At 44.4% G+C, this 127998-nt stretch overlaps 2 protein-coding genes and 1 long non-coding RNA gene across 4 annotated transcripts in view; 1 reads left to right on the forward strand and 2 right to left on the reverse strand.

The window, feature by feature from the left end:
• Positions 1-58560: 58560 nt before the first annotated feature.
• LOC130373271 (uncharacterized) lies at positions 58561-101887 on the reverse strand. The gene is made up of 3 exons (XR_008893503.1): positions 101607-101887; positions 101074-101253; positions 58561-58877 (listed from the first exon to the last, which is right to left on the reverse strand). It is a non-coding gene; the product is annotated as an uncharacterized LOC130373271 (long non-coding RNA).
• A 2772-nt stretch (positions 101888-104659) lies between these two features.
• Positions 104660-117765, forward strand: LOC130373270 (insulin-like growth factor-binding protein 5). Of its 2 annotated transcripts, XM_056579646.1 has the most exons (5): positions 104660-105476; positions 114009-114217; positions 114638-114757; positions 115055-115154; positions 115508-117765. In XM_056579646.1, exons 1-5 carry the CDS (start codon positions 105143-105145, stop codon positions 115516-115518), a joined length of 774 nt encoding a protein of 257 aa, XP_056435621.1. In that variant the 5' UTR covers positions 104660-105142; the 3' UTR covers positions 115519-117765. The 2 variants fall into 2 exon arrangements, with proteins under 2 accessions (XP_056435621.1, XP_056435620.1); XM_056579645.1 differs by having other exon boundaries at positions 115055-117765.
• A 7360-nt stretch (positions 117766-125125) lies between these two features.
• Positions 125126-127998, reverse strand: part of LOC130373517 (insulin-like growth factor-binding protein 2-B) — a 20360-nt gene continuing 17487 nt past the window's right edge. Inside the window, exon 5 of the mRNA XM_056580060.1 lies at positions 125126-127998. This exon is cut by the window's right edge and continues 997 nt beyond it. The gene's annotated coding sequence lies outside the window, so the exon portion shown is untranslated.

Below are 127998 nucleotides of genomic sequence, written 5' to 3' on the forward strand. Positions count from 1 at the left end.
AAGACCTTTATTATATGCTTATTAACATTAATTGGTGTTAAGACTATCTATAAGTGTTAATAATAACATAATAAATGTGTTTATTGTGAGATAAGACTTTTGTAAGCACTTATAAGTAACTTAACTATTTATTGTTTGCTTAATAACAATAATTATAGTCTTATATGAGTTTCTTATAGTATTACAAACCCATTTATAGAGTGACCTTAATATAAAGCTAAGTAACTATACTAAGTATATACTAAAACAATGATTCACCTCAGGCTCCGTGAACAGTGGGGAATATTCCCCACTATTCACTTCGCCTCAGCGAATAATTGTTAAATGTACGTTTATATAATCGAGCTAGCCAACAATGGACTCAGAAAATAATGCCTTGCCAAGTTTGCACATTAAAGGAAGAAAGTCAAAAAGTGGGAATGATTCCTGGGATTCCCGGGCGAGAGCGGGGCATCCTGGGGCTAGACGGGCCGGGGACAAGCACGGTTGTTTGGTGATTTCAACACATCTACGCTTGCCAAAAATGTAACACAGACCAGAACGTATCGGGCTTACGAGTGTCAAACATCACTGCTCGTCTCGCCTACAGGTGCACCTTGAGCGCCGTATCCCCCCAACCCCCACCCCTGAAAACCAACGCGGAGACAAAACCAAACAATGGCTGACATGTTTCCACCATCTACCCCCTCACCTCCCGTCCCATCCTGCCCCCACCCCCCTCCAACGCCGGCCCTGTAGCGAGGACACCGCTGAAGGATATTAATAGAAATACCTGTGGTGCCTGGGAGGGAGCCAAGCCTCTGTCTCTCTCTGTGTGTTTTTTGCAGGGTTGCTCCCCGTCTAGTGCAGGCGCATACCGCTGACTGCTGGGTAAACACACGGGCCTGGCACAGACGCACCAAGCTTACGCTGCCACTTGTCTTTTCACCGTTTCTATCCCTCTACATTATTCACTCACACTCTCCCCCCACTGTGTCTTTCTCTCCCGTCCTCCACAGGTTTGAATGGAGGTGTGGGATGGGTGAGGACTTTCGTCACTTCAGTGGCTACGAGTAGAGCGTGATGACGTTGAAAAAACATTGGGATTAGGACCTCACCTGGTGGCCTCATGGCAGAACATTTGATTTGAAAAAAAGGGCGGCCAGAAACACTTTATTTTTGGACATTACTTTGCATATAAATGTCTTTCTTTGATGTCAATGCTAAAGCATTAAACAAACTATAAAAAAACACACGACTTGAACATTAATAACTGTCTTGCAAAAGTGAGCATGTAATCCGATCAGTGGTTTATAGGCAACATACTTAATGTTATACTATACTTAATCACTCATCACCTTGCTTTTTGAAAACATTCAAGAAAAATCATTATTTTTCCATCAACCTTTCTCTTAACACTCGTCATATACCAACATGCTTCTGCCACAAGTTGCCATGGAAGCAAGATCAGCCAGACTGTGGAGGCTCTGCCTCCTCTGGCTGATCGGGTGCAAACTGATGCTTGTAGCCTCCACAAGCACTAGTGGACACATGACACGAAACAGTAAAGCCAGGTATACTCATTTCGAAGTAGGGCCCAGATTGTAGCCTTATCGTCTGTTGTTTGACATGCAGTGTGTACAATCACCGTTTATGGCCTGAGCAAGCTACCAAGAATAAGACGCCAGGAAGTATTTCTGCCATTTTTTGTCAAAGTAGTAGTAGAAGTGCCACGATCCAATTTCCCAAACGTTCCCAGTTTTTTAAAACGCAGGCTTCGGCCGGGCAGAACAGCCGATTCTGGATTCAACAGTTTGAGTCACACAAACATACATGATTAATTAAAGCGTACAGTGTCTTCCCGGCTTAAAGTAATACTAGCTTACATGTACACTTCTGGGAGAAGAGAGGGTGTTGAGAGAGGCAGGGTGGTGAAAGAAAGAGAGAGCGAGAGCGAGAGCGAGAGCGAGAGAGCGGGTCAGAGAGAGGGAGATAGAGAATGTACAGAGGTAGAGAGATCATTCTCTCAAAGGCTGTGATGTTGACACTGACATAGTGATCCTGTCCCTGTGTGTGTGTCTATGTTTGTTTGTGTCTGTATGTGTGTCTGTGTGCTTTTGTAAAACGGGACAGAGCTTGTCTAACAATTACACCCACCCCTCACCTCTATCATATTTCGTAAACAGTCCCACACACACACACACACACACACACACACACACACACACACACACACACACACACACACACACACACACACACACACACACACACACACACACACACACACACACAGCATTCTCAGTTGTCATCTTCCATATTATATTCACAAGCTAGTGGTACTTTCAGTGCAGTCTCCACCCTCAAAATAACAGATGGCTTCAATATGAATGAAAGGCCATAGTTACATTAGGATTGGCAAAAGTATTTGATGATGGTCACCACTACACTACAAAAATCTCAGGTATGGAAGGTGAAGCAACAGGTATTTTAACAAAAGCTCCAGTAAACGTTAGTTAGCAGAAGTCTGTGTGTTGTTGGACTCCCAGCCCAAAGGTACTGGGATTTCATCCAATTTCCACAGCCCAATCTGTAAGAATCTTTGAGCACGATGTGCTGACTCCTCAATGACATGTATCTGGATTCACTGCAAGTCGCTTCAGACAAAATACTCAACAGTATCAAGTATGAAATCAAAGTTCTGGCTGTCAAGTTATTTTGTCTGGTTCTCAGGGGAGCACTAGGAGATTTTGTTTGTTATTTACCCTTTATGTGGCAGGGTCTGCCTTTGCACTTGGTCTCCCACACTGATCTCAGTTTCAAACATGATAAAAGATGTGGGTCTGACTGCTCCCTAGTTGAGCCAGCAACGAGCTCTTTGCCCCCTGAGGTCCAGAGCTGACAAGTGGATGTGCATCAGGGTTGGGGGCCAGTTTTAGACAGGCTTGTCTGAGTGTCTCGTTAAAGTCTACCTAGTCATACACAGAGGAGGCTTCCATGTTGTCCTGCTTGTTCTAAGCACGTCAATTTGTTTATAGTTGAGTCTCTGTCAAGAGATATTTATTATCAATATTGCCAAATGTTGCGTTTCCAAAACGCCTGAGGTCTTGCATTTTTGGACGCAGAGTTCAAGGATCCACAATTAAAGCTGGATCACGAGACTTGAGTCATCCTCACTCCTATGTGGTTTAAAAGTCCTAAATGAAACCTCTCAGAACATTGAAGGTCCAATGTCTAGAATTGTGTGTGTGTGTGTGTGTGTGTGTGTGTGTGTGTGTGTGTGTGTGTGTGTGTGTGTGTGTGTGTGTGTGTGTGTGTGTGTGTGTGTCTGAATGAACTTGGCAGAAATGGAATTAACAGTCATAAGTATGGTTTAATTAGTGTATAATCCCATGAAAATAAGAATAGTTGTGTTTTCGTAGCCTTAGTTTGAGCCCTTTATATCTACATAGAGGGTCACCTTCCACAGAGGCCTCCATGTTGCACCACTGAGGTTCTAAAGTAGCCCAGAATGGACAAATGGCACTACAGTAAAGATAAGTGTTTTGGATAAAGAGTTGTGGGAAGCATTGGGCATGATATCCCCATGTATACAACCCATTTGTTATACTGTCAATGTGTAGGAGTATTCAAATGAACGATGTTTTCGATGAAATGCACCACACTGTGGCGTTATACTATGTATCCAGGAAGTTTAACCCTCTCAGACTTGAACATCGAAATCGACCGCTAGTCAGACGGAGCTCAAATATCCACACATACCATGGCGTTGTACTATTAGTGTCCAAGAATCTTAAAGTATGTACAAGATTTTGGGCTAATTCATAATTTCGTTGTCCATAACCTCCAAGCCTATAAACCCTCTGTCGAATGTTGCTGATTGCTCTCTCGGACGCAGACATCAACGGCTGCATAGACGGAGCTCTACATATCCACACACACCGTGGTGTTATAAGTTTCCAAGAGGCTTAACCCTGACACAGACATCAACATCAACCGCTGTACAGACAGTAAAACAGTGTAGCATATGGCAGTTTGCAGATGAGGGGGATTATGCTAAGTGGATTATGTTAAATACAATAAATAAATGTATCAAAGAACCTCATCACTGGATACTTGGCTACTCGATGCTGTCATTGACGATGACATCATTTTGAAAGCACCAACTGGCACCTTACACGATACAGTCCAGTGCAGGCCACCTTAGTCGTTGGAAAGGGAGGGGTGAGGGGGAGGATTCAGTTGGTTGCAATCTGTGAACTCACCAGTTGGGAACAAATTTGACCTTGTCCCTGTAAGCTTCCACATTGAAGTGTGAACTGTCTAATGGCTAACATGAGCTCATCGTTATATTCACCAATATTCAGCTTCTCCTACTGAAAACTTTGTGATGTGAGCAGCAAAATGTTGCCATTGTCAGACATGTTGCACAGAAAACACTCACATTTGCTGTGACCCAATGTCATCAGTTGATTTGGAATGGCAGGTAGATTGCCTCAATATTCCTATTAAAAGTATTGTACCTCCATGCATACCATCTTATCTTGTGAAACATAAACAATTTCAAAAAGGCAATGCCATTCGCGCACTAATATAATTGAGTGTTTCACTTTTTTATAGATACATGTTGAGCAACCTGACAATGGAGAAATGAAATGTCTCGTGCTACGGAACCTTGCAGTTAGCCGACTTTGCACAGTTCTTTAGGGTGTCAGCAGTGCAAAGAATATGCACAAGGGAATTCCCGGAATCAGAGATCAACATTGTTTTGTTTTGTATTCTTAGTGCCCTGTGCTATTACTCCAAGAAAATCAGAGGGGAAATTTCAGAGGCTCAAAAAGCACATCCCGTTATTTGGCTGAATTGAGTGAAACTAACGTTTCCCTCAATTCTGAAGTGAGTGTCTGTGCGATGCTCTGCAATATTTGCGTCCCCCCTTCTTTGTGAATTATAAGCAGACATTCACTCTTCAAGAGAATGATATCCTCCAAGTAGGAACACAAATTAACACATGCTTGCAATTTTCTGGCAACCAGAAAAATATATCATTGCTTGATGTTGCTCTTCACCCAGTGTGTTCTGCCTGCTGGCAAGCGGCCGACTGGAGCTTTCATCCTGACTGGTATGTTTGTTAGAAATCACCTATACTATATTTGTATAATGCTCTCTCCTTTAATGCTTATTAAAAGCTGGATGGCTGAAATCCTTATTCCCCTTTCAAAATGGACTACTTTTATCTGCTAGCTGGGGAGGCTGGTTCAAGGCCCATTTTACACTACATCCCTCGGTGCTCATCATTGGATTCAAGCCGAGGAGAAAACGTGTTTCTTCGGCTCAGGCTCTGAATGCCGTTTTTGCAGGTGGCTGAACGCCAAAGTAATTATTTATTGTCGGCTGCTTTTGACATTTTAGTAGGCAGTGTAAAAATACAGAAAAATTCATTGTACTTGGTCAGTTAGTGCCACTGCCAAAATAAATGTTTGTAGGGTATGCACATCAATAATATGGACCCCCGACTTGGACACAAAGTAAATTACTTGCATAAAACATAAATTTAAAAAAAAGGTACATAGATAAGGTACTGACTTAAAATACATTTGAAATTGAAAGCCCAATTCTTCCAGACTACAATCTAACCGTTTTATTTTGTACTACAGCAGAACTAAAAGGGCCAGAATATTCTTCCAAATCTCAGACAAAATAACCCTTAACAGGCAAGTGCCTCTTTTAACCATCAGGTGTTGAAGGTGCACACTTGAACATCTTTGTCAGGCGGGCTCTAGAAAGAGGACTCAGATGCAGAAAGGCGAACGGTCCAAGCAAGCTTTATCTCGGACTGCCTGTCCTCTCGACAAAACAACAACAGAAAATCGCTCACAGGGAGGAGAAAACAAAAGCGGCTATAAAACTAGGCTTCGCTGCACTCAGGCTAAAAAGGGAACAAAACAGAAGCGCTCCAAATGGAGGAAAGGGGCTAAGGAAATTAGCAATGCAAGCAGGCTGACCGAAAAGATTGCTAACAAAAGATCACTCTTTCTCTGAAGAGGAAACAGAAAGTCAAAAATACAAACTATAGTTCAGGATGTGGCAAAGACAAGGCTGTGAGTCAAGAGCTGGAGGTACACGGACAGTGAAGAACGAAATACTCTGGCGACAAGTACAAGGGAAGACAAAGACTATATACACATGAGGAGGGGAGACAGAGGTGGAAACAATCAGGGATCAGGGGAGACACCAGGCCGGTGACACAGGGGGAAGGGCAAGTGACCTGAAGCGAGAGGGAAGTTACTTTTCAAAAAATAAAACTGGAAATTGACAAGACAAAAAACCCAAGACATGACATCCCTCACCGCGGTGTGACAATCTTGTCTTTAGCATGATGAGGTGGCCTCTATTAGATCATTCATGTCTTTCAAAGTTCCAGTCTGTATAGATGTTATTTGCATATAATAAGTGAGGTTGCAGATTTCCACCAACGGAGTTGCCCCCTTCACCCCTCCCTTCAAACAACTACGGTGGCCTGTACTGGCCTGTATTTGTTCAGGTGCCAGTTGGTACTTCCAAAATAATGTAATTGTCCGCGATAGCAACAAGATTGTTTGCTGCAATTTTTACCCATGTCAAGAAAATAATAACATATCATGGACTGTTCACATATGCCTACTTATCTTTTATTTTACAGCCTGAGAATAATCAGTTAAACCAATCACAATCAGCTAACTTTTTCAAAGTCACCAGGGTCCGTACAGGTTGTAGGAAATGGTAGAGGTAAAAATGAAATTGCTTTTCTCAACGCAGAAACCTAATTGCATCAATAGTGTTAAACCACAATCAAGACCCAGAATGCTCACTATCTATTATATGCATTGATCATTAATCTCCATTGAGGTCGGCCTACTGCATGCTTACTAGCACTACGTTTAGTAAATATAGGTTCCTTTTCAAAACATTATGGTGTGCCGTTTTCCATCTAATCCTCTATCACTAAAAGTACATTCACAGCAAAACCAAAGGGAATATTCTATAAACTTTTCTCACGTGAGCGATTCAGCATCAAAATGAAACAGATGCCAAAGTTCAATATCTCAACTCGAGCAGCCATGCAAATGAGGCGAATTCCCGTCATTCGTGCCAGTAGAATCACCAAGTGTGTGCACTGCGTTGTTTCGGCCGCACGATTCAAGTCTTTTTGCGCCGGTGTAATATGTCTCTTTTTCGCCTCTTTACATTGACTTTGCATGTTTACGTGCCCAAAATTTGCTCAGCTTTTGGACACCTCACCTTAAAGGTCCCATGGCATGACAATCTCACTTTATGAAGTTTTCTAACATAAATATGAGTTCCCCTAGCATTCCTATTTCCCCCAGTGGGTAAAACTTGCGTTCGGTGTAAAACGAGCACTCGGTATCCTGCTCGCTTTTGAAAAAATGGAAGCTCAAGCGCGCTGATTTGGAATGTGGCCCCATATGTTGTCATAAGGGACAAGCTAACTCCCCTTTCTCTGCCTTGCCCGCCCAGAGAATTTGGCCCGCCAATGAGACAATGAGCTAAGACCTTGCGAGCGCCAAATGTGTGTTTGTGTGTGATTACACACACTATAACGTTTGTAATTTGGATAACCGTTGTGCTGTTGGTGTTATTGTGCATAACAAGTTGGTTCTCTAACGTCTCTCATATTTCCACAACGAGACTGTAGTGGGGGTTATCTCAGCCATCGTTGAGCCAGTAGGGCCGAGATCGTTTATTTGCCTGTGGCATGTGCCACCGCGACCACTGACATACCATGGCATATGCCGTTCAGGAACGGTAACTGCCGTTAAGGTGGAACAGCAGATGCCGTTCAGGAACGGCATATGCCATTCTGGAACGATAACTGCCGTTCCCAACAATGGTATGTGACACCAGCACGGCCCGCCCCCTCCGTGTAATTTCAAGACACGCATTGCCGTAAATGTAAAGCTATATATATTTGGTCTTTATTGACACTATATCACAACATAACGCCGTAAATAAAGGGATTTATACGTTTCTATATAGAGCTATAGCAGAGAATGTCTAATGTTCCGGTTTTCTGGACTGGTTGCAGTAATACTCTCTGTCCACACGGGTCGCTCGCAGGCGAGTGCAGAATGAATGGGAGCCTATGGGGTTTTACCCTCAGAATCCAGTTCAGAATCTCAAATTCTCACGATGTAAACAACTACGGTGGCCTGTACTGGCCTGTATTACAACTTTCAAAAGTAATTTGAAAGTTGCGTTCAAAAGGTGGGGCTAAGTTAATAAACACAGCTGAATATTGAATTTTTTAAGGTCAGGTATCTGTTCTCAAAAGGCGTTAAAAAAATGCGATGATGTCACACATTGTCATACCGTCAGAAGTACTGCTTTACGGCAGTTTCTGAATCACTTCGGCACTTCTGCATCATGGTTTCCTTTTTCTCGTGGCATCCGCAACGATAACACCAGCTGTTGGAGGTAAGGCTTTTTTTTGCTTAATACACGAGTTACAGAGAGTTTTAGTGAGCTAATGGAAAAAAAATGTTTGTCTACAGTTGGTCCTTGATGCTGTGACAACGGACAAGTCTTCTTCCTCTGTCCTTTTTCCCTGCCTCTGTTCAGTATGTTCTGTGTTGTTGTTAAATAATTTCTATTTTTTTGGTTTATTTACTACTATTAGTTACTGTTCTTATTGTGTACTTGTTAGTGTGATGTTTGAATAAACTTGCCTGTTATAATTACTGTTTCAATGTGACCTAGACCATATTTCTCATTTAACAAACACGTGTAGCTTATAATGTGTTGCAGGGCAGAGAAATTAAATTCAATGGCTTAAAACAAACCCATCTGTAAAGATCAGTGAATGAATATAAATCAATGACAAGTGGTGTAGATGGTTTTCCCTCTGTGCAATGTCATTAGCCCATGACCTAGTAAGTCCTACAAAAAAAACTACAGTAATAGCAGATGTTGAAGTTGTTAAATCGTTAACAAACATTTTGTATGGAACAATCGGTTCAGGTAAGTTAAGTGCTTGAGTTTCGACACTTTAGAGAATGTCTAGCGCGCAACTTGAATAAGCCATGTGCGATTTTACCCGGGCTCCAGCGCAACTTTCCCTACCAGGTGCAGCCTCAGGTAGCCTAGGACCATTCATACAGGAGCAAGCAAGAACGTTACCTTATTCTGTCCTTGGGAAACGAAAAGAAGGACAATCCGTCCACTGTTGGAGCAGTTTATCATTGCACATTTACGAGGCATTTATTTTTTAAACTATCTTTATTTTCAAAAAATAGACATTGACAGATGAAATGATATTGAGCGGGACATTGACTGTATTATTTAAGGTTGTGATATCGTAACATGTATATAACACATTGAACATTGAACACAAGAAATGGAAAAAATTCCATTTATACTTTCACCATACATAACTATATAAAAAATAAAAGTGCCTGCAGGAAAATATAAATACAGTAAGCAAAAATTTACTTTGACGGAAAGTCCTCCTTAAGATAATGTTTCTGATTGTGCTTCAGCTTCAGATGCCATCAAGAGGGGTCTCTGGTCGTAACCAGTCGCATGTCCGTCCCTGACCAATCAGCATTCATTAGCAGAATGCTATAGTGTACGGCCAACAACGGCCCAAACTAAGAAATCGAAAGGACATAAGTACTCATTCATTTGACTTTTGAACTATAATCTATATTGAACTCGCGCTATCTACAATAAAATGTGAGATATTTCAACGACAAGCAGGTGAAAGAGATATATTTAGCCGTCTTGCCCCATAGACTCCATTCAATCTGGACTCGCCCGCGATCACCCCCAGTGGATTTCTAATGGAACTACAACCAAAATGGGTAAAATGGAATGTATAGGAAGTGCCGAGGCTCTTCGTAGACGGGCTCTGCTATAGGTCTATAGCCACCTAAACAGACCTGTTTAGGTGACTAGGCTCACTACCGTCCCCGGAGCAAGTCCGGCTTTTTTCAAAAGCATCTTTCCTTTCAAAAGCAAAAACAAACAGATCGCAAATATCCTAACAACAGCACGGACGAGAGAAACGTATAAATATATATATCAAAGAATGCACAGCCACTTGCCATTCGGAACAGTACTTTACACTTGAATAAAAAAATTCAAACTCCATTCTAACTGAATCCTCTTAATACATAGGATACTTGGTTGAAAGAATGTAGCATGCTACTCTTTACTGGGCTGCATGAGGCTTCACAGTAGCCTATGATAGCAGACGCTAGTATAGTACGGTGAGGTATTTTTCACTGTTTGACAAACATTGACTTACTGTATAGGTATCAAATATAAGTTCATGTTGTAAAGCATGTAGACAGGGAAACATATACTTGATCCTCTTTTCAAAGTTGAAGCTTTGGAGGTATAGCAAAAAAAATAAACATCCAGCATCCGATCATAAAACTAAAAAGAAAGGTTAAGAACAGGGTGTTGAAAACAAAAAGGAAATGATAAAAATACAGCCTGATGGGACCACAAGAAAAACAATTAGCGCACTTCCTGCCCTATGGCCCAGACCCTGAAATAGCCCAGATGAGGGCTCGAGACCTGGGATCCTTTCCCATCCCGCTCTCTTCTGTTCTCACTTAGCAGCATTCCAAACATACCCCATCATCCACATGCTCTATTAACAAATAGCATATTATTAAAGATGAATAAACACCCTAATGACCTGTCAGGTATGAGACAGACTCACCATAAAAACACAATACAAAAAACATGGTTGCGTTTTAATGGCGGAAACTTTATACTTGGTTGGTTCTGCATCCACGCAGCCTTCAGTCTGTGCCCTTGCCAAAGGGAGAGTGTGACTGGGTGAGGGCTGTGTATATGGGGTTGGTGGCTGGGCCGCCACCATGCTCTCCCTCCTCCTCCCCACAACAACCCTTATCTGGTGACAGCGATCCCTGGCCCAGCCACCGTGGCAGCAGTGACAGTCACGGAGATGAGTGGGAAGGTGACGATGGACGGGGTTGTTGGTAGGTTCAGGTAATGGGAGCCAGATGACAAAGAGCGAGAGAGAGTTGGAGTGAGACAGGAGACACCATAGAGGAAAAGGGAGGAGATGAGAGGGAGTGAGGAGGGGTGGAGAGAAAGGGAAGACAGGACGGCTGGAAGGAAGGAAACGGCCAGAGATGAAATCAAACGATGAGAGAGCGAATGGAAGCGGAAATATGAAGTTGTGTAAAGAAAAAATGAGAACTCTTTGGTATGGAGACACAGAGGGGTCATAGAGCGCTCACGCTGCTCCTGCTTTGGTACATCCAGAAACATGTTCCCCATAGAAAGAAATTTACAACGCAGCAAATCACGGCCTATGTTTGTTTTTTAGGCCTCTGTGTTTTAGGCCTTTGAACCGTGGTCGGTTGGCGGATCCATTGCAGAATGAGGTAATGGATTGTGGAACATGAACAAGAGGATGAGAGCTCCACAGATAGCTGAGAAGATTTAACGAGGTACACTGATATGAGCTTATCACGTCCTATAATAAGCAGCATGTCTTATCAGCTCATAAGATGTCAAATGTAGTGGATTGGATTGTACATGTGAACCGAAGGGTGAGAGCGAGTTTGGCTTTGTGGTTAAAGAGACTTATAGTGATGCCCATGAAACTAAACAGTCTTCTCTTAAACACATCTTGAATTACATTTTGCCTATTCTTATCATGGTAAACAGTGAACTGAAGTTAAAGATTTGGTAGTCCATGTGGAATGGTTTACTATGAGGCGTTTCAAAAAACCAGCCAAAGTAAGCCACCCTAATAGGTTATCAGTATATTGTATTGTAATTAACCACTGTCTCTTTATTAATATTCATAAGAAAGCTGAACTGTTGCCATTTAAAAATCAATATCATTTAGAAAAAAATTTAAACGGGGATGCATCGACTCACTATCTTAAACATTGCTCAATGTTGAGCAAATTAGCTATAACAATTTAATCATTTACACTGACACTTTTAATCCAAACCAATTAACAGTGGATTCAGATACATGCCAGTAAAGAGCAGGTAAGGCATCTTGCTCGAGGATGCCGAACTCTACCACGAAAAGTCTACAGCTTGTACAGAATGCTGCAGCTAGACTGCTGTCCAGAACGAGAAGGTTGATCACATCATACCTATTCTCGCCTCTTTGCACTGGCTACCAATAACTTTCAGATCGGAATTTAAGGTGCTACTGCTAACCTATAAAGCCTTGCATGGATTATCTCCATCCTACCTGAAAGACCTGATCATTCCTTATAGTCCTTCTCGGTCCCGCCGGTCTTCGGGAGCTGGCTTTCTTTCACTGCCGAAGGTTCAAACGGTTCAAAATCGGCTGGACAGAGAGCGTTTGCCTATCGAGCCCCCTACCTATGGAATAAGCTGCCACCAGTGATCAGGGAAGCTGACTCTGTGGAGCAATTCAAAGGAAAGCTCAAATCGCACCTCTACAATCTTGCATTTGGAACATAGGAGTGTGAAAACAACCCAGATGCGATGTGAAGAACAACCCAGATGCAGCCAGCACCACATCACCAATTTAATATGATGCGCATGTATTTACCTGTATGTCAATTATGGCACCCATTGCACTCCTGACCATCCCTGGAAGAAGGGATCCCATACTATGCATTTCTTTTCAAGATTTCTTCCTTGCTAATTTCAAGGGAGTTTTTTCTTGCCCTTGTGGGGGCTTGGGTAAAGGGGGGTGTCATAAATATTTGGCCTGTTAAGCCCTTTGAGACTGTAATGGTGATTAAGGGCTATGTAAATAAAAGTGAATTGAATTGATGCCTACAGGTTAAGCTACGGACATCGGGGATCAAACCCCGTTCTTTTGAATAGTCGAGAACCCTAGCTGTACTCTGGAATCTTCCAGATTCCGGATCAAATGCTCCTCTACTGAGCAAACAGTGTGTAAGTGGGGTAAAACAAGGTTATTGTGTGTATGCTAGCACCTATGCCTTCACCTATGCTAGCACCTACAATTGCTAACCACTAAGCAAGCATGACACTTAAGCATGGACGTCTTTAGCTTGAGACCAAATGAACATACTTTTTCATTCTGCATCTTTTTCATCCATATTTGGCTCTGTACAAAAAGGATTACGAAGCATTCAATAATGGAGGCAGATTTTAATTGAAATGTCAGCAGAGAATATAATTAAATGAATAACCTTTCTACCGTATCCAACAAAGAAAAGAGTAATTCAATCAGCCTTTTTAAATTACCAAATCCAATTAAACAACAACAAAGACGATGCATTTTGTTTTGTTTCAATGCAGCACAAATGTCATCCAGTAGACCCAAGTCGACAAGCTGTGTTCTGCTCATTCTCTGCTATGGCTGCTCTCTACAGCAGCCGCCTATAAAAGCCTTGAGAAATCCAATATCTTAGTTAAGTGACGGTGCCGGCCTTTGTTAGCACCAGATAACTTTTAAAGATCCCAGAGGATGTCCGTCCGTCCTCTCTGTGTGTGACAGACTGAGCCCTGAAGGCTAGAGCAGACAAAAGGCAGAGAGACAGAAAAGAGGCATGGCTAAGAGAGAGAGATGGAGAGAGAGAGGGAGAACGATGACAGATTGACAAAAATTATCGACGGGGGGATGAGGAGGAAGGGGTTTGGATTATTGAATTGGGGGCCGTATGGCCTCGTTGTTTGACTCGAAACAGTAAAGGTTGTGACTTTGAACCCCATTAGCGTCAATCCACCCTTGACCTTATGACGCTCTAACCTGCTTCTAAATGAAATGTTTCTGAATTCACCGTGAGTCACTAACACCTCTTGCCCACTGCAACCCCCGTCAACGGATGACGGAAGGCGTGGCTGACGGATGGGGGAGTAGTCTTTGCAGAGGCATCCGTCAGCCAAGCCCGAGCATACGGGATCTGATAGGATGACGGATCCGTCGCTGCCTGAAAAGTTGAACATTTTTCAACTTCTTGACGGAGCCGACGGATCCAACGGAACGGATGATTCCCCAATGCATTGCAGCTCCACCCCATTCAAAGTCAATGGGTTCCGTCAACGAGGTGGTGGTGTAAAAGTGTCTTTATCAGTAAACAAGGTTGGTTTTGCTAAATCCCTAAACAGTGAAGGCCCCAGCTCACTCTCCCAGGTGCGACTCGTTAGTGTTTGCACCCAACGAGAAGAAACGCTCGCGGGTGTGTGTGTGTGTGTGTGTGTAGTGTGTCATGTACGCACACATCCTTGGCACCTTTCCTGCTGGCTGGCATTTGACTCAATCTTCGCCCAGCGCCAGAAGACCCCAGGATGCCCCCAGCCTGACGAAGAACCCGAATCTATAATTAGCACGCGCAGCGACACGCCCACCTACCACCCACTTAACCAGAACCAAACCATCCCCGGCATGATTGCAAAGTGCTCGACAAGTTCAAACTCGGAGCGAGGGGAGGGACAGAGGATATTCTTTTTCTTTTTTTCTCAGTGTTACTATACCCACAGGGGAGCAAAAGTCATACACACACACACACACACTCCCACACTCTCGCACACACACACAAATATACCCACACATGCATCCGCGTGCATGCGCACACACACAGGGATAAGGGAAAATCGACCCAGCAGACCGAGCGGTCACACCCTGCCTGGGAGATACAGACACAGAGTGGAGAGAAGGGGGGAGGAGAGGAGAAGGGGGAGGGAGGGGAGGCAAACAAAGGCAGTAGTGGCACCAGACGTAATTATAGAGAGCGCTGGAGATAGAGACATGAGTTAGAGGGCTGGAGGATAACAAAGAGAAGGACACAGACAGGCGGGGGCTGGAGGGTCCAGGACCAAGACCCTCCTCCCCTCCCAATGAAAGGAAGATCCGCCCGGGTAATAGCTATGACACCTCGGATCTCTCTCTCTCTCTCTCTCTCTCTCTCTCTCTCTCTCTCTCTCTCTCTCTCTCTCTCTCTCTCTCTCTCTCTCTCTCTCTCTCTCTCTCTCTCTCTCTCTCTCGCTCTCTCTCTCTCTCTTCCCCCCCCCCCCCTAGTTTCCGTAGACTGCCGTGTCTTTCTTAATCCCTTGTGTACGTACATAACGTATCTAGCATGTATAGACCAATACTATTTAGCAAGAGCTCTGTAGTGGCGTGTTACGGCGTTGTTCAAATCAAGCTCAGATGTTGACTCCTCAGAGGGAGGGGAAACGACGCGGGCCATGAGTTTCGGGTTAATGGCAGTGAATGTGTACAAAACAAAAGAAACTCAAACGGACAGGAGTGCGCTGGCTTGTTGTCAATGATCGCCCTGCGCCACTTCTGGCCGTTAGCGTGCCTCACATGACATCATTCTCTATGACATCGTTCTTCATGACAGCACGCCATAGGACTGTTTCAGGCTCTGGCCATCGTAACCGGCTGCACTCTCTTAGGGTCGACTGTTGACGCCTTTAAGGGTCGCTTAGCAGACGCTTTGATCCAAAATGGGAATGAAGTGAGTGAATTCAGATCCATGACATTAAAGAGAAGGTAGGGATTAGGGATCTGGCTCAGGGTAAGCTACAGGTTAGGAATTGGACACTGGAGATTGAACCCGGTAACTATCGGCAACAATAATGTTCTAGCTCAACTACTCTGCCAACTAAGTGTGTGATGACTAACTGAGCCAGCCCTAAAATCCAAGGGCCCCTCGCGAATGCTTGTGTGTATTTGTGTTAACAAGCGAGACATAAAGATGTTGTCAGATGGAGGACGATAAGAGAGGAGTAATGGTGTTTAATTCCGGGAACGCCGGGGCACATTTCCAATCATTTAGTCGTGCAGTGGTTAGCGGAGCCTAATGATTTGCTGATCGTCTGTTGCTCTGGCTCAGTAAACACAACTGGGACATTGGACCAATGCAGAACACCAGAGCAGTTCGACAAACAAAAAATCGCTAACTTTTTGGTTGTCGGATGGCTGAATTTCGACCAATGCACGGGAAAAAACCTCTGCGTTTTACAGTACTCCACTACAGGTCTGCGTGCTCCGTCGTGGAGAGTCAGTGTTTATCTATTTCTGGACATTCTGATCCCTCAACTGTATTACAATCAATTTGTCATGAGGAGACATTGTGGCTGGGGCCAACGATAACACAGCTAATGTATTTCACAAACAGCTATTGGATGGAATGTGAGATTACCCGGCCAGTATAGGAAAAGACACTTCATGGAAGACGTGCTCCACTACGTGTCTCCTCTGCTTACCTATCTCCTTCTCCCACTCTTTAGCCCCATAGGTAAACATGTTTTTTGTGAATGTGTGTTTGTGTGTCTATATCCCTCTGTGTATGTGTATGTGTGTCCATGTTCCTGTGTGTTTCGTCATGTTAATGTTCCTGTGTGTCTCCCTGTGCGTGTTTCATTGTGGACGTGTTCCTGTCTGTGTGGTTGCACATCTGTATTCCTGTGTGTGCATGTATGTGTGTCTGTGGTATTGTGTGTGTGTGTCTGTAGTGTGTTAATGTGTGTGTTTGCATCAGTGTTCATGTATGTGTGTACATTTGTGTGTGTGTTCATGTGTCCGTTTTACTGTGTGTGTACGTGTGCGTTCTTGGATCCATTCCTGGGGTTGTGCGTGTGTTTATTGGCGAGAGAGCGACTTGACAGGTTGATTACCATGCTAAGAAGCACGGGTACACATATACTCACTGCTGCACACAAACATACACGTTCCTGCACACACACACACACACACAGAAATACACACACACTACTCCAGACAATGAGAGAGGTCACATCGTGGAGCCACAGCGCCAGCCTGTTGAAGTGAAGGCCTCACATTCAGTAAATATTGACTGGCTTAAGCAAATGTTTACCATCGCGCGTTTCTTTCTGAGAATCAACAAGACGCTTTTTGTTATTATTTATTCATAAGCCACACATCCAATGTCCTTCGTTGTTTGTTTGACTGTTGTGGTGTGTATGGGTTGCTGTTGTAATCCTGGACATTTGCATGGGCTTGCAAAGTATGTCTGCCATGCATGAATTATTTTTTTACATGCATCGTACACAATGTACTGTATACTCAGGTGCTATTGTAAGAGAGTTAAGACTGTGTGCACGTTGCACAGCAGAGTTTAGGCAGGCAGGCAAACTCTCAGTCTATCTCTCAGTGTAAACTAAGCTCCACACATATCTCTTCTGCTAGAAGCTCCCCTAAACACTCACACAAGGGATCACACACACACACACGGGAATACAAACACACTAGCAGACCCACACTCTCTCTTGCTCTCTCACACACTAACAGACACAGACTCACACACACACAGACACACAGACACTCCACCTCCTCCCCCTCATATAAACTCAATCCAGAACAGATACTGGTGTGCCTGCCAAAAAGCCAGCTCAGCACTCTCTTCCTAATTTCTGCTTGCTCTTCACGAGCACTCCTCAAGCACGTGCACTTCAGAAAAAAAGAACAAAATCCCAAAAGATTCAATTTTCAGCCTGTCCTCCTCTCCGTCTTCCGCGGTGTGTAAAACTTCTGAGGCACAACCCGTTCTTCTTTGGAATCTGAACTCCGGGATATTCCAGGGCTCTAGTTTTTTGTAAAAGGCGAGGACAGCCAAACAGTGTCCCCGATCCATCGTCAGGTTCTCCAAGCAGGAAATACCCCGGGATTAATAAACACAGTGACCTAATGTGCCTTAACTCCAATGTAGACAGTTACTGTGGATGGGACAGCCCTGGCACCACATAAATACACACACACACACACACACACACACACACACACACACACACACACACACACACACACACACACACACACACACACACACACACACACACAAAAAAAGGGTGTTCCGACTGAGTTTATGACCTTTTGTAACGATGTGTTTATTGATTAAAGAGGTCCCTGGGATGATGATGATGATGAAGTTGACGAGGGCTGCTTGTCTTCAGAACATCATGATGTAGCCATATCTATTATTCAACATTGTATTATGTGGGGTGTATTTTTGCTTATGTCATGGTTTGCTTATGTCGGGTTTCATTTTTTAGGCTTGCGCATATCAGAGTAGTTATCACACGTATCATCATGCAAACATCCCCACACTGGCTAAAACGAAGAATCTATAACACTGCCGTGATTTGAATATATTGATAAATGTTTTACCTGTGGGGGTCCCTTGATTGTTTCGGTCCTTTGGTTTTTGAAAAAAGGTTGGACCCACTACATTGTGTTCATGTTCTTACTTAATTTCCAATAAAGGATCCACACACATTTGCATAAAGCTAGCATATTTTGTCCACTCCCATGTCAATAAAAGTATTCGAGTACTAGTTAACTTGAAAAATGCCCTTGACGGTGCATTTGTAACGGATAAAAAAATGGAACTTTCATTTGCGATTTACTATTGAAAACGTGATTAATTGCAATTTAATATTATAATCAATTGACAGCCCTTTTATCTATACATACACACATATGTATGCATTTGTTTAGACGTCTCGCAACACCAGGCGATGGGAGACCTCGTCGCCTACCACGATGGGGGATTTCTAAAGGCGAGTTAAGAGATTGACTTGTGAGTCTAACATAGATATATAACAACTTCTGTACGGAATGTGTCCCCGCTAACTACACCATGACGGCGTTCGGTATGCGTCAAGCGTTAATTATTTGGTGGGGACGCACGTGTTTACGTATAGGGGGGGTGGGGGATGGATGAGTGCATGGCGGCGCTGCCATTTCATAAATACAGAGGAGAAGACGCCGTCGCTGACCGCCGAGTCACAGCGTGATGGACGAGGACAAAGACGCGGTGTTGGTCTGGGACACACGCCCAACAGCCACTTAGAGAGAGCAAGGAGATTAATGCTTCGGGAGGAGAAGGAACAGGGCCGAGAGAGGAGAGAGGGCGGGGGGGGGCGTCACAGGGGACGCCGGAGCAAGACCGTGCTCTGTTTCTAATATTCAAGCACAAGTATCTAATCAGACTTTATTAATAGTGAGCTCTGTGCCCGATGCATGTTCCATGTTGCACTTACAGGGCCCTATCTTGCATCCGGCGCAATTGACTTTCTACACTGATGCATTTGTCGTTGCTAGTTTGCAACTGGCGCAGTGTTCTTTTCCCTCCACCGCCACGCGTCGGTAAATTAGGGAATGATCTTGCGCCCCAAGGGGCGGTTCGGCGAAAGAAGGAGGCGTGTTCTGGCGCAAACGTTCCCTGGTGCTATTTTGCAGTTTCAGAAAACAATTCCGCCACAAACCAGGGATAACCTGGTTTAAAGTCAATGGCGCGTTGTTCAGATGCTATTTTAAGGGCCCATGCATAATGTTGCTTGTGCACCCCGCACATACACTTTGCTTCTCTCATCTACCTAGCCACACATTCTTGGTAAATTATTTGGGAAAGAACAGCTGATAAAGCCGTAATAAGTTGTACTTTTACATCAATGCATCTGCAAACACCGTACAGCAAACACATATTTTCTTGACACAGACATCGTGTACAAGCCCATAACTTTTAGGATTGATCAGTATTTGATTGTGAGAAAACATTGTTTAACCGTGAGTGAGTGTTAAAAAGAATGAAAGAATTCGGGCGCGCGTGTGTGTATGTGTAAAATAATTAATGAATGCAGGTGCGCGTGTGTGCGTCCATCTGTTTAAACACACGCAAACTAAACACGTAAAGCATAATACAGTCCATGGCAATGTACATTAATGGGGGGACACATGCATATTAGGAACACAAGTCGATAACGATAATGCATACAATACAGAAACGATGTTTGTTAATGTATTGCCATTAAATAGAACCACAGTTACCGCATATCATATGTGTGTTAAGTTTAATTTGCCGAAATCTTTCTGACAAAACCTTTACAAAGTCATTACAGCACCAGGTTTACACTTGGAAAGCATCAGCAAATTGTCAAGTTTAGTTGTCTGCAAACAAAAAATATCGCCCACTGATTCAACTTTTCCTTCCATGAAATCGTGTTTAACAATCCTATAAATCAGCAAACTATATTCTGTTACTGATACAAAGTTAACTTCCAAAGCCTCTCCCTCCACCCTGCCCTCCCACCCTCTGCTCTCCAAGATCCACATCGATACCAGACAATACCCGACCACACCGGACGGTAACAGAGTCTGAGCAACCCTAACCCGACACAGCCCTGACCAAAAGGGAACAACGCTCACGTCGTCGAGTCAAAAGGTCGACTGGTTTGTCCGTCTCCGAAGATGCAGGCGAGAACAGGCGAGTGGCTACGCGGAACGCTACGTCACGCCTCCGTTCCGAGAACGCCTCGTCTCTGACGGGGAATCCCCCAGAAGTATGAAGGACAGCAGCCCACTGCCTGTGATTACAGCTGGACGCCAGCGCTGAAACATGGGCCTCTTGGGGCATGACAAAGAGAACCCGGGGAGGGAAGGGATGCGGGGAGCCAGGGTTATCATCACACAAAAACAATTAGGGGGGGGGGGGGGGGGTCCCGTTCAACTAAATTGTTCCCACCCCCACCCACTCAAATGGACTCTGGTGTCAGACTTTGAGAATTGGCAAGGCATAAAGTTGTCCAGAATCCAGCGAGGAACATGGGCCAAGCAGCAAAACAACCTCCCCCCCCCCCCCCCAACACCGCCCCCCTATCGGACTTGAGCCATCCTCGGTCTCACAAACTGCGATGCTAATCAATGCCGTGTGGAGGCCCTATCTGCATCCAAGCAGGCCTTGGACCTCAGACAAGCAGGCTTCACACTATGAGATAATGTAATGGGAGATAGGGGGGTGGTGGTGGTAAGGGTAAGCCCAAATGTACTGGGTTCAAAAGCACCTCAGCCTGACCTATAGGCATCCTTGACTCATGTTCTCCCGATCCAGCGTCTGAAAATAGCCAGTATCTGAACTCAATGAATCTGAGAATAACGCAATGTAACTTTGATGAAGGTTTCTGCTAAATGACTAAATGGATGTGTCTTGGTTTGGATTGGCTGGTGTAACCAGGATATTCCCAAATGCATGGGGAATTCAAGCGATAGTATTAGTGTATTTGACTGGCCTTGACTCTTGGCTAAGATAATGGATTATATTCATAATAATAATAAAAAGCTTTATTTATATAGTTCCAGAGAGGCTGCCACAAAGTGCTAGAGTGTTTGATGTTCATAATACAACGCTATAAAACTGTTACAATTAAAATTGAGGATAATAAATTGTATGAGATATAAGATACAAACCATGAAAAAGAAACATACAGCTATTTGTACAGATAAGGGGACCATAATTACAGATTAAAAGCCTGTTTACACAGGTGAGAACAGCTTTCTAAAACCACCAACAGAAACAGCGGTTCTATTAGACAAAGGGAGATGTTTCCAGAAGGCCGGAGCTTATCGCAACCTACTTTTGTTATGTACTCCATAAATGTGAACATTTTCATTTCTAATGCTTGCAGTTGCGTTTACAGTCTTAAACAATGCGACATTGTTCAATGTCTAACGCTGAGTATTGCAAGTTGTGTCTACTCCGTTCTGTTTTCTCTTTTGCTCACTCTCCCACTCCCTTTCTCTGCAGTTGTATTTGTTTTCTCAGCTAAAATAACAATTAGAACCAGAACAGATATCAATGTAGACCACCACTTTAATTTAATACTGCATATCCCTTGAGCCAAATACGGGAAAAAAAAGAAGATTGTTTATTTACACTCAAACAAAGAGACCTCCATGCTTAGACTGCACTCTGACTCTGTGGTTAGCTTAGCTTCCTGTTGCTTCGTTAGCAGAGGCTCAGAAACTAAGCGAGGACTAGGATAGGCCTAGGGATACCTAGCTAGTTTTAGAATTCTTAGCAATGGCTCGGTAACTGAGCTAAGACGCAAATATTCGTGCTTATAAAGAGAAAACGAGCGTCTCTGGTGTGAATGAACGTTTTTTCCACTTTGCAGTCGTCAGCCAAACCCCGGGCAACAGCTTGATTTCAATCGATCATGTGATGGAACGGCTTGTGAGAAAAGCTCTGGCACGACATGGAGCGAGTATACGAGCGTTCCCAACGTATCATCCAAAATGAAAGTGTCAACACTTCTCTTCGTATTTGTTTTACGTGACGGATTGACTCGCTGATTACTCAGTGTGTTGCTGTGACCTAAAGAGGTTCTTTACAGTTCTACAACTACTCATATGCTACTTTCATTTGAATATCCTTCGATTTTGAACACAAAATAACGTCCCCTCCTTATTTATTCATACCCTCTATCAGTACTCTACACGTCGTCACTTTATAAGTGCACCAAGAAGAGACGAAGAGGCCTGAAGGCAGTTATATTATCAGTGATGATTTTCTAGCCCTAGAATAATACATATTTCATTTTTATGATCCATGTGAAATTCCACTTAAGCATTTTCAGCTGAGCTCTGCGTTGACGCCTCAGGACTGAACAGTACAGAGTACAACGAGGAGAGGTGAGTGTGTACCAGGGTGTACATGTGTGCCTCTGTGTGCATGTTGTGTGTGTGTGTGTGTGTGTGCATGGTGTCTACGTTGTGTCCAGTGGGTACCTCACGTGTGCTTGTGTGTGTGTTTGCATGGTATCTACGTTGTGTCCAGGGGGTACCTCACGTGTGTGTGTGTGTGTGTGTGTGTGTGTGTGTGTGTGTGTGTGTGTGTGTGTGTGTGTGTGTGTGTGTGTGTGTGTGTGTGTGTGTATGCGTGTATAGCTGTGTAATGACTTGCTAGCGTTTACAGCACCCACAAGCAGAAGCTGCTGGTTAATTTATGGAGCACACTCTCATCACTCCAAGCATTCCATGGCAGCCGTTAAAAACGACCCATGCTCTGATTCCAAGGCGTACAGGTGGGCTCATTTAAACAGGTAGACAGGATTAAATGCCCCAGTGCTTTGGTATGTCTGTGAGCAGACATAAACACCAAAATAGCCCCGAAGTGGGACTTCCCTCTCTGGATCCTGGAACAATTTAAATAGACTTGTGCTGCATGTCGTTCTGTCATGGGAAAAAGCCAGTAACTGAACGGCAAGCGTTGAGCTGTTCTGTTCACCGAGGCAAAAAATGAATTAAAACGCACTCCAAAGTAACAGCACGTCTTAAACTTGTAAACCGTTACTGCCTTTGAAACCACACATTATAAAAAAGAGTACAAACAATATATAAGTACCCATAAATCATATCTGATGATTATCTATATTACTTTGGCCAAACTTCGTTTTCCACATGAAAAGTGTTTCCACTGGGAGTGAGCCAGAAATGTATTCAACGGGCTCTTTAAGAGCAATGGCTTCTGGTGTGCAATATTTAAACACCTGTTTTTAATATTTCAGTTCCTTCACAGCGTTTTAATTAAGTTATAAGGCTGAACATCTTTCTGCTGCCTCATAATTTATGAGATATTAGCTACTGCAGCAAAAACGGCTTTATATATTTATATATTTGAATACTCATGTTATCTCTCGCTCATATATATAAATATATGATAGTATATGATAGGTGCATGCTACCTGGGCGGTATTTCTGAAAGGTATCTGTTTTGCATATTGCTTTACGTATTTTGCTCAATTCTAGTTACTTTTATGTATATTTGTATCTGATTGAAACTAAATCTAAGACCCATGAGGTATAACAACCCAATGATGCTCCTCGACTCCTGTCTCTGTCTCTTTGTCTGAGATCAGCATTGAGCCTCCAGCAGGAAACCCAACATTTTGAAAACTAAACTAACTAACTTATTGTCTGTCAAGTCAAAGGTTACAGTTATAGTTCAGAGGTCCATGTACCAATCTTGTACAGTCTTGTACAGGTTAAACATATGTTGCCTGTTGGTGTAGGAACAGCCTGTTATTTGCTTGGCTTGAGCTAAAAGGTTAAAGGTGCATTCTGTAGAGTTTAGTGGCAGAAATGGAGCATATTATTAAGCATGTATTAGTTTGTGTATAGTACCATGAAAAAAACATTCAGTCTGGATTCAGTCGGTTGCCATCTGCAACCTCACCACTAGTTGCTACTTCATTTAACGAATTGGACCTTTAAATAAATTATAATGAAAAACAAACTCAATCTTAAACCAAGAAGCAATTAACATTTGTAAATATTTACCTATTAGAATAATCGCTGTAAACAATCTGTGGTGGATTCATTGAGGTGAACAATACAAAGCATGTTTTTAAACATTACATTTTAGTTTGAAAAGTAGAAACGGATTCAAAGATGAGCTCTATACAAATATGGCTGAACAGATTTGTGGAAGAAGTAGTAAGCGCACTAATTAGCAAGCTAAGAAAACAAAATGTGGCTATGTATTTTTAATACCCGCCTAACAGGAGTATGCATCACCATTACAGTATTAGTAAGTCTATTCAGTAACCAAGTTGATGACTTGAGTCCATACATTGCAATAAACAAAGGTATTGGCAATACTCCTGAATGTTATCAATTTGTAGGCACAGCTGATTTGAGAAAATAACAATCAGCCAATCAGGATAAGATCAAGATCTCCTGTCTAGTTACCTAGCAACTCAAACTTTTTTTTTATTGTATTGGAATAAAATATTTAGTGAAGAGGAGCAGACTATTAGTTTGCCACGGAGCCCGGTCGGGCACAGCCCGAACAAACTACGTGGCACCCCCCCTCTCTTCATCTCATGGGCCCACCACCTGTGGGAAGACCCGTTGGGGTCGGGTGCGCAGCCACATGGGTGGCAGCGAAGGTCAGGGGTCTCGACGGACCAGACCCGGGCGGCAGAAGCTAGCTCTGGGGACGTGGAACGTCACCTCGCTGTGGGGAAAGGAACCGGAGCTTGTGAGGGAGGTGGAGCGCTATCAGTTAGATCTGGTGGGGCTTACCTCCACGCACAGTCTCAGCTCTGGTACCGTACTCCTGGATAAGGGTTGGACTCTATTCTTCTCCGGAGTTGCCAAGGGCGTGAGGCGCCGGGCGGGTGTGGGGATACTCATAAATCCCCGGCTGAGCGCCGCGGTGTTGGAGTTTACCCCGGTAGACGAGAGGGTCGCCTCCCTGCGCCTAAGGGTTGTAGGGGGGAAAACTCTGACTGTTGTTTGTGCGTATGCACCAAACAGCAGTTCAGAGTACTCGGCCTTCTTGGAGACCCTGAATGGAGTCCTGTATGGGGCTCCAGTAGGGGACTCCGTAGTTCTGCTGGGTGACTTCAACGCCCACGTGGGCAACGATGGAGACACCTGGAGAGGCGTGGTGGGGAGGAACGGCCTCCCTGATCTAAACCCGAACGGTCGTTTGTTATTGGACTTCTGTGCTAGTCATGGATTATCCATAACAAACACCATGTTCGAACATAAGGGTGCTCATAAGTGTACCTGGTACCAGAGTACCCTAGGCCGAAGATCAATGATCGATTTTGTGATCGTGTCATCTGATCTAAGGCCGCATGTTTTGGACACTCGGGTAAAGAGAGGGGCGGAACTGTCAACCGACCACCATCTGGTTGTGAGTTGGATCAGGGAATGGGGGAAATTTCCGGATAGACCTGGTAAGCCCAAACGCGTAGTGCGGGTGAACTGGGAACGTCTGGAGGAGGCCCCCGTCCTAGGTATCTTCAACTCACACCTCCGGCGGAGTTTTTCTAGCATTCCTGTGGAGGTTGGGGACATTGAGCCGGAGTGGGCTGTGTTCAAAGCCTCCATTGCTGAAGCTGCGGTGGCTAGCTGTGGCCTCAGGGTCTTAGGCTCCTCAAGGGGCGGTAACCCTCGGACACCGTGGTGGACACCGGTGGTCAGGGAAGCCGTCCGATTGAAGAAGGAGGCCTTCCGGGATATGATATCCTGGAGGACTCCTGACTCGGTTGCAGGGTACCGACAGGCCCGAAGGGCTGCAGCTGCTGCCGTGTCGGAGGCTAAGCAGCGGGTGTGGGAGAAGTTCGGAGAGGCCATGGAGAAGGACTTTCGGTCGGCACCAAAGTGTTTCTGGAAGACTATCCGGCACCTCAGGAGGGGGAAACGGGGAACCGTCCAAGCTGTGTACAGTAAGGAGGGGACTCTGTTGACCTCAACTGAGGAGGTCGTCGGACGTTGGAAGGAACACTTTGAGGAACTCCTGAACCCGAATAACACGCCCTCTATGTTGGAGGCAGAGCTCGAGGTTGATGGTGTTTCGTCGTCAATTTCCCTGGTGGAGGTCACTGAGGTAGTCAAACATCTCCGCAGTGGCAAAGCCCCAGGGATTGATGAGATCCAGCCAGAAATGCTAAAGGCTCTGGGTGTTGAGGGGCTGTCATGGTTGACACGCCTATTCAACATCGCGTGGGAGTCGGGTACAGTGCCAAAGGAGTGGCAAACCGGGGTGGTGGTTCCCCTGTTCAAAATGGGGGACCAGAGAGTGTGTGCCAATTACCGGGGTATCACACTTCTCAGCCTCCCTGGTAAAGTCTACTCCAAGGTACTGGAAAGGAGGGTTCGGCCGGTCGTCGAACCTCAGATTGAAGAGGAACAATGCGGTTTTCGCCCCGGACGTGGAACTACGGACCAGCTCTTCACTCTCGCAAGGATCCTGGAGGGGGCCTGGGAGTATGCCCATCCGGTCTACATGTGTTTTGTGGATCTGGAGAAGGCGTATGACCGGGTCCCCCGGGAGAAACTGTGGGAGGTGCTGCGGGAGTATGGGGTAAAGGGGTCTATCCTCAGGGCCATCCAATCCCTGTACTCCCAAAGCGAGAGCTGTGTTCGCGTCCTCGGCAGCCAGTCAGTTTCGTTCTCGGTGGGTGCTGGGCTCCGCCAGGGCTGCGCCTTGTCACCAATCCTGTTTGTGATATACATGGACAGGATATCGAGGCGTAGTCGTGGTGGGGAGGGGTTGCAGTTCGGTGGTCTGAGGATCTCGTCACTGCTTTTTGCGGATGATGTGGTCCTCATGGGATCATCGGCCTGTGACCTTCAGCACTCACTGGATCGGCTGGCGGCCGAGTGTGAAGCGGCTGGGATGAGGATCAGCACCGCTAAATCTGAGGCCATGACTCTTAGCAGGAAACCGATGGATTGCTTACTCCGGGTAGGAAATGAGTCCTTAGCCCAAGTGAAGGAGTTCAAGTACCTCGGGGTCTTGTTCGCGAGTGAGGGTACTATGGAACGTGAGATTGGCCGGAGAATCGGAGCAGCGGGGGCGGTATTGCGTTCGCTTTACCGCACCGTTGTGACGAAAAGAGAGCTGAGCCGCAAGGCAAAGCTCTCGATCTACCGGTCGATCTTCGTTCCTATCCTCACCTATGGTCATGAGGGCTGGGTGATGACCGAAAGGACGAGATCGCGGGTACAAGCGGCCGAGATGAGTTTTCTCAGAAGGGTGGTTGGCGTCTCCCTTAGGGATAGGGTGAGAAGCTCAGCCATCCGTGAGGAACTCGGATTAGAGCCGCTGCTCCTTTACTTAGAAAGGAGTCAGCTGAGGTGGTTCGGGCATCTGGTAAGGATGCCCACTGGGCGCCTTCCTTGGGAGGTGTTTCAGGCACGTCCAGTGGGGAGGAGACCTCGGGGAAGACCCAGGACTAGGTGGAGAGATTATATCTCAACACTGGCCTGGGAACGCCTCGGGATCCCCCCGTCAGAGTTGGTCAATGTGGCCCGGGAAAGGGAAGTCTGGGGCCCCCTGCTTGAGCTGCTCCCCCCGCGACCCGACCCCGGATAAGCGGAAGAAAATGAGATGATGAGATGAGGGGAGCAGACTAATACGACTGTGAACAGGCCTACCCAGAGATTACCATCAACCCACGGACAGCTTTTGAGAACTAGTCCTCCCCACAAAATGTTTTATTGCATATCTAGATTAAAAACTCCCAATTAAATGTACATGTCTGATTAATAGAGAGAGATGAGGAAAGAGACAATAAGTTACAATGTTACGGTATGAATGGAGTTTACACAAGCCTATCAACCATGTTTTAATCACTCCGGTGACGTATTTAAAAGCTGATGGCAGCTCCAAGCAGGGGAGGGGGTATAGTCTTACATTGTTTGACATTTTCTCCTGTCAGAAGAGATGTGGGTAGTTACCTGTGTACCGGACGCTCAACCAACACACACATACGCACACACACACACACACACACACACACACACACACACACACAACCACACAAACACACCGTGCAGGCGGTGAAACAAGCGGCCATTCTTTCTAACCAGGGAGCGTGGTGTCCACACGTGATCAGAGTGCAAGGAGAAGGCTTCAGACTCAAAGAATTCCGGCCAGCCACGTGCTTGGTATACAGGGCGTAGTTTATGCCCTGTATTGTGAGGTCTAAAGCCTCTGAACTTGTGTCATGTCTTTTGGAGATAACCACCCGCCCACCACCCGACACGTCCCGGCCAGAGAAGAAGAGTCCAACAGCTAGGTAAGATAACTCACATGCACGTCTACGCATACACAACCCGCTATCCAACACTGTCTTCATCACAACATGGATCCCTGAACTCTTAGAAGGATGTGTGTTGGGGGGGGGGGGGTAGTCTCGCCTGTTCAGCATCAAACAGGGTTTGTCTCCTGATGGTAATAAAAGAACACTTGATCCTTTATGATTAATTAAGATCCTTCTGCCGGAACTCGGGGCCATCGCCAACGTATGAGATAGTGAGTATTGCATTACATATATGGTGGTGTGCCATACGCAGGGCAGCTGAATTGATTGCAAACACGGTTTTATGGCATCCTAATACTTTTTCCTTGGAGGGGTGGGGCGGGGGGAGTTGGAATTTACGAGCTGTATAATGCTCACTCCCGCTAAAACATTGCTTTTTTTCAAGCTCGGGTTAAAATTAGACTTGCTCTTCTGACTTTTGGTCATAGAAGTAGTACATTGATAATGCTGTACTCTCATAATTTAGTTTGGACACATAAAGATATATTTTGGGGTAGCTGGGTTCAGTATTTTCGGATCTAAATCGTATATAGCCTGCCGGCAAACACTGAAGCTTTTACTACCCCCGATGACTCCACTAAGAAATACCTATTTCTGTGTAAACATATTTATGTTCAAACAGCTCACCAAAATGTGGTGTGTCAGAGTCAAGTTTTATTGCCCCAGATTACATTTTACAGTCCTGAAGGGCTTTGCCCTGTGCAGCCAAATTGGTGAGGCATGGTGACCACCATCAGGGTTAGGCTGGGCTCAGACCAATCCTGGCGTTGCAGAGATTAGTGTGGACTGCGGTTGGGAGGTGGAAGTGTCACTTCATTACCCATTTGTATGACGTCATGTTGTGAACTTTAACACCCCCGATCGAAATCCAGAAGGTGGTGGCCATGCGCCTAAAAGCAGTTTGAGGATAAGACGAAGAAGAACTTAAACCCAGACTCAGGCCTTTTTCCTATATTTCCTCGCAAATTCAAATCAATGAACATAAACTCAAGGAATCATGTAAGTATCGCTACTTTGCAGCATAGATGGCAAATCCGCTGCAGATGTCGAAGGCCAACGTTACGAGGTTCTACTTCCTGCGGGCGTCTTTCGGTCTGATTGCTGGCCTGATTGCTGCATTCGCTTTACCGCACCGTTGTAACGAAAAGAGAGCTGAGCCGCAAGGCAAAGCTCTCGATCTACCGGTCGATCTTCGTTCCTATCCTCACCTATGGTCATGAGGGCTGGGTGATGACCGAAAGGACGAGATCGCGGGTACAAGCGGCCGAGATGAGTTTTCTCAGAAGGGTGGCTGGCGTCTCTCTTAGGGATAGGGTGAGAAGCTCAGCCATCCGTGAGGAACTCGGATTAGAGCCGCTGCTCCTTTACTTAGAAAGGAGTCAGCTGAGGTGGTTCGGGCATCTGGTAAGGATGCCCACTGGGCGCCTTTCAGGGGTGTTTCAGGCACGTCCAGTGGGGAGGAGCCCTTGGGGAAGACCCAGGACTAGGTGGAGAGATTATATCTCAACACTGGCCTGGGAACGCCTCGGGATCCCCCCGTCAGAGTTGGTCAATGTGGCCCGGGAAAGGGAAGTCTGGGGCCCCCTGCTTGAGCTGCTCCCCCCGCGACCCGACCCCGGATAAGCGGACGAAAATGAGATGAGATTATTAGATGCTTTGGATAAAAGTGACAAATTGCATTTATTTCACATAGGCCTGAATTTGGCGACATTCCCGAACAACTCTAAATCCCTTAAAAGACAAAGAGAAGTGCCCCCAGTTTATTGACTTAAAATAATTGTATTTAGCTTAGCTAAGGGCTATTGATCAGGGTAATGATTAGGTTGTGGTTGACTCAGGTCAGGAATCAGGGCAGTTATGCCGGTGTTCATATAGGTTTATTAGCAATGGCAGCCTTTAACATTTACGCGTCATTAGGCCTACGTTACTTTCTGTCGTTGTCATGCTTTTCTCAGCACTGCATCAGTTTGAAATAAAATCCCTAAAAAGGCAATGCCTGGCTCAAACCTGAGTTGTACCATGATGACATTTCCTGATGAAAGTAGGAGGAAGAAACCCTTAGAAGGAACAAATATAACCCGTCATCAGCTCTGAGTACAATAGTTGATGATTGGGGCCGGCATAAGCTAGCAGCCACAGCATGAGGTGTTTATGATTTCAGTGAGAGGTTTCAACAGGCTTCTCTGCCTCTGGGAACACAAAAGCACTTGTGTTACGGTGTAGGCCTACTTACACAGATTCATCTCCTTTTATTAAATACATATAATTTGGAAATGTCACAGCTTGGAGTACTCATTATACTCGGCACCGAATAAATATCCCCGGGGAACAACAATTGACAATGCCTTAGTCAACGCAAAACGCAAGGACTTCCCCTTTGATGTAGCAAGGTTTATTAAAAGCAAATGGCGGGATGGGCTATCGGCTTACTCCGGCTCTTTCCCGAGTTTAAAATACACAAGCCTAGTTTTGTGTCAGCACAACAAGGATATTCAGGAGAGGAGATCCAAAGTAAGTATGTGGAGAAAAAAAAGAGAAGAAGAATGGCACTATTGTCTTGTTGTGGCTTGTTGCAGAGTGCAGAATCTTGTTAACCTTTGGAATCTGGCAGGGAATCAGGTTGGCAGACAGACAAGGTCTGGCACCTGTCGTTATATGCCTGGATGAGGAGTGTGGACATCATTGTTTCTCTCTCACACACACACACACACACACACACACACACACACACACACACACACACACACACACACACACACACACACACACACACACACACACACACACACACACACACACACACACACTTACTGATTCACTCAACTCAATGCACTTGACACCTCAGTGATACGTGTGAAACTTGCACAATGCACATCTTACGTGATTTATGTTTCACCTGACCCGAGAGTATTCAAAATACCCTGACATACTTAAAGGAGCTATGTGTAACAAATCTACTTTACCAAATCATAAAATGACCATGATATGTCATCAGAGATTAAGGAAGCATGCCAGGTAATGGCTTCGCAGACAAAATGGCTACAGCTTGTATGTTCTCTTTTGAAATTGTCTGATTCAAGTCAAATGCTGTTTTTTGTTTTCGGCCTTTGTGGTATGATTCACTATTCTCAGAGTTCCCCTGTTTGCGAGATAAAAAATAATTGGCACACAGAACCAGGGTGCCACAGTCATGAAAGCAAGCATACAAAGTGGATAGACGGAAATTAAAAAGCCTTTTTCTCTTTTGAAAAAGCCATGCAAAAAACATGCGTGAATCTTGGAGTCTCATTTCAAAGATGGACAGCTTAGAGCCCCGGAAGTTTTTAAGACAAATGCCACTTGGGTTGGTTTAGAATTGACCAAAAATCGTTTGTGTTAGCTGATCAACTCACAGGGAAGGACTTGACGTCGCTTGTCATTGTCAAAATAGAGTTGTCGTGCTCGTCTCAAAATATAACGTTACGCTCTGCTCGCTTTTGCTTGTGTTATTTCAGTGTCGTCAACCTCACAACCATCTTGAGGCTCGAGTTTGGGGAGGAGGGCCGGTCGGGGACAGCTCTACAACACTGGGAATTCAGACTGCAGTTACCATTTTAAACGCTCAGTGTGTGTGTGTGTGGGGGTGGGGGGGACATCTCAATATTTGAACATTGAAGATCAAAAAGAAAAAAATGCATTGTGTAATATCCAATATATTTTATATGAGTTAAAAAATATCTCCTGCATAGCACGGGAGCATAACGTAAAGTAACAGATTATGTGAAGGTACCAGAGATTCCAACAGTGACACTCCAAGATATCCTTCACCTGCAAGGGAATGCCGTTTATGTGGAAAAACACAAGCCTGTGTTCCATCATCAACTGCCGTACAGTGGATTCCACTAATTCCTTTTAAGTCAATGGAGCGGGATTTTATGGTCTGGTGAGCCGAGCCAACAGTGTCCCAACCCCCCCGGGTGAAGCTGTTAACTATCTGCCAGGCATTCATATTCAAAGTCCATCATTTCACCACCGCCACCACCGACTGACCCGAGACAACCTTACAGCGTAACAATCACTGGCCAACTCCCCGGCCCCACCCTCCCGCCCTCAAAAAAATAAATGCATGGACGCTTTCCAGACTTTTTCACCATTGTTCCGTTTGGATCCTCGTGCTCGTGCTACTTCCTCCTTGACGTGTTGCCAGCGCACCCCTTTTACAAAAACCCTCTTAGCCTGGTCTTGGCCCGCGTCCAAACCCTTTAAATGCGCCCTTAAAATGGATCCTGGCAGCGTCTGGAGCACTGGCACGACCAAGAACCACCGCAGGTGTTCCACGGCCCGGCTTCAACCCGGACCTCACCTCCCCTGACCCCTCGGATTGGGCAGCCACGAGCCCATTCAAATGCACCCCTTGGAGCGGGAGAAGGTGTGTTTGTGTCTGCATGTGTGTTTGTCTGGGAGGGGGAAGGTCTGCATCAGAGAACTCAGTGTAAATTCCCTTACTTGTATCCTGCGTTCACTGCCCCCCCTAAACCTCATGGGACTCTCTTAAGGTCCTCTGACCTTCTTAAAACAAGGAAGCAACGGGGCCTTTTGTTGTCTCGTCCAAGGATATATACGTCATATGGTCTCTTTCACCATATGATATGTGGCGCTTGTGGTCCTTTAAAACTTCAGGCTCATTTTAGACTTGGTCTTTTGAATCGATGTGTCCATTAATGCGTCATTGTTTTTTTTTCTTTCCTTGATACTATGTTGCAAAGCACTCTGTGACCCCTTGCTGTGTAAAAGAAAACGGTACTTATTTACCTACTTTTACTTGCTTACTCACTTGCACCCGGTGACCTGGCTGGCTGTCCACGCCGTGCCCGGCTGGGCGGTGGGGGGGTTTGAGTGGGGAAGGCGTTGGGAGGTTGAAGGCAAAGCAGCGTGGCGTATTGGTCGTCACCAGCGCGGAACCAACCAACATCCGTAAGGGCGGCCGGCTACAAGCAGCAGGCTACAATGACCCAGCAGGAGCCCCCCGACGGTGGGGGTGTCAGCGGTGGTGCACGGGTGGTGGAGGCCTTTGTTGCTGTTCTTTTTCCTAAAGAACCCCAAATGACCCGATGGAAAACATTGTGATAATTGATACAAACAAAATAATTAATTTCACAGCAAGGGGGGAGCACAATGTACCATTGTTCCTGTGATTGATGGTTTTTCTTCTTCATTGTCTTTTTCGTGTTTTTTTTCCCGTGTCCTCACAGACTTGTACATTGGGTGATTGTTTCAGGTGCCATTCTTAGCAAAAAGACTATAATAAAGCATTACAATTTCATAAATCAATGAGGCATAATCAAAAATATATTTCTCTAAACCTCTATTTGAGTAGAAAATGTAATTTTATAATATACAGAATGAGAGAAATATAAAACTCAGATCAATATGATTTGTATTCCTGTGATTAAAAAAAAAACCTAACCCTAACCCTTTCTATGATAGAAAGGAAATCAAAATGTCTGTACAAATTTATTTTGTGTTAGTTGAATCAAGATAGAAAAGTATTAGAATAAATTGCATTTCATTTTCCAAGAATACATGCTCAAGACAAGGCAATCCTTTCTTCGCCATTTAACACATACTTGAGTGTAAATAGGGGATAACGAACACAAAGATGGAATCTGTAAAAGATGGAATTTGAGAGGTAAATACTAGGGCCAGAAAAGACAGGACTGACATAGTAAGCCTAGTTAAACCTTTGACTATGGATTAGGTGAACTGAAAGCATTGAGTGTGGATTAAGTAAGTGCACATTTGTCAGAGGCATACACCTTGTACTTTTAGAATGTTTCCAGACATATGAGAATTGTGTAGCTACTGAATATCTAACTTGCCATTTGGTAATGAACCACTAAGCTTTCAGATCAAAATCAATTCTTAAATTTTTCTCAAACTATGCTCTGGGAGACACTGATGACCTGATGTCTGGCTTAATGGTATCCCCTCTAAGTCCTTTGAATTTGTGTCGGTGAGTGTGCACGTTCACCCATCAGGGATTAAAATTAACGACGTCCCGTCGTCCCGGGGACGTAATTAATTGTCATCGTAAAGAATTGATTTTTATTCCCTCTCGCGTCGACCTCGGGACGAAGAGAATTTTGCGGGCACTGACTTCATTTTTCTGAGTTTTCAACACTTTCTGCGATGTTCGCGATCGGTGGAAAGACTATTTAATGGAAAGGGCTTCGTTCAATTGGCTGGCGCGCTCGTGTTTGTGTTGTTCAGTGAGACAGCGGGGGTAAAATCCCCCGTTCGTCAGGCTTTCTTGGTTCAATGGAGAAGGCGGGGCTGCGCACGGAGTCAAAAAAAAAAGTGGGCCGGCCCACCAGGAGACTTCCCGATCTCCAGCCAATGCTGCAGAGCGAATTTAAATCGGGGGTCTAACACCGTCATTTATCTAAATTTAATTTATCTAAATTTCTTATATATACATAGCATTTCACATTAATCGCAATTATTACATGGGTCTTCTCAATGAAGATAAGCCCCTTCAGGGCGAAGGCAGTCTCGCGCTGCTCGAGTGGCAAGCAGTGCGAGAGCCTTCTGCTCTGCGATCACAGGCGCAAAACTGGGGTCACGTAGATAGACCACAGTTCTGCGAGGGTGTTGCTTGTCATCTGGAAATAAATATACTATTTCATCAACATAATGTATTGTGTTTTTATTATATTATCAGTAGGCCTAAGTAACGACTCAAAATGTAAAAAATATTTATGGGAAAAATTCGGGACGATCGGGACGGTTCAAAATGTTTTTCGGGACGTTTCTGGGACGGTGGTGCAAAAAAGTTAATTTTAACCCCTGTCACCCATACTTGTCACACAAATACAAAGTACATCTTCTAATGTATTATGGTTAATAATTGTTTGAATGAGACATTTCCCAAGACATTGTGTTCTTTGGTCTACCTGTGTTGACCTCCACGACCAACCCTCGAACAGCTACTTAATTACATTTTTTCTGAAACTTTTTAACCATTACATCTATTACATAAACCATGCATTTGGAATGACCCAACGGTGTCAAACCAGATAAAGTCATGCGAAAAACTTTCTGCAGCGGGACTTTTACTGAACACCGATTCCGAAAAGGTTGATAACAAAGGATCCATCCTCATCCATCACCTGATCCAGAGATAGGAGTCAGGATATGCTTGTGGCAAGAACATGGGGTTTGATAACTTACATCTCCCGACTCCCGCAAACCTATCTGAATCTATGTCTGAGACATTTTACCCCCACCCAGCCTTACCTTGTCACTGTATTAAGTGCTTGGAGACGCTTTAGATCAAATTGTCAAAATTACATTATTGTAATTGAGTTAAGAGGCCGGGTCGCATACCTTGCATGCTTTTGCGGCTCACTACTCAACACTCAAATGTATTACTGATAACCGCACTGACAGCATATTGTGTGCATGCATACAAATAAAAATGAGGTTAATTCTAGGAGAATGCCAGAGGGGATGTCTATTGAGCAAAATAGGAGCCAAGAGGCGTTAAACAGACAGCCTTCCAGAAACAATTTAACTCTTACTTTCACTATGACTATAACACAACAGTTAAGGCCCGCACCCTGTCATGGAAAGCTGAGTGGCTCCATGTCGGACATGGCTCTCAAAATACCTCAAATACGTTTCATAAAGGTTGGGCTGATACAGAGGTCATATAATTGTCAAATAACGTGTGTGCTTGTCATTTCTTTCAGATGTATTGTGACAGCGAACATCTTGACGTGATGTGATTTAATATTTCCACGTTTGCGATTTCGGCTATCAATAAGGTGCCAACAACCCTGAGGAAATAGCTCAGGAAAAATGTGTCTGACGATGACCCACACAGCCTCCTGTGGTTAAATGCCCTTTGGAAAGGGAATTAAAATGAAACATTAAAAATTCCTATACGATTGGACTTTTGATTCTTTTTGAATCCCTTAACTGGTTCTGATAAATACACAACATCCGCAGAGTATGACAAGCTTTCTGGGGATTTCTAAGGTTTCTGTGTCTTGGCATGCTTGAAGAGTATTCTCCCTTCATTGGTATACTCTATAACGTATTTATTGTCTAATGCTCAGCTGAAGTCGGGCTGCGATGGGGCCGAACATGTGTAAGGTCTTGAGGTGTGGATCTTCGTGACAGAAAAACGGGCGATCACTAGTCACCTGGAGATTTAATATCTGATGATCCGGAGGGAAGCTAAAACAAACATTATTAAGGAAAGTCAACAGAGGGCTGAGGTCAAGCTAGTTTGACAATTTGCTGTACAAAAGTACAAAACATAAATCTTGTGATGTTCAACACGATTCAAGGGCAGCACACACACACACACACACACACACACACACACACACACACACACACACACACACACACACACACACACACACACACACACACACACACAAAGTAAGGCAAACTATTTTGATAATTCTATATGATTGCTGTGGCTCTTGCAAAGAAAGACCATTCACAAATAGGCTTGTTACATATCATATGTAGATCCAAGAACATTCCATGGATCAGGGCTGGGGATGTCCAAGAGCGCCAACACGTCACTTAATGGCACCCAATAGTAGATTGGAATAGGCTGTGTGATTGAATAGCATAACTCTGACCACAGGGAAAATCTGGGCTTCCCTAAACCAGATGTTGACTCGTCATAAATGGGGCTAAAGTTGGTCAGATAGCCTCACTTTGGAACACTGTACAAAGCGCACGTGATTCATGGTGTGCTCTTGATGCGGTTTTCTTCTTTCCATGACACACACACACACACACACACACACACACACACACACACACACACACACACACACACACACACACACACACACACACACACACACACACACACACACACACACACACACACGCAATAATGGCCGGTTATTTAAGAGATCACATCCCTGGGGTAATCAGGTCAGAGAAACAAGGCGGCTCTGAAGTTTTGATTATGAATGTGTGTGTGTCACGATTGGTCTGTTAGTCATTTATGGCCCCAAGTGTGGTTGAATGTAGCAAGTGTGAACGTCTGAACACAATGTTAAATATAAATATTGTCAAGTGTATATATGACTTCACTGTAGCCTTGCCCTAGCCCTTTTATGGTTTCGTTTGTTGGTTAGATTAGGCCTGAAAATGTAAAGTTTGAATAATTTATGATCCTTGTCATAAATAAAGTAGCTAAAAATAATCATGTCTTTTCATTTGGTGATGGGTCAAGTGGAAAGGTATAGAGAACCCTTTCAAAATCAGTATAAATCCATATGATCCACATGATTCTCGATTAATTTTACACAACCCTTCCTCTCTTTCTAGTGACCCCTTGTTGACCTATAGGGCTTGTACATCAGAATGCAATTTGCTGCCAATAATCCACCATTTCGTGATCACTCAAAAGTTATAGTAATGTAAAATCATTCAAAACTTGTTTTTGGCCGTATCTCACATAAAAAACACCTTGGTAAAATAAAAAACAACAATGTCAGCCCAGAATGAGAAATAATTTCACGATAAATAACTAATCAATAACTACCAATAACATAACATTTTCTCGTTAGGGTTAGAAAAAAATCGAAGTGAGCAACTAAATAAAGAAACTCTGTGCCCATGTATACCTAGATAGCACACCTTGTGCTACATTTTGTCACCTTATGTCAAGGCTGCGATTTATGGCTGTGAATTAAGTGATAATTGGAAGTTGGCACGGAGCCACCTCATTGATTATCTCACCAAGTTCCCAGGTCTACCCTGAGGGCTGTTCAGTCTGTCAGCTATGTCAGGTTCAAGAAAGACGCGTGCGATGGCCAGTACAGGATGTTCAGATCGTTGAGTGTAAACATTAGACTTTAAAACCACATGATACATGTGATATTCATTCATGAATCAATACAGATAAGAAAACATACATGGGATAGTGACTAGAACTATAATCGAGCTGTAATATGAACGGCGAGGATGGAAGTGATCCTTCAATACCATTCTGCCCCTCTCCCTTTCTCTGACTAAAACATTTCTTGCTAGAGCATATACTGTACTCACGGAGACCAGAGTAACGAAAGTGATGAATCAGCACTTAATTCTGAATTTAAAACACATATGATCTCATGCATGACTCAAGTTACAGAGAGTAAAATACAATAACCATTAACTTGTGGGGGATTCTGATATGACACATTCATCAGGATAATTTATGTGAAGCACCCAAATTATTTGAAAAAGCAATTTACCGTAACCTTTTTAAATGGCCCTTTATGTTATCGGAAAGCTCGTTTTATGACAAGTATGACTCAAATATTTTATGGGATTCATTAAGCCCCGTGAGGCCACTTAAATTCAGCTGCATTGCATGTCTTGGCCATCTATCAAATAGACAGATTAACTGTTTGAAGACCAAATCCCAAAAATCTGTTATATCTCTCTATTTCATAGCGTATGTAGGCCTATGTAGGTATAGCTGTATAGATTTATAGATCGATGTATAGATAGATGTATAGATGTATAAATGTATAGATAGATGTATGAATGTAAAGATAGATGTATTGATGTATGCGTATACATTGATGATATTGATATATAGATGGATAGATATGTAGCTGTTAATAAGTGTCAGCTCTGTCTTTGATGGAGAATGATGTAACAATTTTGCATGGCCATGACTGATAGCCACACCAAACACTTTACTGTCATGTGAAATCACACTGTATGCTAAACAAAACACGTCCAAGGGCTGTTTAACAACCAAGACCCCTTTGGTTCTGACGCGCAATGGAGCGGCCAGTCCAGGGGCCAAAGTTCTGAACTGACCTCCAAACACCCCATTTGAGCCCTTCAAGAATACACTCTGTAACGCCGCTAGAAAGAGTATTCTTTACTGGAGGCAACGGTTCTGTACACGGTTAAGCAGGAATAATCAGGGCAAAGGCACTAAAACGTTGAGGTGAAAGAAGAGTGATGGGATCGAGAGGCAATAGATCACTGGGAAGAAAATGCTGGGGCGCCAGACACGAAGGTACGAAAAGGAACTGGCCCAGAAGGAGGGAAACACAATAGAAGGAGTCAATACAATAAGTGGCAGACTCGGGGGGGGGGCAGGGAGGGCGACCGACCCCCCTCGTGCCTCCATGGTTGAAAAAGTGCCCTCAAGAGTGGCGAATACGAGAGAAAGTGCCTTATTGGCTGCCCTTTGCATGTGAAAAAATGTATTGGGTGCCCTCAGGGTGACCCTATTTTTTCGCCCCTGCCCTTCAAACACTCTGAGTCCGCCACTGCATGAGGTCATAAGGGACGGGTGAAAATGTATTAACGCAACGTGGATCAATCACAGGCGGGAAACAGAGGGGCAGGCAGAGATGAATCATGTCGATAATAATAATTATATATATGTAAAATCATACGTTTATGAAAATCAATGATTACATTTACTTTCAAACAAATACAGGATGATTCCAGATTAACATACTTCCCAGATATCTCTTCATCCTATTGGCCTCTTATATGTGTTGCATGATATCTCTGTGGGGGTGATAAGCCTCACCATGAATTGCCCATCTGTTCAGACTTTTAATTGGTCTGGCTGCGACAGGGGCACTCCTAATCTCAATCGATTCCCACACTCACTCCGCCTCTGAGGTATCGTGTATTCCTCAAAACGTGATAAAATCGTTGATAGTGTTGAACCATAGAAGGCCAGGTGTAAAGTGGCCCACAAATATATACGAGAGCAACAATGCTGAATGTAGATTAAAACGCTTGCTTTCTTTTTGATCAAATCCCCAGGAAGGCTGCATGAAGTTCAAACAGGGGCCAAGATAGTTTTGTTGTTAGGGTGTTCGACTCCCAGCCAGAAGGTAGGGGTTTGAACCCTCGGCATTCTTGAGCAAAAAGCCTTGACTCCTACTTGCCTTCTCATGATCACATGTATAAGAATTCAGTGTGAAGATTGAATGGGGTTTTACTATTTACTATAACCCTACTGACTGAATAGTGCAAAGTAAAACATCATCCTTTAAAAGGAATCTGTAAGATAACCAATGTGACAAAAAGAGGGATCATGCAAACTGGAGACAGAAAACATTCCCCCCATGATGCAGCAGTGCACCAAGCTGACTAAGAGGCTGTGGTCTCAGGACGAAAACTCCCTACCATTCTCATGAAAATGCCCTGCCATTCGTAACGGGAAGTGGCAAGCGTTCTCGCATATGGGTTAGCTTTGAACCACCTTATGGATTTCGATCACGTGGCCATTAGGCAATACCTCTTGTGTATGCGAATGCTTTGGTTGTGCTGTCATTCGTCCAACATCCAGAGTCATCGGTTGGGTCCGTTTCACGTGCTATGTAATAGGCCCAGCTGTAACGCCACAGTGGATTAATGACGTGTGGCCGTTTACAAACTCACATGATGACGATGATTAAGTATTTGAGAAATTTATAAGCATTAGCATCTGTCCCCCAGTGTGTCGGATAATATTGGTCGGTCCAATGCTGTGTACCTCATAGCTATTATGGGATGCTACGCTATACTCAGCAGCAATCTATCAATTAATTTGGCGCAAAACACTGTTCTCCTGGTGTAGAATGTATGATTCGGGTTAATGGCCGCAAATGGTGCAAACACACCAGAGAAATCTTAAATAGTTCAATGAGTAAAATATTTTAAAGAAAATTATATTGGCTATGTATTACGAGACTGAAATCAATTGCCTCTTCTTGCTGCATTCAACCCCCGCACACCCCCTATAGGCCGTCAGAGGGACTACATGTTATTCGCTCCCGCCAAGGATCACAAACAGGCAGTCAAGGCTGCCCGCCTGGTCCACTATATTAAATAATAAAAGAATGGCTCTCCTCAACACTGTTCCTACTTATTAGAGGTTCCACATTTGAAGGAAAAGCATGAGGACTGAAACCGCAGAATGTTTCGCCGTGCGATGGAAGAAGAGCTTCTCGCAGTGTTTATCTTCCTGTCACCGGACGACATGTGTTGCGTTGGTCCATAACCAGTACGGTCCACACTGCCTCCCCAACACTTGACCCTGCAAACTAAAAAAATAACAAATGGGAGGATGTCAGTTGATTTGGTTGATTTTGATCTTGCCATGGACCACAAGAACCAAATGCTCTCATGCTTTCTCTCCCGCCCTCTTGGTTTCCCTCTCCCTTTCAAATATAGATTTACATTCAAAATGAAAAATGTGGTCCAATCAAACTGAGAATTTTTTTCCACAAACCTACGCCCCGAGAATAGAGATGAAAGTGATTGTAACCCAAAAATCAAAACGATGAATAAGTAAATAAATTGATGAGGCAAAATGAAAAATATTTGACATGAGTCATGCGGCTCTAGTGATGTCAATAGAAACTCCTTGTTTTGCAAAGCACAATGTCAAACCCACAAGCTAACGCAGTGGGGGTGTGCTAACAACTTGGACTTTGTGAGCCAAAGACAAAGCATGTAAACAATATGACAAGGTCCTGCACTTTCAAAGAAAGACTGTTGTTCCAGCGCAGACAGGTTCTTGGCCAGCTCACTTTGAATGACTGATTGGATACCAGTCAAAAGTCTTTGTTCTGGCTGTGCAATATTGGGCTGCGTCAATTTGTAAGAGGATTCCATTACGTCGCGTACCATGGTGGTACGAAACACCGTCCAAGATTAACCGAGACACAAGGGGGTTGTGGGGTTGGAGGTTTTGTGTGTGTGTGTGTGTGTGTGTGTGTGTGTGTGTGTGTGTGTGTGTGTGTGTGTGTGTGTGTGTGTGTGTGTGTGTGTGTGTGTGTGTGTGTGTGTGTGTGTGTGTGTGTGTGTGTGTGTGTGTGGGGAGTTTGCTGAACAAATATTGCTGTTTTAGTTTTTGCCGTCAGATACAATCTTTACAGACCATTGGGAGGTCAGAGTCATGGTTGAACTACAAATGTGCAACACACTTTGCTCAGATAACCCACAACTCCATGGATCATATACTGTTTAACCCTTTCATAGAAGTTCTGACTCAGAAGCAGCTCACCCCTATCAAACAACATTTGACCAAAACACTGTATAATCTTTGTGGCATACGACCCATGAATCAGACACTTTTTAAACCCAGCACACGATCTAATGGACCAGAGACTGTTTACACAACAATACCGACTCTGTTCATCTCACCAATCACTAACCTACGACTCCTAGATCCCATTCACATGCTTTCCGTTTGTGTTTCACCAGGAACCAAAGCACTCCTTCCCAAACCGCCCTGAGCTTCCCCTTTAACCTTGGATTCACCTACTTCACCTGATGTTGATTAATTGGTTCACGCCAAAGGTTGACGGCACGCTCCTCGCTCACGGTGACTATAAAAGCACAGGCTCGGACAGGGCAGTCACCAGGAGCTCCCATCTGGCTCTCATTTCTCCGCTGCCTCAACTGGTGGAAGATGCGGCTCTGGGCCTCTCGTTGACGCCAAGAGCCGCCCTGAGAATATAAACACAGTGTATTTGGTGCAATGGACATCCGATCATCATGCACATAACACACACCTGAATCTGCATACACACATGCAAACACACACGTACGCACACACGCAAACACAAGAACACACATATGCACGTGCAAAGACGCATAGGCACATAATAGAGAGGCATGGACATCTACAGACAGACATGCACCACATGTCACACTCTGCAGGCATGCACAGGCAGAGACACACACACAATTGAACATGTACACACAACCACACATTCTGTTTGTTCAGGTTGGGCTAAGACATCCGTTAGAAGCTTCTAGACGGCAGAATAATGTTAAGCTCTATTTGGAGGAGTCTACTGTCTCTGTACTTTCAACACCTTCCCTTGAGCAGAAACACCTTTTGACTTCTGCAATCATCTCTTCTCTCAGTAACCTTGGTTAATTCCTCAGGACTCATGTACTTCATGGCTTTGGTACAAAAGGATAGATATATGGATATGCAGACAGACTGATAGCTAAACAGAGACAGAAGGACAAGCAAAAAAATCAATTGATGTCAAAGGAAATTACTGATATATAGGGGTGGTGCCGTAAGAAGGGGAAGGAGTGAAAGAAAAATCACCCCACTCGAGGTTAACAGAGCATTAGTCAACAGCAACTCCATGGAGAACAGGGTGGGGTCAGAGAACTACTTTCTCGAATTCTGGCAGGGGTCTGGTTAGAAATCCCTTGGGATTTTTCCTGGAGAGAGAGAGAGGCGGAGGGAGGGGGGATTCCTTGATGACATCAGCCAATCCCAATCGCATTAGGTCATCGATGGTATGGAGCAAACATAATCAATCACTCCCATCGACTCGCTCCCGCTAATTTGTAGTCAAAGCAGCGACCAGGGTATTGTCCTAGCTGGGGTGTTTCCCCCCCAGACCATAGGTACCGGCCTGTCCTGTAGGCATCATGGAGCAAGATGCCCGGAACCCTCCCTGTTACAGAATTCATGCATCAGGATTCCCTGTACTTTTCCTAAACGTGTTTTTCTTTTAATTATACAACGTTAGCAGTCATTGTTGATAAGATATTTTTTACCTTGGGTTTGCTGAAGCCAGCGCAGATTACCATTATGCTCTAAATTTGCTTTGAGTTGTCCATCGCAAATTAGTTTGCTTGATTTGATATGCGAATTACGCTAGCCACAAAGGAGGGTCGCCGTGGCAACCGGTTAAAAAAAACAAAAAACATCCAGCGATTCAAATGGAGAGCTGTTTATCATTCAGCCGATCAGAGAGATCTCTCCCATTCCTGTGAGGTAACGCGTAACCAAAACTCAAATGTGATCAAGGCCATCCCCACTTGAAAACACAGTAGAGAACAGTGGGAGCAGTCAGTAAGCCCAACCCCCCCCCCCCCCCCCCCCCCCCCCCCGCCCGACACTACCATCAGCGGGGCCTCGGGATGGCGGGGTGGCGGCTTCGCACATCCTAACATGACCGAAATTACCTTAAAAGTGAGAACAGCAAACACGTTCAAACACACAGGAGATAGCGGCAGGGGTGGCGAGCAGGGGAGATTATGAGTCAAAGGTTTACTTAAGTATGCGGGAATGATTGATGAGAAAGCTGTCACGTGTGGGGCCCCCTAAGATCACGGCCCCTGTGCTTCAAGCGCCACGGCTCTGACACCACTCACAGCAACCCCCGCCCCCCCTCCTGTCCCCCCAAACTGCAGGGCACAGGAATTCCTGGAGTACATCCCGCCAATGCTATTAAAAGTTATTCCACCCCTGGTGAAAAAACATCACCGAGGGGGAAATGTGGTGCATGTACACACATAAGGTTAAGCATGCCACTATGGATATGGATAATGGCACATGCCACATGCACAGGGCTATTTTGGATAACAAACACTATGCTATACAATGAATCAAGCAATCTCACTTTATTAACATAGCGTAGCGCTTTCGTAAATAAATAATAAACTAAGTTTGTCTAGCAAGGGAAACCAAGAGAACAACAAAACAATTGGTTTAAAATAACGAATGACCCAAATTGTAAGGCGCTTTGGATTAAAGCACCTGCTAAATGCCCTAAGTGTAAAATGTAAATGCAGAAACATTTGGGCGGTCATTTTAAACAGCAGAATTTACACCACTGCACTAAAAAAGGTAATTTCACAATTTTACGGATGTTGGCAGAGGGTTTTAATATACCATATTCATGCATGTGCATAGGTCAGGTTAAACAGAGTTCTCCTTAAGTGCCGTTCCTAGTAAATTGCTGTATTATGGTACAGGTTTGGTAGTCAAGCTCAACATTGCCAAGACACACACATATCTATCTCAACCCTGTTGAAATTATTGTCATAACCTTGGACAACAGGCAAAGCTATTTTTCAAATCATGAAGTAGGCTCCTTTCGGTGGCAATGTACTTGCAGAGACAATTCGCCAAATGTTCATAATTTATGCTTTTGTATTGATGTCTTTAAAGCTGAAATATTACCTAAAAAATTGTTAATATATCTTCATGGAAGAAATATTATGTTTCCTCCCATTCCACATTCAATCACGTAAATCCATCATGTTCTATTCTTTTTCAAAATCGTTAATACTTCATACTCTGCCAGGAACTGGCAGCGAATAAACTCCAAAACCATGAAAAATATACTTTTTAAATTATTTAGATATCTTCAATCTCAGCTTGTTCCTCATCACGTGTACTGAACAAACCCCTCTGTGTGTGTATGTGTGTCCCGTCTTCCACGCTGGTTGATCCTTGCCTGCAGAGCCCTCTGAACGGCCTTTTGTGTCGACGCTCCATAAAGAAACCTGCCTCGCTGTGCCTCAACGCGCATTCCGCGAGCAGAGGGTGCTGCGACCGCCTGTCTCACGACCTACACCCAGCGGCCTGCTGCCAAAAGTAGCTCCGATAAGCACTGGCTGCTCATGCAAACGACCCACCCCCCAACCCCAACCCACCAGCCCCCCCCCCCCCCCCCCCACCGACCCCACCGCACCCCAGCCCGCAACACAAAGGCACCAGGACTCGACCGCGTTGGCATGCCTCTGCCACATTATACCTGTAAGGGAGGGAGGTAGGGAGGGGGGACGGGGTGTTGGAGTGAGGCGGGGCGGGGGAGGGGGGGGGATGTCGGGTTGGGGGGTGTGTGTGGGTGGGTATCACTCTCCATCTCTGGCAGCGGCAGCCAGGGGGGGGGGGAGAATGCTGGGAGGGCATGTCGATATGACCTCTGGTTACAGATGTAGCGGCGGCCGGCGGTATGCCGTTACCTTCCCGTGTCGGGGGAATGCTAATCTGCTCGTACGACTTCATCAGACGTGCGCGGAATGGCGAGGATGCCACATGCGCCTCCCACCCCCTCTCAATGAGCACGGGAATGTTTTCCCAGGTGTCATTTTCCCATTCCTGCTGAACCAGCTTGTAGGGCAAAAGTGTCAGGTGTGGAGGGGTGAAGGAGGGGGTGGGGTGGTGGGGTGGGGTGGTTGGAGTTTTTCTTGCTGAAATTCCTTTAGGACCAGCCAGCGTTGTATACGGGCTAGGTTCATCTTTGGTTCTTAACTGAAAATAGACATACATTGAACGATGTGTACATTTGAAATATTTAATATATATATATATAACGATGGATAAAAGAGATTGTTTTGAAAGACATTGAATGGCTGTAGACAGGACCCACATTGTGCGGTCAAGGCTGGCCCTTTATTCTAAACTCATAAGGCACAAAGATCGAAACATTGAGGAACTGAGACATAAATGTGAAAGATAGATAAAGATATTACTAAACAAAAGGGTGAGTGGTCATTCAATCATTCCTTTAACTGTAGTCGTAGTGGCCAACTTTGTGCCGTATGATACATATTATGAATAATTAATTGAATTCTGTGTCGGTATCTCGTTAGCATGGTTAGCGTGGTTATCAAGAATATCGACAAAGCAATCTTCTTGAGAAAATGTACTTGACTTTTGTTCAAAACTAGTTAACTGTAGGGCTGTGTCTCTACATTGAGGCTCAGCTATAACCGAGTGGGACCAAGAGTGGATATGAAACCCAATGATGTCCTCCACACAGAGATCACCTGACATAAAGGCTAGCAGGTTTAGCAGAGTGCACTCTGCTCTGCACTGTGGCCAATTTAGTTCATCTAGAAATAACATGCAGATGTTTTTTTAACCACTGACTAATCGATTGATCGAAGTTTAGGTTGAATTTCAGTCTAACAAGGTTTTTTAATTAACATTTTATTTTAAAGACCTGCCCTACTAATGTTTTGCATACCCATGTTGTAAGCTGTCTAGGGTTGGATAATGAAAGCAAAACAAAGGTGTACTTTCTTTGTTGGTGGGATTGAATACAAAACTGTGAAATGGAAAGAAATATATATAGACGTGGAAGGAATGAAGGCTAGAGGATCCGGGCCGTTTAATTTCATCTTTGGCTGCTTATGGCGCAGAACTTCACGCCTATGGCCCTATAAGATTCTGTCAGTTTCCACGGGTGTGTACCATCCAAATATCAAGCCTGCGATCCGAATGTTGGCAGCAAGGTTCACGCGGGCGGTGATAAGCCTATAAAGAGATTCACAGCGCTGACAAAGAGGCCAGGAAACCTCTCTTTTACCCATTGCATTAACTTTCCTGGTCCCGAGCCTTGAGGCCTGGCTCCAATGTGTGACACGTACATGTGTTCTGGAAAAAGTTCAGTTTTTCAGCAAGATTGGGATCTTGCGGCCAAGACAAAGAGGTTTTTCCTTACAAAGGAAAACGGTTTACGTCGGAGAGATTGCATCCAATGGTGGTCCTTATTACTGGTTGACTTCAGCCAAAATAAATGTTTTATTATAATGCAATATACTGCAATTATTAATCATTTCAAAAGGAAAGGGTGGGATGATATACAGGTTAGACATGGTTCCATACCCCCCCTGAAGTTGCAACCCGTTTCCATGTATTATCTGTCTTTGATTGAGTAGTAAGTATATTTGAAAATGTTTTAATTGTATCCGTTTATTACGAGGAGGAACAGAACTTCACACTGATATTAGTCATTTTTGTTGAAAATTCTGTGCCCCCTTTGTGTAATCAATTGGTTTTTGAAACACCAGTTTTGTTCTACAGCCAAGTGAACATGGCCAACTGCCTTATAAAACAGTTACCCCATCCCCGTATCCCTGCGTCGTATCTCAATAGACCCAACACTAACAAAAATATAATAACACAAAACAATTTGATATTTGAGTATTTTCAGTCCAGCCATATTGTAGTGTTGCCATTTATTTTAATGGCTCCTTTGTTTTGTTTTATGTACATTGCATATGGCCCAAAACTTGTTCCAGGGTAAAAAAAATGGCCTCGCTTATGTATTGTTTATAATCTTGGATAGCCCAAAGTTTTCCTGGTGAAATATAAAGTAACTATTTGAAGAGACAGAAACGTTCACCTGTTCAGAACGTAATCACTGTAGATTGACGAGATGTGGCTAGCTCACTGGTTCACCACAAGTGCTTTAGTGCAGCGGTCCCCAACCCCCGGTCCGCGGACCGGTACCGGTCCGTGGGTCATTTGGTACCGGTCCGCAGAGAAAGATTATTTATTTATTTTATTTTTTTTTAATTTTTTTATTTTTTATTCACTTCGCAATACTGTCACTCTTTTACATATGCAGTTGTTAGATTGCATATAACATGTTTGCATTTTTGGCAACCTCTGCGCAACATAACCCCCCCCGGTCCGTGAAACTTTTCGGAGAATCATACCGGTCCTTGATGCTGAAAAGGTTGGGGACCCCTGCTTTAGTGTATAGATCTATCACAGACAGAGAGTTCGGCAGCAGTATTGCATTATATAGCCTTACTTTCAAAGTGATGCAAGGTGCTGCTTCCATCCCTGTTGAATTCAGGGGGGCACAGTCTTCACTATAAAGTCACGATGGAATCTTTCATTGGTTAAGACGGGTTTTGTCCAAAAGGCTTGGTCCGTTGAGGCATACATCGGTAGAACATAAAAGATTTAGTTTTGGCTTCGAAGAGTTCAGGTCCGGTTTGTGGACACGTAGAAAAGGCTGTCAAGGCAGTCAAGGGTGAAAGAGAAAGATCTGAGGAGTGACGATTATGACTGATGGCTACCATGCACCGTCAGCTGTCGTAAAATACGACAAAGGGGGAAAACCTGTACAGCTCCAACCAGAAGGTTAAAACCAATACAATGATTATTTGACGATGCCCTATGCACTATTATAATCATAACATTTTAATTGTTTGGTTTATAAAGGTGTTCTTTCTGCAATGTCTATATATATCCCCTTAATATTCAAACAATGATTCTGAAAATAGCATACTGTTTTTTAATAAAACACTGGTTACCACTTCACCGAAATAACGCAAAATGCATCCGAGGAATAAAGCACTTTCTCTTTTTGAAACGCACCTGGTCTTGCTATGTCTCCTGGTGACATTTAATAGGCCCCTCTATGCTGACTCAGAGCCACCCCACACACAACAGGTGCACAGGCACACAAGAGGTGTTGAGGCCAAAGCATGTGTTTGTGTTTATTGTACATTCATCATTTTATTTATGTACATTCATCATTCAACTGTCTGTTTGTTTCCAGAAAGCGCTCGTGCACATTTATCTATCTCGCTCGTTTGTTGTGTTGGTGTCTCTAGGAATGCACTTGAAGCTCCTGCTTAAGTCTGGAAGTGTGTGTCGTTCCTTGACCTTAAGGGTGGACTAGGCTCTTCGTCTGGTTCCAATCAGCGGGTGTATAAGCAGCAGACTGAGGTAGATCGAGGGAGTTAAGGGGGACGACCCGGGCCACGGCCAGCAGCAAATAGCTGCTCTGCTGTTCACGGTTGCTCGTGGAGGCCTTCCCTTTTTCCCGGTACTGGGAGTTCATCGGCGGGTCCCACAGTGAGACCCTGCAGCGAAGGTTACACATGTTTATGGTGGAACATGAGTCCTCGTCGCTATCGAGACCTTAAGTACCGTGCGCAGGAAAACACATATCCCTCGGCATGAACTCCTGCCCCCCCCCCCCCCACAACACGGGAGGATTCACATGTCATTTTTCCAGCGCGTTCATTGTAACTTCTACACAACAATCGCCGTTCCAGGTAAAACAGCAAGGCTGTAGTTTCATCCATAAAGGCCTGTGAGCGGCTTTCAAACTAAGCAAACTGGAGAAAACAGTTTCACTCCTCTGGCCACTTGATTTCATTACTTCAAAAAGGGCTTGCTGAATCCAATCTCAAACAATCTAGGGTGGGAGGTGAAACGGTTGATATTGAGCTCAATAATGGAGAACTTTAATAACTTAGATTTTTTATATCAACAATCCAATAATGTCGCTTGCAGCGATACAAGCCGCAGCATCTGGAAAGAGTAATCAAAAAGGAGGAAAACACATAAACCATGTCTGTTTCAAAGTGCCAACGAGCCGTGTTGCCAAGGGAGATTTGTATCCACTTAATAAGTCTATTACCCCCAAATAATTACAGAGATGGTTGTCCTGCCACGGAATCTATAAAAATATAAATGGATCCATTCAGTGCACCACAGGGCCTGTGAAGAAAACAAATGTGTGAGTTCCTGATCATCAGCAGGTCAGCCCTCCGTCTCAAGAACCACACGGTGATACGTTACAATCAAGAATCGGGAGCTGCTTCAGCAAACCGTAGAAAATAAACATCTACCTAGGTAGTTCTACGGGTGGCATTGGCACCGAGATGCATAAACGCCCGAGTGTATCATGATGCAAACTAAACCATGTAATAAAAGGATAACGGGAAGACCACACATACAGCCGGAGGCTCAGGCAGAACCGACGGGAGACAGGGCCCTATTCATACTCACCATGGGGAACGTGGAGAAGAACTGCAATATAAACCAGCCCTGGAGGGGAACCTCGACAAAGATTAAGTGGTCAAAGTCTTGCCATCGATGTGTCAATTCTATTACAAAAAACATATTTTATACTGGCAAATATGAAATTGAAAAATATTGCCCTGAATGATCTGTTTCTTTATTGAGAGGTAAATTAAATACTTGGATATCAACTTAGAGTTTTAATACAATTCGAACCTGGAATGGGGAAAAACTATTTAGTTTTTTGGGGAAGCAATAAAATCATTTTTAATCAATAAAAACATTGTGTAACCGCATAATCCTTACAAAATGGTCCTGCTAAACATTATAAAAACTAAGCAGGGAAAGTCACTGACAAGGAAACTGCCACATTACAAGGAGAAGGGGCTCTGAAGTCTGCTAGTGCTACCACTATGAGCGGAGGTCAGAGAGGGACCTCAATTTCAAGGAGATGACAGAGAAAAACGGATGCAGACAGAAGAACAGAATACTTTATTCTGTTCGTGTATGTGTGTGTGTGTGTGTGTGTGTGTGCGCGTGCGTGCGTGTGTGTGCCTTTGTTTGAATATGTGAGTCAGAGGAAGAGGGAATATATGAGGAAGGTGAGAGACAAGCCTTAAATTGCCTTGCTTTAATTTTTTCCCTACCTACCATCCGCTACGAATTTCCTCACCACCCACTCGCATACCTACCTTCCTTCCTCCCGTCACACCTCCCACCCAAGCATCTCTCCCCTGCTCCCAATTCCCCTTCTCCACTTCCTTAATGTTGATCTTGCTGGCGTTGGAGGCTTAAGACTCCAGATCCTTGTGAGGAAGCCCTGCTCCTCGCAGCCTTTTGCTCCTCCTCACACGCTCCACACGTCTCCCTCCACATCTCCTCGCCTCCTTTCCCCAGCTTCATCCTCCTCGCCATTCTCTACTCACCCCTCTAGTGCCTACCCTTCCCCCATCTACTTTCTCCCCTGTGCTCATCCGCCCTCTCCTCTCCCCTGCTCTACTCTCAGCCATCTCCTCTTTCCGATCTTCCCTCCTCCCCTCCAATGCTCTCTGAACCGTACTGTCTACCGTCTACCCCTGGACTCCCCTGCCTCTTCTCTACCCATCTCTCCTCTCCTCAATCTCTCCTCTCCCCCCTCCTCTGCTAGCCTCTGTCTCCCTGTTCCCGACCCATTCTGTTCCTCTCCCCCCCCTCTACCACTCTCTGGTTCCCTGTTCCCGACCCATTCTGTTCCTCTCCCCCCCCTCTACCACTCTCTGGTTCCCTGTTCCCGACCCATGCTGCTCCTCTCCCCCCTCCTCTACCAGCATCGGTCTCCCTGTTCACGAACCATGCTGCTCCTCTCCCCGACTCTTCATTCACTATGATGAGATAATGCCCGCATCGTGTCCCTGATGAACCCATGGTTATACTAGCCTCAACAGAAGGCCTGAAACCTCTTCTCACTCACACACACACACACACACTCACACGCACACACAAAAGTTACCGACTCACACACGCCTCTTGTGTGATGAGTGCTGTGTGTGTGTCTGTACGAGGTGCCCTCATGTGTCATGTTCAGTCAGTTATGATGATGATGATGAGGATAACAATGAAGATGATGATGAAAGTATACCCCTGTCTTGCTCAGATCAGATACTACTTTTTATAAACCCCCTGGTGGTGTCATGAGTCAGGAATGCTAAACACACCAGTAAGGTGTTTAATTATAGCAATACAAGACGTGAATACCTGGGCAGAGGAAGTGGGACAAGTGGTGTATCCTACCTGTGGGTAGGTGATTATGACTGATTCACGTATCGTCGCTGTTGACTGTTTTATTATCGCCTTAATGGGGTTGTACTAATTACACAAGTCATTAGTGGTGCATCCAACCTGTTGGCACACGGAGGAAACACATTTTGGGATAATAAAATAATGGCATTTATGGATCCCCCAATAAACGAGTGTGGCTGCATGTGGCTGAGAGGAATGTTTATGACTTGTTGAGGTGGAATAGATTGCCTAGCAACCAGAAGGGGTTCCTGCTTTTGAAGGCTTCGGCCACTCCTTGGAGAAAGCGCAGAGGTGTTCCTGAGCTACACACCGCTACCTGTTAACCACACACACCCACAGAGCGAGTTGTTGCCGTTGTACAACATTCACCACAGTGCCTGGATGTGCTTGTGTTTGTGTGTTCTTGTGTTAAAAGTATGTGTGTGTGTGTGTGTGTGTGTGGTTGAAAGGTGTGTGTGTGTGCGTGGGCGAACACCAGGTGTTAACTGTGCACCACTTTGAGCGGCCTTCGAGACCACAGGGAGGAAAAAAAGGAGCTGTGTAAATGAAATCCATTTACCCAAGTGGAGCTGCTTATAAATTGAGCACAACTTTACAAGGTTATTTAGTTGAGTTGTTTTTTTTTGGCTTGTTCGAACCGAGATGCCATGCTGGCCCTGTTCAGCATCATCGACGGTTGAGCGCTGCAGGGGCACCGCAATAAAATGAAAAAGCCCAAAAATAAAAACTGTCCAGGAATGGTCCGCTACAAAACAAATGTAGATGTGCTGAAGAAAGCGCTTGTGGGAGCAACCATTATAGCCTTGGAAAGAGAAAGAGAAAGAGAGAAGGGCTGCCACATCCCCCCCCCCCCCCCCTCTCTCTCTCTCTCTCTCCCTCTCTCTAATACCTCTTCAATACAGTAATCATTGGCTCTGGGTTACAGTGCCGTCGAGTCACATTGCAACAGGACGCAGCAGCCAGCCCCTCAGACTTGTAACTTCACTGTCTCGCCATTTCAAAACACACACACACACACACACACACACACACACACACACACGCACACACACACACACACACGCACACACACACACACACCTATTGCGACAGACTGGCCACTTTGGCTGCACCCGACTTCCCACCCCCGCAGTCCCACCACACCAGACCACTCGCCCCGGAGCCCCATAAACGCTTGGTCATACACGTCGTTTCTGAATGGAGGGTGTGAGCTTCGGAGTCATGTGTGTTTTTTCTCAGTGGCTGCCTATAACATTTTGCCGAGTCCTTTGCTGTGGTTTATTTGCTGTGGCTTTTTTTGTTTTTGCTCTCTCTCTCCAAAAGGAATTAGCAAGCGCTCCTCGCTTCTCGCCTATACAGCGCTGAGGTGACTGATGTCTGCGTTGGACTTATTTGTCGCACTCAAATTGTTTTCTTAGTTATTTTAATAGCCGCAGTGTCTCCAAGTGGGTTGGCTCATAAGAAGCCCTATGCAAAGCGAGACATGGGTAAAACCGTCAAACCGTTTTGTCTGTCTGCGTTAACCAGGCAATGAATAAAAAACAAAACCACATCCACGATTTTGACGTCTGAAAAGGTTATGCTTTCAACGTCAGACGTTCAGATCGGTCCTAGGGATTCTGATAGCCTGTTGTCGTGGTTTCTGAGTTAATATTCATCCTCATGAGATGATATTGTTTACGTTTCCGAATAAGAGGGAATGGGAACATTTTGGGACAGCTGGAAGCTTATGCAGCAGACAGAAAAAGAAAATAGATGTAGAAGGTAGAACGTAGCGCTTGGCAGAAGATGAAACCGGGGGTCACAAATCCATCCTCACATCCGCACTTTAGCTTCTAACGGTTTCTTCAATGCGGCCGGGGCCGCCGGCTGCAGGGAACATTTTCCGATCCAACTTCTTTCAGATTTTTGGTGCATCTGCTTCTACAGACATCGTTTAGACGCGTCTGCCCTTGAAATCAATATCACACTAAAAGTGTGCACATTGCAGCACACTAAGGGATCGGTAGCAGTTCACTTGAGGCCTCAAATCATGAGTAATTCTGTTCGGAATAACCTTCAACATCTTTTTTTTTTTTTTATCTTTTTTTTTTACGTAAAGGTTGGGTCCAATTAGTCTATCTTATGAGTCAGCTATCTCTCTTGAACCCACATGCAGCTCAGGCAAGCCCAAGTGGGCTCCTGACCCTCAGGTTGGGAAACAATACTCCTGACCACTCTGCTATACCAGGCATGAGCATGTAGCAGAACTCGCTAGCCTCCGCTTCTGTGTTAATCAATAAGAGAAACTCCACTGGCCTTTAACACCGGGCAGAGTACAACTCACACCAGGTCTGTTTACGCCTGCGAAGACGCGTGGCTCTGTGTCGCCTTCCCTAATCACCATACATGTTGTGAAGTAATTATTTCCAGGCATTGTGGGCGCCAACACAGACGAGGTGAGGTTAATGGTTGACGTTGAAACACATCCCGTTTTGTAGCCCAGTAGAACGGCGCCTTAAGAATGAACAGACAACACGAAAACACTTCTGTATGAGTTGGCTTCCCATCGCGTTGTTCGTGCCTGTTCTGGTTTACCTCATACGGTGGCTAGGTGTTCCTCCCAGAACTCCCAAAACTCCGAGCTCATGTTGATGCATGTCTGCGTCTGAGAGTGATCTAATGCATATTAGAGATGGCAGGTTTTTTTGAACTTCAGATAATGAGTCATCGCGGATAACGTCATCGACAACGTTTAACGGTTGCTACAGCGATCATTAGCCCGTCAAGTCGGATCGATTTAAATGTTGTCATGCGAGTAGGTGGTCTCCCATCGGGGACGTGTCAGGACGCAGAATGGTGATATTGGATCTCCATAAAAGTGTTCAGTACAGTTTAACGCATGCATCCATAAAGGGATAATGTTTCAATTTGTATACGCTGGAACACATCATTCACATGCATTTAAAACAATTTTACCAGTCAAGTGCTTTCCAAGTTTCTTTATAGATGGGGGTTGTGCAATGATCAGATGTGAATATCATGCGTCATAAGACAGAACAGAGCCCTGTCTCCACAGAGACCAGCCACTGATTTCAAAGATGTATTATATTAATGACAGCATATTATATTAGCTTATATCATATTAGGCTAATAGCCTGTGCCTAGAGCAGTGCCGCACCCTGATCATTCAAATTATTATTTTCAAGTGTTTAAACCACGCAAAATGGATCCAACATGGGACAATATTGGGCTGCATATATAAAACAATATAAGATTTGACAATCAATCAACAATGTGTATTCAACCATGCAAAATGTTAGTCTAGGACCCCTCTAGTTCAGAGGTTACCTATGCAGTTTTAGTACCTCATTCAAGGAGGCAGAAAGGTTTGACAAATAGGTGTAAGGCAATGTTAATTTATGCATTATTGCCCTTCTTAAACTACAATTTCCAGGAGTATAAATGTATTTATATATGTATTTCTACACACATGTATATGGCATCTTACTATGGCAACTTTAACTGTGTTATAATCTCTATTCCTAACTTAATTCTTATTGAATTCAAATACCGGTGCAAGTATCTACCTTCATGACGCAGGGAGAGCTTCGGTTACAGCAAACCACAGTTTTACAACGTTCATAGCTACATTTGAAACAGGACGCAAGCCGTGGCGGCAACCTGATATCCTGCACGACCAATCACGGAGCACCGAGACGGCGTGATGTTATCCAAATAGCCCCCAGGTCAACGCGGCTTTGGAACATTCCTTCACAAGGACTGAAGACGTGGACGTTGATATGTATTCTGGCTGCCATGGTCCTTTAGCATCCCTGGGATATAATGTACGCATCGATATTCAAATGGCCATGAATGTTGTTAGTTGTGAAGGGAAGAAGGACCACTATGACCTTAAACCCCCGCTAACAACATTTCCATCACAAGCGCACGCGCACACACACACACACACACACACACACACACACACACACACACACACACACACACACACACACACACACACACACACACACACACACACACACACACACTTCGGCAGAAAATGCTTTGTCACTCTAATCTCATCCCCTGACATTAAAATATTGTTCTAGACAGTTTAGGTTATGGCTGAGGGGGATTACATCAGGCCGGCGTTGTGGAGCGACAGGGGGGATGCGGGGGATGGGGGCGGGGGTAGATGTACACCCCGGGGCAGGGCTATTGCCAGGTTGGCTCTCGGCTGTCATGTCATAGCTCTCTGTCAGAAGTGGTAGTGTTTGTTTTGGATACCGCCCTCCCCCATACCACGCCAGACAATTAGTGACGTGCAAGATTTATTATTTTCGGGGGGGGCGCTTTTTTCTGTTCCAAATGCTCCGACAAGAAGGATGACACCTCTTTCATTTCATATGCTTTTGACGGAGTGCGCCGTGATGGGGATGGCTCGGCCGGATGACTCTGGGTCTTGGTAACAGAGCCCCATCGACGGTGTAAGTTAATCCATTTCGCTGCAAAAAGAATCCCCCTCTCCCCCTCTCCCTCTCTCCCCAATACCACATCCATCCTAACTCTGCACACACCCAATAAAACAAAAAAAAAAAGCTCAGCCCCGCTAATGTGCAGAGGCATGTGTCTGCAGACAATGGGAACACGACACCCGACCTGACGCACGGACGCTGCGCTGGCACCGCGGGCGCTCGTTGCTGCTGACGCGTGTACGCCGGCTCAACTCTAGGGAAGACTCGGGCAGAGGATCTTGCCTTTTGACCATCAGGGAGGAGGAGAGGGTGGAAACCGTAAAATAAAATGGAATCCTAAAGAAAGAGAAAAAAAAGAGCGCAGCGCGCTGGCTTTGTCCTGCCAGCGAGCTGCGCTCAATTTCTTATTTTTTAAGGGCAGTGCCCGTGAGGCACCCGGGGCTGACGGTGAGGAATGCAAAGGGGATGCCAGGGTGGTGGCGTTGGCCGCAGAGGTTTCCACCGCCAACACCACACACACACACACACACACACACATAAAGAGACATAGAGCGAGAGAGAGAGGGGGAGAGAGAGAGCGAGAGACAAAGAGGAGCTGCCACATCACCCCTCTCTCTCTCCCTCCCATTCCTAGCGGTCATGAGGACAGGGGAGGGCTCTGGGGGTAGGTGGGACCTGCTAACCCTTCACACTGTTACATACTCGTATGATATATACATCCATACATTATCAAAAGGTTGAATGGATAGGCTCGTGACTGACGTTGGTTGGCTCTAACCCAGTGGTTCCAAACCTCTTTTCTGTTCGCATATCTTTGTCTTGACATTTTTCCGACCCCAATTTCTCAAATTGCCGTGCATCTGCCAGGTTGTCAATTCCATGATAATATTGAATTTGTTGCTCCGCGATGATTGAAAGGTTTGGTTATAATGTGTCAGATGTTGGGATCCTACCTGCTGTCTAATCATCCACGTTGGCATCGATATACGGCTATAATTAAGTCTTAATTCCGCACTTTAGAGATTAAATGATTTGAAGTAGAGATTTGTCTGTGTCGTGACTTGCACGTGGCTTGCTCTGTTTGATCCTCTTTCTAAAGAACACACAGTATCACAAATGCATAGCACACATATACACACATCACTTAGCACAGACCCATGTGTACAACTATAAGTAAATATAGTATTGGTGTTTTACAAGCACTGGGGAGCACTAAGGACATTTAGCTGGCGCCGAATGTCAATCTTCCCCTCCTTCCCCTCCCCTCAGACGTGACGTCTCACTGCACTTCCAAACGCAGTAGAACATGAATCTCTACCCAGGTACATGCCGTATAATAACATCTCTTTGGGGATATTGCAGTTATATAGGTATATATATTCCTCCTTCCCCTCCCCTCAGATGTGACGTCATACTGCACTTCCAAACGCAGTAGAACATGAATCTCTACCCAGGTACATGCCGCATAATAACATCTCTTCGGGGATATCGCAGTTATATAGGTATATATATTCCTCGTCTAATTGTGCCTGACACTGTGTATAGACAAAACATTCAGAGAGAAGGAACCAGTTCACTCCCCCCCCTCACATAACGTCTCTAACCACCGTCCAACTGCTTCCAACAATAAACTTTTCACAGATTCTTTTTATTTTATTATTTATTGTTCTTTCTCCTCATCTCCTCCCATCCTCGTAAAAAGTTTAGTTTGGCATACGAGGCGAGGTGGACCATCTGAACCCGGATTGGCCTGTGCCCCTTTTCAGGTCACTTCCTGTCCATGTTGAGCACTGACGTTAGTAGTGGGGCGGACCAAGTCGTCACAGGATGGGCTGGTCCGCCGGGCGTACACCAACACACCTCATCTTCTGACCTTTCCCCAGTCGACCTTTCAGGGGTTATCAAAGTAGCGTGTAGCCGGTGAGGTCACGGCATGGAGCTGATGGCTGGAGTGATGATGGTTGAATGATGTCACGCCGGCCCCAGATCAACAGGGGACATGGGATCCAAAGGATTTGGACGGAAAGTGCAGCCAATTAAAGTGCAAAGTGTGGCGGGATTAAAAACGCAATGAAATCATTAAAATGCGATAATTTGGAGGGCCAGAGGCAGCACGGTAAGCTGTAGAATTAGGTAACCTATGAGAAATCTTTGATCCAACAGCGTGTTTACTGTGATCACTATAGCAACGGTTGCACCATGCATGAAACAAAATCTGTAGGTCCGAGGCCAAAAGAAAGATTTGGGGTTAAGAAGCAGCACATTCCAGAATAAATACATTACCCGTGAGGCTCATTACCCAGGAGGCTTGTTGTAAGTCAGCATGGTCTCTCGCATAGCATTTCAAGAAGTGAGGTGTCCGTTCTAATATGTCCATAAACAGTTCAGTGTCCAATAAGTAATCTGGTGGTCCTGTACAGCTAAACTGGTAGAGCATGTCATTATTGAGTTTCACACTTGGGCCACCCACGCTAGGAATGTACATGTCCTTACACTGTACTGTGAGATGCTGTGGTAGAAACTGCCACTGAAAGGCATTCATGATTTTGTGTTATTTACTTGGTATCAGACCTCGTGACAATCATTTGAAGATTTGCAGTGAGATCCTTCTGAGCAGCGGAGTGCGTCTGCAGCACTTTCAGAGGAGACGCGGACTAGCTTTTTAATGTTACAGTCGCTGTGCTGATCTCATCCTTTCCCTCCAACACTGTGGCTTTACCTTGCAATTTCACAGAACGTCACGTCACAACGCTAAACAGTATAATTACAAGGTAATTACTCGCATTACATCAAGACCACTGTGTAATTGAAGTAGAACCAGAATAAGGGCAACTAAATAAGCTTTCCAAACCTTATCACAACATTAGCACCCTAATTAGATTTACTGTAACCCAATCCTCTGCGCTGTTTTGTTTCCATTTACCACAATTGCACACAACTACTTTAAGTACACCCCGACCGCCATCCCCCTTCCCCCACCCCCTCTTCCAAACCGCAAACCCAACCCCCACCGAACCCTTGTGCATCTGCTCAGCTGCAAAACGCTGCACCTCAATTCACAAGGATACAATAACAAAAGTTATTTTTGCTAAATGTAAACATCCTGCACCACGCAATCAATTCCTGCTCCTGTGCTATGATGAAATTAGATGGAGATTTGCCTCCTGAGGTCTGCGTGGGACGCTGTGAGCCTGCAAGAACAAAAGGCAAGTATCATCTTCACCATCATCACCATCATCATTCTAGGCTTCTTCACACTAGCAACACAATCACAGGGTTAAATGCTTCTCCTTCTACTTGGCCTGTTTAAAAAAATAATAAATGGATAAATCGTGGACTTCCTCTGTAAACGTTTTTCGATGACTCATAAATTATAAACGTGATTTGTGATTTCAGGAATCCTCCGGCGCTCTGCAGACGTCATTAGCCAAACAGAGGAAAACGATGGGAGGAATCAAAACAGGAGAGACAAGACATGAGGAGAGGGAAGGAGCTGGAGTGGGGCCCCAGGGCCCGAGGGTACCACGGGGACCTCTGTGTTTGGCTCCTACACTGCTGGCTTCACAGATTGCACCTGAGTACACAGATTTACACACACTGCTCCGGCTAGTGAGGCTGAAACTGGAATATCCAACGCACTGCCTCCTTACATCACTACAGCTGGGGCGGATATACGGAGAAACGGGGACACACACACACACACACACACACACACACACACACACACACACACACACACACACACACACACACACACACACACACACACACACACACACACACACACACACACACACACACACACACCTCTTTGAGTAAAATCAAATAAATTAATTTAATCACCTTTTTGATGGGGTGTGCATGTGTGTGAAACAGGCACACACTACCAGGGCCCTTGGTTATAGATTTGCAAGGCTCCCCAACATTTTTGGGTTCTCTTTTTATCTCAAATATAATATTTTTGAGCCCAACCGGCATCTGCTTTCCCACATATAATAATGTGAACCCTCTTGGTAACAGGCCACCCTAAGTGGTTAGGAGCAGTTCACTTGCATGGGGTTGAATCAGGAGGAAGTCTGTTCATATATAGCAGGCCTTGAAGGGACCATTCAAACCTTTTGCCAGCATACATCTATAGATCATAAGACTCCCTCTATGCATAGCAGGTGACCTTGATTGAGGTCAAGACCCTTAAGGAGGGCACACATCCGGGTTCCACACAATAACCATAAGAGAGCCTGAAACGTCCTGATGCTGGGGCTCTCGGAGACCCCTCCGGCATTCCCTGTTGCTCCGACCTCCATCAGATAGAGCCTGATGCCAGGGGCCCGAGTCATGCCTTTCCAACAGGGGAACCAGCACCTGCTGCTTCTTATTTCGGTTGTCATCCAGCCCGGTGGACAGGGAGCCAAAGCCGGCCTGTTAGTTTGGTTTATTTTGGGATTGCCTCAGGACGGTCGACCTCTGAGCCATTGCTTACGTTTTTTCCGGACGTCGGTGGAGTGAAGCGCTCTTTTGTTGAGAGAGGCGGCGTCTGGCAGCCATCACAATCAGACACGTCGGTTTAAACTTGTGAAAATATTGCTTGAGTCCTCTAAAGGCAATGTTTTTATAGCAGTTTGGTGGTTTTGACAAGGGGCTGTTAAAAAAGATGATCAAGAGGAAAGACAAGAAACTGTACTTTGCAGCTGTCAGCACTAAAAGTCTCAGCCACTTCCAAACGCCCGCAATACCTATCAATAGGGACGAGAAATGGACAAGGACTCTCCACCGTCATAGTGACAGGGTCTTTTTCGCATTATTTCTTGGAACATAAAAAAATAAATATATATATACACTGAAATAAGAAATATGGAAGGGGAGACCCATAGGAGTCTAGAACTGGTGTTTAAAAGGTTTCACCTGTTGGAGGTTGAAATGCATCTGGTCCATTACGACAAGGGGTAATCTAAATGTGCTTTGACTCAGCGCATAAACAACACAGTGCTTATATTGCAGCCTGCTTTACTGTCTCGTAAACTAGCCAATCAGCGGGCGCTTTTCCGTAATCACATCGGGAAAGTCTATCGTCGATTTGGCAGCGCTTATGTAAACACAAAATGATTGGACTGAGGGCCTCTAACCCTGACATCCTTGGTTCCCCGCAAAGATGCTTTACACCTGCAGAATGTCAAATGAGTTGCAGTCGGGTTAGCCGTTAGCCTCATGTGTTGCTTTGTTGTGAATACCCTATGAACGTTTGCCATTTTGGAGTGGATGTTAGTGGTATATGACACTTCACATTAACACCAACAATCAAGAAACATTACTACATGAAAAGTTGATTAAAAGCTATCTTTCTAGATAGTTGAGGAATCCCTAACTGTACCATTTTGAACATATGTCCAACAGGTCTTAAGATTTCTTTTTTTATTCTAGAAAACGCGGAAGGAATTCAATAGGAAGCAAAGGATAATACAAAGGATAATGTGAAGTTATGATTTAATAATAATAAAATTTCATAAACACACAAGATTATACTTAACATTGTAACGCAATCAGCTCCGATCCGCAGCTGAGCAGAAAGAATGTGAGACAGACACGAGAGGATTCAATTCCAGCTTTCTAGCCAAGATGGTGAAAAAATATGGTATTTATACACAGACATAAGTTAAACGACGCCACAAACGACCACATAGGTGTCTAACGTGTGAGCTTTAATTACATGTCACTATTGTTCCACGTCGAGCCAGACCTTGCACTTCCTGCTCATCTTAGCTTCAGCAGGATGTAAAGGAAGACTGGTGCCATATTTTTGTAACGTATAATTAAACAAAACCAAAAGATAAATCCCCAAGACGATTGCAAGTACACAATACCACGCTATCCATCCATAGAATAATAATAGCACTGCAAATAAAAAGGCCAGTGTCACGTCTGTAATGACACTGTTTACCTAAAACCCTCCAAACGGGGAGGCCTTGGAGAAAACAAGGTCTCTGGTTCTAAAATAGGCGAACGAGACAATGGGACCTTGACGGGGGCCCAAGCTTTGCTTACCTGTTGCCATGGACACGGAGCAGGAAGCAGCCTCCAGTCTGCGGGATCGCTCCCAGTGCGACCATTCAGCCTAATTTTCTGTTGATAATTGGTTATCTTGTAAAAGCTAACTGTTAATCTGGTAGAACAATATTGGTCTCATTGTTGCCCGGGTCCCGCCGCCGTCTGCAGTGGACCAATGGCTTTTGCAGAAGCTTGAAGAATTGACCCTGATGAGAACACGCTTCCTGTCTGTTTCAACATCAACCGGACAGCCTGTCCAAAAGCCACAGGGATGATTGGTTGGACTTTTCTCTCATGGACAAATGTATCAGAGTGAGGGGGGAAACATATAACTGAGGGCAAGTGGAGCTCTATGGGGATTACCTCAACACACTTATTATTACCTTAACTTTAACATTTGTTGGAGGGTTTTATTATTATTATTATGACTGACTTCCCAAAAGCAATAAATGGTCACTGGTCTGAAAAGGGCTGTACATTGCATTCCATTTATCATTAATTTCTGCCTTCATTATACAAAGGTTCAAATGAATGGAATTCGGACACGGCATTCCTACGTTCCAAAACATCTTTTTGACACCCATCCCTTAGGGTTTTCCTTCCAATCCTGCCTTCTAACTTTCCAATATTGTCAGGACCCACGTTGTTTTCTTTTTCTTGTAAATGTATATTTGTTTGTTGCACAGCTTTTCTTGCTAACTGAAGCCAACAGAGCGTCATTCCACTGCAGGTACAACGCCAGGGTCATCCCAGATGTTCCTTGTTACTCAGTACAGTTTAAGGAGCTGACCTACTTTGCAGCATCTCCTTGCTAAAGTTGCCGGGATGCAGTTACATGGAGAACTTTAGCTGGGTATAATGCTTTAGGGATTATCGTAAGACTTTAACCCGAATCGAAGTAATGCAGCTGTAATAAAAAAAAGGAGCTCTTATTGCCATGAACCAAATGAAAGACAGTTTGAATAAGATGCAAGCGTTGGCTAAGAACACAGCTGAAAGTCCTTATAGAGATAGAGACTTAATCTTCGGACAGATGTAAAGAGTTTCTGCAGCATTCCGGGTACGTCTTATTCGATGCAAAGCATTTGGTAGATACTGCTTCGCGAGCGCTTCTCCAGCCAATAAAAACAATCAACCGATAGTTCTAACATAACACAGTTCAGCGGATTTAGCAGAACATTTTCTGCATTTCGTCAACTGGAACTACGTTACTGTACCATCAGTTAGGATAGGATACAATAAGCTTTAAAACTAGTTTAAAATACATATATATATATATATATATATACATAAATAATACAACAACAATATCGAAATAAAACCAAAATAACAATTTAACCATTATTCAGAGGGTTCCCAAAAGACTGCGGAACGGGCTTGAGATTTTCACACACTTAAGCCCCCGGGGCGGCCTGGCCCTGTCACTCGCCATCTTGTCCGGGGTGTTGAGAGGCCCGTGCTTCTGGTTTCCAAAATAAGTCATCAACAGGACTCCCTCTGTGGGCCCAGACAATGTGGGGGCCGCTGGGAGCCTCCAGTTCTCACATTAAGGCCTGCAAACAGCTGAGGACAACCGCGACAGGCTCAGCCTCGGCCCGACTATAGCACTTTAAAAAGGGGAACGTCCGACCCTTAAAGCGCTTGAAAACCATGAACACCCCAACGGGCCAAGGCGAGTACAGTACATGTTGTTCTCGGAGAATACTCTCCCCTCCGCCCCCCCACCCCAATGTCCCAATGTCCTCCCCTCCACCGCAACCTCAAACCCCTTTAGCCCAATCCATCACAAAGATGCCATGGCTACTACCCCATGCCCCCGTCCCGTTCTCATGGCGATGGGAGTATTGGGTAAGATTGGGTTGCAACGCCAGCCAGTATCTCGCATGATGTCACTCACATTATGCACTGCACTTGGCAACGAGTATTGGACCTGGGTCCGGGAGATGTTCGCTTAATATCTCAGAGGTATAACGCCATTTATTTATTTTCCCCTATCCTGCAGAGAACAAGAGAGTGTAGTATTCGTCTTCTGTGTAAATGTGGCTCTCATCTGCAAACGTTTCACAGCTTTTTTTTCAGGAACCAGTGGACAAATTGACCCGAGATTATGCATTCATTTGAGTTTTGCAGCAGTGGATCACATGCTGTTTTAATGGGAGTGCTGGTGTGCCAGTCCAAACACACTGAGATATCATGATACATGAAATGAGCCAACAGGGGGATAATGACGTTTTGTGAAACCTAATTCTATCAGCTGCACCCGCCCTGGTCCAAATGACGACAGGAGTTCAACCCACACAAAAATCACATTCCCCACCCTGTGAGTGCTTTCCTATTGACTACCACATCTCTTTACGAAGACAAAACGAGTCAGAAATCATTATTTTTAACACTTTGGTCGCATTAAGAGGGCATTTTCTTTTCAAGTGTGGTCTGAATACAATTGTGTTGCTTTTGGAGCCGGGCTTTCTGAATCACACAACCACGGCTGTGGAACAATCCAGCCGCCAAATGCCAGTTGTCATTAGAACAGAACCAAACAATGTGCGATCCTCATTAAAAAAAAAGGGAAAGGTCCAATACGTCTATGTGATGGCGGTTCAGCCAGATACTTAGGTTACCGCCATAATCACAGTTACGGAGGATGCCTCTTCATTCAAGCCTGGTATAGGCTTGTTCCCTTGTGCCTCACTGATTACCAGACCCAAGAGAGAAGGGGAGAGGGAGTGGGACAGACGGAGAGAGGAGAGAATTTAGTTATAAAATTAAGAAAGGGTAGGGTAAGAAATATAAATACAGACAGATGTGGAAAAAGAAAGGCAGCATAGGGGAAGGTGGAAGAGAGGAAGAGAGTGAAAGGGGTAGAGGTGGATGGGAGAAGTGCTACTCTTCCCCTCCACCTCCTTGACTTTCTCTTCTTCTTCTTTCCTTTCCTGCAAGAAGGTGAAGGAAATTTTTGCTTTCTAGATTGAGAACATGTTCTTCTCTCTCTCTCTCTCTCTCTCTCTCTCTCTCTCTCTCTCTCTCTCTCTCTCTCTCTCTCTCTCTCTCTCTCTCTCTCTCTCTCTCTCTCTCTCTCTCTCTCTCTCTCTCTCTCTCTCTCTCTCTCTCTCTCTCTCTCTCTCTCTCTCTCTCTCTCTCATCACCGTCCGGGATGCGTAGGCCCCAGTGAGAAGGGTGGGGTGGAGGGGTTTGAGGGGTGAAGCACTTCTCCTCACCTAATTTTAGGGCCTCGGGAATCACAAACACACACTTTTCCAGATGGCTCCTCAATCACCCCGAGCCCCCACCCATCCCCCCAAGCCCCTTAGCTAGCTTCCGCTGCCCAACCCCGACCCAGTGCGACCCATCTGGAGGAGCTACCAGCAGCCTCCGTCTGCTGCTGGAACCTGGGAACCCCATTCCAGCAGTCCCCCTCGCTCCGGGGCCAATTTGTGAGGTGTTTTTTTTTTTTTTGCCGGAAATCCCTCTCCTGCCCTTTCCTGCCTTCCGCCAGCCCCCCTGACTCCCCTGCCCCCCTTTGCCTCCCCACCCCCATTCCACCTCCACATAGACACACTCAACCCCCGGCCCTCCTGTGCAGGATAATTGTTTTATGGTGAGGGAGGGGGGGGTGTGCGTGCGTGCGTGCGTGCGTGCGTTGGGGAGGTCTAGCAGGGTCTTAACTCTCTGTTGGCCTAGGGTGTTGAAAGGGGAATGTGTGTCTGCGTGTCGTCTGCTGTGTCTGTCTTTTGGCATTTCTCTGAGTTGAGCCTATCTACCCGTCTGTCTGCAAGCCTGCCTATCTGTCTATCTCTGTACGAAACGTGTTCAGTCTGCACGTGGACACCATCTGTGTTCTACTCTCAGAAGCTCTCCCAGTGCTCAGAGTGTACATGTGTTTCACCTCATCGCTCACCCGGGGAAAAGACACAGACAGTCTGGACTGAAGGGATGCTTGGCATTGTCGCTGAACAGTATTGTCCAACATCGTTCTAACTGGTGTGCGGGTCTGTATGAGCTGTACCACAAATCAATTGGGTTCCCTGTTGATTTTCTAGCTCAAGTAAGACTGAGCCTTTTCTTGATGCACTTCTATAACTTATCCATTAGCTTCTACATTATGGTGTCTACGATGATCCCCTGCCCCTTCATGTGAAAAGGGTTGAGATAAAACTGCGCCATGCCTCCACCATGGTGAGATATTAACGATGTCCACATACAATCTTTTCCCGCAATAAATGAGGGCGCTTTCACATCTGAGTAGTTTGATCTGTCCAAATGGAAACCATGGAGCATGGCCTCCGATAGTCCGGTTTGTTTGAAGTGGTGTGAACGCTGATTATAACTCTGGTGTGGACCCAACAAATGGACCATGGTCTGATTTCAAATGGATGTCTTGGTCAGCCTCGAAGTGAACCAAGGTTTGGTTCGCTTTAGGTAAGAACTTGAAAGATACAGTGGTGATTGGACTCATCTCCAACAACGTTGAGACAGCCTATCTAAATCAAATTAAGATGCTGACATCATGGTGCAATGACAACAGCCTTGAACTAAACATTGCCAAAACCAAGGAATTGGCGATTGACTTCAGAAGGGATAAGCAGAGGCTATATCATGCACCGAACATCCATGGTGCACTGGTGGAGACAGTGAGCCACTTAAATATCTTGGTGTGGTCATCTCTGAGGACCTTTCAGGGACATGACACAACTCCAACCTGGTGAAAAAAGCAAGCAAGCGTCTGTACCATCTTAGAAAGCTGAACAAATTCAGAATATCCAAAGAGCTGCAGAAAACATTCTACTCAGCAACAATATAGTCTGTAATTTCTGGAAATATCAAAACCTGGTATGGAAAGGCCTTGCATAGAGTTATCAGGTGTGCAGAAAAAATCACCAAAACTGCACTCCCCGGGACATCTACACTAGACGTTGCCTGTCAAGGGCAAATACAATTTTAAAGGACTGTCATCACCCTGGCCATAACATTTTTCAATGGTTGCCCTCTGGAAAGTGGCTTCGATCTTAAAAGGCCAGAAAAGAAAGACTGAGAAGAATTTTTTTCCCCCAAGCCATACGGACAATGAATGCATAATTCCCCCCTCTTAATAATTATTATTTTTTATTTATTTAATCCCCACCCCCCTTCTCTTTTTTTTTCTTTTCCCTATCTCCTTACTTTTCTATTATTAAACTTTGCACAGCTGGGAGTTGCAGTCACAATCCCCATTTCACTTCTTTTTGTTCCACAAATTACGCATGTGACAAATAAATTCTTGAATACAGGAAAAAAACGGAACAATGTGTCAAGCCAGCACGGCTTTATAACTCTGTATGACATGAATCAGCATAAATCGTACAGACATGCTTACATAAATGCAGATGAAAAGCCATGATTCGCAGTAAAACCGACAGTGCTGCTCAAAGTGTGAACATCGGCGTTAAATCCGGCGAATAGCAGCAACAGATTTACATCATTGTAGAGTTCGATACATTTTCTTTTTTCATTGCCAGAGTGATTCGACATGTTGCTCGTCAAATGCCATACTTTTAATAAACACCATCACATCTGAACCAGAAGACAGCTAGCAATGTATTTGGCACTTCCCACTGGACAGGCTTAACCGAAAACCCGGAACGGCTTAATGTTCACAGCATTACACACTGACCAACCTTTTTGACCAAATGACGATGCTGATAGGTCCCGGGTAATTTGTTTGGAGACGTCCTCTTTTAAATATCCAAGTGTGAACACAAACCGAACCAGGACAACATTTAACAAATGAGTCTCCGGTTCAGACTGAACTATTAACCAAACTATGGGTGTGAATGCGCCCTCAATGGTTTGTTCTTCTTTCACAGTGTGGACCCAAAAAAGGTCAGTGCTGCCTTGTTCAATCTCTCATACATGCATGGTCAGTATATACAGTATGTAGGTACTCTTTGAGAGCTGTAAAGAGTAAGTAGAGATGATAGCCATATTTTAACAACTCACAAAAAACAGCTAAAAAAAAAAAGCTAGCAAAGTTTGGGCAAAATCCTAGTCTTCAATCTGACATACAGCACTTGCAACGTATATTCAGTCTTTGGTGTGATTGAATATAGACAAGATGGGCTATAAGAAAGATAAAACAAAAAACAAACAATCCCGTTTCCAATGGTCTTTTCTTTTTTTGCTCTCCTCAAACTGTGTCTAAGAGTATTGCAGATCCCAATACACGAGCGAGTGCACAAGAAAACTGCTAATTGAGTGTGCACACAGACGTGCTCGCTCACACACGTGTACTCCCTTTCTCACGCCCACACACATGCACGCCCTGGGCGTGCGAGCGCACGCACACGCACACACACACACACACACACACACACTTTGCATGCTTGGATATCTCAGCCAATTTATCGGGGCTTGCAGGGGCTCAGGGAGACCTCTCAGTTTCCAGCAGTGGAGAAGGACTTTCCAGTGTGATGGCATCGGTCTGCAGAGCAGGAACAGGGTCAGAGAAAGACTCCAAGAACCCCTGCCCTGCCCCCCCCCCCCCTCGCCAGCTGGGAGAACCCAGGGCCTCGTGTACACGCACCCAGGTGTTGGTGGAAGATTTGAACCCCCCATCTTATCTAGCTTATGTTCACCCCCTCCACTCACCACCCTCCCAACCACTCCTTCTCACCCGTCCCCTCTGCTCCTCTCCCTCTCCCCTTGTCACCTCCCCTCCCCGCCTCCTCGCTCCTCCCTCACTGCTCTGGAGGCCAGAGGCAAAGCGGTGGTTCAAGTGGAATTAGCCTGCGGTGCTGTTTACGCATCCACATGACACAGGATACAAATACGATGTGTAAACAGTATCTATATGCATCCCTCATACGCATTGATTTGCTGTGCTCCTAAGGTTTAAGCCTTAACGGGTTATGAACGCAAGGGTTTCTGTATTCCCTTTATGTATGTAGACCACCAATGTATTAAACTAACCCTTTTTTTTACCACTGCATGCCTTTAAAACATGGAGAAGAGTTGATTATCTTGCCTGTGTCTTTTTAACCATCCAGCTCTGTCCAATGTATAAACACAACGCATCCACGCACACTATCTGTACGCTCCCCATCTCACCTGGCACGCTACAACCATCAGTGTGTTTATCTCTCCCTACGCCCCCCTCGCAGTATACTATTTCGGTCCATTAAGTGTATGTCTCAGCTAGGATTCACCTCTGCTCCAGTTCTTCTTCCAAGGTTCATTACAACCAATGGTTCCCCCGGTTCCGGTTCTTCCGGTACTTCTGTTTCTGGTTTTCCTGGTGCTGTGAGGAACGCTTGTTCGCTCACATTATGATTGGACAGGAAACAAATCAGATTTCCTCAGGACGAACAACAACTATGAGAAGCGACAGGAGCAGTCGAGGAAACAACATGCGTGAGAGGAAACGAGTGGGAGAGAGACAGAGAGAGAGAGAGAGAGAGAGAGAGAGAGAGAGAGAGAGAGAGAGAGAGAGAGAGAGACAGAGACAGAGACAGAGACAGAGAGAGAGGTGAGGAAAAAAGAGAGAGAGGGAGGGAGGTGAGGAAACAGACAGACAGACAGACAGACAGACAGACAGACAGACAGACAGACAGACAGACAGACAGACAGACAGACAGACAGACAGACAGACAGACAGACAGACAGACAGACAGACAGACAGACAGACAGACAGACAGACAGAAAGAAAGAAAGAAAGAAAGAAAGAAAGAAAGAAAGAAAGAAAGAAAGAAAGAAAGAAAGAAAGAAAGAAAGAAAGAAAGAAAGAAAGAACAGAGAAATGGGAGAAAACAAGGGATAGAGAGGGAGAGAGGAATAAGAGTGGGAAGCAAAGAAGGGGGAGGGAGAGAAAGAGAGAGATAGTGGGGAAGATGGAGGGAGAGTGGGGGGGGTGGGAAGCAGAGGAGAAGGGGGGGGAAGAAGGACAGAGAGGGGACAGAGCAAGGAGGAAGGGCGACTATAAATACCACTGTGTGTGCTTTCGTATTCACGCCTGTGTTTGCAGTTAAATATGTGCTCCGGGAGCGGGGATAGGGAACACATTGCCTCAGGGTATATAAGGAGACGTTCAGCACGGCTTGCCGAGCCACCACCACCGCGGGTCTGGAGCCCAGAGCGGCCGCGGCGACTCGTAGCCTGGGGCTGGGCCACGAGGGGAATCAGGGTAATGAGAAAAGTTCAACCAGAGTACAACTTCCCTGATTTCTATCTGAGCTCTGCAGCACAAAGGTAGACAGGGTTCACACACAGTGGTGAGGGTGCGTGTGTATGTTCTTGTGATGGAGTGTGTGTGTGCGTGCGTGCGTGTGAGTGTCTGTGTATCTTTGCATGTAATGGTCCGTCTGTGTGTGTGTGTGTGTGTGTGTGTGTGTGTGTGTGTGTGTGTGTGTGTGTGTGTGTGTGTGTGTGTGTGTGTGTGTGTGTGTGTGTGTGTGTGTGTGTGTGTGTGTGTGACGTCGGGGAGGACTGAGAGGTGACAGGTTCAAAAGTTCAGGCTCTGCTTCAGACTCACTTTGCATGCCATCACCATTCAGTACACCCTGATACTCAGAGAGTTGTCGTCGGGGGACCTCGTTTCACGCCTCTCTACGGTGCACTAGCCTCAGCGGCGCACCGGGTCCCCGTTTTTTCCTCCTCATCCTCCTTGATGCATTTGCTAAAAAAGAACTAAAATCTGAAATGAAAAGGATTCTGTGAGATGTCTTTCCGGGGACAGCCTGTTCTTGTGTGCCGCGGCCCCCCTTTCACCCCGTCCTAATCCCCCAACGCCTGTTACCACTGTTTGAAATGCTGTGAAATCCATTCACTCACCTGTGACCCCCCCATCACCCCCATCCCCCCCCCAGTCGTCCTACCGTATTCAAGTGTCCTGTCACAGAGGGTTAGAGGAAATGTCTGTACCTCCGCTTGTGTGTGTGTGCCTGAGCGTGTGTGTGCATGTGTGTGTGTGTGTGTGTGTGTGTGTGTGTGTGTGTGTGTGTGTGTGTGTGTGTGTGTGTGTGTGTGTGTGTGTGTGTGTGTGTGTGTGTGTGTAGGAGTGTGTGGAGGGGGGCTCTTGTTAGTAGTGGTGGGAATCTCTTGGCACCTCACGATTCGATTCGATTCCGATTATGAGGTCAACGATTGGATTCTGAAGCGATTATCGATGCATCTCGATGCAACACATTTTTTTATGCATATTTCCATGCGTGATTTTCAAAAATATATGCATACATCTGGGTTTGCTACTCAGAGTTTGCTAATCACTTCCTACTTTTGTGATGATCATTAAAGACATCAACAGATGAATTAACTTATCTAATATTTCATAAGAGAGAAAGCTTTTGTCACAAATATGACTTTCTATGAACAATGCAATAATCATTGCAGCTTGCATTATAACACAATATGGAAGCATGCAAAAAATAGGTTTCAGTTTTATTTTGTTTCTAATCTTTCTTTTCTATGTCATTAAAGGAAAAGCTGCTCTTGAATTAGAAGGAGTTCTTGTGTCTGGCTGTGAGTTTGCGCGCATGCTATCCATGGGCTGAATCGCAATTGTGTCAAGACAAATCAGATCAGGCCAATAGACACTGAAGATTAATTCAATAATTGTAAAATTATTATTATTGTTATTTTCAAAAAATGTATTCTGATTATTAATATATCTGCATCGAGACAGAATCGTTCTAGCGAGAATCGCGATGCATCGAAGAATAAATTATTTTTCCCACCCCTACTTGTTAATGTGGAGAAGAAAGGAAGGAAAGTTGGGGATGAACTGCGTTCCAAAGCTTTCCGCTCAAGGTGGAATCTCCCCAAAGTTAATTTGTTTAGGGGATTAAGGTTAAGAATGTTCACAGTTGGTTGATTGGAAAATGGGTGAATCTCCCACTAAAGGACTATATTTTGATATAGACATGGAAACAAAGACATGGAGAAAAGGTAGAGTTAGCATGACAGGAGGTAGGGTTTCCATTAATGCACACCTCTTTCTTCCAAGACGGATTGCCACGTAGTGTCTCTCTCTCTCTCTCTCTCTCTCTCTCTCTCTCTCTCTCTCTCTCTCTGATTTAGTCTGTTTTTGCTATTAACTTTTAGGAGATGTTCACAGCTGCCTGTTTGACATGTTAATGAGAGAACCAGTGTCCAACTTCCCCAGTGTTACAAAGATCCCCTGTGCGCTAATGACAGAGTGACAGTGAATATGACGAATTACAATCTTTTAATAAGATAGTTGTCAAAGGGGGATAAAGATTTTAGGATTGCAAAATGTACATGTTTAGTATTATGTTGCCAAATTCCCTTACAGTGAACTTAGATTAATGTTATTAAGGAGCAGGTAGGGGTTTGGGAATCTTAATTAAGGATGTCTAAAGACAAGACATTGGGATCTAACCCAGTTCCTTTTGGTAATCTGTGTGAACTACCACACTATCATTCCTCCCTAAGACCTGAATCTAGCACAGAAAACGACCACCCACCCCCTCCGAACATCAACAACAACAAACTGAAAAGTCAAATCTCAGAGTAAAGTAAGCAAGTAAGTCATTATCTAGTGTCATTTTCTTTGGAGGCTTCAATTAATGAACACTCCATCCTTCGGAATATTTCCGAAAAGCGTAATTTCCTCCGATGACACGTACTGGTGGGAGGGGGGTGTGCGGGGAGTGTGGGGGGCCGGGGTGTCCATTTGATGACGAGCTTAGTCATTTAGCGAGTGGCCAGGAAAGCTGACAGTTTGAAACGTGGAGAAGGGGGTCTGACATGAACTGGCAGTTACGTGCGGGTTGGGGGGGGTGACGGCCTCTCGCCTTACACGGTCACCGATACGCTGTCACGCCCCTGGGGACATTTCATTGGGATTATTATATTTTTAACAGGCACACACGTTCGATACTTGGTAGTAAACCATGCCTATAATAAGGCCAGGCAGTCCTGTAATTACTTTTGAATCCTAATTACGCTTGGAGGAACTCGACTCCCCAGCCAGCGCGGTGTCATAGATTAGTTTATACTTTCCACTTCGGATTGATTTCGGAATATTCCTTATGCGACATTTCTAAAGTGAATGGGGAAATACACAGACTAGCTTTCCTACGGTGTGGCCACTTTTCAAGTCGTGACTTTCCCTTGGAGCGTGACCTTTTGAGATAGATTTTAAAAGCTGCAGAAATGGGACTGAACATCTGGCGGTGAAACAGAAGAAATCCGGGCGCCGTTTCAAACTCTGCAGAAGACACGTTATTAGGACATGGCGATATTGTTAAATTGACAGCAAGGAGCCTGGAGAAAATAACACTATTTCGAGTGCATGCGGTCAGTGAGCTAGTTGGATTGCACGTATCGTATGCTGAAATCAAGCAACTGCAAAATTACAGTAGCCTAGGCCCACCGCAACCGACTGGAACTCCAGCAATTAATCAGCGGTTAACCTCACAGAAATGAACACACATCTCTAATTTAACCTGCCCAGCATGCATGCATACAGACACATAAACAAAGACACATGAACAAACACACACACACACACACACACACACACACACACACACACACACACACACACACACAGGGAATACACAAACCCACTCATAAAGCATCTAAATACTTTACATGCAATGGACTTGTTCGGGTCCCTGTATCTCTGAGATTCAGATGTTTTACCATTATTGCATTTGATATCTTGCACTTCTTGTACTGTAAAGCACTTTGTTGTGCAGTCTCCAACCAATACCATTGCACAAATAAAGTCTGATGCATCGCTAACCAGGCCTTTCATAACTCCCGGAATTGGCCACCTTGTGCTGCAAACCCCTTGTGCAAGCGCAAGTGCATTCTCCTGTCCTCCTAACCTCCCCGCCCCCCCTCCTCCCAGCGTCTCTACTGTCTTATCCTCTGGCATCACGTTGTGGGAGTGCTGTAAAAAAGGCATCAGGGAGGTGCAAACACCCCCCGCCACTCTGGGCTCTAAACCATGATCTCACTGTTGCACCCGGATCACCGCCTCACCGCCGCGACACAAAAGGTCTCCTCTCAGCACACCAGCACGTCTACGGACCGGCTGGTCGCACACGCACAGCGCTCCGCTGTGTGCAAACACCACCTGCGCGATGCCGAGGCGAGAGCCTGAGTCAGGTGGAACGCCGGCATTGTTTTTGGCTGTTGTCTATTTTTTTTTGTTTTGTTTTTTTTCCTTTAACCAGAAATGCAAATGAGCGTTAATCCCCCTTTGTTTGGGAAGCGGAAGTGCGCTCGCTATGAGACAGGAATTCCTGAAGCATGTGATTTTATTAACGTTCATTCCGTTCGGGAAGGAAATGGTAATCTCTCTTTTGTTTCTGACTTGCGCATTCTTCTCCTGTGCCATTGACAGAGGAGAGCAGGGAGGGGGGAGCGAAGGGGAGAGAGCGAGAGAGAGCCGCGAGATCGAGAGAGAGAGCGAGTTAGCAAGAGAGAGGAGGGAGGGGGGGGATGGAGCTAGGTGTGGGGGGGGTGCTCCTTCCACATCCTGGTCAAGGATTTGGTTCTTAGGGGATGATATCATCGAATGGGCTCTTGCTCTGTGCTCTTGTGGTGGGGGGGGGGGGGGAGGGGGAGGGTTAGTGAGGGCTGTGGGGGTAAGTGGGGCTGTATTCTGGCAGCAAGAGCATGTTATCAAAACACAGTATCAGTCCAGTGCAGAGAAGCACGCTGTATTCTGGCAGCCACAGCATATTATCAAAACACAGTATCAGTCCAGCGCAGAGAAGCACCACCTGTCTCCAGAGCCCAGACTCCACCCCACACCCCTCTCCCTCCTTTGAGTCTACCAACATCAGGCCAGCAGGTTGTAAATCTGGGGTATAACTCCAACCCCAGATCCATGGCCGGCAGCCCTGTGTGAGGTAATGCGACCCTATTCCTGAGATAAGTCGGCCCCAGACATCGCCAGAGATACGCCAGCGGCCTCTGGTTGCTTTGATGGGGTTCACCGCGATGCCGAGCTGCCGATTGCATTTCAAAGTGCGTCCATATGTCAAGTCGGTTTTATATGTATAAACCTTAATCAGAGTCCCCCCTGATTGTTGCCTTATAAGCAACAGATATTGATGGTGTGTGGGTTTTTTATCTCAAAAATACCATTCCAAACCCTTTAAATGTCTAAATGCCTAAAGATCCTACATTTACACACAGACTTCCTAAAGATATATCATTATTTATTAATTTAGATGTTATGTATAGTCTGGTAGACCCGTTTCTAATTTATTGTTATTCAACCCATCATACTAGTAGACCCCAAGCTGATGTAATGTGATGTGATATAACTCTACAGTCTGGTAGACCCAAGCTTATGCAATGTGATGTAACTCTACAGTCTGATAGAACCCTTTCTAATGTAAGGCAATGTAATGTGAATCCTAAAGTCTGGTAGACCCCTGATGTAATGTAATGTAACTCTACAGTCTGTTAGAACCCTTTCTAATGTAATGTAATGCGATGTAACTCTACAGTCTGGTAGACCACTGTATAATATGTTTTGATTTAACCCTACATTCTGCTACACCCCAAGCAAATGTAATGTGGTGTGGCCTTACAGTCTGATATAACCCTGGCTAATGTTATGTAATGTAATCTGATGCAATCCTACAGTCTGGTAGACCCCTAGCTAATGTAATGTGATGTAACCCTACAGTCTGGTAGACCCCTGTCTAATGTAATGTGATGTAATGTAACCCTACAGACTGGTAGACCCCTGTTTGTAGTGTGATGTGATGAAACTCTACAGTCTAGGACCTGCCTGCAGGCCGACATCTTCAGCCACCAAGCAGAGACATCCGGTTGGCAGTCCAGGGCCAGCCTCCGTCGCCAGCGGCAACAACGCCGTCTAAGAGAAGGCCCTTTCCCCCCCACGGCTTCCTTCTTCTCAAGCTTCTTCAGATCACACAAGAGGTTTTACGGAACACCCAGAACGTTCGTGATGCACCCCAGAGGGTTAAACAAGTGAAGAATGATTTGACAGTTGAAATGAACGAAGAATGCTTCCCAGAGTTGGTTTGCCATGTGCCTTAAATTGGGAATTGAAAGTCTGCTTTAATTGTGAAATGCACTTTATACCATTCTGAACAAGAATGTGGCCACTCACAGCTCGAACACCATCAAACTTGCACCACTTTCATTGGCCTGATCACCTGATGAGAAAGAACTGTGTGACGGCATTATCCCCTTCTCTTTCCCAAAGGACGGCCCAGTTTAGCCTGAGATAATTGAGATAAAGGAAGCATTGAGGCACCTTTCCTTAGCATTTAGAGAGTTGAACCAGCTCTCATCATGGGTGCCGCTTTATCCCACAAACCAAAAGTCTCTGGAACTCTTGAGACCGTGCTCCTACACACATCCCCCACCCCCCCCCCACACACACATACAGACTAACTATTCTATTATTTTCATACAGACAGCTCACACGGTACCACTGCTGCACTGAACACTCAACACTACATCACTTTAACATCCTTTGCACTAGCCAAAGGGGATGCGGACACTGCACTGCTCCAATGCACTATAAATGTATGATAAATTTTACTTGCGTAACAATGAGTCACTTTTGACTTATTGCGGCGCAATGACCATCCATCGACTGGGACCTTGATATCACCAGCAGATGTAATAATGACGAGTGGGAAGCAGGTGGACAGAAATGTTAGGATCCCTAAACCTTTTCAACCTACAAATCAAATAACTGTCAAAAAATAAAAATGGTTAAAGTATAACACATAATTTTTCTTCATGGTGAATGGTTGGATTCTAACAAGGCTGCGTTTGTTGTTAAATTCAGGAGGAACCGACCGTTGCTCAATCTGCTAACACACAAAACGGCCACAATAACTAGCCACGTTCCCGAGCCGTGCAAACACATCGCATGACATAATTACAAAAAGTGGTTAAAAACAATTACCACTCACCCATTAACATGTACGACACACCCTGTACAACTGCTGATTAGTTGGCAATTAGGGTTAGTACATGACTAATTATCCGATGAGTCATGTTCTCTGTGGTTGCATGCTCTGCTAATAACGCTAGGTAGCGCTTTGAGAATTGAACTACTTCTCATTGACTGTAAGCTCTTGCTAGCCTGTTGGTGAATAAATGTAGGTCAGAGGTCAGGAAATGTTAACCTTTACAAATGTAATTACAAAATATCTATAGTTATGAGTTATTATTTAATTAACTGTCTTCATTTACGTTTGGCCTTTAAAGAGCTGGATGGAATCCAAGCACTCGACGCCTAGAGATTCCAGCCCGGATAAAAGTGGTTTAGAAATGAGTTAAAAGTGTAATTATGTTACTCAAGTTCCCGTCCAAACAGACTTAACAAACTTTGGAATAAATCAGCACACGCTCAGACACACACACACACACACACACACACACACACACACACACACACACACACACACACACACACACACACACACACACACACACACACACACACACACACACACACACACACACCTACCTCTTCTGGAAACATGATACAGCCTTCTAACAGGAAGCACATCACTATAGGGGCAACATGGCGAAGCGATAACCATCATGCCCACAAGGCAAGGCAAAACGAACAAGATCTCGACCACGCTGTTCGTGTTTACATAGAATTAGATCTAATCGCGCCGTTTGGAACGGTCATTGTATTGTGTACACTACTGGCAGTGAAGAGTGATGTTACTATTTTAATAAAGACTGATATCGCGATGAGATCAGTCCAACCGGCATAGAGACACACATTGGGTATTTTCTGCGTAAGAAAGAGCCAAGTTTTGGGCATTGATGGATGACCTCGTTAAAACAGATCATTAAATCCTCACAGTTTCGAGAGATAATTGAATAACTGTGCAAGCTTTTTATGTGGCAGGGCATCACATCATGGAAAAATAAAACGGTGGGAGTTTATTAAAATCAAGGCGTACGAAAATATCGATTTACAAATTGGTGTCGTTGGATTACACAGTTTCTTGGCCATGTTTGTGCTTTTAAAAGTGTTGAACGTGTTTAATCAAAAGAGTGTAGTGTAGGAAAGGTGTGAAATTAGCCCCAGAATAGGGGATACTCAAGTACATTCAACCTTTTAAAATAACCATCACAAGAAGGAAAACCTCAAATTAAGATATTTTTTTTATTAAAATAAAGCCCCTGTGAAATATTAACATTCTGACGCTGAGGGACCTAGTATATTTCAACTTCCCATATCAACACAACAGATATTCAGACACGGGCAGCAATCATACTTGTTTTATCAAATAAGGAACAACATCAGGGGAATAAGTGGATGGTTAGCTTGCAAGGCGAATAGGATTCTTTCATTTTATAACAGGATGTATTAAATTAAGAGCAGGCCATTTCAAAAGCTACAGATTCCATCAGCATTCCAGCATTGTACTTCCCTTATTTTTCTTACCCCGAAGGTTATAAGGTCCGAACAAAGAGACGGCAGAGTCGTTTGTGTTCGGATCTCGCTGTGTTTCTAATCAAATACCCTTTGTGTCCGGACGACATCACACAGAACCTGCAGGGAGCATATAGCATGCTGGCGCTGAATGATGTCATTGTTGACACCGTGGTCACTTATCAGATTCAATCAAGGGTATTATAGGATTCCATTAAGATTACGGTTAATGCACAGTAGTCGTGCACTAAAGCTTTGTTTCGATTACCGGCAGGTGACAGGGTGGGGGGGAGATGTCAACGTACCCATTCTAATGGGCTTTTTTTTCCTTTCCTCTTCCTTCTTAAAAGGGTAGGTAAACCACCTGTTTTAGCAGAAGAACCTTAACCCACATGATTAAAAAATATGTGATCTGAAGCAAAAAGTAAAAAGGCTGTGTTTTCCATTGGGTTCAATAGAAGCAGGTGAGAGGGGTGTTGTCACACTCGCTGGAGCAAGGTCGTGCAGCCAATAGAAAACCACCGCTTTAGCAAAGGGTTTGTATATTCTTTAATTAATGGAAAGTTTCCCCAGTATACTAACTTTATAAATGGTATTCAATAATACAGTTTTCATGTTTATTTACCCTTTAAAAAGGCTTGGGGCAAGAGGGATCGGACAGGAAGTTAAGAAACCAGGAGGGGGAGGGGGGTGGATGGACTTCTGTTTCTCTTTTCAACTCCTAATGCTGTTCATATGTGACAATCCAAATTACTAAAATGTTTACTGTATTATAATCAAGCCTTCAAAACAAAAACCTCAAAGAAGTCCAAAACAGCTCAAGGAACAATTGTATTTTTATATAATTCAACTGAAACAAATTATTTTCAACAGCCAAGGCCAGCTTGTTGAAACATCGAATTTGCATGTGGTACTTATTTTATAACTACTTATTCAATACGCTGCAGTGTGATTAATGTGAATAATCCCGGATTAATCTCTGTTGTGGAAAACACATTGATGCTGTTCATATCATCCAACGAGGGAGGGGGGGTGTCGTTTTAATCTATTCTGTGCCGGAACAAATTACTAACAATTCAGGTCGGTTGTCAAATCAAAGCCTAACAAAATGCAGATGATCGACTTCACTTCCTGGAGGAAGTTCATTAAAAAAAGATCAGTTTGATTACCTCATGCGTTTGTGTGTCTTTGTGTGTGTACATGTGTGTGTGTGTGTGTGTGGGCTGGGATCATGTGTGACAGGGTCATGTTGAAACAGCAGAATTAAGAATGTTTATTGCATGTGTTGGATCTATGTTTTTGTGTACGAGTGCGTCTTCCTGACTGAATGCATGTGTTGCTGCATGCCTTTGTGCGAGTACGCATTACAGATGCGCGGTTGGCGTTTCCAGCCGTGGACTCCGCAGCTAAACCACGGATCGGGCGGATGATGTGACGAAAAATACTATTTTAATTAAATTTGGGCGGGTGGCGGTTTAACCAATCAAATTAAAAATATAAGTACATTGTTAAATACACGCACACACACACACACACACGCACTCCTGAAAGGAAACAAAAAGTTGAATTAAGTGATGATCCATCCTATGTCGCGTCTCGTTGCAGTGCCTTCCTTATAGGCAACTAAGCAAAGAACAAGTACAACTACTAGTTCAATAACATCCACGGCTAAGAAAGAAGGTAGGAATATTTTTCGGAAAACTTTGATTTGCAAGGCAAGCAGCCAAGATTTGGGGTTGTTATTAAAAACTGTGAACATGCATGTTACACTGTTGTGAGGTGGACTAGTACGTGTGTGTCTGTGTGTGCGTAAAGAGCAGGCACCCCATCCAAGACCGAGAAGATCATCAAGGTCACGGCCATGCCTACATGGAGAATGTGTGTGTGTGTGTGTGTGTGTGTGTGTGTGTGTGTGTGTGTGTGTGTGTGTGTGTGTGTGTGTGTGTGTGTGTGTGTGTGTGTGTGTGTGTGTGTGTATGTGTGTGTGTATGTGTGTGTGTGTGTGTGTGTGTTTGTGTGTAGCTAAAAGATGCAGGTGGTGGTGGTGCAGGACTGGAGGGGGGGGGGGGGGGGGGGGGGCATTCATGACAAGTCCCACCAGGCCTTATCTGGCGTGTCATGGCTGTTTGAACCAAGTCGGCCATACCACTGGGCTCTTTTGTGCTGGATTTTCATCAGGGGCCGAAGTTTCCATAAACATCTAGAGGGTTTTACAAAGCAAGGGGGTTTTGGTGTGTGAATGTGGTGTGTGTGTGTGTATGTGTGTGTGTATGGAATTTTTTTGTATGTGTTTAGGTGTGCCTGTGTGAGTGTGTACATTGAGTGTGTGTGTGGGGGGTTTGTTTAGGTATGTACGTGTGAGTGTGCGTCTGTGTGCATGGTGTCACGTTTGAATGTTTGGTAAACTTGTGTTTATCAAACAAATGTGATAAACACACTGTGTTGCGGTGTTGCGGTTCAGCTATTATCAATGAAAACTAGGTGTCAAGATGTGGCCTTTTTAGTTGATTCGTTTTCTGTCCAAGATGGGACAGAAACCGCCCTTTGAACAAAAGTACAATGAAATAAAGTGCAATATGGAGAACATTATTTTGCGAGTGTCCACCTAGATGTGTATGGATAGTTGCTACGGTCCACTAGGTAGGCTGGCAGGTTAATATTGTGGTAAACTTGGGGCCCTTTAAGAATAACAGTCAGAACCGTTAGGGGTCAAGGCATGTCATCTATGTACATGAAACTCAACGAAGGGTTTAATGCAATTACAAATCTGATCTGGTGGTAAATCTGCAATAAAAACCAACATGACTTTACTGACGAAGAGTTTTTGTTTTTACTTGCCCCCTCTGACGGCTAAAAACTGTTGGGCTGTAACCGTTTCTACGTATTATGAAAAAAGAAAATGACATTAAATACAGTGCAACTCAATCTGGGCGTCTTCGACAAATACAAGCATCTGTGTGCCTGGGTCTATCTGCACATGTTCCTCTTCTTTTCTGTAAGCAAATAATTAAGAGTGATGTGATTTTCATCGCTTGATGTATTGTCTGTTTCAACTTGATTCTGTTCAAAACAGTAAGTCGGCTACGGAGTGGAGCTAAAAACAGGCTTCTAATTTCACAGAGGGAAGGCTAATATTTCTAAAAAGTATACATGTTTTACCAGTTAACAGCCTCTATCCCCCTTTGGCGGCCAATATTGTTTGATTATATATTCAGTCATTTCAAGTATGAATAAGTCATTTCATATTTTGTTATATATCAAAAAGGTAAGAGAAGTAATTTATCCCGTACTCTCCAAACACAAAGGAAATCCCGAAGGCCATGGGCCAAATTCTGATTTAAAGGACAACCAAAAGAAAACTTAAAAGACAAACGTGAAACAAAAGGCAAAAAGACAGAGCCACGAGGGAGTACCCTCCAATCAATAACATTTCTCAATATCAACAGCGTCCTTCAGCAATGGATTGAACCTCAACCAACAACTCAACCGTTTCCACCGAACCCTGACCACATGAACTGGTTGACTCCCAGTGTCAAGGCGCTATTGTTAAATCCAACCCACCGCATTTAATACGCACAGGGAAGCCCGATCAACATCCCGGATGACAGCACAAACTCCAGTCATGAAGAAAAGCCCGTGGGTGAAGGGAACGGAAACCAGACAGCCTCTCCGGCCGCTCCTTCCTCCTCGCGCTGTGTCACTCCCCTTGGCAAAACAAAGTGTACGTGTCTCCGCTAAACGATAATGAATCCAATAAGTGGGCTTTTTTTTGTTGCTACTCTGTTTCCCAGAGAGAGTGTGGTAGATGGAAGTGACCTTGACTCCCTTGCTGCAAACTTCCAGTAACCCTGCTGACTTGTTATGAGCGATGAGATGTCTACGTGGGAAAGGGCCATGCATGGGAACCCTCCAAAGGCCCGGTGCGTTTGTGATCCAGAGTCAAATCCAAATCAGCGGCCGCTGAGCGGAGCGCAGCGCGGATAAGTCCAGGTGCCTCTGAAAACGACAGACGCAAAAGGCTCCCACCGGGGAGCGTAATTGAACGATTCAACGTCACGTTCAATAAGCCGCTTTATGAAAATGCAGTCAAGAGAGTGCAAAAGGGGAAATTCTGAATGCTCTGTGTTAATTCTTTGACCTTGGGATACGTGCTGATTAGCAATCGTTTTACTCCCAGGACACAGCATTGCAAAGGTTGAATACACACACGTGCACATGGAAAGATTGCATATAGGTCCAGCTAACAGGCGTGCACACACATACATAAAGAAATACTTGTTAGACTTTATCCTATTCTATCTCAGCAAAGATAGTTCAAAAATGTTTTGTTTTTTATTTACACAATTGTAAATAAAATAAATTATATCACCGTCATGCACAACATGGCCAGACTTGAAGGTTGAACAAGATGTGCTACACACAAGCTGCAACTTTACGATGCTTTATCAAAAATGCCTGTCAACCAGATAAGTTACTGTTGCTCATTAGTGTCAAGATGGAAAACAGGCCCAAAAATAAATAGCATATAAATGATTTGTCCGCAATTATTTTGTTTAATTTGTATCCAAAAGTGACTCTTAATCCCTTGAATTCCAGGTTAAGTTTGAATTTAAATCAGGTCAACTTTTGTGCAATTGTTCAAAGAGTAGAAAATACAAAGAACTTGTATTTACTCATTCATTACCAAGTATTCTATATTTGGGTGTGTTTGGTGAAATGCTCGGAAACATCCAAGGACTGTTTTAGTTCAGATATACACCCACATGCGGCAGGGGCCAAGACATTGTTGTGGATCTCTGTCACTTCAGACACAATATTATGGAGACGGCATGCCTTCTGCAAGGTCACCTACCTAACCTATCTTTCAAAGGCCATTCCCATCCCCCAAATACATTCTATCTTGTTTTGTTTTGGTTTCTGTTACCTTTTAAAGGAAACTGGCTTTCAGTCTGTTTTCAGTCATGGTCTCGATGGGAAGAGGATGTTTGATTTGTCCTGTGAAAATAACTTGCTGATTGGTGCTATCACAAAAACATGTCATGGTTATTGGACATTAAGCAAATAGTTTAATTAAAAAACATCATACATGTGTCATCATGTGTGAATCATACATGTGTCCGGCTGCTTTACTAATATATATTCCATAGGTGGACAGCATGTTCGATAAAATGCCTTGCATTAAATATAAACAGGTCATGGTTATTTGCCTCGTTACTTGATACGTTCTTACTTGGACGGTAAATTAATAAAGCATACATGGCTTTGGCTACTCTAGTATTACATCATATAGCTGGACGTTATGTTTTATAATTTATTAAAATGGATGTAATTAAATAATTTAAAAAGACATGAAATAGTTCTTGGCCATATTGATACTCAAGTTGCTTCGACTGTTAGTTGTATATCCAGAGCTGGACACAGCATGTCCTTGTAATTGATTAGGATGGACTACCGAATCTGGCCTTGTTCTTCATTCTAGAACATTCTAGAAGCCTCTGGGTTGACGTAGCGTTGAAGGAGACCACAAGTACCACTGATAAAGTATCTCCCACCTCCAAAGATTAAGTGGCAAGAAATAATGTCAATCCAATGACAAATGACCATGAAAGCGAGGAATGACAGGATTTACTGCTCACAAATTACAATTGACAGCTGTATGGGGAATCATCCTTTAAAATGCTCATTCCCTCCCAGAAAATTATTAATTGTGGACCATCTGTATTTTAGTCTCAGCAGTGTTCTGTTGTTACCGGGGGTAAGATTGCGAAATAGGGGGAAGCACAAAATGCTAACGTTGAAACGTAAATAAACAAAGAGAGTTTATTTAAAAAACTGTTGAATTTCTTTACAGGAAAAGAAAACAAAAAGAAAAACACCACAGCTTAAACATAGGGAATTTCCAACCTCGCCTTAATCATCTCCTTTAACATGCAAATCACATTTCCCACACACACGTGATGGGAGATTAATGCATCTACCACATCGCTATCTGATTCAACGGGTGTCACCTGATATATCGTCAAAGTGGGGGCACTGGTTTCCTGGTTTCTGCCAGGAAGAAGTGACTCAGCGGCCAGTGGAGAGAGCAGTGTTGGGGGAATTTGGCAATGTTTACTAAAGTTTCTCCTCCGCATTTAACTCTGAATTGCAATGACCAGAAAGTGCTGTGTTAACAATGAGCAGCCCAATCCATCACTAGGATTGCAGGATTGTTATATGGGTAAAATAAGAAAAGTGCATCTGTGTTTCACTTCCTTCTCCTGGACGTTTGTGGGTGGATAGGAAAATTCTTTAGAAGGTTTACTTTCAGAATGAAGACCGTTTGGAGTGGAATCTTTCAGAATTCACTGCAAGATCAAGACCTGGCACACTCCTTGTTGTTGGGACTTTTGATCGATGACAAAAGGGCATGGTCTTCGTCAGAAGGGAAATTTGGAGTGGAATATTTCCTGGTGACACAGCAAGAACCAGGAGCCTGGGTGGTTTTCTGTCCCCTGATTTGTTTAGTGACATTCATTCCTAAGTAAATGCTTTTTTTAACCTCCTGCAGCACCATCCGACCGGTTCCACATTGCCACACCGTCAATTTAACAATCAAAACAAAAACCACAGAGGCATTGTTCAGGCTGAGGGAACGTGGGTAGTTTGTTTTTTTTGCGTGTGGGCTGGTTTCGCTATTTCATTCCCCAACGGTTTACGCTTTACCACACTGACCCAGTCTTAGCGAGTGACTGCGTCAAGCACAGAGTGAGTTCATTAGTCTTTTACAATGCAGCCCCCCAAAGAAAGGCAACACTCGGACGGTTCTTTCTAATGAGTCACTCACAGCCATGGCATTCGCCAGATGGTTTTGTCCACCACCGATGCCACATTGCGGCGGCTATTAAAGTCAGACAATGGCCCCTTTTTTAGGTCACATCCCAGCAACAGTAAACCTACCCAGGCTCACCAAGGCGTTGTTTTGATACCTACGCATTTGTGGGCCTTTTAAACAAAAGCTGACGGCAACAGATGATGTACGCGTCAGGACTTGTTCCCCTGACAACGCTGCCTCGCAGCCTGATTTTGGGGTCATGTGTTTGATGCCAGCGAGTTCATGCCCGAATGGCCGCATGTCCGAGATGGGCAGACATTGATGAAGTTACATTTTGTCTTAACTAAAAAGGTCAACTACTCCTCATCTGGTCAATTGGTATTCCTGGATGCACTGTAGCTACACTCAGAACTAGGGTTTGAGTCAAGGGTAATACTGTGATCTGAACTGTGCCTTGCACACGTTGCATCGATGAGAGCCGCTTTTTTGTGTGACCTTTACAATCTTTCTAGGTAATGGAAATCTCACTCAAGAGATGTGAACAGGCTGTGACTCTCGTCCAACTCACTCACATCTCAGTATTTATGCATGTGCACGGACTCTCTGCATGAGTTCAAACATGAGACTCACACCACCGACATCGTGCCAGGATTTCAGAAGCGATGGGAAAGAAATGGATCCAAACTCATTCATTGCCAGAGCCTCATTTTCTCCCATAAAAAAGTGCCGTAATTTTGAAATGTGAGCTGATATTTGCAAAATCAGATTTCAACAGAATAAACAAGAGTGGTGCTTTTGAGGAATCTAGGGAGAGAGGGAAGACTGACTCGGCAAACACACGTTGTGTTTCATGACACCAACTCCCCGGGGATGTGATGTCAGAACGGCCGAGTGGACTTCGAGGAAAGACAACAGGGCCCCCCGCCTCGCTTCAATGGGACGAACGCCTGTGCGCTCCTAAATCAATACAGAGAGCCGGTCCCATTCAGTTACCGTGATGAAGGCAAACATGGGCTTTTTCCAGGTTTTGGGCGGGAATGTGAGCACTGATGTTTTTCCAGTGGCTGTTCCATCCAGTGCTCGGCCCAGATTACTAACAGTGGTTCAGGGGGTGAGGGTGGGGATGTCCTCAGGGCAGGGTCACTCTGTTCTCATGATCTGTCTGTTCATCCATCAGTCGGTGCAGCCGTCTATTTTCTTTCTGGGTTTCGACCTGTTTGGCGTGCGTCTGTCTTTCTCTCTCCATGTATGTGTCTGCCTTTATATCTGTCATCAAGCTATTTTTCAATTTTTGAGTCTATCTATTTATTTGCCTGTCTATCTATCTATTAGTCTATCTATTATATATCAATGCAAGATGGACTGACTCAATATCAATGGAATTATAGAAGTATCTAGAGAGTACTAGAGTATCTTTATATGAGTCTAGCTATCTTTCAACATCTGCAAGTCTGTTAATCCGCCAATCTGTCTGCATGTCCCTTTATCCTCCCATGTCAAGTTCCAATGTGTAATATCTGTGTTTGTCTGTCTCCATCTGTCTGTCTGTCTGTCTGTCTGTCTGTCTGTCTGTCTGTCTGTCTGTCTGTCTGTCTGTCTGTCTGTGTCTTTTTGTGATGCCCTGGTTCCAGTAACCATGTTTGCTTGCGTTCCCTGAGGGAAGAAGACACTCCTGACCTCCTGTGCGGTGTAACTTTTCTCTGGGACGGTAAGAACACACCTTTCTGGCGGTCTCTGGCCACCAGGCCACGCCCATATTTATTTGCCTTGCCCACAAACTGAAGCCACGCGCACGGAGCCCCACTGCCCTCAGTATGGAACGAACTCGTCACTGGGTTAGAATCCACATGTCAATAATAAAGTGTCTTTGCAACCCGATATCTCATTGTTTGAGTTTTCAGTTTAAAATCCTTTCTGTGCCAGAGCTTTTGCTTTCAGGCCACATTTTTTGTGGATTCATTGACCTTTTTATGGAAACATTGAACATTAGTTATTGAGAAACTAAAATGGTCGACATTATTATCCCCCCAAAAAAATTCAATCAAGTTTCATTATTCATTTCATTATTCACTCATTTGGGGATGCTGGAACTGGACACCTGGAAAGCCAAATTTGGTGTATGATTTTCTTTAAGAGCTCTTTCTTTGTACTTAATATTTCACATTATATACAAATATCAACATTATATAAATACTAAATTCTACCATGTGCTTCATCCAAACTCTTCTTACTAGTAACAGCCAACAAGTAATAACAGCCCTGCAACTGTAGCGGGTGAACGTCTCCTCCTCACTACTCCGAGGCCTAGATCTATTCTTCTATTGAATCACACCACAGCTGTTATCTCCACTCGGCTAATCCTGGGGCATTAAAGAGCGACGAGAGCACCCGTCCCTGTTAATCTGTCTATACCTGCCATAGTAACCACCAGAGAGCCCATTGAACAAACACAACCAAAAATAGACTCAAAAGGAAGGGGAACCTCCATCTTAGATTTCACAACGCATTGTGCCCGGGGCGTCTGAATACAGTGTGGATCATGTTCTGTCTATTTGTAGCAGAGATTGTGACACACAACACAGTGCCTCAACACAAAAGGAGGGCTGGTTGCACTGGAGGCGTCTTTTGCACGACTTTGGACTGGGAAACCCGAGCCAGGGAGCGTCTGAACTGGTTAAAAGGCGTAAATGGAGAGCAGAAACGTGAGAAACGGGGAGTCGTTGAGGCTTGGTTATTTGCTTGCATGAGAGCGCTGACGAGAGCTCATCTCCCCCCCACCGGGGCGTGTTTGCAATGCTACGCCGCAGTGTCACCGCTCGCTTTGTTGTCCCTGAAGGACATGCACAGAGAGCGGGAAATAAAAAACGTGAAACAAAACCAGAAGACACGGAAGGCGTCTTCAATGGAAAAAATAAATAGCCAACGCACAGCGGGACCGACAGACACGATGTTCACGCCCTCCCTCTTTCCACGCTCGATGACAGCGGAAAGAAAAGAAGAAGAGAAAGACAGGGCAGGCGCCAGGGAACAGCGGATAGCGGGATCTACGGACGCAACGTTTTGCTCGTTCTCGGGCGTCATCGGCGAGCCGCGCTGGCTGCTATCAGATACAGATTGCCATCGGTTCCCGACATGGAGGTTTTTGCCTTTTCACGCCGACCTATCGCCATGCCAACCGTGTCCGCACGCCGACCGTGTCGACCGTCCTCGATGACTGTCGGGCGGCTGGCTCCCCCATTCGCTCCACCAAATCTGCCTCCTTTCTACAGGCTCAGGGACGCATAACGGGACAATGTTGGCCTTGAACCTGTGGGCTTATCTTCACAGACCCCCACAACCCCCCCACACACACACCCTCGTTCCACTCTCACTACAGACCCGAGAAGATTTTTATCCTGAGCGTGTTTTGGCTTGTGTTCTAGATGTATTTCTACTGGGACAAAGGCATTGGTATACGGCAGGACTGTACCGTACATTCCATACAGTAATAGTGTTAATTTATCTGTTCCGAGTAGTTCAAGATCCATCTTTCCATTCATTCATCTGTCTGTCCGTCCACTCCCTCTACCCACATCTGTCTGTCCGTCAGCAGCCACCAGTTATTTCATGCATCCATCCACTCACCCCCAACCTGATCTATCCAGCCGTTCTTCTGTCCACCGCCCGGTTCGTCTATCCTTCCAACTATTGGTCCACTCCTTTCCATAATTGTTCATTTTATTCTCTAAGGTCATAGTGGGGCTAGAGTACATCCTGCTTCTCGTCTCTACGGGGGAGTATCCCCTGGAAGTAAGACGATTTTTCCACTAATGAAATTAGGAAAACCTGAATAATCCAAAAGATAATTAGCAGAGAACATCATAAATATGACCTAATATGACAGCTAAGCATAACCAGAACACCACAGCGTTTGGTTGAAGTGTCCTTTTTTCCCCGGGAGAGGCAACACACACACACACACACACACACACACACACACACACACACACACACACACACACACACACACACACACACACACACACACACACACACACACACACACACACACACACACACACACTTATTTAGGAATTTCTTAGTGTTTGTCAACCCAAGGGGGAAAACGATCACATGATCAATGAGGTAACCATAGCGATGTCACTGCCATGAAAACTAGGAATAATCAGAATAGCAGCAACATTTAACATCACTGTACCGGACAATTATTTTTTTGGGATATTTTGCCCCAAAACACATGGAGGGTCCAAGGGGCTTGAGATGCCCATAGCAGAACACAGTGGGATATGCGTATGGTTAGCAGGCATGCAATACTGGGATTACCTCATGCTGGCCTTCATACACAAATTCACATAGGCACGCTCGCAAACACAGTCAATGATGCCTCCATGGACCCACATACACACACACACTGAAGTTGTGCAGTTGCTCCAGTTAAAATGTGACATTTGTGAGCCGTCAAAAGAAAAAAAGGAAATGTTAGGCAAATCTTTCGACCTACCATTCAACTGAATGCCCCGGTTACCCCCAAACCTCAAGTTCTACTGCCTCGCCTTGACAAAGTAGATTGTATACCTCCAAGCAATCCACAACCCACAGAATTACAACTAAAGCATGAGACAATACAAATCATAAAGTTAAAAAAAAACCTGCACCAACTCGGACAAGGGAAAATACTTGTTACAGTTGCCTAAAACTCAAAGTAACTGAATCCACAACCCACAAAAATTGCAACTGAGCAAGAGACAATAAGTGCACTTTCACATGCACACATTTTGTTCGTTGCTGGTACGGTTAGGAGGGCACTTGTGAACATAAGTGAGCTCTGGTGTAGGCCAAGGCAACCTGACTTTTACCAGTCCAACCCAATTGGATTAGATTTGTTACCGTTGGAATGAGAACGCAATCTGACCTAAATGCAAGAACTATTTGTCAAAACGAACAGAACATATTTTATATTTATAGGCCTTCTGTCAGGTCGAGGCAAATTTTGCCGGGTGAGTCCAGCTGCGCAGTATTTATTTGAAAGCATTCTTGTACTACCTAATATTAAATAGTTAGATTCCCAAAGCAAAGTACAAAAGGGATTCAAAACATTGATATTATAGAAAAGACTTAGAAACGGGATACAAATAAATCACATGATGTTTATTTTCACTAGATGTGATCACTCTATGTTTTGCAAGACTTCTGGGCCGAAAAACACTAATAAAGCAGAAGAATAAAGTCCACAAACATAAAAACGTATTTAAACTCTAGACTGGTGCCTGTCAGGTAAAGGTAAACAGAACCTGGTCAGTATTCCAGCAATTTACTGCCTAGAAGTGGCAGCTCACAAGACTTAACACCAATGAGAAAGACGGCTTCATACACGCCCCTCAGCAACATAAAATTAGGCATTTGGTCCGCTTACATTTGTGCAGTGTGGAAACCCAACCAGACTAATTCATAACAAACCAAAAGTATAAAATGTGATTCCGATTCGGACAAACCAAACGAAAAAGCCTGTCAAAGGTCCATTTAAATCACAAAGTGAAAAAAATCAATCACCCTGCATCTACCTGAGGACCAGGAAAATAAAAATAAAAGTCATCTGCGGCGTCTTTTTACCCACTATAATTTCTACCTCTTTCATTGTTTGGTTGCAGTCTGCAAGCACTACAGCGGATCTTGAACAAAGAAATATTGTCTACCTCGGCAATCCAGAATTTAAAGTATAACAACCGAGCGAGAGACAATGAAAAACACAAAGTAAAGCAAAAAAAAAAGCAAAAACCTGCGTCCACAAAACTTTTACAGTTTGTGACCGTCTTTTATGGTACAGCTGGCGGGGGGTGGGGGGACAGGGGGGGGGGGGCAGGGTTCTGGGCTGCTTTTGTTTTCCCTGTGTGAGGCGAGGGAGAAGGCAGAGAGGAGCCTCTATTGCATGTCAGCACTTTTCCTTACGGTGACTCATCAGGTCCTGCCACGGCTTGCCCTGCCTGCTGCAGGAGTGCCTGGGGTGCCTCTGTCCTGTCACGAGAGGCTTACAAAGGAAGAGGCCTCGCTCACCCCACTATGCTCTACCAAGCAGGGAGGCTGCACCGCGCATGGGAGGAGAGAGAAGGGGAGGAGGAGAGAAGCCTACTGCAGTGTTTCCAGGGGGGGGGGGAATGAAAAATGTACCTCATTAGAAAAAGAAAATCGATGTTGGCCTACTCTTGAAAATGATACATCAATAGCCCTCGGGTGATTACAATGCTCGCGGAGCACATGAATTATGAATCTGTATAACTGCAGCCTGAGTGTGATAATTTGCAGCAGGAAATTGTAAATATACCACATACGCATGGTGTGTATATATCCTACACACATACACATGAGCAGGCACATGCACACACACACATTGACACATGCACGTAACATAAACCCTCAAATAAATGTAGATATACAAATACATTGAACATTATGAGTGAGCATTGAAGATACCAAAATGTGCTAACAGAGTAACTAACCTTCTTACTAATTAAATACCTCAATTTGTACTTTGAATACTGCCAGGATCTTTAGCTCGGTGATCGACTCCCTGGGTCTGCCCCAGTCCGCACTACCAGATGTTCTACAGGTTGCCGGGCTCTGAAAGGGGCCTATTGTTGGGGGCTCAGGTCTGAGCAAGTGTCCAGGAGGAGGTCAAGGGTTGAGTTAAGCAAAAGGCACCGGGGGTTACACAAGTCCTGACCCTTTAAATGAGTGCAAGGCGATCCCCGTGCAGGGTTCAGCAGGCACATGTTGAAAGCATGCCGAAATGTTGACGGAGACCCTTGAGCAACCCCCTATCCAGCCCCACCATCAACCCCACCACCAATCCAGAAACACTCCACCAATCACCCCAAACCAGCCGGCCCACTACCCACCCCCAAGCCCATGACCTGTGGCGACACACATACTCTTGGGATACAAATAACCCCTCACCCCAGCACTCCTTCACCCCGAGGCCTCTGGGTAATTAAGCGAGCCAATCAAGCCGGCCGGGAGCCTTGGCCCTGGCCTAGCCCAGCTGGGGATTGGAGATCTTAAGAAACTTAATTTCAACCAACACTGTTTATTTTTTTAAAGAAGGCATCGTGGTTTGGTTAAATTATAAACAACATTTCAACAAGAATAAAGCAAGTGTTTTTTTTTGGTCAAACTGTAGTTACAGGCCATATTTCTCTGCCTCATAAAATGAATAGAAAAAACAGTCAGCCCCCTTTATTTTCTTTTATCTTGGCCCTCACCTCAGGTCAGCAGTAGGGTGGATAAAGAGATTTATTATACATAAAATATAGGCTTCAATCCCCACGTTTCATTGCTCTAATTTGATTTATATCTACGCTGGTTGCTTGCAGTCGGTGATACAGATCTACGCAACCATTGTTTTTTAAATAAATATAAAATTGTATATTCCAAGTATGATGTTTCATGAATCAGTGGTTCTGGCCGAGGGTAAGGGTTAGGGTTAGCCCAGGGTGAGGGCTCCATGAGGGTTGCTTGACTCCCTCCCTACCTCATAATCTTCCATTAGAGCCATCTCCTTGGCCTACGCCCTATTAAAATTGAGCTGATGTTTGGATTAGCAAACTCGCTCCCCTTGGTCATAATTCATGAGGTTGCTCATTCGAGTGCTCAAACCTTCCATTATCAGATGGATGTTTTGGGGTGGACTAGTGCTTTTCAAACCACTAATTGTTGACTTGCTATGGTAACTTATCACAAGCACTTTGGTGGTAACATCAAGTCGAGTGACAAATCTATTGCATGGGCTTGGAGGGAGGGCAGATGTAATAAAGAGGAGACTGCAGAACTACCTCAAATCATAATGACTATATAATCTCTACACCATAAGTCCTTGCTGACCTGGATGGAGCCAGTTTACTTACTGGTTTGACTGCAGTCCTTCAGCAATAAAATATTGGATGATTACAAATAGTGTGTCTGTTTGTCAGTATGTCAGTCTGTCTGTTTGTATGGAGTTATGTAAGTCTTTCAATGGTAGCAATATTACTTTCAAACTAACTATATAGAAATCTATCGAAATCTCTAAAGTCGTATTTTCATCATATTTTTTGCTAAAAGGACTGCATTTATATAGTTGTTTTCTAAAGAATGGCCACTGAAAATGATTATTGCCTCCCATTCACCCATTCATACAACGATGGAAGACATGCTATGTAAGGCATCAGCCAGCTTGTCCGGGGCAGTTAGGATAAGGGGTCTTTTTCAGGGACGCCTCGACACAGGGATCGAACCAGCAAACCTCCGGTGGCCAGACCGCCCGCTCGACCTTCTGAGCCACTGCTTACCAAACACACTGCATTCATGTGCACATACTGTACATTCAAACCAAGTATACTCTTCATCTTCCCAAACTATTTTTCTATGACGCTGGAATGCCAAAACATATTGGATACTCTATTTCAATTAAGATGAGATATTTTCCTAGAATCAATATCCGTCTATCCCTTGTCTGAATCCCTGTGAAAATACATTCCCTAGATCCAATTACACCTATGGCCAAGACCTTCAGACATACAATAACTGTCTCACTTAACTAGGTCTCTGGTCTCTCCTTCTTCCACAACTTGCACGGATAATTTCTGTCTCAATCTTCTAAAGGTGCTACAGACAATAATGTCAAAATCAACTCAAAACTAGTTATTCAATTTCTAGTGTTGCACTGTTTGTGCAACAGTGATTCATGGAAATATGAATGAATGTAATTTTAATGTGGATAATCAATGAAGAATGTAAGCAGAAATTTGCTTTTGCAGTTCCTTTGGTTTTGGGTCTGAACAACATTGCTGTATTATTTGTTTTTGTGTACCATTCTCTGTGGGGACTTGACGGAAGACTAATTTAAATACACCCAAAGCAGCAATTGCAATGTTTCTCAATATGGTTAACATTGTATAATATAATGTTTAGTAATAATGATGATTTAACACAAAACTTGTGTTTGTGTTGCTTCATGTAAATTATCTTGGGCTGTGTATCCGTTTAATGACAAATAGACTGATATGCTCTGTATTCAGGCAGATCTTTGTTGGATTGCACAAGACAACAAATTCTCGAGAAAGCAATGTTGACACAATGTGCCTGGCCGGTTTGGCGCCGAAGCCAGCATACTTTAAACTGTTTTTTAACTGGTGGTTCTCAAGAGTTCACCGAATCATCCTCCTTATTTTCTCAGAATATAACTGTAGTACGTGTAACATTTGTTGTCATGGTTTCCATCCCTTGGGTTTCGGTTAGGGCTAGCTCGCCTCAGTGCTTTTCGTCTGGGATAGGATACTGACATTGACTTTTACAATTATGATTTAGCGTTTCACCGTTGCACAATATATATTTAGTGCGACCAATAAGATCCTGTGAAACAATAATAACAGTAAAAAAACGTGACCCAGTTTTGCAAGGAAAACAAACCACTTCCAGGTACAACGTTCCAGCATTCTGAAGGTTGCTTTATTATATATATACTGTTGCGTTCCAATGCCAGAGGCTTCCTTGAAAGCTGGGTTTGAAAATGAATACCTTAATGTTTTGGTTCAGACCCACCGAATAATTGACTATGTAATTACATACTCTGCAAAAGCCTCTATGTCCATTCAGGCCCATTTGGGATTCTGTGTAGCAATGCAGACACGACCGAAGCCTTGACCAAATCAAAATTCAAACCCACTCTTTAATCAAAAAAACTGGACAACTCACATCCAGAGGCAAACTTTAATGTTTGCAGTTAGCTAAATACCTTCAGACCGACATTTGGGGTGTAATTTGCGATTTTCACTTAAGCCAAATGTTTCTTTTTTTGGTGCTTTGCTTTTTTGAGCCACAGCCAAACGGGGAATCCACCTTAACATTCCCAACATAATGTGGCTCATAGCGACAGCTGGCCACAGCTTTCTGCTAGAACTTCTCTTCAGCGGGCAGCAAACTCACCATTGTGCTTTACAACAATGTAGTCGTTGTACGAGTTCCTCAGTATATGTTCATGTCATAGTGTGGGTGGTCAGATAGGTGTCAGATAAGCTTTGATTGAAGAATGTGATGACTTGGGGGGTGGAATGACGTCATATGTCATTGCAAACGTTACAGACAACTTGGTTGTCTGAAAGTTGGTGGAGATGGTGAGAGAGGTTGTGGTGGTGGAGATGGGGTAATAGTAGTGGTGTTTTGGGTGAGGGTAGTGGAGACCATGCTGGCGCTGGTGATGGTGGTGGTAAAGATGTGGAGAGGTAGTTGGTGGTGTGATGGTGATAATGAGGTTGATGGTGATAGTGATGTTGTCTGGCTTTAGTCATGGAAGTAAGGGGGTGGATGAAATGGTGTTGGTGTTGGTCATGGTGGCTGAGGTAGTGTTAATGACAGTGTGGTTGGTCTAGGAGCTGATGGTTCTGATAGCAGTAATGTAGGTGGTCGTGGTGCTGCTTTGTCAGTTGCTTAAGAATGAGTGTGAAATGAATGAATGAATCGAAGCTTGTCTCTAAAATGACCAACAGATGGCAACAAAATGTAAACCCTAAAATCGAAGGAAAAATCTAACGACGCAAGAAGGCCACAAAACACAACATTGTTTCTGCAATGTGGTTCCAAAAGACTGTCACCCACACCTATTTCTGTATTGCTCTCCAGCACCTCATTTTAGTGGACAGATCCCAGGTCATTAACTTCCTCACCAAATTAAATAAAATAATCAATCAATCTTTTCCAGCTCACTTTCGGTCACTCCTCCACCCTTCTTCTATTCCTTTCTGTTGCACTGTGGCACACATGAGTACACACACACACACACACACACACACACACACACACACACACACACACACACACACACACACACACACACACACACACACACACACACACACACACACACACACACACACACACACACACACACACACAGGCCCTGGCAAACTTAGCTAAGGCATGTGATATCCTTGCTAGTCGGGTACAGGGATCTGGTAACCTATACAGCCCTTTCCAGCCAGCCTGAGAGAATCCGTCTTGTTTCAGCCAACGTGGTGTTCATATCCAAAAGGTTGGCCTGGTACCCGTGATATTCGAGTATCAAAGCCCTGACTTTGGCTTTATACTGTACCAAGTTCCTCTACTGTACAATCTCACAACCAATACAGAGCTGTGCGTTGGGAGGGCCTTGTTTGATATTTAATGTAAAAAGGGCAAACTGTCTATGATATAATTTGGTAGGTGTTCTCTTCTGTAAAATTTTATTTTTAGCACCCTGCAATATAAAAGCCATCTATTCCACTAGCCTCCCTAGGTGAGCACAGATCAAATGCACAAGGGAAACTTAATCAGTCCCAAACTATATAGAAAGTGAATAATCAAACTTCATTATTTTATTCCTTATATGTAATATGTTATTTTAGCCGAGTGAATGCTAAATATAAATCAAGGTCTAAATATGGCATCTGGCAAAGCTATTTTTGGCCTATGAACATGTTTGAACCTTACTCTCATGTGAGCAGCAAGCATTATGAATTCATTCATCATGAAAAAGTTCTGACCCTTAGACTTAATGGTGAGTTGACCCATTCCCAGCAACAGAATCTGATTGTGTTGAGTGTTTTCATTAAGAGCACAGACGAAATGGCTGACTTGATTGTTTGAGACTGTTTGAGCAAAACTAGAACAGCACTCAATTTGAAAGTTCAAATATTTGTCAGCTTGGTTGTTGTAGGAACCTGTTGCTCCAAGACACTGTCAAACATTCAGGTTGGCCTTTGGTATGCAAGCGTTGAATGGAGTGTCAGAAACTACGTAGGAGGTAGGAAATAAAGGGGATTTGTACAGTATATTTGAATGGATTAAGATGAGACTTTCTTGAACGTTAAACAAGGGAAAACCGTCGGGAGGGGTAACTATAAATACTGTACATCACCATGGCTAGCTGCTTGATGCTTAGGGTTTGGCTATGAATCAGTTTCACTCAGATTAACCTTCCCACAGTGCTCCCACGCACATACGTACGTATACACCCTGATGCAAGTCCCTTTCTCACTTGGTTTATCCTTTCACTTTATTAGCCTCTTTTCTACTCCTTTCTTGTGATCCTTCTCCCCTTCCTATCTCTTATTTTTCTTTTATACTTTGAAAAGGAAGTGTTTTGGAAAGATATTTGGAAACTTCGGGAAACTCAAAAGAGAGTGATTGAGCCAACTGTGTAGTATTTCATATTTAATGACCACTTTATCTCAATTTCTGCTGTTTCCATCACAGAGCTACTCAAACGGGACAATCTTGAAATCTCCCATTTACTGTTGCCCACCACCATAGCAACCACTATTAATAAAGCAAATAAGAAAATGGAGGGGATCGGAGCCTACCTAAACTTGTAATATATAGCTTTTGTACAACACTTTTGAAAACTAACTTACAAAAATCGTATATTCGAGGGAATACGTATCTTATCTTAAAGGTGCGGCATGTCAGATTTAGTGCCTTCAAGTGGTGAGGTTGCAGATTGCAACCAACAGGACAGCCCCCCTGCCCTAAATTCCTCTGCTCTCCGCTCCCCCCTCCTGCTTTGGTACGACAAGTGCCGCATGTGAACAAGGCGGAAAGGGGAGGAGAGGAGTTTGACGCATAAATATTTTTGTTTGAGGGAGATTATTAAAAATAAATTGGCACAGCCCTAGATAGAGATTGACATAAATAAAAACACTTCCTCTCCATAGCCGAATGTCTGTTCAAGACTACAGAAAAATGGGTAATGCAACATGAAGGGCTGGTGATTCCAGCAATGAATTGGAGCCCATGTCATATGCCTCTGTAAAGTTAGTCAACAATACGTCTCACAACATTAAATCATGCAAGAAAGCTCAGTCAACGAGGGAAGTTTGACCTAGCTGTGGATCTGCATCGCAATCTGTACCACTATGTCATCTTTTCTATTTTGTTATTGCTATTGCCAATTTAGTTTAGCATCTAAACAGTGTTATTTAGAGATTGGTTGCCAGGGCTGGGTTTAAAATGTATGTGGGTAAAAAAAACATAAGAAAATCATATGCTTTAAAGAAAAAGATATAATATGTACAATTAAAACATATAGAAATAACTAGACCTATGTTTCTATTAAGTAATATTAAATTATTATTCAATATACAATGACAAGTGGCTCATACCATTCACCAGGCTAATGCTAACGGTAACGTTATAACATAACAGCATTCATGTTTTTTGAATGATTGTTCTGACCATGGATAACCTTGTCGGAATACAATTGTGGAAAGTACAACACTTTAACTCCCACAAGAAAATGGATCAGGATATCGCAGAATACAGTTTTAGACCAAGATCCAAGCTGGTCTGCAGAACCACTGCGTGGTTGATGGCTGGTTTAGGCAGCCTCACCTGGCCAAAGTTCACTGAATGTACTCTGGGGCTGGGTGAGGCTGCGCTAGTGTTCCACATTGAGCAATCAGTGTGCGCAGGTTAAAGTAACCGTCACCACACACACATACTCAAGGATAGATATCCTACATGGCAAATTGGAGCAGGAGCCCTGTAAGAGTTACCTAGTGGGAATTTGCTTGCTACAAACTGCTTTTCCAGCTTAGCGACTCGTTTCCGATTGTCTTGCTCTGTTATTTCTTGAATAAGCTCAAAGCCAGGGTTATCAAATAATGGTCATACATTGCTTCAACATTGACTCTCAACTGTTTTTTTCATCATACTCATGGTCTTAAAGCACAAGCTACCGCATCCTTTACCCTTGGTGACAGAAACCCTTATGCTACATGTGTCACGTTAGATAGATTTTCATCATTAACGGTGGTGAAGACCACTCCCCAACAGACTACAGATCCCAGACTACTTCACAACCTAATCAAACCACATATTTGTTATTGATGCAATTGAGAACCCTTAGCAGACAGAAAATACAAACAATACCTTTAAAGCGGTAATTCCCAACTGTATATTACTTTTTAGAAGAGGATACAGAATCTCAATTGGTGGGTCATATATGACTTATATGGGCCAGATTGTTGCAGCTTTTTTCTTGTTCAATGTTTTACACTTCATGAGGCAAAGTTGATTACTGCAATATTGGTAAATAAAAACAAAATTTTGGTCGTCACTTGATGACTAATAAACACATGCGAGTCCCAATGCTTACCCAGTTGAGAAACACCGCTATAAAGCATCTTAACTAACAATTTTGTTTCGGGTTATCTGTCGCACTCTATTTCTGCATGACTCAGTCTAATTCATGAGAGTAAACAAACACCCGGGCCCCTGCCGTCGGCCTCGCAACGATAGACACAACAACACCTATCTGCACGCCTTCAATTATGGAAATGTTTGTGTGTCTATGAGTGTTTGTGTAATTTTGGCTCTCTTGGTTTGGTTTTTGTGTCCATCTCACGGAAGTTCAGTAATCTTTACTACTTTTATAGATGCTACAAAAAAAAGACTATACACCAAGAGAATGTTGAAGATTAGAGCATATGAACTCAACCTCAGCATTGATACAGTATGCAAGTCACCAACTTGTGTTGGTTAGTTCACAGGTAAGTTATATGGGTCGGCCTCCCGACGAGCTGGCTGTTGACTCTGCCGTCGGTGTGTCAATGTGTGTATTAACTGATGTAAGTCGCTTTGGGTAAAAGCGTCTGCAAAAGGCCCTAATTGTAATTGTATAGTTTGAGGGAGCTTAAGGATAAACAGAGTACCATGAAAGGAATGGTATCAAAACCAATATGTGAAGAAGAGTTGAACTTTAACGTGAAAAAAAAATCAAACCACATTTTAACAGCCAAAAACAATTCTCACAAAAGTCACAAAGGAATTGTAACGTAAACATTAGTTTAAGCTCAACAGATGTTTGTTTGCTATCACTGACCTTTTGAGACACAAATGGTGTTTCGGTTTCTTCAACATAATTGGGTAGCGCAACATCAGGATAATTTGCCGTGGTCCACTGAAGCTCACGGATCTGGGACATCGCTCAGGAACCGCTGAACTGTTTCATCAAGCTCAAGCCAAGTTTACCAAAAGCCTAAACCAAGATGAGGACCTTGACCTGTATCAACAAAACATACTAAGGTTATTTAATGAACTTTACTATAACAACTTTCTACAATATACATCAATATATGGAGAAAAACAAATTTAAACTAAACAGGAGCAATGTATGAGCTATGCTTTAGTTCGATCTTCACGAAATTATGGAATTTCCCAGCTTGACTTGGTAACACAACATGCACTGTTTACACATGGCCTTGAAAGCGTCATAATGTTTTATAACAAACTACCTTTCGAGAAACAAAAGTTAAACAAAGTACAAACGTTAGACAGAAAATTCAAGCCATAAACAGTATAAACAATTAAATATTATGAAACCTAAGTGACATTCAAATAGGATTAATCACTTACAATAATTGAAACAATCCTTTATGGAGAAACACATACAGCCTCACACGACGGCAAGCTAAGCTAATGGCATTAACGTATCAGAGCAGCTAAAAAGTCACACAGAGCGCTCCTCCACTTCCAATGCGTGCATTTATCCTATTAAAATGTTACCACTTAATAAATGAATAAAATAAAATACGTAATAAAGCGGGATATGTTGGCTGGACTCCCGTGCTGGCTGACGACAACACGAATGGAAGGCGGTGCTTAATGTAATAATTGAATCTCATTGGATAAGACTGTACGCTGATACCGATGCATCCTGTTTCGGTTCCCACTTCTGCGCTTCACTAAGTGAGACAGCCTAGTAAGATTGCGTGACAAGTGACCTAAGAAAAATAAAGTATATGGTTTACAATGGGGAATTAAGCAGTTGAAAGAAATGACTTTCAACCAAACAAAATTGAATGACCGTCAAAACCGCAGATAACCAGAGTTAACTGGATGTTTGATTGCAAAACACATGTGTTTATTAAATAGATGAAGATTACCATTACTTTTGTGTTTGTGCCGCAAGGCCTTATGGGATATCCTACGCAGACCAATGAACCATCTGACCAACCTTGACGTTTTTTTAAATCTAGGGTAGGCATGGTTAGAATGTTTAATGCCTTCAACTGAAGTGTGACAAATGGGTCATATGCCTCCATAAAATTGCCTTTCCTGTAGTACCTGTTTAGAAAGCATACTTGCAATTGAGACACAGCCTGATAAGTGTTTGCATCATTACAATAATGAGGAGAAAAAATAATAGATGTTTGCTACTGGGTTACAAGACACATGCAAAACGTGACGACTACCCACCCTCAATGCATTTGATTAGGAATTGTGTAAGCCAGACGAGGGCAATGATGACTAGTAATATGATTTATATTCAATATAAGCATATGTAACGCAATTCTTTGGAATCAGGTAAAAGTATTGACTAACAGGCTTCACCGTTGGATCAAATTTAGTTTGTTGCAACAGAAACGACAATATCAACCTTGGCAACAAATTTTCCATGGACTTCTGCCAAAAGCGATGCAGCCTTCAAAGAAATGTGATGCAGCAGAACTTCACAAACACATACACACACAGACACACAAACACACGCATGCATACACACACGCATACTGTAGCCTACATGCATACACACATGTACCTGCACATACTGTAGATACATACACACACACATATTTAACATATGTGCAAGCACACAAACACACTCACACACACACACACACACACACACACACACACACACACACACACACACACACACACACACACACACACACACACACACACACACACACACTCACACACATAACACAGTTACACACACACAAATAAAACAGACATAGTAACAATATAGGCCTACACATGTATGCATACAATATACACATAAAACACACACACGTTGTGTGTGTGTGTGTGTGTGTGTGTGTGTGTGTGTGTGTGTGTGTGTGTGTGTTGTAATGCAGAAAAAGTATTGTATTTATGAAAATATTTGATTCGTGTTGAAGCAATCTATGGTTGATGATGATCAATTAGTTTGTCATGAGAACAGGGTTCAGTGTCGGGGGCCAGGAACAGGATCTTGTCAGTGTTAACAGCGCCTTCTACTGGTCAACAATGGTACTGTGGGAGATAAATCACGGCAGTGGAATCGATGTCTTGTGGGGCAGAGGAAAAGGTTAAAATGTATGATCAATGGTGGGAGGGGTGAGGTGAATTATGAAATTAAGAGAAGTTTTGATGGATTAAAAACATCAACATGATTCTCTTTGAACGTTTTGCAGCCACTATCCGGTTTTGTTTGGGGCCGGCAGACGAATGAAACAGGCCGACAGCATCTGTGTCCAGAAACCTCATCCGTCGTGAAACATTTGGGCACTTGCATACGGGGAGAAAACACACGATGGAACAATTACGCCCTGATCTGGACTATTGGACTATTGCCGTGGCGTGAACAACCGGGCTTTGAACAACATTCTCCCTCACTCTAGCCTGTCGCTCCCCCCCCCCCCCCCCCCCCCCCCCCCCCTCCAGCACACACACACACACACACACACACACACACACACACACACACACACACACACACACACGCACGCACACACGCACGCACACACACACACACACACACACACACACACACACACACACACACACACACACACACACACACACACACACACACACACACACACACACACACTCACACGAACACACGCACACACACAGACACACACAAGCACAGAGGAGCGCTGTCCACATGGACGCGTGCCTATATATGATTCTGTCCCCATAGAATGGGGTCCAAAAGTCAACAGGTGCAGGCTTTAATCCAAACCCCATTCCATTGAACAGGCATCATCAACGACCAATAATCCAAGTGAAAACCATTGGAAAATATGGTTAGGCCTACAAGTCAAACAGGACAAAAAATTCAAAACGCATCCTTTCTTAATCCCCTTCCACGCATTGCAGTAAGACCGGCGTGTGTGCATTTATTTGGAGGGACGTGATTTAATGGCGCATAACCAATTCAGAGTCTCCAAGATTTAGGACGAAGAAGCCGAAGAGTGATAAACCGACGTGTGTTAACAATCATCCAACAGCGATGATATGTTGTGTAACGCCCGATCGATATCCTGATGCACTTCTCTCCTAAACAAGATGACCGTTTTGAATTCCTTCAGCGTGTGTGTGGGGGTCTACGAAACAACGGGATGGGCTTTACCCAGGGACGCAGCGGAGAGAGCTTCTAAAACAATATGATTGTCCACAGCAAAAAAAGCCTGCAGCAACTTTTTGGAAGCGGCACGTTTAATCTGCATGTATCTGGTTTGTTGCCCTCATGCACACATTGGCGTCCGAGCCGACGGCGTGAAGGATCGATCTCTGTGCTGCTTGCTGCACGGAGTGGAGATCGATGTGGCTGCTGAAGAAAAGGGCTGGCCCCCTGCCGAGGCGTGGAACAAGTGCGCCTCCCTTCCCCTCTGTTGCGCGTATTCATAGTTAGGGGCTCGGGCTCGGCTGTTTTTAAAAAGGCAAGGCAGTGCTCGAGTGGATCAGTGCAGCTCAGGAAAGTTCTCGGGTGGAGAGAGTATCGGAATCCGTTTGGGGAAAGAAAAGGTGCTCGGGCAGAAGTTGAGTGTTTATTTTTTGGCGTGTATGTGTTACTGTGAGAGACTCGCGTGTATACCGCTGCAGGAGAAGGCAGATCTTGGGCAGAGAAAAGCGCGCCGCTTGAACTGGTTCTGTGTGTGATAGATGTTGTTGCATGCTGCACTGCAGCCTGTCAGTGTTCACCCCTCTCAGCAGACAAGAGCGCACTCGTTTGGATGAAGACTCTCGGGCTTTAGCTTAAAAAATAATTGGATTATCAGAATCGGACCGCGTTTGTGTGTTCGTTAGAATAAAGCCTCTATATATATATTTATATATAGTATTTTTTCTTTTTGTATTTGCGACAAATTTGCACATTTTTCTCCAACCACACCGCAAACATGTTTTTGAGTTTTTGCCTTTTGGTGACATTCGTCCTGGGGCTGTCCGGCTGCTTAGGCTCCTACGTGCCGTGCGAGCCCTGCGACGACAAGGCGATGTCCATGTGCCCCCCGGTGCCGTTGGGGTGCCAGCTGGTCAAGGAGCCCGGCTGTGGCTGCTGCCTCACGTGCGCCCTGTCGGAGGGGCAGGCGTGCGGGGTTTACACCGGGACCTGCACCCAGGGCTTGCGCTGTCTGCCGCGGAGCGGAGAGGAGAAGCCCCTACACGCCCTCCTCCACGGCAGAGGCGTGTGCACCAACGAAAAAGGATACAAACCGTCTCATCCTCCCATAGGTAAGATGCCTCCGCCGCGGCCGTCTGCTCTTCTGCCGCCCCGCCGCACGCACACAGGACGACACGGTGGAGATAACGGGTCAGAGGGCGGGGAGGCTGCATTGGCAGGGGATATGGAGGAATATCGGGCGCTTACACCATGTCGCGTGTGACAGATGGCGAGAGGTGCCGTCTGATTAGCGCGTCCCGGGCGCGATTAAACCGTGCGCCTCCCCGTGACCGAACACCGAAGAAAGAGATTGCACCTTAAGGCTTGCAACAGACACTTCTTACACTTTTACAAAACACTCTTTGAGGTAGACACTTGCGAATAAGTTGGCCGGATTTGAAATGTGTTGGTTGAGTTGGAGTTGGAGATGCTTGATCGTTCGTGCGTAAATACCCGAATTGCAGCATCGCTCCAGTTCTCCCCGTCCCCAGAGCGCAGATAGAAAAGTCTCGACCACTAAGCCTTAACAATATATCGCTACCCTACTGATGCACTGTGGCCCGTTAGCCAATCTTAGCCTTCTTCGCTATTTTCCATTTCAACCCCACGAAAGAGAGCGTATTACATGCGCTTGGAGCGTTTGCTTTTTGACTATGTGATCCTTTACCGCGGGTTGGTTGAGCAGCCTAGATTTTAGATATGAGATATTTACAGAGAGGGAGAGGGAGAGAGAGAGAGGGAGAGGGAGAAAGAGAGAGAGAGAGAGAGAGAGAGAGAGAGAGAGAGAGAGAGAGAGAGAGAGAGAGAGAGAGAGAGAGAGAGAGAGAGAGAGAGAGAGAGAGAGAGAGAGCGCACCCTGACTTTCAGCCGCATGTCTGTCCTTCCAGAGTTATTTGTTAACTTGTCAACTGGAAAAGTAGGGGGCAGCACCAAAGGTTTCGGCTTCATGCCACATACTATGAAATACCGCCGGGCTCCTTTCGGCTGTTGACGGCCTCTGAGGGCTCCTCGCACCTAGTATGCAGAGCGCATCTCCTTCAGACGCCATGGGATTAATTGAAACAACATTGGACACAAGGTGCTGATGCTGAATCTATTCGTGCCGTTTACATACAAAGTACTCCTTAAGCCAAGCTTTGTTCTTAGGATCGTTGCGCTGAAGAAAAAAAGTGTGTCCATGTCTGTGTGTACGCGCGTGTATTTTTCAGCGTGACCTGTGGGGTGTGTGTATTTACACAGGCCCAGAACTGTTTGTGTCTGGGCCTGTGTCGCTTAGAGTGGTTAAAAGTGATCACGCTTCAGACATGGATCCAAGTGTGTGTGTGTGTGTGTGCATGTGTGTACATGTATGTATCAGAGTGTATACTTGAGTCTATGTGTGTAAATGCATGTGTGCACTGCATTCGTGTGTGTGTGTGTGTGTGTGTGTGTGTGTGTGTGTGTGTGTGTGTGTGTGTGTGTGTGTGTGTGTGTGTGTGTGTGTGTGTGTGTGTGTGTGTGTGTGTGTGTGTGTGTGTGTGTGTGTTTGTGTGTGTGTGTTGGTGTGCATGCATGAGTGCCGTCTCCTCCGTCTGTCCACAGTGGCAATCAGACACTTTTCCTGGCCCCGGGCGGTGCATTTATTGCACGGGCGCTCAGTCGCAACACAGTGATTCAGCAGAATGCCTACGGCGCTGCTCTCTGCTGTTCCATGAACATAGCTGTCGGCCGCGCAGCTCCCTCTGAGGGGGGTGGGGGGGTGGGGGGGGGTGGGAGGCAGTTGTGGAGGAGGAGTTGTGGGAGGCTGGGGAGGGGGCGGGGTGAGTTGAAGCCATGCTGGGTTCCTGTGGTGTGGGGTTGCAGCCCGTCTGTGCCGTTTCCCTCGCTCAGCCGGTGCTGAGGGAGGGAGGGAGGGAGGGAGGGAGGTAGCTACCGACCGCTATCACTCCCAAGTCGTCTGACCAAGCTAGCTTTGTTATTGTTTTGTGTTAGTTGTAGTAGCATCATAGCTGCTATTGTTATTGAACGGCGGATGGATCGAACCTCTAGTTGGTAAACGGTAGCTACATTGTTGAGACAATTGTCTCCCTGTGTTTCTGTTGTCCTTGGTTCTGTTGATTTATCTTGTTGAGAGTAAGTTAGGGTTTGGGTGGAGGTGGAGGGTGCGGGGAGAGTTCTGGACCTTGTGAGTGATTGGTGGGTAGATGGGAAGTCTTTGCCAAGAGATATGACTTCAAGGCAACAGGCGCCCCTCTGGGCCCTGCTCCGTGAAAGAACCGTATGTTTGAACAGATTGCTATTTGCCAAGAAACAAAAAGATGATTAGGAAAGGGCTCCTAAATCCAGGGAACTTTAATCGTACGCTGGCAGGCACGCCAGGCCCTTTCATTTCACATGCGGCAGGAAACCTGGCAGCCTTCTTTGTCAAACCTGTTGAAACCCTGCATTGGCTTTGCAGCGGTAGTGTTGCTGTTAGGGTTTCTCTATTTTCTTATTCATGTAAGGCAATTTGTTCTGCTGGCAAACACTTGGAAATGTTTGAGTTCATTCAGTTCAGGTGAAAAGTAAATTATTGTTTGGTTTTTTGTTCATCAGAGCGAAGGATGGCAATGAATCACATACAATGGTGAAATTTGAGCTTCAGCTGTGTAAACCCTTTGCTTTTATTGCAAATAATCGAATGGCTCTTTCTATCTTCCTACTTAAAATGAAGAGCATCCATCATTCTCTGGTCAATGCGTTGAATGCACAAAATATGACTGCAGGACACACCCTGGGCCACAGCTGCTTGTATCGCTTGACACTTTCACAATGAACTTGCACACAACAAAGATATTTTCATTTCAATTCCATCGCTAGCACATTGTAGCTCTGTGTGTGAGAGAAAGCCTAGAGACCAGAGCCAAGCGCGAACCACCAGAGATCCATTTCAGTTGCCATGACGATATGCAAGATCTGTCGTATCGAGATACCATGCAAGGACTTCCAAGAGTCAATCCACCGCCTTCCCAGGCCCGTGTTACCTAAGAACGGCCGGAGAAAACCTGTTTGACTTGATACATGGAAGGAATCAAGCTTGGGATTTTCTTTTCTTTACATCTGCTTCCGAGGTGCCAGTCTTTCAATGGTAGAGGGAAAGATTTCTCTGACACGCTTGTCTGATTTCATCCTATAAAGTTTTACAGCAGTCTTGGTGCGGCATGCCGCTCACAGACACCTGGCTTGCTAACATGAACAGCTGTGAGGTGCATCAGCTTACACAGTAGTCTTTCTCTGTCAAGAGCCTCTTACAACTATGGATGCCCACATGGCGCTCTCTAAAAGGGCATGGAGATTTGGCACAACTCAAACAGGTTTGAAAACCTAGAAAGGCAGAACAGTGGATTACTGTGTAGAGCCTGTGGGGAAAAAGACACAAAGGACACACATACCTTCAGGGTTAGATATTGTCACTTTAGCATTGTCCACGGCACACAATCCTTAAATTTAAGATTTATTTTATTGACCTGGTTAGCATACACACTGTGCTCCATTCAGAACATTTGAGATGTAATCCAGTTCATTTACAACATGCTTGCCCTTTCCCTGTTCCCTAGTTGGATTGGTGCATTTTCAGTGCACAACCACTACAATCTGTGGATTGTATTAACTTGGCCTTCAGCCTTCGCTCATGGCATGGCAGTTTTGTCAGAAACTCTGCATGAAACTCTGGCATGCAATGGCGACCCCCTGCCTCACGCCCCTAAATTATGATAGTCCCCCGGCCAACAACTCCTGGCCCCACCTCTGACCTTGGGACAGGTATTCCAAGGTCAAGATAAATGCCACAATAAAAAAAAGTTGATTGAGTGGGCTACTGCAAAACCAAACATAGTGTTAACCCGAAAACAGTGTATATGTTGGCTTGTCCCTCCATTCCCCCCCCTCCAGGGATCTTTCTTTATAGGTCTCTGGGAGGCTCTCTGCTCACGGAACGTGAGCTCAGGAATCCTAACTTCCAGCCAATATAGCTGCTGGTGCCATGAGAGAGCCAGAACATTGTCACACCCAGCAATTGTGTTGTGGTGCCGTGACCCGAAAACAGGTTGCGCCTGTCCATGTGGCTTATTGAGGAGCCAAGCTCAAGATGTGGGTTGAGACCTCAGAGCGAAATTAGGAGCGCAGCCTAACTTGACCATCTGTACAACACTGATACTGTATGTTTTCTGATGTAACTGGTTTAGTTTTAAACTACAGTTTACCTCTAGAGGCTGTACAAAGAAATATATTCACCTTTTGCACACTTCATTCTCCCCCTTCATCCATTAAAATATAAATTCTAATACTTGGATTGTTCTCTGGGTTATTTATAACATTCAGAGAAACAGGAAGCCATTTGATTGCGATGAACATATGTAAGCACAATACCATGGGGAAAAGTTGTTCCCTGGAAGTCCAGGATGCTGAAAAAATGTGCTTGGCAGAACACAAACTTGCATCTAACCTGCGGAAACAGTACAGAACACACTGTGCAACAAGGGTAATGTAGGGTTAAGGCTGCGGGAATTAGTTCTGTTGTGCTGAAACAAACGAAAATCATTGTTACGTCTTGTCAGTAGTTAGGTATGGTGTTGCGGTATTAATATATTTGATTTTGATGGTCAATCGTTTAACAAATTTGGACCAAAAATTAAGTATTCTAAAAAATCTATACTGTAGTAGCATTTTGCATAACTCATCTGCTGGCTTGTCAGCTGCAGTGTTTCTGCTCCAGAAAGCCAGGGGTTATCGGGCCATTGGCAGAAGTGGGTAGAATTTCCCGCAGTAAAGGGCCAGATCTCCCACGACAGATTCAGCCTTTTGGCGCTGGATGCTACTGCTGCTCGGTCCCTGTGTACAAATGTTGAGAAAAGCCTTTCGAAATCAATCTTTAACGCGGTCTGCACTGTTACACGTCGCCAGAAATTCGAACCTTACTAGAAGTATTGGGAATAACGTCCATCAATGCTTAAACATGTTGCTGTCATCAACAATGATCTGCCATGGTTACATTGGTTAAAGGTGCACTGATTCATGCATATTGTCAAACATACTAACCGAAGAAGTGAGGATTTGACATTTGGACCTTTAAATGACTAAATCCTAGTGGTGCTAAACGTTTTTACTTCTGTTGACCTCGAAATGGCATTTGTCTTTTCATTGAGACGACCAGGCATTTATTTTTTAATTTGACCAAAGATCACGTTAATGATGCATTGAAAGAAAAGAAGGCACAAATGACAGATAAAGTTGGTCAGTACCTTTACTTTTGGGAATACGATGGCAAGGTTATTTTTAGCTAAGGAAAAGCGCTTCTCTCAAATGTTTAATCGGAGCTCATACTCTTGAGAGAATCCTCTTGAAGGCGGTTTATAACTTTTTTTATTCTCTGGGCTTTGCATTCACCTCCGTGACGATCCTGGGTAATATTGATGAAGCAATAATTGAGCACAGATGTAAATTTTTAAACAGAGTATCAGGTGCACCTCTTTTGGCTCCTCCACTCCTCTTGTTCTAATGAAATCTTCATTAGTTGAGGAAGAGAGAGAGACCGAAAGAGAGAGAAAGGGTGAGGCAGCAGGTGAAAGACAGAGCAAGAGAGAGGAGAGAGAGTGAGACAGAGGGGGAGGCAAAGAGAGAGAGTACAAGAGAGAGAGCAAGAGACAGTGAGATAGAGGGTGAGACAGAGTGGGAGTCATAGAGAGGGAGAGAGAGAGAGAGGGTGAGAGACTCGGAGAGAGAGACACAGAGATAGAGAGAGAGCGTTGGGCTCAGCTGAATGGAGAAGTTGCACGTGACCAGGCAGTGTTGGCCGGTGTCCAGAGTCTTGGCTGTGTTTCAGTAGTTAAACACAGACCCTCTAAGCTTGCTTTACAAGCTGGGGACCCAGAGCATGGAAAAATTGTGATTTTTTTTCTTTCTTTGTGGCTGCAGGGCCCGCTTCAGAAAAGATGAATTCAACTGATTTAGTGAGAATGAGAGAGAGAGAGAGAGCGCGAGAGAGTGAGCGAGAGAGTAGGAGAGAGAGAGAGAGAGAGAGAGAGAGAGAGAGAGAGAGAGAGAGAGAGAGAGAGAGAGAGAGAGAGAGAGAGAGAGAGAGAGAGAGAGAGAGAGAGAGAGAGAGAGAGAGAGAGAGAGACTGTTGTCCTTTACAATGGATACACTCTACACTGGGCAACAAGGGCAGAGTGGGGTCTCTTTCAATAGTAGTCCTCAGGTAACGTGCCCCCTAAAAACGTAACATAACATTACTCATATTACGTTACATATTAATATTCTTCACGCCAAACTGCAAGAGAGACATGCATTCATTGATATTTTCAGTTTGTGTTAAATACCTTCTAGAGCTGATCTATTGAACCTGCGGAATGAATAAGATGGCTAAGAGAAAAATTAATAGACAGTTTTTCTTCACCATGGCAACAAGCATCATGTATGGATGAGTGCTTGAGTGGCGTATTTATTTATAACAGTTTATGGCCTTGCAGTCTGAGCAGGCAGACACGCGGACATATCCAAACACAAACCATGGCGCTGCCAAGTCATGAGTCCCGAGATTAGTTTCAAAGAGGCAGTACTGCAGCTCAGAAGCCAAAGACCCGATTCTGGTAATCACCTCCCACCCCTACCACCACCCACCACTACCCACCACCACCCTACACCCACCTCCCCCACTCTCCCATATGCCCTAGACACCCATGCTGTGTCAGGCTATTTTAATTCCTTGGGAGTAGCTATGTCCTTGTTCAATCCTCCATTGCTTTATTTCCCTCCGTTGTCTTGTCTTTTACCAAAGAGAGAGAGGAGGGCAAATCTGTCTGCTTCAAATAATTCAAATAATAAAAACATAGTTACCCCAGTCCCTGATTCCTCTTATACGACAGAGTTTATTTGCTTTATGTTAATCGGTTATATAATGCCGCCCATCCTAGACAAAAGTTTCTGTCCACATTGACGGCAGGCCTGTCTCTGTCCCAGCCCCCCAACCCCCAGCCCAGGCGCATCTCTGCAGATTTCCTTGTCAGATAAATATAACCAGGGTCATCCGCTGGCACACACTGCCGCTGCTGCCGGTTAAAGCCCTGGCAAAGGGCCCGGCAACACCCCTGAAGTTATGCTACTATTAAGCCGATGGGCAGGGGCGGAGCCAGCATAGTGGGGGGCGGGGCGCTTCTTTCGGTGGCCTCAAGGAACCTCTGGCTTTGGCTTTGGGGGGTGGGCATGGGGGCTGGGGGGAGGAGGTGTAGGCTTAAGAGGCTGAGCCCGCCAAAGATAGAAGGAGGAGGGTAAGGGGCTAGCTTAGGGATAAGGGACCTCAACCAACCCTCTAATATCCTACTGGTACAACGCTTGTTATCCCTGGGACCCAAGTGCCACCTGGGGGAAGCTAGGTTGCTACACGTTGAAAAAAAGGCATTTGGTGAAACAAATACAATTAAAAAAATCAACACTGTAAACTTAAGATACATTTCCAGTAAGTGTCGTGACTTTCTGCAACCGAAAATGTGCTCGAATTCATTGCCGAGTTATTTTGTTAGCTTGCGACGCTAGTGGGACGTTGATTCACTTCGTCAGATGCCTCAATGCTTCATGTACTTGGGCCGCTGTGCTACAAACAGCAACTGAGTTTCCAGGCAAGCCTTTGGCAGTCGGGACATATCTGATGGTATTTCAGAAATGGTCTCACGACAAGCACACAGATGTGCAGCCTGGCGCCTGCTTTTGCCAACTCACTTTGTATTCCAGCCACAATCTGAACTAGCTAACCAAGCTATGACCAAAAAAAAGCTGACTGTTTAACTTTCAATTAAAGTGAAGTGGTAGAGAAACCAAGGAGATCAAAACCAGGTGAAGACTTAGCACTCTAGTAGGTTGACGTAGCAGATGACCGAAGCTGTATTTATGTGGTTTGTACGAATTCCATAAGGAGATACTTGGATGTAAGGAAGTCTGCATTTAGTGTTGAAGTTCATCAGCTGCTTATCTTTGGTTTCACCCCCCTCCTTCATAAACAAATGGGAAAGCAACATTTGGCGGCCAGAAAGCCTGGGAACTGCATCTGGTCATGCATTTCTGAAGCATTTAAACAACAAGCTATAGAACGGTAAACATGCCGTGCGACGAGGAAGGAGTGAGAATACATCCAGAGGAATGGGAATCTACTTGACTCACTATTTATATGCGCTTTGCTGGGTGAAATATTATCGACTTAAAGACTATAGACTAACACTAGACACTTGTATTCAAAGCTTACTAAGAGGACACTAGGGGTTTTGCATCTTTCTCAGGGATTCCACGAGGTAGACTGCAGACATTGGAGGTCAACCCAGAACCATTTGGCGAGGAGTCAAAAATCAAACCAATACAATATCCTGCCTGATTATGATAATTTGTTTCATGCTGTGTGATAACCCACATCGTGGCACGTCAATCAAACCATACAGTGTGAGAGCTTAGAGATCGAATTGTTTCGGCCAGCCAATCAAAATGTTGCAGTGTGAGTGATCACTTCCATCATACAGCGTCTGCCTGGCTGGAACCTATGAACCAAGTTTGAAAAACATTACAACAATGCGGTTATTTTTTATATCTTTGTTGACGTACAGATCGTGAGTCACGGGAGTATGACGACGCAATGTCGCCCGATATGGCGGAGGACCTGCAACCGGCCAAGGTGCCCATCATGGCCAAGGAAATCCTGAAGAAGGCCCACGCCGTGCGCAAGGAGCAGAAGAGGAAGCAGGGCAAGCAGCGGTCACTGGGCCCCCCCATGGACTACTCCCCGCTCCCCATCGACAAGCATGAGCCCGAGTTTGTACGTATTCCTTACAACTGCAGAGCCATAATACTGCTGCTTGTGTGACAATTCTCTTGTCAATCCACCCTTGTTTTCTCATTTTCTAAATCGGTCGAACCTACAATGCATGATTGGTGTTGCTTAACAATGCAATTTGCCGAAAGTTATTGTGATGGTTTTGTTTAACCCTAAACAGTCTAGAACAAGTTTAATGGCTGTGGTTTCAGTCGCAAATACTTTGACAACAAAGTGAGGCACTTATTATGATCAAAGTTAAAGCAACATCCCAACGCATCAGCCATGGATGTCAACATAACAGCAATGGTCCAGTGATAGTTGTTATTGGGTTATTTTAGAGTGGTTGTTCTAAAGCTTTAAAATTGAGCGAAACATTGACTGTTCTTCTTGATCCTCATTGGTTTGTACTTTTCTTTAAAGGGTCCCTGCAGGAGAAAGTTAGATGGCATCATTCAAGGAATGAAGGACACTTCTCGCGTGATGGCTCTGTCTCTGTACCTCCCAAACTGTGACAGAAAAGGATTCTTCAAGCGCAAACAGGTAGACAGTTTTTGCCACTTATAAAGAGAATTAGAAATAAAAACTTTATTGGTAAAATGCCATCATATATAATATATGTATGCTAAATAATATATGTGCATGCTTATGGTAAGGTGGGGAATTGTGATGTTTTGAAAGATAGATATTCTGACTTTGTAATATTTATTATTAGACTAAAAACACCACATCAAGATATACACTTGCTCCCATGATATTTTACTGAATTCGGAATAAGATACGTATCCTAATCCGATCCAGCATCATTTTAAAACTCTACCGTGTTGTTGTTCTCTGCAGTGCAAGCCGTCTCGCGGCCGTAAACGGGGGATCTGCTGGTGCGTGGACAAGTACGGCGTGCAGCTGCCCGGCACAGACTACAGTGGTGGGGACATCCAGTGTAAGGATCTGGAAAGCAGCAGTAACAACAACAACAATGAGTGAATGAGAATAAAGAACAATATCAACAACGGGGGAAGAACTCTATTACCCACAATCCCCCCCACCTGATCCCCCCTCCCCTCCACCCTTACCTGTGCACCACCTGACCTTGAACCCACACCTTCCTCTCTTGCTCCTCCTCCTCCATCACCATCGTCTTCATCACACCGGTTGACTCCACCCTCCTGTCGCTTTGAGATTTCTTTTTTGGGGGGGGGGGTTTGTCGAAAGGAAGAAATAAAAGGAAAAAGAATCCAAACGAATGAATGGGGACACTTATATTTTTCTTTATTTCTTTCTTTACTTTTGTAGGCTCTTTTTGATGTCCAAGCACTCATCTTCGAACAAGGGTATCCCCACTACCACCCCAACCCCCCCACACACCCTGCAAGAACAGACCCCCTAGACTTCTGCTCAAAGTGGGGGGCTCATCTATGTGCTGCCGCTCCCCCTCCCCAGCTACATATATATCAGAATATATACACATCAATGATATATTTTTGTAGATGCTGGGATTACAATTCAAATTTTTGTATGATATGAAATTAATGCAAAACTATTGTGGAGGGGGAAAAAACTGCAATTAAGGCATCTTGAATCTAATTGGTTGATTGGTGACGTTATTTGGTTTAAGTGGCTTCGTTCTTTTCCAAAAGAAAATAAGAAAATGAATATCTATGATGAGGTATGGATCGGCTGTAACAGTCGATTCGGTCGGGGTATTTTGTTTGTCACAGCACTTATGAATAGGGGAACCTGCTAAGATGTATGTGTAACTTCAGAAAACTGTGTGTTGAGTGAGTGTTGGTGTTTCCGTGAGTATGTTTCTTTATGTATGATCTTGTATAGATGTACGATGCAACGAGCCTATAACAAAGAATGTCCTTTCTCTCTATATTTTTTCCTTTGTAAGTCACAAAAGCTATAACTAGTGCTTGAAGTGGTTACTGAGCTGGGAATTATTTACTGGCCTTTGACAAGTATGTCGCGGGGACAGACAGAGTGTGAGAAAGAGAGAGAGAGAGCGTTTGACAGCACAATGGTGGACAGGTAACTTCAGATGAACCTATATAAGTGGCTCGTTGACAATGTAGCTAGCCTGAAATGCCAACTGTGCCTAGTTGAACAGACACTGCCATGCAGGGCAACACAGACTTTGACAGAGAGTCCTGACTCTACTGGGGAAAATAAAAGATTGACTTTTACATTTTCTCTTTTCAGTAGCTTAAAGTGGCCTGACTCGCACACAAGACAAAGATCATGGAAAATGTTCTGCCCTTGAGCCCTGAACGAACACTCAATCTGTTAAACTAAATAACTATGCCTCGCTTAAGCTAACTCGAGTGCACATTCAGGCTTGTGTTCACCAGGAAGGCCAGTGGATCCTCTGCTCCTATTGGGTGAAGCACAGTTTTGTACGGTATCGTTTGTGCTGTTACCTTTGCCTTCAGTGAAGTAACGACCGCCCACTTTTGAGCCATGAGTGGTGTACTGCTATTACAGTGTAATCGTGGTGTATAACATTACATTTAAATATAGTTATTGAATGTTTTATTTTTTGTTTTATTTTTTTTGCCTTTAGAAACCAACAACGACAATGTTTTGGTGCTTGAAAGAGAAAAAGCATTGTTTCAGCATTGTGTAGAAAAAAAAAGATTGAATCATTGAGAGGATGAGGATGACAAAGCACGTACGCCAGTCCTGTGCTAATATGAATGCAGAGCGGTTAAAAGAGGCTAGCCTTGAGAGACACTAGCCCGATGTATGCATGCCGCTCTGGGGAAATCTTTGTCATTGCGTTTTCGAAAACTTCAAACAATTACAAGTTACGACCATTGCAATTTGGGGGAAACAGTCAACACTTTTCCAACCACACAAGGGTAGCTGGCTAGGTCGTTTAGGGTGTAATTTTCTATCTTTGAGATCAGGTTCTAGTGCCTTCCACCATGAGATGACGTTAGGAAACCGTGGCAAGAAAGTGACAGTTTTTGTTATTTTTCGTGTGGCCTCTACGTTTTACAACAAAAGATTCTAAGTCCACTCCTGAAACAGTTAAAGAACAATGAATGTGGTCGGTCCTTTAAATGTTGTTTTTTTGCTGTCATTTTTTTTCAAATGTGTCACAAAATCTGGTATTATTCCTCCCCCGTTCCCCAGCTAAACCCCGGGACATTTCTGGACAAGAGTGATTTGTGGGGGGAAAGAGCTGCGTAGCAACTAGCCGGTTCGAACCTCTCTCTCTTCTCTTTCTTACTTCTATTAATAAGCTAATGGATGGATGTTTGTTTCAAGTGACTGCCAACGTACGCGACTGCCAGAACAGGGGAAGGCCAAAGGATGTTTATAATACAGAGATGGCTTATCAAAGGAGGGTGTGAATCTTTCTCCCAGGTGCATACTCACTTTCCAGTTTTATTGTTGTTTTAGTTTTTTTTAAAGATTTTCAGAGGAGCCCATTTGCTGAATCACAGTGAGAACGTGCGAGAGAGAAACAGCAAGTGCATTTAAAAAATGGCTTTACAGTAGTGAAGGTATACCCGATACTTTCATCCCCCCGACCCCCCCCCCCCCCCCCCCGCCCCTTCCTCTAAGTCCCAGGCCTTGCTTTTAAAAAGAAGCAGCTTGCACTTATTACAAATATTCAGTCTGGGATACTGACACACAATGGCGTCCCTAACGATCAGGTGTCATGAAGCTAAGAGGGAAAAAAAAATGGGGGGGAAAATCAAAAAGAATCCAGGGGACAAACAAAAAAAACGAACAAACAACAGAACATCACAGGAAACCAACAATACATGTGTTATCTTGTTTTTTCTTTCAAAAGGGGAGGATGCTTGAGGTCGTTCTACTTTTCTTTTTGTTTCGTCGACAGGGGCTTTTGTGGCCCATGCCTTGGACTTCACCTGGAATTACATCTTCTAGTTGGTGGGTGGGGGGTTTGGGGGGGGATCGTCTAGAATGATTGACATCCCAGTGTAGCGATGACACAGTGGCTCTTCTGACAGTTCGTAGAACCTAAGGTGGTCAGGGACGAAGGCATTGGGGGGGGGGGGCGCTAGTTGGAATCTGGGTTGTGTGGGTGGGTGTGTGTGTGTTTGGGGGGAGGGCCTAAGCCACTTCCTACCCTCCCTAATACAAGGGCTCACCAATTGCATGACGGTAGACAGATTTTAGCTAGACAGTTAACAGGAGCTCTTTGGAATCTGAGGATGTCTTCAGCAACCGGTGGGGGATGACGGGAGTTTTTAGTTCTTTATGTCAAGGTTTAGTGACCAATCACAAGTTTCAGATTGATTTATTAAGAAGATTACACATTTTGCAATCAGAGGAAAATATCGATCGTACAAAACTGAACCTGCATGTCTGGTAATTTGTACTTTTTGGTGTTTTGGTGCTAGGTTTAGTTTATTGGGGAGGGAAAAAAACGAAACGTCTAAACTGTTTGCGACGAGTACATTCCTCAGATTCTTAATCTTCTAATATGGTTCAAACTCATAATCACATACTTCATTCTACAGTAGTACTACAGTAACGAAAGCTCTTTTATGTGACTCTTTACTACAGTTATAACAACAGGTTTTTGTTTTGGTTTGTTTGTTACTCTGGTAGACAATACAATTGGTCGCTAGGATACGGGGTTAAAATGGCTTGAGAAATCACCCTGGCAGGATATAAAGGTGGATATGAACACGGTCAGCATTTGGAACTGCAGAAAATTAATTAAATGAAAAAAAAGGAAAAAATACAAAAAATCGCAAATTATTAAAGTGAATATCACTGTGTAATATTTATTCAACTTGTAATTTATGTACTCGTTTAACCTTTGTCTCTTTTTTTTGTTATGACAAAGCATTTATTTAAATAAAGTTATGTATTCATTTAAGCACTTGACTGTTTGTTTTCCGTTGACTTGCATTTACTACGACTAAAGAAGAGAGTAAGGGTTAGGGTTAGGGTTTTTTTTAAAGCGTTTTTTCCAAAATGTCCAACCATCTCATCTGACAAACTGTTCATAAGACATAATCAGATTTTAATTCCAAAATAACTTTTTCTTACCATTTTACTTTACTTTAAAATGAAAGGTTATTTTCCAATATGTTAAATGAGCAAGTAGAGGTGATCAGAGGGTATCACGCTCAAAGACACCTACAGGATCTAAAAAGGGGACAAACACACCATATTCTGGCTTGGAAACAAACACCCTAACCTCTCATTATATACATCTCATTATATACCTTTCCACTGACAAACCCAGTTAGTAAGGCCCTTTGTATACAAGACCTGCAATAATTTTTGGGCTGAATCACAGTGGCATTAAACATCTTCGACACCAATTTGCTGATGAGGCACCCAGACATTAGAAAGAGACAGGAAGTACATATCAGGCCGCACAGGAAGTGACTTCATAAAGCCTAGCCTAAGGTGGTAGTAACCTGGTTTTCAACACGGTAGTCAAAAAAGATTGCAGAGGAACCAGGAAGTCATGTAGCGTGAGTTTGAAGTTCAAAGTGTAATTAATTCCGTTGGAAGCATGAATCAAATGAGTGAGTGGGGGTCTGCTGTAAGGGGGCCCTTTTATGACCGCTTAATGGTGGCATTGCCTGAAAAACACATTATTCACTCCCTTCATCTCTCCCTCTCTGACTATCCCCCCTCTCTCTAACCTCATTCCACTCTCTCTCTCTCTCTGTCTATTAATCCCTTCTCTCCCTCCCTCTGTCTGAATATCACCCATTTCTCTCCCTTCATCTCCCTCCCTCTCTCTGTCTATTACCCCTTTCAACCTTAGTCTCTATGTGTGTCTGTCAACCGTTTCTCTCAATCCCTCTCTCTTTCTATTACTCCTCTCTCTCCCTCCCTCTCAGAATATCACCCCTTTCTTTCCCTCCCGCTCTCTGATTATCATCCCTTCATCTCCCTCCCTCTCTCTGACTATCCCCCCTTCTCTCCCTCCCTCTCTCTTTATATTACCCCTTTCTCTCCCTTCATCTCCCTCCCTCCCTCTGAATATTACCCCTTTCTCTCCCTTCATCTCCTTCCCTCCCTCTGAATATTACCCCTTTCTCTCCCTTCATCTCCCTCCCTCCCTCCTCTCTCTGAATATTACCCCTTTCTCTCCCTTCATCTCCCTCCCTCCCTCCTCTCTCTGAATATTACCCCTTTCTCTCCCTTCATATCCCTCCCTCTCAGAATAATACACCTTTCTCTCCCTTCATTGCTGTCTCTTTCTCTTTCTATTACCCCTTTCTATCCCTTCATCTGCCTCCCTCTCTCTTACTATCCCCCCATTCTCTCTGTTCATCTCCCTCCCTCTCTCTGAACATCACCCCTTTCTCTCCCTTCATCTCTCACTCTATGTCACCCATTCTCTCCCGTCATCTCTAACTCTTTCTCTCTCTACCTCTGTCCCTGTAGTTCTTTCTCTTGCACTCTCTCCCTTCCTCTTCCCTTACACTCTATCGATCTCTGTCATCCCTTTTTCTCCCTTCATCTCTCCCACACCCTCTCTACCTGACTCTCTCTCTCATGTTCTCTCTTACTTTCTCTTGCCCTCTCACTATATCTCTCTCAGTCACCCAATCTATCCCCCTCTCTGTTAGGAAATACGGGGTGGGTCAATATAACATGTCAGAATGAGAAACAAGTGTCTGCTCACATGCATTTGGTTATGTTTGTATGTATGTGTGTTGAGGTGTGTGAAAGTGTGCTTGAGATTATGTGTGTGTGTGTCTATGTGTGTGTGTGTGTGTGTGTGTGTGTGTGTGTGTGTGTGTGTGTGTGTGTGTGTGTGTGTGTGTGTGTGTGTGTGTGTGTGTGTGTGTGTGTGTGTGTGACACTGTGTTACTGTGTTTCTGTGCATGAGTTTCTGTTTGAGTGTATATGTGCTTGTGTGTTCTATATGTCAATGGAGAACACCCTCCCCTCCCGCTCCCCCTACATCCTTGAATGGAACTATGCTTATACTCAGAGAGGGACTGGACTTCACAGGAGTGAGGTCTGCCCTCAGATCTCCCAGAAACAACGTCTGGCCATCTTTATCCCCCGGTGCATTGCGGGATGTGACAGAACAGGGCTTTATTTGTTGTGTGTGTAAGCGGGGGGGGGGGGGGGGGGGGGGGGGGGTTGCACACAGCATCTGTCCCCTGGGAGCAGGGGAGTTTGAGCAGGTCCAGATGGAAGTGATTGACACAGCCATGAAAGGCTTTAGGACAACCAGCCCCCCCCCGGACTCCCAGAACTACACAATGATCAAGGCTGCCTTAAAAGAAGGAGACTGGGGTACTTCGATGTGTTTGTGTATGATAGTGTGTGTGTGTGTGTACGTGTGTGTGTGTGTGTGTGTGTGTGTGTGTGTGTGTGTGTGTGTGTGTGTGTGTGTGTGTGTGTGTGTGTGTGTGTGTGTGTATGTGTTTGTGTGTGTGTGTGTGTGTGTGTGTGTGTGTGGGGGGGGGGCTTTGTGTGTGTGTGTGTGTGAGTGTGTGTGTGTGTGTGTGTGTGTGTGTGTGTGTGTGTGTGTGTGTGTGTGTGTGTGTGTGTGTGTGTGTGTGTGTGTGTGTGTGTGTGTGTGTGTGTGAGTGTGAGGGTGTGTGTGTGAACTGTCAAATCATAATTCAGACTCATTCATTACTTGCTGTGTTAATAGTTGTGTGTATGGGTGTGTATTTGTGAGTGTGTCGGGGTGGGGATGGAGGGTGGCGGGGTGGCATATTTGCAGTTTTAAGTGTGTATTTGTGCATTGCCTGTGTTTTAGTGTGTTTGTGTGTGTGCCTGTATGTGTGTGCATGCATGTTTGAATGCACATTTGCATCTGTGTGTGTGTGAGCACATGCACACATTTGTATGTCGTGAGAGTGAGGTTAAAGACTCGCGGGTCAGAGGGGAACATGTGCACGAGATTTGATTTGCGAGGCAGTGAACATGACTATTACGATTTGTCTTCAAAGAAACTGACAACTGCACTTAGGACTTCAAAGCCCTCATGCCCCCTTTTATTACATAATTAGGGCGACAACGCTGCATGGCTACGTCTAATCTCAACACGCAGCTCACCTCAAGAACCAGACCCCACCCCTAGGTTTGCTCCATGACAGTCCGTTGTGTGTGTGCGTGTGTGTGTGCGTGTGTGTATGTGCGTTTGTGTGTGCTTGCGTGCGTTGAGCGTTACTAAGAACATGTTTAAAGCTCAACCTCTGATACTACGGTTTTGGTTTGAGGGTGGGGTGGGAGGGGGTCCATCTCGATGACCGCCCGCGACCCGGTTTCATACCATCTTGGTTGCGATACCTTCAAGTGGGGGGATCCGTGCGCCTCATGCACCTCATGCATTCCATGTGACCTTTTCCCCTCTTTTTAGAAGCAATGATGGGGCATAAGACCATGTATAGTTACAAATGGCATACAGATGTTTACTGCATAATAGGGAGCCTGGCTAATAACTGCTTTGTGTTCTCGGTTATGCTATTTCTTAGAAGACAGTGATCTACTTTGTCACCGGCGTGGAGATGAAAGGCGACTCGCGAAAGAATGTGAAAGGCAGTTTGGACTAAATCATACAATTGAGTAGTAGTGGAATCCTCCGATGCCAGGGGTTGAAGGCAAAGAGATAAGTGTCTGCTAGCTATTTATCTATTTTAAGCCAGCCCTTCCATCCAACACGGGCTCAGACGCTGAATCCAAATAGAGGGTTTCGGTGCGGGGCGGATGTAAGTGTGTGAACCGCAGCTTTTTTTTGTGTGTTTCTTTAGCTTACCTGGAATGAGATCCTTACATCCTCGATCCTACACACCTCAACCCATAAGGGCTTTGATAGTCTTATTGCTGGCGCGCATCGAAGTATTGATGTGTTAGGAAGACAGTGTGGGCCTTCTTTACAGCTCGGCCCAACTAAGCCTGGGCTTCGACAAAATAACTTCCTGAGGAAGAAAAACCCAAATTGGTTAGATTTATGAGGGATGTGGAGCAACAGCGAAAGTATGATGGGAAGTCGTGGCTTAGTTCTCAGAAATGTGCTGGTTTAAAAGATGTTCAATAAAGATGTAGACAGGGTATCTGTCAAGCCGAAGACTCCTGTGTTCCATAAATACGTGTATATGATCTGATCCAACTCAACTACTTTGTTGTAAATAATTAAAAGTATATGCACACCAAAAAACAAGGACAATAAAATTGTCATCAAGAACATATTTGCACTTGTCAAGTGTGCCAACTAACTCTAAACAGATATTTTTTTGATTATGCCGTATGAAATATCTATATCTATATCTATACAGTATATATAAATTAATTCTGCAAGCAGCTGTGTGTTGAAGCTTTCCTGTAATGTCTCAACCCATACACACAGTTATTTGGTCAGACAAAGCTGATCGAATGCTAGGTAACATAAAGCAGTAGAGCAATTAAATAGAAGCGGCAAGTGAATGATATTGCTGAGTCAGCCGGTGCTAGCACATCTGTAATCTACACCTGTGTGCCCTCCAAAGCAATCCTAAAGCCATGGGGGCCTTTATGTTCATTTCTTTGTACACTACAAACCACAAAGAACGTTGGGAATCGTAATGCTTATGTGTGTTTAACATAGTTACCATGGTGTAGCTTGATGGAACGTGAAGATAAAAGACATACTGTGTGAAGTAGAGTAGTGGTGAGAACAACAAGCCTTCAGGGTACAGGCTAGAGGCGCTTTTTTGCCCCACACAAATATCTGTGTGTGTAGGTGTGGTAGTGTGCATATGTTTAGGTGTATGTATGTGCGTGTGTATGTGTGTATATGAATATGTAGGTAAGTTAGTGTACATGTATGTGTGTGTGTGTGCATAGATGTGTTTGAGCGTAGATATGTCGTGTGTGTGCGTAGGTGTGTGTGTATTTATAGACATCATAACCCACTTGTATCACATTTGTCAATGTCAGCCTGCCATTCTAATCCCCTGCATGTCAACACGTCATTAGTAACCTACACACACACTCACATTCACACATGCACACAAACACACACACACACACACACACACACACACACACACACACACACACACACACACACACACACACACACACACACACACACACACACACACACACCTCAATGCACCGGCCCCCAAGAAGAACCCTGTTCACACGTGTGCATGTGCCAAGTCTTGACACACACCCCATACCTGTGGTTCTGGATAAATGGAGGTCCTTGGCACATACACACATATGCAAATCCATGCAGACAGTAACACACATTCAAATGCACACATCCATTCCTAGACATACAGATGTGGCCACATAAACATGTATTCACTGACAGACCCACATACAGCACACCCGCATGCATGGGCAGACAAACACACACACACACACACACACACACTAAAACACATGCAAACACACACACACACACACACACACACACATAAACCCCATTACAAATACACATGCACAATCGCACAAATCACACACAGACACCAGACACACACACACCAGGTCTTCTGAGTCTTCTTCTCTTGTGGAGTCCCCGCCCAGGAAGGCTATGGGCCGTCCACTTCCCCCCTTTCTACTCCTCCTCAACCTTCTACTCCCTCACATATGTAGAAAGAGGTGCTCCGCATCAGCCTCTTTGACTCACAGCCACACTCACAACGTCACGTACACACAAACACACATGCTCACACACACACACACACACACACAGGTAATGCACACTTAAAACTGAATATATGCCACCTCCCCACACACACACACACACGCACGAACGCACACACACACAAACACACGCGCATGCACACACACACACACACAAACACACACAAACACACACACACACACACACACACACACACACACACACACACACACACACACACACACACACACACACACACACACACACACCATCACACCATCACACCACTTTGCAGTAAGATATACAGTGTAGAAATAGACAATAGCAATGTATCTTTTTATTTGATAATATATTTAGTGTATATTTTTTCACCACAGACAGGAATATAAACATACTGGTATTTTAAAAAACAACAAGCACCAATTTCCCTATGGCAAAGTAATGCATATTAATCCAATATCAAAACTACGGAAATATTGTGCATTGTATGGACTGGTTGATGTTATTTGAATGAACTAAAGGGTAGCATCTCAGAATATAGGCCAATTCCAATTTACAGCAATAATAAATTAATGTAGGAATGAATCAGTTACAAAGCATTGTTACTACATTAATACTCATAGGCTACAATTGCAATGCCTCAAGTACCATTGCCATAGTACAAATCATTGTCCTCACTTTAGATGAGCACAAAATAACACTTTGTAAATAGTTTGTAAGTCATCAATTAGCTTTATAAATTAACATTGAAACCGTCTTATTAACGATTTACAACTGATTATGAAAAACATACATGAATGCATGAACAATGCTTTATAAATGATGAATTGCTTCTTTGTTAATGCTTTAAAGTTGTACAGTTATTCTAAGAACACCAATCCGACCACATAGAAATCAACAGAGAACAACATTACATCCACAGCCAAAACAAACAAATGAGTTACAATTCAGTGGAAAAAAACACTGAACACAAAACATGGGCAACATGAAACAAGAAAGAAAAAAATAAGAAAAGATAAAGGTGCCACACATTCCACATTGTGGGATGTGTGGCCACCAAAATAGGGTGTCACAGATTCAACATTTAGATATCTAATGTGGCCTGATTACACTTAGCACCTGTATAGAAACTGTATATGTTGTATTCTCTCTGGCTCACAGGCCGACAGGCTAGGATCCATGTAGGGGTGACCAATTAGGGAAGCAGCTGAACAAACAGGAGCCCTGATACCCCGAACGCTGCAATACACACGCGTGGAATAAAAGGGGCAATATGGAGCATAGCACCTGGCATTGACTGCTAATAACCGTAGCATAGCACCAAGCATCCCCGCTACGACCCCTTCACCTGCTGACAATGGAGACGTGTAGCGTAGCGGCTAGCATCCATGCTAGGATCCATATTCAACTGTTAATTACAGCAACGTCTGGCATAGCAGTTAGCATCCACAATACCACCCATAGACACCTGCTAATAACAGCAACCTGTAGCGTATATCCACACTACCATTTCCACACAGCCTTGCTAAAGAGCCCAAGGACAGCGTATCAGAAATATCTGATATGCTGTATAAAAAAAATAGGAAGTATTTATACACTCACTTTTGCGTAAAGTACATACACATGTGCAAACGTATGAGGGGCCGCCTGGGACAGAATTCATACTTGGTCTTACACACACTATTATACTCTCTCACATACACTATTATACTCTCTCACATACACTATTATACTCTCTCACATACACTACTATACTCTCTCACATATACTACTATACTCTCTCACATACACTACTATTCTCTCTCACATACACTACTATACTCTCTCACATACACGACTATACACTCTCATACTTACATGTAAAAGGAGTTTAATAGTTTGAATGAAACGGAAGTGAGTTTGAATGAAACGGAAGTGAGTTTGAATGAAACGAAAGTGAGTTTGAATGAAACGGAAGTTAGTTTGGATGAAACGGAAGTGAGTTTGAATGAAACGGACGTGAGTTTGAATGAAACAGAAGTGAGTTTGATTCCTCGGTTCCTGATGGGGTGGGCTGCCTGTCAATCATAGTGGCACTGGCCCACATTGGTCCCTATGCGGCGCCGTGCCCGCCGCCTATATTATCTAGTGGGTTTGCTGCTTTGAAAGTAAAGCTAGCACCACCAACTCAAGAGTAACAAGGAAAAATTAACCACTTAGTGTTCGGGCCATTTTTGGCAATTTTTTTGTTTTTGCACTGCGCCTACTCTAGAGAGCACTGCTCCTTCATAGTATGACCTCTAATCACATGCTTGGTCTCTTTGGAAATCTGATAACCTGTAGAATTTTATAACATTATCAGAATAACTGTATCATATACTCTCACAGTGCTGGGAAGTCTATAATATTAGAGTATAGTAGTATGCCTTGTAGTATGCTTTGTATAAGATGGCTTGTGCATATACACAATGTAATTACACTAAAATAATATTGATATTCGATTTCTGCAGACTCTTATGAACATTTCAAGACCCAACATGAAGTATCAACTCATTGCTAAGGATATCCAAAACGACGATAAAGTTAGAATGCACCAAGGGAGGAGGAAGGTGAGGGGGTCTATTTTGACCTAAGACACTAGGATATTTTTGATCTATATTCGCCAAAAATATCTATTCCACCATATGGTTGACATTGGATGACATTCCTGAGATTCTAAGCTTTCAAACGGTGTATGACATGGCTATAACACTCAACTGTATGATGCCGAAAATTGACCCAGCATGTTGGGGGGAAGGGCTGGTGTAACGAAAAATTGCCCGCCGGCGGGATTTGACCATAAAGTGCTTAAATCAAGCAGGAGAAACAACCGTGGCAAAAAGATGTCAGTGGTATTTCTTCTTATTTACTTTATTTTCCACGGTCACTTTTTGTTTGTGGAGGTAAATGATAATGAGGAAACCCTTCCGTTTCATTCAAACTCACTTCCGTTTCATTCAAACTCACTTCCGTTTCATTCAAACTCTCCCGTTTCATTCAAACTCACTTCCGTTTCATTCAAACTCTCTTACACATACTACTATACTCTCTTAAATACACTACTATACTCTCTTACATACACTACTATACTCTCTTACACATACTACTATACTCTCTTACATACACTACTATACTCTCTTACACATACTACTATACTCTCTTACATACACTACTATAC

This window comes from Gadus chalcogrammus, chromosome 20 (genome assembly GCF_026213295.1).
Source record: "Gadus chalcogrammus isolate NIFS_2021 chromosome 20, NIFS_Gcha_1.0, whole genome shotgun sequence".
NCBI classification, from domain to species: Eukaryota; Metazoa; Chordata; class Actinopteri; order Gadiformes; family Gadidae; genus Gadus; species Gadus chalcogrammus.

Bases quoted from the DNA above. Each gene is read 5' to 3' on its own strand.
- LOC130373270 (XM_056579645.1), top strand. From the start codon at position 105,143: ATGTTTTTGAGTTTTTGCCTTTTGGTGACATTCGTCCTGGGGCTGTCC. The intron at 105,477-114,008 runs GTAAGATGCCTC...GTTGACGTACAG, and splicing joins ACCGTCTCATCCTCCCATAG to ATCGTGAGTCACGGGAGTAT. The intron at 114,758-115,054 runs GTAGACAGTTTT...TGTTCTCTGCAG, and splicing joins GATTCTTCAAGCGCAAACAG to TGCAAGCCGTCTCGCGGCCG.